This window comes from Anabrus simplex, chromosome 5 (genome assembly GCF_040414725.1).
Source record: "Anabrus simplex isolate iqAnaSimp1 chromosome 5, ASM4041472v1, whole genome shotgun sequence".
NCBI classification, from domain to species: domain Eukaryota; kingdom Metazoa; phylum Arthropoda; class Insecta; order Orthoptera; family Tettigoniidae; genus Anabrus; species Anabrus simplex.
This window is the reverse complement of record NC_090269.1, coordinates 391,243,447-391,387,625: the sequence shown is the minus strand read 5'-3', so window position 1 is coordinate 391,387,625 and position 144,179 is coordinate 391,243,447. Positions and strand designations below refer to the sequence as shown.

Sequence of the window (144,179 nt, the reverse complement as noted above, 5' to 3'; positions counted from 1 at the left end):
TAGGAAAATAGCCCGCAGTAAAACATCTGTTAAATAATTTCGAGAGAGGGACGCAAAGAGTGCTGGCAGTATTTTTTAGGAATAGAGTGTCGGCACCGGTAGCTTTGTTGGTACGAAGAGTTTGAAGAAGGTTATGAATTTCACTTGGTGTGGTAGTTATGCTTGATAGGGTTCTGTCTGAAGCTGTACCAACGGGAGGGAGTGGTTGGTTTTGTAAGGGAGGGGAGAAGTTGGAGAAGAAATACCTGTTGAACAGTTCATTGCGATCGGCGCCATCTGCTGTTGCATCGTTGTGGTTCACGCTGACAGAAATCCGCTCCGTCCTTCTCCTGTGTTGATGAGACTCCAGTAGTGCTTGGGATTGCTGTGGACATTTTCAGTGACAGTGTCTACATGTGTTTTGTAGTCTCTTCTGACCATAAACCTCGCATGGCGGTGGATTTTAACAAAGGTATTGTGAGTGTGTGGGTTAGGGAAGTCTTTCCACAGGCGCCAAGCTCTCTTCTTATTAAATAGTATCAGTCTGGTCTCTTGTGATATCCAGTGTTGATATTTGCTGGTAGTAGCCTGTTGTGCAGGTACGAAGTCTTTAATTGCAGCTTGCAGCCAGTCGTACAGCAGGTCAAGAGCCGATTCGATATCAGCTATTTTGAGCAGACTCCAGGGAAGGTATTCCAGGGCACGACACATTGCAGGCCAGTCGGCACGGCGCCAGATGTAGGTAGGGTGGTAGGATGTCCTGCTGTGAGGCTTTGAGGAGGGGTGGGGAAGGAGGAATGTAGCATCGAGAGACTGGTGGTCGCACAGGAAAAGGTTTCTGCCTGGGGTTATTGTTTTAAGTTCTAATGAGGAGAGTATGAAGTCCAGGGTGTTGGGTCCACGGGTTGGGCACATATTAAACTGTTTCAGTCCAAGGCCATTAATAAACCTGTCTATAAAGTATGTGTCACAGTTGTTAGCTGACTGTCCGGTAGTTGGAGAAGACCACTTTATAGACAAGTTAAAGTCGCCCATTAAAATTATTTCACCATGAGGGAGAGCTGCAATGACTGAGTCCAGGCACTGTTCAAGGTCACTGAATGGGCTGTTTGGTGGTCTGTAGTAACATCCCACAAGTACAGGGCGTTGAGGAAAGAGTAGCTCCACCCACACTAACTCACAGTTCCGTTCGAGATCTGTCCTTCGTTTACATGGTAACGCACTGTTCACTGCTAGCATCACTCCACCGCCTATGCTGTAATTAGCACTGAGTGGTAGTTCACTGTCACTAGCCCACGAGAGCCATGTTTCAGTAAGTCCAATCACGTCAACTTCCCTTAAGTCTGGCAGGGATAGTTCACAATCAGACAACTTATTGTTTAGGCTTTGCACATTCTGACAATAGATGTTTATGTCTGTTTTCATTCCACAAGTGGTGGGACCAGGGTTTAAGTGTCACCAGCCAGTAGTAGGAGGCAAACAAGCCCCTAATCACTGAGCGACCAGGAAAATGGTGCATCCAGTCAGAGAGAACGCCGGAATGTAGTAGTTTCTCTCTGCTAGTAGCCATGCAAAAGGAGAACTCACTTTTTCACTTGCACACACCGATTTCTTAACTCGAATAGACCCGTGCAGAGAACCATAAAGCACAACAACTCTGATTATTACCACACAAACTGCAGCAGCACTAAGCTTGTGCATGTCTCCTCTAGCCGCCATCTTGCCTCATGTTAACATCACATATAAAATACATCTTTTTATATCTATGAAATGACCCAAATATCTAAATAAAAATTGGGATAGGCTCTATAGAGACAAAGCCACAAGTTCTTTTTAATACATGAGAACTGGTGCGGAGTGTTTTTTGACCAATCATGATATTTTATTTAGTTGCAGTTTCCATATTTTATGATATACAGACTGTACTCACCATATGCCTTTCCTCGCATTCTTTCTTCAATCAATCAATCAATCAATCAATCAATCAATACTGATCTGCATTTAGGACAGTCACCCAGGTGGCAGATTCCCTATCTGTTGTTTTCCTAGCCTTTTCTTAAATGATTTCAAAGAAATTGGAAATTTATTGAATATCTCCCTTGGTAACTTATTCCAATCCCTAACTCCCCTTGCTATAAATGAATATTTGCCCCAATTTGTCCTCTTGAATTCCAACTTTATCTTCATATTGTGATCTTTCATACTTTTAAAGCCGCCACTCAAACTTATTTGTCTACCAATGTCATTCCACGCCATCTCTCCGCTGACAGCTCAGAACATACCACTTATGTAGGATGCTAATTAGTTTATTATGCTACCCATTCAATACATTAGAAATTTTAAACATTTAGGAATTTATCATTGTTTCCATATGAGACATGTTTTGCCCTTCTTTGAGGGCATCATCAGTCATAATACTACCTCAAGGCATAAATCAGGTACCTGATTTGTAATTAAATTGTAAACAATATTGACATATTACAGTGGGAAAGTCAAGAGAAAAACAATGTTCAATGATGATATATATAACAATACTAGCAAGATACCCGGGCTTCGCTACGGGATTATACTGAAATTTATAACTGAATGCTTAACATTTTATATATAATCTGCCGAAATTCATGATCTGAATTGGTTTTCTGAGAGAATCCGCCAAAATTCACGATCTGACTCATTCTCTGAGAGATTACGACATTTTTCCATTTTTTTTTCAAGTAATCGATTTCGTACTTCCCGGCCTAGGTCCAAGTATTCCAACCGGTCAGTTGGGTCCCTGAATCTTTGTCATCTTTTCCTATAAGCATTTTTAATATGGATCAAATGCTTGAGGAGATCCGGCGTGGTGTCATCTTGGGTGCCTTGGCAGTACTAAACCCGCGGCCGTACTATATTCGTAGTCATTAACCGGCCAGGACCCGTTTCCAGCATGGTCTGCACATTTTGACGACAGTCCAGAACAATATTATTATTATTATTATTATTATTTGTATCAATTTAGGAAGGCTCGGCTTGTGCCGGTAACATAATGGGCTGACTCGGCCTAAGCAAGGAGTCACCCTCTTGATTATGAAACTACAGGTACATATATGTACAAATATTTACAACAGAAATAATTACAACATATACATTTATACAATAAATACAAACAACTTCAGACTTCTTATGTCCCCGTTTTGGGAATCTGTTCTTCAGTATTACTGGAACTGCGACCTGGAACTTCATGTTGTTTGGCGTGAGTCAGAGGAAAAGTCGTTCCTAGGAACTTTCTCACAATGTGGCAGGTGCTCAGGAGGGTGGCTTTCTGTAGTTCTACGTATGTGTGATGATGCAGGTTTAATGCGGCCAGAGAGCTGTGCAAGCATTTTGGAATAACACCGGTACATGATATTACTATTGGAACTGTGGTGACTGATTCTAGTTTCCACAGGCGTTGTATTTCTATTGCCAGTTCTGTGTATTTTGATATCTTTGTGGCTATTGTTGTTTGCAGATTGGAGGTATTTGGACAAGCAATTTCTATAAGGGATGCGGATCTTTTTGATTTATCGATTAGAATAATATCTGGCCTATTGTTGCTGAGCGTGACATCGGTTATGACTTCTCGGTCCCATAGTAGTTTATATGAAGAGTTTTCGAGAATGGGTGGAGGTGTATATTTCCAATATGCAGTTGGTGACTGAAGAAATCCACATTTTACAGAAAGTTTCAGGTGAATGATTTTTGCTACCTGATCATGTCGGTGCTTATAATCGGTGTTGGCCAAGTGTGGGCAACCAGAGATGACGTGGTGTATGCTCTCTGTAGTTCTGGAACAGCGGCGGCAGTTGTCTGAGACAACTGTTGGATCCTTCATGATAAATCTACGGTAGTTCCGTGTAACAATTACTTGATCTTGGATGGCCAGAACAAATCCTTCTGTTTCTGGGAAAAGACCGGAGTAGGTCAACCAAGCGTGCGATGCAGATTTGTCGATATGAGGTTGATCCAGTTCATGGGGGTATTTCCCGTGAAGAGGTTTTTGCTTCCACATGGCCATATTCATCTCTTTTGTAGGTGGGGTAGAAACAGGCATTTCTGGCGACGACAGATTGAGAGGTGTATAGTTTATATCGGCTCTGCAAACAGCATGATGAAGACACGATGTATCAGATCTCGAGTGGAAATATTCTCTTAGACTTGATATCAGATTGCTATGTAAATTGACAATGGATAAGAAGCCCCTACCACCTTCTGATCTCGGGAGTGTAAGACGTTCGGTTGCAGATTTAGGATGGTGCATATGGTACCGGGTGAGTGAAACTGCTGTTTTCGATTGTAACTGCTGAAGTTCTGTTTGGGTCCATTTTATGATACCAAAGGAGTATGTGAGCAGTGGTACGGCGTACGTATTGACTGCTTTGGTAAGATGTTTAGCTGTCAGTTTTGATGATAGTACCTTGTTGAGACGCGTTATATATTGCTGCGTGACATTTCTCTTGATGTCGGGGTGTTTCATACGAGTGCTCTGATGAAAACCGAGGTATTTGTACATTTCTTCTTCCTCCAGCTGTTGTATGGATTCGTCGCTTAAACTCAAAGGTGCCCCTTGTGCTGAGTAGGATCCTCTGATGACAGTTTGGGTTCTGCATTTGTCCAATCCAAACCGCATGCCTATATCTGAAGAAAATGTCTTGGTAATTGAGAAGAGATGTTGGAGATGGGGTTTGGTAGAGGCATACAGTTTAATGTCATCCATATAGAGTAGGTGGCTGATTTTGAATAGCTCTTCTCGCTTATTCTTAATGCTAAATCCATACCCACTTGTGTTCAGTAGATAGGATAGTGGATTTAATGCCATGCAGAACCATAATGGACTCAGTGAGTCCCCTTGGAAGATCCCTCGTCGTATTGGTATGGGTCTTGTTGCAACACTGTAGTTTCTTAGAGAAACGTGAAGTGAGGTGTTCCAGTCTGCCATTACCGTCTTAAGGAAGTGAATGATTGAGGGGTCAACTTTATATAGTTCCAGAACATGTATGAGCCAAGTGTGTGGTACTGAATCAAAGGCCTTTTGGTAGTCAATGAAGCACGTGTATAGGTTCCTGGATTTATGGTGTGCTTGTTCCAGGACCACAGTGTCGATAATCAGTTGCTCCTTGCACCCCTTGGTATTCTTCTTGCAACCCTTTTGCTCCTCGGCAATGATGTGGTTTTCCTCGCAGTGTTTCAGAATTCTGTTGGCTATTATAGATGTAAATATCTTATATAGAGTAGATAGACATGTTATAGGCCGATACTTCGCTGGATTTTGCAGATTTTCATCCTTTGGTTTCAGATATGTGATGCCAGTGCACAGGAAAGCTGGGAATGTTGCCGGGTTGTCTAAGAATTTCTGGAAATGTTGAGTCAGAAGGAAATGAGTACATGTAAATTTCTTGTAGTAATAATTGTGTATACGATCAATGCCTGGGGCCTTCCAGTTCTGCAGTTTCTTGATGCTCTGTTGTATTTCTCTGATCTCAACAGTCTTGGTTGCCATATGCTTCACTTCATTACTTCTATCTTTCAGTTCACTGATCCAATGGGCTTCCGCATTGTGCTCTATTGGGTTCGACCATACTCCCGACCAGTAGCTGTGAATTTTTTCTTCGCTGGGCGTATTTCCATCTTGTGCTGCATCTTGTGTTCTCTCGTTCAGATTGTTGTAGAACTGTTTCTCATTTCTTTCGAACATTGCGTTCTGTGATTTTCTCTCTGTGGTGTTTTGGTATCTTTTGAGGCGCTTGGATAATGCGGCCAACTTTTGCTTCATGGTTTCGAGGGTTTCTTGTAGTACTGTGCTTCCAGGTTCCTCCAGACTCTGCCTTGAACTGATTTTCAGAATTTGAATAATTTTGTTATTTAGGCGTTTCCCTCTGACTCCATTCTTATATTGCTGCAGGCGATTTACGTCCTGGCGGATTTGGATGATGCGTTCTTTCAGGCGTTTTGCCCAAGGTGGTTCTCTCAATTTTTTCTTGACAGACTTATTGTTAGGCAAAAATGGCTTTCCATTGTTCAGTCGTACTGCGGCAAGTGCTGCACAGTATATTGCAGTATGTACTTCAGGGAACGTCTGATGTTCTTTCAGATATTCTGGCAAGACTTTCGAATTAAGATCTTCAATGATTTTTGCAAACTTTTTGGATGATTGCTGCCTTGGCAGTATGGGTCTTTGTGTGGGATCGGTACCAGAATATTCTAGAAGGGCCTTGTAGAATTCAACATGTGTCTTGTCGTGGAGGTCAGAGTTATCTGAAAGTATCACTTCGGGAGTACTTGTATGTACTGTTATATCAGTATCAGGTGGATTGTTAACCGTTGAGTCAGACTCGGTACTTTCAAGATGTGGAAAGAGTTCTTGTGTTACTTCTTGTCTGATTCTACTAAGAACAGGACCTGGGATCAAATTGTTCTTGATGATTGATCTTCGTTGATCTGCAACGCGCTGTTCAGTAACTTTCATTGTTGGGTACTGATTTGTAAAGGCTGCGTGTAGTTGTTGCCTATATCCTGCAATTTCAGTTTCAAGACGAGTTATTCGAAGATATGCCCGCATGATAGATTCATTCATATCATTGTTCCATTTAATGCGTTTTTTTGGGCTTACTGATACGAGAGGTCGTACTTGGCACAAAAGCACTCGCACCAGGTGCGGTATGATAATCAGGTTCTTGTGTTCCGCCATGATCGTCTTTATTATTATTATTATTGTTATTATTATTATTATTATTATTATTATTATTATTATTATTATTATTATTATTATTCAGGACCCCACAGCAAGATGCAAGACCGCTACTTGGCAGTAAATTACAGTACATCTGCTGCCATTTTCATTGCTGACTATATGACCAGCACCATTGTCGCGCGTATGCAAGTGCGCGGGATTTCTGGCGACACGAATGATACACTTCCGTGCATTATTGACCTTATTATAGAGGTGAACAATTGCACCGTCAAAATCATTCCTATCGTTTATTTCAAATGTGTTTAAATTTTTGTTTATATGCCAGGAGAATCTACTGTAATCTAGGAACGTTCTCCAAAGCAAAAGATGGCTCTTGAAAACAAACCCAGGAAAGATAAAAAATGTTCGGTTTATGATCAGAATAAGTACACTGAAAATCCACAGCCTGTTTCCAATCATTCAACAACGTCAGGAATGGAATGAATGAAGCCCCTATCTAGCGGCGAGGATAGGAATTGTGTCGGCTGCCGAAGCATGTCGCCCTCCACTGGGGCAATGATTAATGAATGACAAATGAAATGAAATGATATTAGAGAGTGTTGCTGGAATGAATGATGACAGGGAAAACCGGAGGACCCAGAGAAAAACCTGTCCCGCCCCCGCTTTGTCCAGCACAAATCTCACATGGAGAGACCGGGATTTGAACCACGGAACCTAGCGGCGAGAGGCCGGTGCGCTGCTGCCTGAGCCACAGAGGCTCCTATTAAGTACATTATGAACAGAAAAATCAATTGGTCTCAACTCCTTTTTCACCCCACCGCCGTTAATTGTATTTACCCCCCCTCCCAAAAAAGTAAGGTGTTTCTTTATGTTTAAAGGAGATTCCAAATATCAATGTTCATGTCTGTTACCTTCAGTTTTGAGATGTAAGTACCCCATAAAAATAATTCACTTTTTTCACTTCTTTTCACAATCCCCCACTCCCAAAGTGAATTTTTTGGCAAAAAAATCTTGATTCTTTAATAGTAAAGGATCTACTAAATACCAATTATCTCGACTCTAGCATCTTCAATTTTTTGAGATATGTGACCTCATAAAAGGAATTCAACTCCTTTTCACTTTGTTTCATCTAATGAATGAGTTAAATAATAATTTTGTGTGGCTATTTCTAGCCGAGTGCAGCCCTTGTAAGGCAGACCCTCCGATGAGGGTGGGCGGCATCTGCCATGTATAGGTAACTGCGTGTTTTTGTGGTGGAGGATAGTGTTATGTGTGGTGTGTGAGTTGCAGGGATGTTGGCGAAAGCACAAACACCCAGCCCCCAGGCAATTGGAATTAACCAATGAAGGTTAAAATCCCCAACCCAGCCAGGAATCGAACCCGGGACCCTCTGAACCAAAGGCCAGCACGCTGGCCATTCAGCTAACAAGTCGGACAACAGATGAGTTGATTTGTATTGATAAGGAGGATTTTATAAATACTTTTATTTGTAAAGTGACCTTGTTGCTTTGCAGATTAATGATGCTCATAGTCCAAAGGAACTGGAGAACAGCTTTTGTGTAACTGTAATAATAATTTCGTATGGCTATATCTAGCTGAGTGCAGCCCTTGTAAGGCAGACCCTCCGATGAGTATGGAAGTAAACTTGTGTCCTCATCCCGAGGTGGTGCAGCTCTTTTCAGGCACACCCCCATTGGAGGTGAGCTGCATGTGCCATTTCAACCACATACCAGCCCTCCTGCCATTCCTAAATTTCCGACAGTACCGGGAATCGAACCCGGGCCCCCGAGGACGGCAGCTAATAACACTAACCGTTATGCTACAGAGGCGGACTGTGTAACTGTAATTAATGATGTTTCACATCATTGTACTTTGTTTCAGTATTTATGAGTCCTAATCCTCCTTGGCCAGTTCTACGATGAAGTTGTATTCGGGCAACAATGTACAGTCTTCCTCTCCACAGATAAAATTCAATAACAATATCCATTATTTCAGAACTACAGTATGTATCATAACACCATAAAAAAAATCAGGGATGCTCTTTGTGTTATACTGAGAACAATGGTGCAATTGGATTGGTGAGGAATTTTCTTTTTTTTTCGAGGAATTGAGGTACTTTGTTACTTCCGGGGGCACAATTCAAATTGACGAACTTGCCGTATTTGTTGTGCCAGAGTACAAGCTGCTGCTGTGTTTAAGGGAAGAAAATGGAAGAGAGGGGAAGTGAGGTGTATGATGGAGACAGAGATAATGCTCTGTGCGTATGCACAAGTTTCCTCGTTCAACTCGCACATGATTGTACTTGTCTCTTACAGGCAATATCCACAGTTCGTTTATTAAACATCCGTAACTGCACACACAGTACCAGAACACACTGTAATTAAGACAAACTTGTCAGTTAAAGAATGCACCAGATCATTTCTCCTCTAATCTGTTTGTCATAATAACAGTCTTTATTATTATTCATGCTCGAAGATGCAACGCTGCCACTCCACGATTGTGTATTCCTTCACTCACAACGTTGTAAATGGAATGAAATACTGAATGAAGGAAACAATGTGCCCAATGATTTGATTACAATAGATGTTTAACAATGTCGTAGTAGTGACCTTTGGACTCTGTTCAGGTGTGTCGTGCATTACCTCTGTCTCCCACTTCCTAATTCCCCTCTCTTCACTTCTCTCTTCTGACACACAGCAACAGGCAGCAGCTGCTCTCTGGTTAGCAAATACGGCAAGTTTGTCAATCTGAATCACTCGCCCAAATGTAACCTCATTTTCTTGAAAAGAAAAATTTTTCCGCCAATCCCATTACACCATCGATTTTAACATAATGCAAAGAACATCCCTGACTTTTTTTTTTTTTCAGTATATTTATGAAACACCCTGGATGTGGAGGGAGCTGTGTAAGATACCATAACTTGCTGAAGATGAATGCGTTGGTCAGAGCAAGGCAAATCCTGGGCGCCAGGTTACAATAGCGCCTAAAATTCTTTCTTTGGTGTCTTGTTTTTTAGCTGAGTATAATCTCCCTCTTTGTATATTTAATTCTCAGTTTTTTGATGCTGAACCATTGCAAAGGACATGTTATAATATACCGCACAACCCCCAGACACTCCATGTGATTTATCAAACTCAGTTGAACAAAAAATGAAGTTGTGTAATGGCAGGTATCTTTGTAAATATGGACAATTTCTTTTTTATTTGAATGGTATTACCATTTTAAATAACTATCAAGGTCACCTTATATAACCAGTAGAAGAAAAAATAATGTAAAATATGAACATTTGGATATCACGAAATCCTCTCTTAAAGAAAGCATTACCGACATACAAACAACTCAAACATATTTCTCATGTAAATGACATGAATACTATCCTGCAATGCTGTTTTGATATCAAAATAGAGTCTCTTCTGCTATTAAACTGATTAATTTAACAGAATAACAGCTGTTATTGTCTACTGAAATAGAACGTACCGGTATTCTGAAGGGACTTATTTCCATATATAGACAGCAAACGAAGAACCTACTACTAAACAAGTTATCATTCCTCCCCTGAAGGGAGGAGGCAGGCCTCCTAGACAGTGACCCTGTCTCTCAGGCCAGGAGATTTGTATCAGAGAAGGTGAGAGGGATGGCGGCCATGGCCTATACTAGGAACTGTTCCGGCATTCACCTTAGTGCAGGAGATTGGAAAACCATTCTTAAAACATCTGACAGTGGAGACCAGCCTCTCTTCATCTTCCAAAACCAGAGGCATGGCCACCCTGCTCTGTTCAGTTGGCCGATCAGTGTGGAGAGCTATCAGACCACGGTCCAGCCATGGCCACTTGTGGGCAAGACCCACCGACAAAAACTTTTTCTTTTCTTTGAGCTGTTTTCTCAGTGATAGACTGTTTTGTATACAGGAGTGATCTCTCTCTCTCTCGCTCTCCCCCCCACTTATATGATCCTCGATAATACAGATTACAGAGCTCTGCTAAATTGGCCAATAAAATGACATGTAACGTTTCTCATTGCACGCATTTTTCACTATTCAATTGTGCCAGCTTCTCTCATTGGTTATTGCTTTCATATTCGTTTTTAATTTTGGCAGGTGGTTGATGTAACATATTCTGCTCAGGGTGGCCAATGCACTGGTTTTATTTTAATTTACATTTCAAACATCTTCAAAGCAACATGACACACGTTGTCATTGTTTGAAAACTTGCAATATTCCAAATGCTTTATAAAGGTGATGCAAGGTTCTGGACTGTTAGTATTTCCCATACAAACCTATTAATTACAAAATCTAGGCTAAAATGTTACCGTTAGAACATTGATCATAATTATCGTACCCACCTTTAATTATGAAGTCCTCAACATAAGATGAGCTAAAACCTGGAGTGTTCTCAGTTTCAAAAGTTGAGAATCATAATGTCCAGTGGAAATGTACAGGATTTCAAATTTGGAGAATTTACTTGGAAAACCAAGAGTTTCTGAAGGACATCTTGTGAGATTCATATGTGTTTGAGTCATCAGTCCATAGACTGGTTTGATGCAGCTCTCCATGCCACTCTATCCTGTGCTAACCTTTTCATTTCTACGTAACTATTGCATCCTACATCTGCTCTAATTTGCTTGTCATATTCATACTTTGGTCTACCCCTACCATTCTTACCACCTACACTTCCTTCAAAAACCAACTGAACAAGTCCTGGGTGTCTTAAGATGTGTCCTATCATTCTATCTCTTCTTTTCGTTAAATTTAGCCAAATCGATCTCCTCTCACCAATTCGATTCAGTATCTCTTCATTCGTGATTCGATCTATCCATCTCACCTTCAGCATTCTTCTGTAACACCACATTTCAAAAGCTTCTATTCTCTTTCTTTCTGAGCCAGTTATCGTCCATGTTTCACTTCCACACAATGCCACGCTCCACACGAAAGTCTTCAAAAACATCTTTCTAATTCCTATATCAATGTTTGAGGTGAGCAAATTTCTTTTCTTAAGAAAGCTCTTCCTTGCTTGTGCTAGTCTGCATTTTATGTCCTCCTTACTTCTGCCATCGTTAGTTATTTTACTACCCAAGTAACAATATTCATCTACTTCCTTTAAAACTTCATTTCCTAATCTAATATTTCCTACATCACCTGCCTTCGTTCGACTGCACTCCATTACTTTTGTTTTGGACTTATTTATTTTCATCTTGTATTCCTTACCCAAGACTTCATCCACACCATTCAGCAACTTCTCGAGATCTTCTGCAGTCTCAGATAAAATAACAATATCATCGGCAAATCTCAAGGTTTTGATTTCCTCTCATTGGACTGTGATTCCATTTCCAACTTTCTCTTTGATTTCCTTTACTGCCTGTTCTATGTAAACATTGAAAAGGAGAGGGGACAAACTGCAGTCTTGCCTCACTCCTTTCTGGATTGCTGCTTCTTTTTCAAAGCCCTCGATTCTTATCACTGCAGACTGATTTTTATACAGATTGTAGATAATTCTTCGTTCTCGGTATCTGATCCCTATCATCTTCAGAATCATAAATAGCTTGGTCCAATCAACATTATCAAATGCCTTTTCTAGATCTACGAATGCCATGTACATGAGCTTGTCCTTCTTAATTCGATCCTCTAAGATCAGACGTAAAGTCAGTATTGCTTCACGTGTGCCTACATTTCTTCTGAAGCCAAATTGATCTTCTCCCAACTCAGCTTCTACTTGTTTTTCCATTCTTCTGTAAATAATACGTGTTAAAATTTTGCAGGCATGAGATACTAAACTAATGGAGTTTTCACACCTGTCAGCACCGGCTTTCTTGGGAATAGGTATAACAACATTCTTCCGAAAATCGGATGGGACTTCTCCTGTCTCATACATCTTGCACACTAAATGAAATAACCTTGCCATGCTGGTTTCTCCTAAGGCAGTCAGTAATTCAGAGGAAATGTCATCAATTCCAGGTGCCTTGTTCCTATTGAGGTCACTCACAGCTCTGTCAAACTCTGACCTCAAAATTGGGTCTCCCATTTCATCAGCATCAACAGCCTCTTCATGTTCCAGAACCAAATTATTTACATCTTTACATTGATACAACTGTTGGATATGCTCCTGCCATCTTTCTGCTTTGTCTTCTTTCCCTAGAAGTGGCTTTCCATCTGAGCTCTTAATATTCATACACCTAGATTTCCTTTCTCCAAGGGTTTCCTTGATTTTCCTCTGTGCAGCAATTACCTTACCCAGGACCATACAGCCTTCGACATCCTTGCACTTCTCCTTCAGCCATTCTTCCTTAGCTACCTTGCACTTTCTATCCACTTGATTCTTTAATCGCCTGTATTCTTTTCTGCCCTCTTCATTTCTAGCATTCTTGTATTTTCGTCATTCATCAATCAAGTCTAGTATCTCCTGAGTTATCCACTGACTCTTAGTTGATCTTTTCTTCCTTCCTAACATTTCTTCAGCAGCCCTACTGACTTCATTCTTCATGACTCTCCACTCTTCCTCTATAGTGTTTCCTTCAGCCTTTTCATTTGGTACTTGTGCAACATGTTCCTTGAAACAATCCCTCACACTCTTTTCTTTCAACTTGTCTAGATCCCATTTTTTTGCATTCTTTCCTTTCTTCAATTTCTTCAACTTCAGATGGCATTTCATGACCAACAAGTTATGGTCAGAGTCCACGTCTGATCCTGGGAAAGTTTTGCAATCCAACACCTGGTTTCTGAATCTCTGCCTAATCATAATGAAGTCTATTTGATACCTTCCGGTGTCTCCAGGTCTCGTCCACGTATATAGCCGTCGTTTGTGGTATTTGGACCAAGTATTGGCAAGGACTAAATTATGATCAGTGCAGAATTCAACCAGCCGACTTCCTCTTTCGTTCCTTTGTCCCAATCCAATTTCTCCTACTGTATTACCTTCTCTTCCTTGGCCTACCACTGCATTCCAGTCTCCCATCACAATTAGATTCTCGTCACCTTTTACATATTGTATTAAATCTTCTATCTCCTCATATATTCTTTCCATTTCTTCATCATCCGCTGAACTAGTAGGCATATAGACCTGCACTATTGTGGTGGGCATTGGTTTGGTGTCTATCTTGACGACAATAATTCTTTCACTATGCTGGTTGTAGTAGCTTACCCGCTGCCCTATTTTCTTATTCATTATTAAACCAACTCCTGCATTTCCCCTGTTTGATTTTGTGTTGATAATTCGGTAGTCGCCTGACCAAAAATCTTGTTCTTCCTGCCAACGTACTTCACTTATACCAACTACATCTAACTTTAGCCTATCCATCTCCCTTTTCAGGTTCTCTAACCTACCACAACGATTCAAACTTCTAACATTCCACGCTCCGACTCGCAGAATGTCAGTATCCATCTTCCTGATGATCGCCCCCTCTTGTGTAGTCCCCACCCGGAGATCAGAATGGGGGACTAGTTTACCTCCGGAATATTTTACCCGGGAGGTAGCCATCATTAGTACATCATTCATACAGAGAGAGATGCATGTCCTAATATCTTGTACTGTCCTCGGGAGTTAGTTACGGCTGTAGTTTCCCGTTGCTTTCAGCCGTGTAGCAGTATCAACACAGCTAAGCCATGTTGAGTATTATTACAAGGCCATATCAGTCAATCATCTAGACTGCCGCCCTTGCAACTACCGAAAGGCTGCTACCCCCCTTTCGATGAACCATTCGTTAGTCTGGTCTCTCAACAGATACCCATCCGATATGGTTGCACCTGCGGCTCGGTTATCTGCATCATTGGGACACGCAAGCCTCCCCACCGCGGCAAGGTCACATGGTTCGGAGAGGAGGGATTCATATAATGTGTGGTAACTCTGATTGCGCTCATGTTCAATGTTGCCGACAAGTTACTTGATGCTTTCTGCAGCATGTTTCTCAGTTCTTCAAACTCTGATTGTTACACTTTTGTAGTACTTATGCCAATATGAAGTGTACTTCAACAACTGAGAGAAAACAGAACAAGCAAAGGCTACTCACAAATTTATTTTCCATCTCATCAACATCAAGTACCAGCACAGTAAATTATAGTGCAGTTTTACCACTAGTGCACAGTGTTGTAAGCCTGAAATCCATAGCAAGATGGTAAAACTTCCTTCGAATTATCTATGTGCTGTGTCAAATTAAGGATCATTAAACAGCAGTTCCTTCCTGGTCTAAATCCAGCCTGCTCTGGGATTAGAAGAGGTTCGACCACTGGTTTTAAATGGTTCAGAAGCATTCTTTCAAAAAATTTATATACATGGCACAGGTGTGATATTGGTCTGAAATTCTTTGGATCCATAAGCTCCTTACCAGGTTTCAGGATTGCAACCTCCTTAGTCTTCCTCCAGATTTTATGGATTTGATTTTGATATCATTCTAGACAATTATTGAAAAGCTGTAGGATCCATTGTTTGGTAGCATTTCCAAAATGTTGAAGCTCCATATGCATGTCATCTAGACCAGCTGCCTTGCCAGCTTTGCTCATTTTTATGGTGTTTTCCAGCGTTTTTTTTTTTTTTTTAAGGAGTTGATGAGCAATCTGGTTAGGAGTAATGTTGCTATGTAGAGGACTTTTCATGGGGTCATTGTTCAGACTTCTAAGTAGCTTCCAAGCTTCTCTGCCAGATTTTTCCATATCTTGTTCTTCCATCATCTTAACCCAATGTTCTCTCTTTATTTCCCCCATGGACTTTTGTTGTTGACCAGCCTGAATAGTGTCCTCACTGAAGGAATTGTCTTCATAGAGCAGTAGTTATTCATTTAATTTATCTGCTGTACAGGTGTCTAGACCTGTATGTACTGAGACCTACAGCCTTTTGGGATTGACTTGTGACAGCACTCTTCCACGGCATCAATGAACACGTCATATACCACTGGAACAGGTTTGATGTCTGCTACCATTTCATCTAAGTGCTTCATGTACTTCAACCAGTCAGCTTTCTTAAAGTTGTACTGCCTTCTGATGGCACAGATTGTGGATGCGATATAGCATCGCTGACAAAAATGAGATCTGGGTTGTATCCATGTCTCCAACGATGACTGTTAAAGAAGTGGTAAGTTTACTGTCATGTATTAAGGACAGTGGACTGGATTCTGATCACATAATCACAGCTTCGCAGTGTTCATTGTCTTCGCTATATCCTATATTCTCTATATCTCTCTATATTCTCTATATCCCAACAGCCATAGCCGGGCTATGGCTGTTGGCTATGGCTGTTGAAATTACCCACGATGATACAAACTCTCTCCTCTTACCCTGCAGCTGAGGGTCATTTTTATGGTGTTTTCCAGCTTGTTCATGGAGAAGGGATATTTGATATTTATGTTTCATTTATAACTACATGTGATTCATTTGTTCATGTATATTTGCATATACATTACATATAATCAGTATCTCTTGTTTGTATATACTGGTGCTTCTAACACAAATAAATAAATAAATAAATAAATAAATAAATAAATAAATAAATAAATAAATAAATAAATAAATAAAATAATACTTAACCTTTGTGCTCCCACTTAATAGTGTGCTTATTTTCCTCATCTTTCTGACAAGAATTTGAAAACTGTGAAAGAATTTGAAGGACTTTTCAAGGCTTAGACTTAAAAATTAACAAGAGTATTTATTTATTTATTTATTTATTTATTTATTTATTTATTTATTTATTTATTTATTTTGAAAGTATACAGGCAGTAAGCCCAATACAGTACCTTCTTTACACAACAGTACTTATAATGCATACATGTAAGTAAAGATAAATACATAATAATAATGCTGAAGATAATAAAGATAAGGAAGAAGAAAGTATGGAAAACATACATACAGAGAAAATGACAATCCAAAGTACATCAATTATTATACCTATACTATGAAAAATACAGAAATTGAAACAAGGATATAACTAGAGTAGTAAGTGACTACAATAATAAATACGTTAAAGAGCACCTATCATATAGAAAAGGAGTCTGAATTTATAAATTAGAAACACAGGCCTTTAAATGTGTATTAATGACAGTGTGTGATTCTGAAAATAAATCTATTCCTACAGCAAATGTGTTATAAAATCGTAGCATTTTAATAAATGGCGAGTTCAAGTGATGAGATGTTCTAGATATTGGAACTTGAAATACTGAGTTCATGCGAGCTCCAGCTCGTGGAACATGAAAGGAAATAAAATTGAGCAGCTCTATGGAATTAAATTTATTTCTTATGATTTTATTTAACGTTTTTAGAGAAATAATTATTCTTCTGTTGCACAATGACGTGAGGTTAAAGTTACTTCTTAAATACCGTGTTGATGTATCAAAAAGGGCAAAATGTCTTATTTGTTTTATAATACAGATACTGCAAAAACTTGTTTTGAACAACTTCAATAGTATGTATTTGTTCTTTAGAACATGGGTCCCAAATTACAGATGCATATTCTACTTTGCTCCTAACAAGGCTAGTAAATAACTGAATAACAATCAATGATTGAGTGAATAATTTAGAACTCCTTATTATAAACCCAAGCAAACGGTTGGCATCGTTCGTTATTTTTGTAATATGGGCGTTGAATGTTAATTTTTCATCAAATATTACTCCTAAGTCTCTTATTGCCGAAACTGTTTCTAGTTTGGTATATTTTATATAGTACGATGCAATTGTACCTTTCCTTTTCCTGGTAAAAGTTACTGATTTACATTTCTTTACATTAAGAGAAATATGATTCATATCGCACCATTGTACAACACGATCAATGTCCTGCTGTAGCTCATCCTCATCTCAGCATTAAAAATATGTAACAGCATACTCTACACAGTTGGCACCAGAAAATACTTCTATGGCAACATGAGCCAAAAAAGTGGATAAAAAAGTATTTGATGATATGAAAATATGGTTTAATGTGGCTTATTACATTACAAATAAGAATAAACCATTTTCAGACCTCAAATGCCCATTGGAGTTAAATGCAAAATTGGGAGTTGAAATATAAGGGGAGTATACCATTGGAAAATGATGCAAAGTCTTTATCTCGTACATATCAAAAGTGTTGTGGGATGAGTTTATTTGTGAAATGAAGGATGTTCAATATATCAGAATAATACTTGACACATCTACAGACAAATGAGGTGATGAAGAAATGATTTTGTATGGAAGATATTTACAGAGTGCTGGAGTGCAAGGAGCATTTCTTTCACTTGCAGGCCTATCACTTGAAAGTGTTACTGAATATGGGTATTTAAATGCCATTAACGAAGAACTATAAATTATGTAGCACATAGGTTAAATTTAAGTGTTCTAGGTTTTCAGAAGAACAGAAAAGTACATCAATGCTCAGTGATTGTATTAATTTTATCACCATTCTCCTAAAAGACTGTGAGAGTTGAAACAAGTAGCAGAGTGTCTTCATTGCAGTGTACAGAAGTTTCAGTACCTGACACCAGGGGCGGTTTCTCCATAAGGTTGCAGGTTTGCGCTACCCCCATGAACTTTTAAACCACCAGCCGCCACTGCCTAACACTGTAAAATGGGTGGCTAGCAAAGTTTGTGCTGCATTAGCTCTAGTGAAAGACTGAAAATGTGCTACAATGGATCTAGAAAGAGACAATGCTTTCATGACAAGGATTTTATTGAAACACATTACCAACTTCAAGTTTGTGCACCATCCATTTTCTGTTGGACTACCTGAGCATTCTTAAAAACTTATGCCTCCTGTTTGACAGGGAGCAACTTTTCCTCACCAAAGTGCAATATCATGTAAAAAGTTCAATAAGATTGATAAAATCATTAAAGAATGTTCCAGGGAGAAAATTAAGCAAGGTTCATTTTAAATACAACTTTAAATAGCATATTCCAGGAAGTTCAGCTGCAACTGAAAGGGACCACATTATCCATCATGTAGTGAAGTATTGAGAAAAGAGGTGGGATTTTTTTAAATCAGGAAGGCATTGAAAGGTTCTCCTCAGTATTTGACACTTTTGCTTGGCCAACTGGAAGTGCTCTAGAAGATTTTGGAGCCAGTGAAGCAGCATCTCCATCTCAACACTTCAAGTAATAAATTTGTCCCTTGAATAACGAATAGACAGAATATTCTAAATGAGTGGTATGAATTTAAAGTATTTGGAAAGGGAAAGAAACTCTGTGAACTTCTTGGCTCAGCACTAGCAAAGGAAGAAAGATTCCCCATATTTGAAAAATTACTGTCCATAATTTCTGTCCTTCCATTGTCAACTGTGTGGAGTAAAAGAGGCTTCAGTTAAATGAACCTAGTAAAAAATAGTTTCAGGTCATCATAGAAAAATGAATATGTAAATAATTTAATGATGATCAAAATGAATGACCAATCACTGAAAGAATTTTACTTTATGAATTCTGCAGACAGATGGTATTTCAGCACAAAAGCTTCTAGGCCTGTGCATGGACATGAAAGGCACAATAAGGATGTCTTGTAAAGTTCTTGTTATTTCTTACATCTTTTTTTTTAGACAGGTAGATAGATAATGTTTAAAATTTAAGTTATTAACCCTTCAATGAGCCAGACTCATATATACAAAGAAACTGTACAATTTGGTGTTGTTGACGACAATATTCACTTCGCTATTTACATTTTACAAGTTTCTTAGAACTGTATCAAAATATAATGATGTAACAATTGGCTAGTTTCATAAACTTTTATACACAATGGCATGTTTTATTTAGTTCATTGTTCTCAGAATATAGTCCTTGGATTCTCCTCTATCATACCTCCTTATAGGCATTCCATAAAAATGGTTTTAATCTCCTTTAAAAGATTGGTAGACTGGGTGCTTTCTTTACATTTTATGGTAATCTGTTGTAGTGTATAAGCTATAAAAATCACAATACTTAATGCTATTACTACAGCTTTTTTAATTTTTTTAATGATCTGCAATTAGGGCAGTCACCCAGGTGGCAGATTCCCCTATCTGTTGTTTTCCTAGTCTTTTCTTAAATGATTGCAAAGAAATTAGAAACTTATTGAACATCTCCCTTGGTAAGTTACTCCAATCCCTACCTCCCTTTCCTATAAATGAGTATTTGCCTCAATTTATCCTTTTGAACTCCAACTTCATCTTCATATTGTGATCTTTCCTCCTTTTAAAGACACCACTCAAACTTGAATATTGAATTTTCACGACCGCATTGTAATCGAAACAGACTTTCAACGTATTAGGTCGTGTTACGTACATGTACCACTCAAACTTATTCGTCTACTAATGTCATTCCACACCATCTCACCACTGACAGCTTGGAACGAGCAGCTCATCCCCTTCCCGCCAAGTCTTCCCAGCCCAAACTTTGCAACAATTTTGTAATGCTTCTCTTTTGCCAGAAATCACCCAGAACAAATTGAGCTGCTTTTCTTTGGATTTTTTCCAGTTCTTGTATCAAGTAAATCTGATGAGGATCCCATACACTGGAACCATACTCGAGTTGGGGTCTGACCAGAGTATTACATGTCATCTCCTTTACATCCTTACTACAACTCCTAAGTACCCTCATAACCATGTGCAGAGATCTGTACACTTTATTTACAATGACCTGTATGTGATTAACCCAACAAAGATCTTTCCTTATATTAAAACCTAGGTATTATAATGGTCCCCATAAGGAACTTTCACCCCATCAACACAGTAATTAAAACTGAGAGAACTTTTCCTACTTATAAAACTCACAACCTAACTTTTAACTCCAAATTAACAACATACCATTGCCTACTATCATTCCACAACATTATCAAGATCATTTTGCAGTTGCTCACAATGTTGTAACTTAGGTATTTATTACTCTATACAGAATGACATCATCAGCAAAAAGCATTATCTCTGATTCCACTTATGTACTCATATCATTTATGTATATAAGAAAACATAAGGGTCCAATAATACTGCCTTGAGGAATTCCCCTCTTAATTATTACAGGGTCAGATAAAGCTGCCCTAAATGCAGATCAGTATTGATTGATTGATTAAGCTTCACCTACTCTCATTCTCTGAGTTCTATTTTCTAGAAATATAGCAACCCATTCAGTCACTCTTTTGTCTAGTCCAATTGCACTCATTTTTACCAGTAGTCTCCATGATCTTCCCTCCTTTTTTTTTTTTTGCTAGTTGCTTTACGTCGCACCGACACAGATAGGTCTTATGGCGACTATAGGACAGGAAAGGCCTGGGAATGGGAAGGAAGTGGCCGTGGCCTTGATTAAGGTACAGCCCCAGCATTTGCCTGGTGTGAAAATGGGAAACCACGGAAAACCATCTTCAGGGCTGCCAACAGTGGGGCTCGAACCCACTAACTCCCAGATGCGAGCTCACAGCTGTGCGCTCCTAACCGCACGAATTATCTTCCCTGAGATAGGTCAATTGCGATACAGTCCATTTGACCTGCTGAATCCAAGATATCTGCTATACCTTGGAATCCTACAAGTTGAACTTCAGTGGAAAAACCTTTCCTAAACCCGAACTGCCTTCTATCGAACCAGTTATTCATTTGCAAACATGTCTAATAAAATCAGAAAGACTGCTTTCCCAAAGCTTACATGCAATGCATGTCAAACTGACTGGCCTGTATTTTGAGCTTTAAGTTTATCACCCTTTCCTTTATACACAGGGGCTACTATAGCAACTCTCCATTCATTTGTATAGCTCCTTCGTGCAAATAATAATCAAATAAGTACTTCAGATACGGTACTATATCCCAACCCATTGTCTTTAGTATATCCCCAGAAATTGATTCCAGCTGCTTTTCTAGTTTTCAACTTTTGTATTCAATTGTAAATGTCATTATTACAGGTAAATGTTAAAACTTCATTAGTATTAGTCACCTCCTCTATCTCGACATTGTCCTTGTAACTATAGTCTTGATTATCCAACCTAAACGGGACCTGGAGTACGTCGGATCACCGAAAATGTCGGATAATGTAGAATAATTTTGAAAATGAACTAAAACAAACAGGAAGGCTATAAGGTACTGTATTACTAAAACAACGACATGTTTTACGGTACTGTATTTATTGAATTATCAACTAAATTGTACAGTATATGCAGTATTTAACGAAAACATACCAAATGTCTTACAAAAAGAAACTTGTCAATAATGTCTGTTTCCCTGCTGATTCACATTTTGTTGCTGCGAGATCCCACCATCGACGAAAAATCAACATAATTTGTAGTAATGGTCCACCTTTCAATACTATAATATGCAATATTCTAAATTACATTAATTAGGGACTAGTTTCGACTGGGGCTGGCCATCTTCAGCCTTAATGTAAAACAACTAATATCTAAACAAATATACATGCACACAATTGACATAAGTAAATGAAACAAATATATACAAATTGGCATTAAAAACTGGGATGAAATTACGATTACCGAGCTCGATAGCTGCAGTCGCTTAAGTGCGGCCAGTATCCAGTAAACGGGAGATAGTGGGTTCAAGCCCCACTGTCGGCAGCCCTGAAGATGGTGTTCCGTGGTTTCCCATTTTCACACCAGGCAAATGCCGGGGCTGTACCTTAATTAAGGCCATGGCCGCTTCCTTTCAATTCCTAGGCCTTTCCTATCCCATCATCACCAAAATACATATCTGTGTCGGTGCGACGTAAAGCAAATAGCAAAAAAAAAAAAAAAAAAGAAATTATGATTAAATTTGAAAATAAACTAGATTCTAACATCTTGAGTATGCTCATCATCGAGACTATTTCAAGTATTAATTTATATACATAGAATTGTTAGTTTTAATACTGCTAATCATTAATAATTCAATAGTAAATGGGAACTGGTAAATTTTGATTCTGTAGTTCATCACCAAATCTATTTGAGTGGTGTTAGCCATATGCAAGTCATTAGACATCGCTGTAAATAACCACTAGTTGACAGAGAACAGTTAGATGTTGTTTCATCATCAATCAAAGTACCATAATAAAATGAGATGCTCTCGTGGTGCTTGTTAAATCATGCTGAAATGCTGTTGGATATTGTCAGGACGGCACATGAAGATGTGGTTAACACAGATACATTGTGTCTGGTATAAAATTTGCAATTCATGCGGTGCCCATGAAGTTAACCTGAATAAATTAGATAAAATTAAATTAATGAATTGAATGAGAGAATGTGGTAGTTAGATGGCATAAGTTATATAAGACTTACCTCTCAATACTGCATGAGGTGTGTGGCCTATTGTTGTGTGAGCTTATCTTGTACAGACCACTTACATCTTGCGTCATAGCATCCTCACAGCCAGGAATGCAATTCAATAAGGGAACAATGTTTTCCATGTCTTCTTGTACCACCCCCTCTCAATGTTCAACCCCACTCGATAATATATTCCAAGACTTTGCAAATCTCATTGTTTCATCTTCTTCCCAAGACTGCGCTATCCAGTATGTCACATCTTTCATGTTGATTCGTTTTAACTTTTCTATCATGTCGTTGCCATTGTCCGTTTTCTCTATCAGGGATGAAAGGAGTTCCCACTGATATTTCATCTTCAATGGTTCCAACATACGTTGGTCAATTGGCTCGTATAATGACATCACGTTGGGAGGGAGGAACATGATTTTGATGTCACCACTTCTAAGTTGCTTTTCATTCGGGTGTGATGGGGCATTTTCTAGTAGAAAGAGCTTTTCTAGAAAGATTGTTTGGAGGATGATATAGATGTTGATTCCCATAGGGAATCTGAAATATTTGTCCTGAATGAGCAAATTTATAATACCAATATAAATGGTCCGTTATTGGACATTATAAATTTTCTACATCTGGAACAAACTGTGTAAAAAAACAGTCTCTAAAGATGTCAGCAGACATCCAGGCAGCGTTCTGATTCGTGCAATGTACTGAAACAGCATTAACAGAATTTTTTTTAAATGCCCTTGGCTTCTTTGCTTTACAGTAACTCTTTCCTTTCTATGCTTGTAACCAGGTGCAGACATCTCGGCTTGGTCTGCGAGAGTTTTTGATGGTAGCATCTTGAAATTTAGCCCAGTCTCATCACAATTAAAAAACTGATCAACTGCTAATACTTCAGCAAGAATTATTTCCTGAAATTCCTTTTAACATTTCACAACCTCATCAGATTTAGCTGACACCATTTTACTCACCGATCAAACCATCCAGCATCTGGCAGTAAAATTAGGGTCCCCTTCATTAAACTCCTTCTGGAAATACAGCACCTTTTCTTGCAGAAAGGGGTCAGATATTGCCAGGCCCTTTTCCCTGTTTTGAGTGAACCAAAAGAATAGTGCTTCACTTACTTTTCCTACTCACAGTTTTATATTGTTTTTCTAATTTTCAGTGTATCACTTGTTGCTCTGGTAGAACACCACTTTTCAATTTCTTCCCTCTTATTTTTTTCCAGTCTCCCACTGTAACACGTCCAACACCATAATCTAAAGCCATTTTTTAAAGAGCTTCCCCTTGGTCCAGTTTCTTTAATGCACTCAACTTGTCTTCCATAGAAACAATCACTTTCTTCCGTTTACTTGCCATGTTCACAGAGGATAAATATGAAAACTATAACATCCACACCCAACCAATCAATCAACACTGAACAATGACTGAAGACTCGTCGCACCTGTCCTTGAGAAAAAATCGGTCCCCACACAGGCTGACCCAGAATTCAGTCTGCACCAAAAGTTCAAGGTGAGTCTCTCTTCTTCTTCTTATTATTATTTCCTTTAATTCCAGGTGGAACATAGGGCCTGGACGAAATTTCTCCAGCTTGTTCTATCTGCCGCCAATGCTTTCACCTCCCTCCACGTCTTGTTAACTCCAGCAATCTCCTTGTCTATGGTTCTCTTCCAGGTAATCCTCGGTCTGCTTTGCCTGTGACTGCCTTGTGGATTCCAACTCAATGCCTGCCTTGTGATACTTTCTTGTGGTCTTCTCAGGGTGTGCCCATCCATCTCCATTTTCTTCTCATTATCTGTTCCTGTATGGGACTTTGACTTGTGGACTCCCAAAGGTCTTTGTCTGTGATGGTTTTTGGCCACCATATTCTCATAATGTACCTCAAACACCGATTCATAAAAGTCTGTAACCTTGTGGTAATATCTTTGGTCACTTTCCAGGTCTCACTTCCATACAGTAACACAGATTTAACATTTGAGTCGAATATCCTTAGCTTCGTTTTTATACGAATGTGAGGAGATCTCCATATTGGTTGTAACTGTGCAAAAGGTCCTTTGGCTTTATTTATACAACTTACCACATCTCTAAAAGCACCTCCATCCTGGCTTACCATGCTTCCTACGTAGCAAAATTCCTCTACCCTTTCTATATCCATTCCATCTAGAGACAAGCTACAATTGTTACGATGGTTTATGTGAATTTCTTTAGTCTTTTTGTTATTATTATTTAAGCCTACTTCTTTAGCTTCTATTTTTAAGTCATTCAGTTTGATTTCCATGTCCCGAAAACATTCTGCAAGAAGACAGAGATCATCTGCATAATCCAGTTCTTCCAATCGATTATTTAATCCCCAATGAATGCCACGCTTTCTATTCATTGCCTCTCTCAGCATACAATCCAGTGTCATGATAAACAAGATTGGCAACAGTAGACATCCTTGTCTTACTCCAGATTTTACAGCAAAAGGTTCAGACAGCTTCTCTTTATGTTCTACTTGACAAGAATATCCATCATACATTGCCTGTGTAAGACGGATTATCTTTTGTGGAATTCTGAACTTTTCCATAGCCTTTTCAAAATCAATTTTTAATTTTGTCTGGCTATTTCTAGCCGGGTGCAGCCCTTGTAAGGCAGACCCTCCGATGAGGGTGGGCAGCATCTGCCATGTGTAGGCAACTGCATGTTATTGTGGTGGAGGATAGTGTTATATGTGGTGTGTGAGTTGCAGGGATGTTGGGGACAGCACCAACACCCAGCCCCCAGGCCATTGGAATTAACCAATGAAGGTTAAAATCCCCGACCGGTCCAGGAATCGAACCCGAGACCCTCTGAACCGAAGGCCAGTACGCTGACCATTCAGCCAAAGAGTTGGACTTCAAAATCAATGAAAAGTATATACAGAGATGTCTGATACTCAGCAAATTGTTTAATGATTAGCCTTAGTGTGTAAACTGATCCACAGTAGACCGACCTTCTCTGAAACCTGCCTGTTCTTGACGTAGTCTCCTGTCAACAGCTTTGCTTATTCTGTTCAGTATGACTCTTGACATCACTTTTAACCCATATGAGAGCAATGTTATTCCCCTCCAGTTATTGCAATCTGAGATGTCACCCTTCTTCGGTATCTTGATGAGGACACCCTTCTTCCACTCCTCAGGAAGGTGTTCTTCGTTCCATATTAGTGTTAGAAGTGGCTCCATGATTTCCACTGTTAAATCTGGATCCACCTTTAGGGCTTCTGGAATAATGTTATTTTCACCTGGTGCTTTGCCACTCTTCATTTGTTTCACTGCTTGTGCAATCTCTTGTCGTGTTGGTGGCTCTACCGAGATGTCTGGATCCTCCAAAAGGGTTTCAAGATTATTGAGTACTTCCATGAAGTGATGTCTCCATCTTTCCAATTGTTGTGTCTTAGATGTCAAGCCTACTGCATTTGCATCTCTGACTGGTTTCTGCCCTGAAAAGTTCCTCCTAGAAAGCTTTCTCGTAATGGCATATACTTCTTTGCTGTTGCCGACCCTTGCTGCTTCTTCTGCTTGTGTTGCCAGTTGGTCTGTAAACACTTGTTTATCTCTCCTCACTTTCTTCTTAACCTCCTTGTTGGCCTCCCTGTATTTTTCCATTGCTGCTGCTTTCTGGTTTCTTGTTCTACTGGAGTTGACAAGTGCCTTACACTCTCTTCGCTTTTGGATTGATTCCCAAGTGTCATCCGATATCTATTCTTTCCTCCCTGGCTCTCTGTAGCCCACTATCTCTTCACATGTGTCATGAAATAGTTTCTTGACTGTGTTCCATTTGGTATTTACATCTTCATCTGGTTGTTCGGCGAGGCTTCAAACCTGTTCTTCAAATGTATCTTAAATTCATTTTGCACTTCAAGTTTCCCACATTTCCCGGAGTTAAAACGTTTCATTCGTTTTACTGGTGCTGCCACCTTCAATCTAATATCAGCAAACATAAGGTGATGGTCACTCCCTACATCTGCTCCACATTTATTCCTCACATCCTCACATCACTTATTGGCAAGTGATCAATTTGGTTTTCTGTCTGGAGATCAGGTGACACCCATGAGATCTTGTGGCAGTTCTTATGCGGAAACAATGATCCTCCTATAACCAATCCAAAATTACTGCATAGGTCTATGAATCTCTGGCCATTATTATTTTCTTCTCCTATTCTGTGTATACCCATGATGATTTCTCTTCCTTCATTTTCATTACAGATTTTTTTATTTAGATCTCCCATCAATACCACAATGTCCTTCTTCTTTATCCCTGCCAGTGTTGATGTCAGCCTATCATAAAACTCCTCCTTCTCATCCTCTTCTGCTACCTCTGTTGGCGCATAACACTGTACTATGGTCACAGGTCTAACTTTCGTTCTTATTCATACAGTAATTATCCTATGTGATACAGGAGTCCATTCCATTATGCTATTTTTTTGCTTTCTTTGTGAGTAAGACACCCACTTCACTTGAATGCTGATCATTTTCTTCTCTTCCAGAGTAAATGAAGACACCACCCTCTTCTGTCCTCACCTGTCCGTAGCCTGTCCATCTTGTTTCACTCAACCCAAGTATCTCCAGTTTATACCTTTTCATTTCTGCCATTACTTCTCTCAGTCTGTCAGTTTCATACATAGTTTTCACATTCCAGAATCCGATTCGTGTCCTGTATTTCTTGCAAAAGTCATCTCCAAAAAATCCGGCCGGTATAAATTTCGTCTGGTTTCTGTAATAAGTTTAATTCAGGTGTGCGAGTTATTAGCCCACAGTACCCTAAGTCCAGTGGAGGGGCTGCCTCCTGTCTGCGTTAGCCTGCAGGATTTTTCTGTAGGGGTTATCTCCCTTAGCCTTTAAAGATCCCCCTTTACCTCAAGGCAGTGGTTTCTTCTTTATTTATCCCCAAGAAGAAGGGTTGCCTCATCCGCCAGCTTCACCGTACCAAAGGACTCCTTCTCCGCCGTTGCTGCCGTTGAGGTCTTCACCAGAGCCCCGTTAGCCATCACTTTTCAGGGTTCCTGTAGGGCCTTCACAGCTACTGTAGCGGTCATGGGGCACACACAGTCCCCACTGTACATCACCCCTACAGGCAATCCCCTACTTCATGCTGTTGCCCACCTTCCACGACGTGGACGAGGGGTTGGCCTTGTGGGAGGCAAGGGGAGTCTATCAGTGTCAGATAACATGGAATGTCGGATAAGCGAATGTCGGTTGAGCAAGACTCTACTGTAACAATCTTTACATTCTGGTGACTGAATACTTCTGCCTTCTGAAGATCCTCGCATACACACTCCCTTTGTTCATTAATGATTCCTGGAATGTCCTTCTTCGAACCTGCTTCTGTCTTTACCATTCCTTACCACCTTTAAAGGTACAAGCCTGTTTTCATATTCCTCAACAGTTGCTTTAAAGCCATCCCACAGTCTGTTTATATTTTTATTTACCATTTTCCACCGATAATAGTTACTTTTTAAAAACTCCCTCATGCCTTTCATCAGCCCTATCATACTCCCTAATAGTCCTACTTTTAAGACCTTCCTTCCTATCACATTTATTTTTCACAACGACTAAAACAGCTTCATGATCACTAATACCATCTATTACTTCGGTTTCTCTATAGAGCTCATCTGGTTATACCAGCACCTCGTCCAGAATATTTTTCCCTCTAGTTGGTTCCATCACTTTCTGAATAAGCTGTCCTTCCCATATTAATTTATTTGCCATTTGTTGGTCATGCTTCCTGCCATTCAGGGGCTGCCTGGCCAAGGCGGTAAAGGCGTGCTTGGTTCGCCTGGAAGGACGTGGGTTTGAATCCCCGTCAGGAAGTCGTAAAATTTAAGAAACGAGATTTCCACATCCGGAGGTGCATATGGCCCTGAGGTTCACTCAGCCTACACCAAAAATGAGTACCAGGTTAATTCCTGGGGGCAAAGGCGGCTGGGCGTAGAGCTAACCACTCTACCCCATCACGTGCCGAGGTTAACAATGGTGGAAGCCTTTACCTTCCACTCCTCCAAGGGCCTTCATGGCGTGTACGGATGTGACTTTGCTTTGCTTTTTGCTTCCTGCCGTTCACACTACCTTCCCAATTGACATTTGGTAAATTGAGATCACCCGCTACAATCACATTCCTTTCCATATTGTTTCCCACATAGCTGATTATCTTAAAAAATAATTCCGAATCAGTGTCAGCGCTTCTCTTTCCCGGCCTGTACAGTCCAAAGACATCAAGTTGCCTATTATCTTTAGAGATGAGCCTTACACCTAGAATTTCATGTTTGTCTTTTTGAATGTTTTCGTAGCTTACAAATATTTCTTTCACTAGAATGAATACATCCTCCCCTAACTTTGCTATCCTATCTCTACCATAAACACTCCAATCTATATATATAAAATACTGTAAGAGTTTTGTCTGTACATTGCTCAGAATTTGAAAAGGGTGCTATTATTCTATATCAATCGTGTCAACAGTAACAAGGAAATACACCTTTTAATTTTCTGTAATGTCTATCTGTCGGTCTATCTGTATGTATGCATGTAAATGCATCACGAGAAAATGGCTGAAGAGAATTTAATGAAAATCAGTATGCAGAGTTGGGGAATAAGTTGCTACAATTCAGGCCATAAATAATTTTATTCACACTGAGTGAAATGGTAGTTTAAGGGAAGGCCTAAAATGTAATTCTCAAATATGTATGTTATTAGTGGTCGTATCTTAATGAAAATCGGTATGCAAAGTCGGGAAATAAGTCGCTATAATTTAGGCCATAAATAATTGTACTCATGCGGAGTGAAATGGTAGCTTAGGGGAAGGCCTAAAATTTAATTCTCAAATATTTATGTTATTAGTGATCGTATCTTAACGAAAATCGGTAGGTGTAGGCAGAAAAAAAGTTGGTACAATCTAGACCATAAATAATTGTATTTGCACTGAGAAAAATGGATGTTTAGGGGAAGGCCTAAAATTTAATTCTCAAATGTTTATGTTATTAGTTGTCCTATCTTAATGAAAATCGGTATGCTAAGTCGGGCAATAAGTCGCTGTAATCTAGCCCATAAATAATTTTACTCACACTGAGTGAAATGGTAGTTATGGGGAAGGCCTAAAATTTAATTCTCAAATATTTATGTTATTAGTGGTCATATCGATAAATACTACAAAACTAAAGTTATACAGTATTAAATTTCCAATCATTTATGTCTTATACATTGCTACCGTACCGGTTATGATCACAGAGATATTCATGAATTTGTGTTTACTAAGTCCATATCAGCACTGAGTCATGAGAAAATGGGTAAATAGAATTTCATGTAAATCGGTATGTAAAGTCGGAGAATAAGGAACTACAGTCTATGCTATATATAATTTTATAAGATGCCCTAATATCACGAGTCGAAAGAAAATTAAATGTTAGGCCTACAATCTAGAAAGCTCATAAAATTGATCAACAATAACATTACATTGACCACTGTCTGCCGTGATGTGCTTTGTGTCTTCTGTTGCCACTCATCTCCGATAGATAGGATTACTGCTGTGTACCGAGTATTTTTTTCAAATTTGCCTTACAGCGCATGGACACAGATAGGTCTTACGGCGATGATGGGATAGGAGTGTGAAGGAAGCAGCCTTGGCCTTAATTAAGGTACAGCCCCAAAATTTGCCTGCTGTGAAAATGGGAAACTACAGAATACCATCTTCAGGGCTGCCAACAGTGGGGTTCAAATCCACTATCTCCTGGATCCAAGCTCACAGCTGCATGCCCCTAACTACACGGCCAACTCGCCCGGTCATACCGAGTGTAACAGCCTGCCTGAATATTGGCGGGAAGTAGCTGGGAGTTAGATAACTTCCTTCTTTAGCATTCCATTCCTCTGGTTCATAAATTTTCTGATACTACTGGTATGTAACACACTGGTTCGTCATAGCATTTGAGCTATTCAATCCCTACTCTGAGGCACTGATTGAAATGAGCAGTGTGAAAGCGAAGCATTGCCTAGTCAGCCAGAGCTGTTCTCGAAAGCAGCCTATCAACTTATTGCTCCACCTCACCCTTCCTTGCCCTTCGATCCACAAATTTCAACTGGCTCAGCTACACTTATGCCTATGAACTGAACCACATGTCAGTTTAATTTTATTGCATAATTGTGTACTAAACCTGCGGCCATTGAATTAGGCAGATGAGGAAAACTGCGCTGTTGTCAGATATGGGAACGGCGAAGTGACAGATGGTTGAGACTCGCTTACCTCTGAGCACGGGTTTACAATGCTGATCATGCAGTGCTGTCTAGTCAAAACCATTCCACACCAAGTCCACATGTTCTTTAAAGTAGTTCTCTTTTCTATATTACTTAATCCAGTATATTGTCCCTTAAGAATTAATACCGCATAACTGACAAAACTCAAAGTTTACAGGAGAGACAAAAAAACATTTATTTTCAAAATAATATGAAATAATTGAGAATTTTTTATATTGTGATGTAAAACTGTCACAGATACTCAGATAGTGCTATTAAATTAATACTTATTTTGTTTAATCCATAGCATCAATTATGTGGTTAAATTTTCAGAAAACAGTTAGTTATGCGGTATTGGATTCCACAGTAAAATTGATAAAACCTAATTGTTTAAATAATGTTTATTCCAATCTTTACCATTAAACTTGAAATATAACCTTAAAGTACAAAAGTCCAACATCCTTGATTTTTGTAATACCCAAATTGTGCCACATCAACTATGATCATGAATCACAATTAATACCTTGTATTCTTTCTTACAGGTGTGGAATGTGGTCGTAATAGGAGTGACTGTCTTTAGGAATTATACTTTTGAGTTGCTGAAGATGATCCCATTTTGTATTCTTGATCTTTAAGCGCTCTTGGTAAAGTTTTGGAAGCTCTTGTTCACTTACTGGTCTAGGTCTCCAAGGTATCTCCACAAATTCAAATTTGTAGAAAATGACTCCTGTCTGATCATATTTAATAACTTTAAGATCTGTAACAGATGGGCTATAAGCTTTTCGTCCAGGATCAATAGAGTCATAAACCCAGCAATCTTTCATGGCATACTTGGTGAAGAATGAGTAGTTGAAATAAACTGCATTGTATTGTTGGGGTTTTCCTCATGCTTCTTTCGACAGTGATGCATATTGGCAGGGAAGTGTGATTTTGTGGTTCTTTAACCTACATTCATTTGCACTATGGACTGACTTGTGAGACACATTCCATTTGGGTGTGACACTTTTCTAGGAATTTCTGGAAAATCACAACCCCAGTTTTCTTGGCTAGTTTTAACAAAGTGTTAGACATCACTACGTTCCAATTTTGGTGGGTCCATCCGTTGGAATACAAGATGATAGGAACTTGTGACTTTTCCAGTGGCGAAGCGTGAACTAAGTAAGGGGGGATACAGAGATTTTTTAAATTTAAACTATTTTAATCATATTACATATGGAATTTTGTTTTTGACACATACAGATCTACATTCAATATTATATTAATGAATGAAACTAAGACAAATCCTATAACAATCTATAATCCTATGTGCACTCATTTTATTTTAAAATATAGACTAAATGGGCAGCGGGAGTTGTCAAATAACAACATACGGTACTTTTAGAATGAAAAATGGCAATATATTTCATTGCTATGTCGATTTAATAAGAGAAATAAGAAATAAATAGATTTTCGTACAAGTCTCCTTAAACAATATTCTTGTAAATGAGTTCAGTCCTCCTTTCCTTCATTTCAGCAAATATATCTATCTTTTACCCACGTCTTCAAGTCAGGTGAATTGCTAAGATGTCACAGCAGTTCCTTCTCTATACATAACTAGAGTTTCCAAGTTAGACAGTCACTGGTTGGTCACTGAATTCGTTAAATAGGTTTTAATTTGTTTCAATGCACTCATAGCGTTTCCATATGCATACTCTGGAGTTCATTATTAAGAATGTAAGTCAATAGTTGTGGGGGTAATAAAACATCATCATGAGGTTGGTTCATTCCCACTCCTCAATAGAGGAGGGGCGGGCCACCAGCTCAACTAAGGAGCTCTTTGGCCGTTAGAAGAGGGAAGAAAATAGAAATGAAGATCATTAAAGAAAGTATGTATAGTACATACCGTAAAGGAGGAAATGCAAGGATGGGTGCAGGGTAACCGGGACGACAAGCCGGGACCCAGGGGAGACCCGCAATGCACCCCGCACAAAGCAAACCCCCGCGAATACCAAGGAAAGCGAGACAAGGAATTAATTCATGGCAATGTATCCCGGGCGCGTATGGTAATAGAAGTTACCTACTGAGTTGTAAGAAGAGGGGGTTGCGGAAGAAAGTTAGAGTATGGAGTAGGATAGCATTGTAATAGGAGGTAGTAGAGGGTAGTGGTCATATTAGTAACGGAAGTGGCATGTAGACGGAGGAAGTCCAAGATCTGGAGAGGGGGTAAGATGAAAGGTGGTTGTGGAACAGGGAGGTTGACTGTGGGTGGCAGTGGGGAGGGTGGCGGGACTGAAGGAGAACGAAGAGGAAAGGTGGAAGTGAACAGGGGGCCGGCGCGTAGTGAGGAGCGGGAAGGCTCCACTCGATACGCTCGCCGATGGAAACGGATGCCAGTAGCAATGAGGTGATCGACGTCGGCATCAGATGAAAGTTGTAGACGCATCATGAAGGTCGGGCCTTCGTCGTTAAAGATCCGAATCGCCCGGCGAGCTGGGACTCCTGTTCGTTGCAGTTCTTGAAGTAGGTCCCATTCGGTGATAGCAGGATCAATCCCACGGATGACACAGCTCGGAGGGTGAGACAGTTGGCGCGCTGGTGTGGAAACATCTGCTGTGCTAGGGAGATCTGCTGGAGCTGTGGTGGTGGTATCCGTAGTACGGCAGAAAGACAAATCCATGGCAGGAAGGACTGAGGCAGTGTCGCAGAGAGTACTAGTCGAAGAAGGGAACTGTTGTGAAGTGGGAGCACCAGCTGTACGGTCAGCGACTGTAACCTCAATGGAGGGATCTGGAGGCAAATTGTGACGGGGGAGGGTGGTGAGCGGGGCAGACATAATAGGAGAATGATGACTTGATGTAGTAAGAACGGTGGAAGGAGAAGCAGTGGTGGTGGACGGGGTAGTAGTAGGAGTAGTAATAGTAGTAGTAGTGGTGGTGGTGGGAGCAGAGGACTTCGCTGGTTTATGCGGGTAACGGGATTGAACAGTGACAGGAGGATCTGGAAGATGATGCAGGTCTCGTAAGAGATGCTCTGGAGCGGGGACCACGTCGTGGTGATGAGTCTTGAGAAAGAGGCAATTGGTTGTCAGGCAGTATCCTTCATACGAGTCTCGGAAGAGAAGCAGAACATCTGGTGAAGTTTGACCCGAAAGGCGGTCTTGAAGCTGGATAACTTCCGCAAGGGACGAGAAAGGACGTTCATTAGGGCCACCAGCAATGCTCTGGTAAATGTAGGAGTCAGGGATGGATGTGTCCACGCCCTTAATAAGATATGCGTACATGGTGAGCGGGGAGGCGACAGCCAACGAGGCGTCTGCCTGATTATTATTGATTGGCCCGGCTGAGGCAACGATGAGGAAAGAGCCACCCAGCCGCAAAAATGATGGGGCGAAACGAAGTGTGTTGAGAGAGATGTTGTGGGGGTGATAATACCTTAACTAATATTGGCGGGCAAGGAAAAGCATGTACCGGTACTTGAAGAGTTTTCATGCTGTCATTAATTTATTAGGTGTAAGTTTGCTATATTTTGTATTTCAATATTATTATTTTATTTTTAGACATGTCCTATAATAAAATAAATTAAAATTAACTACATTAAAAGCATGTCTGGGATGGTAGCCAATAGGATAACCTTTATACCTGAGATCCAAATACTAGCTAATGAGAGTAAGAAGAGACACTGGCAAGTCTGTCTACTGGGCGGAGAAATCTCGCTATAGGAAAGTCATAGTTCCACAGTCAGCACCTACAGATAGCGTTAATGTTGCTCTAATTAACTACATTAAAAGCATGTCTGAGATGGTAGCCAATAAGATAACCTTTATACCTGAGATCCAAATACTAGCTAATGAGAGCAAGAAGAGACACTGGCAAGTCTGTCTACTGGGCGGAGAAATCTCGCCATAGAAAAGTCATAGTTCCACAGTCAGCATTAGTGTTGCTCTATCTGAAAGCTTTGAAAATCAAGGGGATCATACACAGAATGGACAGCATCTACTTTCGCCTACGTGCTTCGTGTAACTGACGCAAGCCCTAACATTGCCGAAGTGAGACAAAAATAAGTAAAGCAGCAAATAAGATAATGTCATGAATGTGGAAATAATTAATGTTCTAAAAATAATTGAATTAACTAGACAGTATTTCGTTCACAAAATGTTAAGGGTTCATGCTGTCTACCCTGTCTCCCCTGACGCTCTGCCCCTGGACTTTTCCAACTGCTTGTTTATTGTATCAATTATGCAAGAGGCAAAGACTGAAGTCACCAGCTCAACTTGATCATTGAACCAATAGCATGTTATATCATGGGTTCCTAAGTTATATACAATAAAGTTATGTACTGCAAGCTTTGTTTTGTAATACAGTATAATGCACTAGCCTTCAGAAATGGAGCTACCTTTACCGCCTGAAGGTCCATGGTGAATACTGCACATGCTCCGGTGTCTGCATCCTTTTTGTCCTTCATTTTCTCATTTCTGGCTTTGTCCTTCATAGTGATATGTTTTAAATAATCATACTCATTTATACCGCCAACACACAGGTCACATTCATCTTTTCTTGGCCTGAACAAACCTATGTGCAAGTCAGAGAGAATGGTATCGAAGATGTACCTACTGACAGACTCATTATTCGTTCCTTTGCAACTCTCTTTGTACAGTCATGCAGATGACTTACTGGTTGAATTACAGGCCCCAGATATACATTTGTTGACTTGCTCCTGCAGTAGTGAGATGGTAATTTCGGCAATTTTTCCAAAAATAACATATACTCCACTCTTCTTGCCATGATCACCTAATGGATGGTTTTTCTCACCACGAGGAATGGTTCCAATCTCTGAAGTTTGAACTTACCAGTACCTTTCCCAAAGAATTCTTCATCTCGATCACAAAATTCTTCTTCTCCTTCTCGTGTACTGAGTAGCTCAGCCAAAGTTTCAGGGGTATATTAGACATGGTTGCAAAATTAATAACTGGTTCGATAGAAGGCAGTTCGAGTTTAGGAAAGGTTATTCCACTGAAGTTCAACTTGTACGATTCCAGCAAGATACAGCAGATATCTTGGATTCAGGAGGTCAAATGGACTGTATCGCGACTGACCTTCTAAAGCATTTGATAGTGTGGATCATGGGAGACTACTGGCAAAAATGAATGCAGTTGGACTAGACAAAAGAGTGTCTGAATGGGTTGCTATATTTCTAGAAGATCTCAGAGAATTAGAGTAGGCAAAGCTTTATCTGACCCTGTAATAATTAAGGGGGGAATTCCTCAAGGCAGTACTATTGGACCGTTAAGATTTTATTTATATATATACTGTGTATATATATATATAAATTATATAAGTAAAGAAGTGGAATCAGCGATAATACTTTTTGCAGATGATGTTATTCTGTACAGAGTAATAAATAAGTTACACGATTGTGAGCAACTGCAAAATGACCTCTATATTGTTGTGAGATGGACAGCAGGCAATGGTACGATGATAAATGGGGTTAAAAGTCAGGCTGTGAGTTTCACAACTAGGAGAAGTCCTCTCGGTTTTAATTACCGCATTGATGGTGTGAAAGTTCCTTGTGGGGATCATTGTAAGTACCTAGGTGATAATAGAAGGAAAGATCTTCATTGGGCTAATCACATAAATGGGATTTTAAATAAAGGGTACAGATGGTTATGAGTGTATTTAGGGGTTGTAGTAAGGATGTAAAGGAGAGGGCATATAAGTCTCTGGTAAGACCCCAACTAGAGTATGGTTCCAGTGTATGGGACCCTCGCCAGGGTAACTTGATTCAAGAACTGGTAAAAATCCGAAGAAAATCAGCTCAATTTGTTCTGGGTGGTTTCCAACAAGAGAGTAGCATTACAGAAATGTTGGAAAGTTTGGGCTGGGAAGACTTGGGAGAAAGAAGACGAGCTGCTTGACTACGTTGTATGTACGTAATAAACTTCATGGTTGGTCCATAATGAAAATTGTATATAAATTAGGAACAATTTAGTTTATTGAAGTGGTCAACCTATTCAATACAGTACATCCTTGAGAATGTTTATAACTGAAGCATGACACTTAAATTGGGACATGTTTTGCCCTTGTTGTGGGCATCATCAGCCTATCTCTCAGCCACAAAATCAATTGTCATCGGGATCCCGATACATTCATATTAAAAGTATTAATGTGCTGTAAATTCCGTTTGCTACTCTACTTGTTAATAATGTTGTATATTTTTATTTTTAGATACTAAGTTCTTTCTAACAATTGTCATTTTTAATAATTAATGCATAATGACTAAGCCAACTGTAATTGGAGAAACATCTCTGTTGGTGGTATGAAATTAATTAATTAATTAAACCATCATATAACTAAAATAGTAGTATGAGTTTAAAATACAATGTGACGGTCCTTTACTGACAGATGATGTAGATGTTGATTCCCATAGGGAATCAGAAATAATTGTTCCGAATGAGTAAATTTATAATACCAATATAAATGGTCCGTTATTGGACATTATAAATTTTCCAGCTAACTCATTCCTGGTTGCCAGCGTTTCGCCCCCGTGTGCTAGGCTGGGCTCATCAGTTGGTACCTAGCACACCTACCAAGACGCTGGATAGTGCATACCGTGGAGGCCACTGTGTAGGCTAACTGTAGCCACCGGCAGTGCCAATGCACTATGAGAGACGACGTCTCATTATCAAAAATTGATGCCTGCTTGGCCATCAGATGATGTAGATGTTGATTCCCATAGGAAATCAGAAATAATTGTTCCGAATGAGTAAATTTATAATACCAATATAAATGGTCCGTTATTGGACATTATAAATTTTCCAGCTAACTCATTCCTGGTTGCCAGCGTTTCGCCCCCGTGTGCTAGGCTGGGCTCATCAGTTGGTACCTAGCACACCTACCAAGACGCCGGATAGTGCATACCGTGGAGGCCACTGCGAAGGCTAATTGTAGCCACCGGCAGTGCCAATGCACTATGAGAGACATTGTCTCATTATCAAAAATTGATGCCTGCTTGGCCATCAGATGATGTAGATGTTGATTCCCATAGGGAATCAGAAATAATTGTTCCGAATGAGTAAATTTATAATACCAATATAAATGGTCCGTTATTGGACATTATAAATTTTCCAGCTAACTCATTCCTGGTTGCCAGCATTTCGCCCCCGTGTGCTAGGCTGGGCTCATCAGTTGGTACCTAGCACACCTACCAAGACGCTGGATAGTGCATACCGTGGAGGCCACTGCGTAGGCTAATTGTAGCCACCGGCAGTGCCAATGCACTATGAGAGACATTGTCTCATTATCAAAAATTGATGCCTGCTTGGCCATCAGATGATGTAGATGTTGATTCCCATAGGGAATCAGAAATAATTGTTCCGAATGAGTAAATTTATAATACCAATATAAATGGTCCGTTATTGGACATTATAAATTTTCCAGCTAACTCATTCCTGGTTGCCAACGTTTTGCCCCCGTGTGCTAGGCTGGGCTCATCAGTTGGTACCTAGCACACCTACCAAGACGCTGGATAGTGCATACCGTGGAGGCCATTGCGTAGGCTAATTGTAGCCACCGGCAGTGCCAATGCACTATGAGAGACATTGTCTCATTATCAAAAATTGATGCCTGCTTGGCCATCAGATGATGTAGATGTTGATTCCCATAGGGAATCAGAAATAATTGTTCCGAATGAGTAAATTTATAATACCAATATAAATGGTCCGTTATTGGACATTATAAATTTTCCAGCTAACTCATTCCTGGTTGCCAGCATTTCGCCCCCGTGTGCTAGGCTGGGCTCCTCAGTTGGTACCTAGCACACCTACCAAGACGCTTGGAATGAGTTGGAAAATTTATAATGTCCAATAACGGACCATTTATATTGGTATTATAAATTTACTCATTCGGAACAATTATTTCTGATTCCCTATGGGAATCAACATCTACATCATCTGATGGCCAAGCAGGCATCAATTTTTGATAATGAGACAACGTCTCTCATAGTGCATTGGCACTGCCGGTGGCTACAATTAGCCTACGCAGTGGCCTCCACGATATGCACTATCCAGCGTCTTGGTAGGTGTGCTAGGTACCAACTGATGAGCCCAGCCTAGCACACGGGGCCGAAACGCTGGCAACCAGGAATGAGTTAGCTGGAAAATGTATGTCCAATAACGGACCATTTATATTGGTATTATAAATTTACTCATTCAGAACAATTATTTCTGATTCCCTATGGGAATCAACATCTACATCATCTGATGGCCAAGCAGGCATCAATTTTTGATAATGAGACAATGTCTCTCATAGTGCATTGGCACTGCCGGTGGCTACAATTAGCCTACGCAGTGGCCTCCACGGTATGCACTATCCGGCGTCTTGGTAGGTGTGCTAGGTACCAACTGATGAGCCCAGCCTAGCACACGGGGGCGAAACGCTGGCAACCAGGAATGAGTTAGCTGGAAAATTTATAATGTCCAATAACGGACCATTTATATTGGTATCATAAATTTACTCATTCGGAACAATTATTTCTGATTCCCTATGGGAATCAACATCTACATCATCTGATGGCCAAGCAGGCATCAATTTTTGATAATGAGACAATGCCTCTCATATTGCATTGGCACTGCCGGTGGCTACAATTAGCCTACGCAGTGGCCTCCACGGTATGCACTATCCGGCGTCTTGGTAGGTGTGCTAGGTACCAACTGATGAGCCCAGCCTAGCACACGGGGGCGAAACGCTGGCAACCAGGAATGAGTTAGCTGGAAAATTTATAATGTCCAATAACGGACCATTTATATTGGTATTATAAATTTACTCATTCGGAACAATTATTTCTGATTCCCTATGCGAATCAACATCTACATCATCTGATGGCCAAGCAGGCATCAATTTTTGATAATGAGACAATGTCTCTCATATTGCATTGGCACTGCCGGTGGCTACAATTAGCCTACGCAGTGGCCTCCACGGTATGCACTATCCGGCGTCTTGGTAGGTGTGCTAGGTACCAACTGATGAGCCCAGCCTAGCACACGGGGGCGAAACGCTGGCAACCAGGAATGAGTTAGCTGGAAAATTTATAATGTCCAATAACGGACCATTTATATTGGTATTATAAATTTACTCATTCGGAACAATTATTTCTGATTCCCTATGCGAATCAACATCTACATCATCTGATGGCCAAGCAGGCATCAATTTTTGATAATGAGACGTGTCTCATAGTGCATTGGCACTGCCGGTGGCTACAATTAGCCTACGCAGTGGCCTCCACGGTATGCACTATCCAGCGTCTTGGTAGGTGTGCTAGGTACCAACTGATGAGCCCAGCCTAGCACACGGGGCCGAAACGCTGGCAACCAGGAATGAGTTAGCTGGAAAATTTATGTCCAATAACGGACCATTTATATTGGTATTATAAATTTACTCATTCAGAACAATTATTTCTGATTCCCTATGGGAATCAACATCTACATCATCTGATGGCCAAGCAGGCATCAATTTTTGATAATGAGACAATGTCTCTCATAGTGCATTGGCACTGCCGGTGGCTACAATTAGCCTACGCAGTGGCCTCCACGGTATGCACTATCCGGCGTCTTGGTAGGTGTGCTAGGTACCAACTGATGAGCCCAGCCTAACACACGGGGGCGAAACGCTGGCAACCAGGAATGAGTTAGCTGGAAAATTTATAATGTCCAATAACGGACCATTTATATTGGTATCATAAATTTACTCATTCGGAACAATTATTTCTGATTCCCTATGGGAATCAACATCTACATCATCTGATGGCCAAGCAGGCATCAATTTTTGATAATGAGACAATGTCTCTCATATTGCATTGGCACTGCCGGTGGCTACAATTAGCCTACGCAGTGGCCTCCACGGTATGCACTATCCGGCGTCTTGGTAGGTGTGCTAGGTACCAACTGATGAGCCCAGCCTAGCACACGGGGCCGAAACGCTGGCAACCAGGAATGAGTTAGCTGGAAAATTTATAATGTCCAATAACGGACCATTTATATTGGTATTATAAATTTACTCATTCGGAACAATTATTTCTGATTCCCTATGCGAATCAACATCTACATCATCTGATGGCCAAGCAGGCATCAATTTTTGATAATGAGACAATGTCTCTCATATTGCATTGGCACTGCCGGTGGCTACAATTAGCCTACGCAGTGGCCTCCACGGTATGCACTATCCGGCGTCTTGGTAGGTGTGCTAGGTACCAACTGATGAGCCCAGCCTAGCACACGGGGGCGAAACGCTGGCAACCAGGAATGAGTTAGCTGGAAAATTTATAATGTCCAATAACGGACCATTTATATTGGTATTATAAATTTACTCATTCGGAACAATTATTTCTGATTCCCTATGCGAATCAACATCTACATCATCTGATGGCCAAGCAGGCATCAATTTTTGATAATGAGACAATGTCTCTCATAGTGCATTGGCACTGCCGGTGGCTACAATTAGCCTACGCAGTGGCCTCCACGGTATGCACTATCCAGCGTCTTGGTAGGTGTGCTAGGTACCAACTGATGAGCCCAGCCTAGCACACGGGGCCGAAACGCTGGCAACCAGGAATGAGTTAGCTGGAAAATTTATGTCCAATAACAGACCATTTATATTGGTATTATAAATTTACTCATTCAGAACAATTATTTCTGATTCCCTATGAGAATCAACATCTACATCATCTGATGGCCAAGCAGGCATCAATTTTTGATAATGAGACAATGTCTCTCATAGTGCATTGGCACTGCCGGTGGCTACAATTAGCCTACGCAGTGGCCTCCACGGTATGCACTATCCGGCGTCTTGGTAGGTGTGCTAGGTACCAACTGATGAGCCCAGCCTAGCACACGGGGGCGAAACGCTGGCAACCAGGAATGAGTTAGCTGGAAAATTTATAATGTCCAATAACGGACCATTTATATTGGTATCATAAATTTACTCATTCGGAACAATTATTTCTGATTCCCTATGGGAATCAACATCTACATCATCTGATGGCCAAGCAGGCATCAATTTTTGATAATGAGACAATGTCTCTCATAGTGCATTGGCACTGCCGGTGGCTACAATTAGCCTACGCAGTGGCCTCCACGGTATGCACTATCCAGCGTCTTGGTAGGTGTGCTAGGTACCAACTGATGAGCCCAGCCTAGCACACGGGGGTGAAGCGCTGGCAACCAGGAATGAGTTAGCTGGAAAATTTGTAATGTCCAATAACGGACCATTTATATTGGTATTACTTTACTGACAGGCCAACAAGATTTAGTGGAGTTCTTGAAAAAGTCTTTGAAATAATTCGTAAGATATCTAGTGTTGGCACCTATTAAAATAAACATGATGTAGTTAAGCACACTCTGTCTTATGAAACAATGTGACACGTGACACTCCACACACCCCTCCTACCCCTATCCTTCCTCCAGCTAAGACATCACACCACTACAACACACAAAGTACGAGAGCTATCTGTCAGTCGAGCTGGTGACAAGAATGACACGATCTTGCCACATACAACACAAGGAGGTTCGCTTTTTAATTACATCTTTCTAAAAAACATCATTTTCAATTTTGTTACAGACATTCTAACAACTTCATTTCCTGAGTGGATATCATTCTTCCATCTAAAAAGTTAGTATTTCGTGAGTCTCCCATTCAACCAACATCAAGACAGTGGCTGACACCACACCTCAAACACTTTGAAACTATCATTGATCCACCTATCCTTATTATTTGCTTATTCTCTAAACCATTAGAGCGTGCAAATTAGGTCTCCAATCAACAATAGACCGGTTTTTAAAATAGCATGAACCAAGAGCTTGGCTACAATATAACTCACAGCTTTTTCAATTCCACAATCTGTTGATGTGCCTTTTGTAAAGAAGACTTCAACTTAGTCGTATTTTTCTAAGATTATAGAAACATTAAGAGGTTTTATAACATCCTTCGAGTATGATTAATAGATGTTATCAGGCATCAAACATTGTAATTAGCATCCAGACAACTTTCACTTAAATCTTTATCATGCGAGTGTACATAGTATTTTAACATGGTGTTTATTTTATATCAAGTGTTAATGTATTGTACATAGTGTCTTAACATGGTGGTTACTTTGTATCAATTGTTAAGGTATTCTTTAAACGTTAAACATTGCTTCATAAGACAGAGTGTGTCTAACCACATGATAATTATGTTAATAGGTGCCAACACCAGATATCTTATGAATTATTTCAAAGACTTTTTCAAGAACTCCACTAAATCTTGTTTGCCTGTCAGTAAAGGACCGTCACATTGTATTTTTAACTCATACTACTATTTTAGTTATATGATGGTTTAATTGGTAAGAGCACCTGATATGAAATCGGACGGTTGTGGGTTCAAATCTCACTGGTGTCTGTTTGGTCATTATTGTTCTCTACAATATCTCTTTGATGATAATATGGTTAAAGTTTGTTTTGTCTTTTGTCTTTGAGCTGAGTTCTACTTGTAGCTGGCCTGTTCATTTGTTTCTTTTGTTAAGAATAATTCAACTTACCAAAAGCAAGAACATGATATTTTATCTCTTCTACAGACTGTGGTTTATTTTTTATGACTCTGTTTTACATCGCTCTGACACAGATAGGTCTTATGGCAACAATGGGGTAGGAAAGGGCTAGGAGTGGGAAGGAAGCGGCCGTGGCCTTAATTAAGGTACAGTCCCATGGCTTTTATTGTGCTGCGGTTGGTAACGCATTATGATTAACTTCCTTCAAGGGAAGATCACATGCCACTTTACATTGGCCAATAGGAATACAAGAAGCTACTTGAGAAATGAATATGGCGTGTAATAATCTTAATTAGGTTATAAAAGTAAATGTACTCCAAGTAAGATTGCATCAATTTCCACTCATAACATTACAAATGTAGTGGCCCCCGGGCTGGATTAATACCTTATAGTTTCCAGCAAAGCTAATGGTAAACTTACCACTGATGAAGTAACAGCATATGACGCAAGTAAATAAATTAAGAATATTGGTTTTCTACACTGGTCTAAGACTGCAGAACTGCAATTATTTTGGTGAGGATGTTGTGTTACCAAACTTAGTCAAAAATTATATTTTAAATCATGGAGGAGAGGCTTCTTTTAACAAGTTGCTCCCACATCCCACCGACAGATAGGTCTTGTGGCGATGATGGTACAGGAAAGGGTTAAGAGTGAGAAGGAAGCAGGCATGGCCTTAATTACAATTACGGTACAGCCCCAGTATTTGCCTGGTGTGAAAATGGAAATAGAAGAGTCTTGGCCATAGAGAAAATGCTTCAAGTGTTTCTGTAGTTGGAGTTATTTCTGAAAAGTGTATTGTGCATGTTTTATTATCTCAACCTGAAATCAGAAGCATCTAAATGCTAAACATTCTGTTAAGAGATGAATTGACAATTTATATTTTTGAACCCTATCCCCTCCAAAAACTGGACATCTTGGAAGAATAATTCTGTATAATTTGTTAATAAAGATACCTTGCAATTCTTGTCAACAGGATAGCTTCTTGTAATGCAGAACGGGCTGGAGGTGTTCTCTGCGACTATCCCCCTTCAGTGATAGTGCGTTTTTTAAGTGTCAATCATCCCAGAAGCATTTCTGCATACATAGCAGGCAGGCATCTCTTCAAAATAATCCCACGTCCACAACTTACACTGCTTTTCAGAAATGGTCTTAAAGTTGTTGAATACAATCAGACAAACTTTCATATTGCACCAAAGTATATAATTATCACGCAAATACTTTATAACATTGTAAGGAATTATTTCCTTCGTCATTACAATGTCAAAGGGATGCTGAATGTGGAGTCTGATAAATTACGAGTGCTGGGTACTAGAGGCATGCATTTTTCAAATTCAAGCCAGGGCAAGATGCAGCTTGCTGCATATGCAACCACCATTATGCACGAGTTGAACGTGTAATCTAAAATGCCCGAGTTTGATCCAATTCCTTTGACAGGTAGTACATCATAATAATAATAATAATCCTTGGTTCAAAAGAAGTAAAATAAGTCGGCAGAAACCCTTCTGGTATGATCCGGCACTCAAAAACACAAAAGTCAACGAAGGGGAATAGTCACAGAACACCTCCGGCCCAGTCTGTATCACAGGAAGCTACCCTGTCGACAACAACTGCGAGGTATCCAGGTAGGCGTACATTCTATCTACACTTTTTAACAAATTATAAGGGTTATTCAGCTAAGATGTCCACCTGCATTTGCTCTTGAACCTTTTAAGATACTGACATTCTGTTTTCACTTTTGTTAATGGTATTAAGGAGCTCATAGGCAATGCTTTTGACAAAATTTATCGGCACAAACATTTCCATACGAGAACTGCTGATGAGATGCTATCAAACTTACTCTCGTAGTTACTGGGAAATTACACAGCTCGCAACACAGGAGAATTGGTTTCGAGAGCATTGCCCATCACCCCTGTCGAAAGATTTGGAGCAAACTCTGGTATTTTAGATTACCCGTTCCACCCATGTGTAATGGTGGTTGCATATGCAGCAAAGCACATCTTTCCCCCATCTCGTGTTCGAAACCTGCACGCCTCTAGTATCCAGGTAAGTATACATCCTATCTACAGTTATTCACAAATTATAAGGGTTATTCAGTTAAGATGTCTACCTCAAATAAATCGCGAAGAGATTAAGATACTAACATTGTTTTCGCATTCGTCAATGGTATTATGGGGTTCATAGTTGAACATGCAGTACTTTTCCACGCTTGACAACATTTATTGGTTTAGACGTTACCATATGACAACTTTTAACACAATAACTGCTTGTGGTATACTATCAAGTTTACACTCATAGTTACTGGAACGTCGCATTGATCGCAGCATAAAATTCTTGCGAGAGCATTGCCCATCACTAGTTGACACGTATTTATGGAATGGAGAAGGCCTGTGGTTGGCTTTTCGCATATATCTGCACAAACAACATTCAGCCCAGACTACATGTAGCCTACAACACACCGCTTACCACACAAGAGGACAACACTTGAGATCTCGCGCGAGAAACAGGGCTTGTGCTAGTCTTGAGAATTCTCGAGACCCTGTCTGACTGGCCATCACTAGTCTTCTGTGTTTGGGCCGATGACCTTAGATGTTAGGCCCCTTTAAACAAGCAAGCAAGCTCCTGTTTTGTTTTTTTGTTTTTCTAATGGCTTAACGTCGCACCGACACAGATTGGTCTTATGGCAACGATGGGATAGGAAAGGCCTAGGAGTTTGAAGCGGCTGTGGTCTAAATTAAGGTACAGCCCAAGCATTTGCCTGGTGTGAAAATGGGAAACCACAGAAGACCCTTCTCAGGGCTGCTGACAGTGTGGTTCGAACCCACTATCTCCCAGATGCAAGCTCACAGCCACGCGCCCCTAACCGCATGGCCAACTCACCCGGTTCTTCTGTGTTTAGAGTATGGTATAAATATGTAAGAAATTACATCCAGAATTCGGATCACATTTCTAGTTGTGTATTACTAAAGGATGTTTCAGCTTAACGGTTAAAGTTACAAGAACAGTGTAATGTTTGTTGGCTAGCCTAAACTTGTAAAAATAGAAAACATTTTCTTAAGGTTCATGGCAAAGAATTTCTACTTGAATCTCATCACTGCGAGGAAGTTGAGTTCGATTTCATCCATTCAACAGGAAAGCAACTGAATCTACTGACATATACAGAGAGAGAGACCAGGTATAAAACACATGAATGTCGGAAATCTTTTATTCAACGATTTACAAAGTGGCAATACATTTAACACCAATCATATTTACATCATTATATGGTTCAAAATATTACAGACTTAACAATAGTGGTAGATTTATTTTTGGGACTTGATCTATGTTCTTTAGCCCAATGATTTAACAATGTCAAGATGTCATGAGTTAGACTGGCATCTGCTATAAGTGAACTACAAAACTTTCCACATATTCTTAAATAAATTTCTTCAGGTACTCATCCACAATGAAATACTGCAGTCCTGGTGAGCCCTTTTGTTTGTCCTCTTGTACAAACTTCCTCAGGTCATTAGAAAGTCCCACCAAAGTACGTACAGTCTTCGCATGTTTATGCATAAACTTATCCTCCACATAAGCGCCCATCTGTAAAGAAATGTCAAAACTTGTTATACATTTTTACAGAATTGTTTGAGAGGGGAATATGTGAAGTACAATCCTGAGGAAATATTCCTATCTTTTGAATCATTAAAATTTTCAAGCTAATTTACGTATGAAGTCCCTATAATGGAGTTTGGTTCCAGCACTTCCTTTTACAACGTATCCTACAAACCCCTAAAAGGGCTGCAGTGTGAAAGTAACAGATATTAATTCTATCACTAGCCTTGAATAATATCAGTGGTTAAGACTTAAAGTCATTCACCGACTACTTGTAAACCCTTCCATTCAGCAAATCATAAACAACCTCTTCTGTAATATTTCACTCAATCCTTTATCCCTTGCTTCTGCCGAGTTATAGCCAAAAAATCTCCTGAGGGAAATACCACAACAAATGGACGATCAGAATTATAATACTCACATTAGATTACAACAGAACAATATTATGACAATCTTGAAAGAGAATTTTACAGTATTACCTTCCTTACGATCGGATGAACTGCACTGTTCAAAGAGGACTACTGATTTCATGATACGAAAGGAAGCAATTTCACGGACTTGAGAAATGTATGCGCGAGATAGTTCTATTAGGTTTTATCAAATATGATACTGTATCATGTTAGTTCCCAGCTTTATAACTTTAAATTTGCTTATTGTACACTTTGTCCTTTGTTGGCAGTCCATACATACAGGAAGCTGATGGTTTTAATAAATCATATTTCTCTCTACCGGCAATTTGGCCCTTAAACTAGCAATAAGGCACACAGGTTCTCCCAGTGACAAGACTGGAGGTTATTTATCAGCTGTTTGACTGGAGAGAGTTTTAGAAGTATACTTTGATATTTCTCTGCTCTTCTGTGAATAATAATAATTGCACCCTAGAAAAGGTCATCACAGAATGGCGATCGAGAATAACTGAGTATGAAACTCAGAACTGGGTAAAGAGAGGATGTGGGAAGAATGCAGTCATGTTCGACTGTCCAGCCTCTGCAAATGTCGTCCTGATAATGGACGACCTCCACAGCCAAGAAGCAAGTGGAAGAACTACTAAATGTTGCAGTCAAATCAGGTTTAAGAATTTCCTTTCAAAAATAAGCATTCATAGACTCAAAGCAGATGACTTGGACAGAATGTCAACTCAATTTGTGAACATCCATCACATTCATAAATTTAAATACCTGGGAGAATTCTTCACTCCCAATGGAAATTAAAAGGAGGTATTAAAAGTCAGGGGGAGTAGGATGGTGATGGCCTTCAGATTATGCCTGCAAGTCCCCTCCATTAAAGCCAAATTAAAACATTACTGCATAGTGGTCAGAACAGAATGCCTTTATGGAATGGAAACACGACAAGGATGGCAGACTCAGACCTTGAAAAAAAAGAGAAAGAAAATTTCATCGAAAAGTCTGATTAGGGGAAAAGATAGAATGATACGACATAAGACACAAAGGACTAGTTACCGTATTTTCTTGAATAATTAATGCACTTGCATAATTTACTCATCCCAATATTTTGGGGTCCAATGTGGGAAAAAAGAAATGTTCCCTTATTTGACGCATCTACTTTTTCGAACATACATCACGCAGCTCTGGATGCGTTTCGAAATAAAGATGTCAACTACTCTAGTAGCAGCCTTCTTATTGCGAAACCGGGCATTCCAAATACTGGGCAACGAGCTGTTAGCAGCCAGTAGGAAACACCACTGCACTAGTTCAGCGAGTGAATCAGCGCAGAAGTGGCTAGTGACACTATTTCAGTCTGGTACAAACACATTTTACAAGTGTTTCGGGTGCAATACACGTGCTTTCTGTGATCTCAAAACTGTTTATTAATCTACAATGAGCAAGTATTCGAGTAACACAGCATCGTATAAACTCAGAGCGGGCTGCAAGTATTCATTCTTCGAATGCAACGTACGCTACTAGCGGAAACAGAAAATTGCACTTCAAGCAACCAACAAGTCTCGCAAAGCATTTCGCGGACCAAAAAGTGGCAAGTTTCCGCAAGTAGAGAAGGATCTACTTAAACATGTGATATCGTTATGCAACGATGGATATGCCGTTTCTCACTAAATGCTGAATTTTAAAGGATGAGAAATAGCTGCTGCACATGGAATCAGTGTCTCGGATTTTAAGGTTAGCCAAGGCTGGATGATTAATTTTATGAAGAGAAATGGGCTCTCTCTTCGATGAAGAACAACATCATGCCAAGGAATGCCGAATGATTTCAACCGAAAAGTAATTGATTTTCACCACTTTGTGATTGAGAAGCGTAAAGTTAAGGAATATTCGCTTTACCAAATAGGAAACGCAGATCAGACGCCAATAAGTTTAGACATGCCAGTCGAACAGCAAAGAATAATGATGTACCGTAATGCTTGCTGTAACAGCTGATGGCAGAGCGCTTGCACCTTACGTTGTTCTAAAGCGAAAAAACAATGGTGAAAGTAGAATTTCTGCGAGGGATCCACGTTCGTACCCAGGAAAAAGGTTTGATGGACACTTCACTTATACAAGATTGGATACGAATGGTTTGGCGAAATCTAGCAGGGTCCCTCCCTCGATGCCCGACCCTTCTCGTAATGGACAGTTTTCGTGGCCACCTGACGGAAGACACTAGGAAGTTATTGGAAACCATGGAAACCGATTTGACAGAGATTCCTGGTGGACAGACGTCTGTACTTCAACCCTTGGAGGTTTCGATAAATATACCATTGAAGGACAATATGAAAAAACTTTTATCAGTGCTGGATGGAAGAAAGTGTGCACAAAATTACCCCAACAGGCAAGATTCAGAAACCACCTAGGGAACTACTTTGCGAGTGGACATTGCGCGGTTCGGACATGAATTCTTCGAAGGCGACAGAAAACAGCTTCAAGAAAACAGGAATCTCACTCAAATTAGTTAGACGGGAGTGAAGATGACTCCTAATGGAGAGATGCGAGCAGTGATAACAGTACCAGCAGTTCTTCCTCCAGTCATGGTAGCGAAGTCTAAGACGGTACCCTATAAAAGGTAATACTTTTCTCTTTTTGCCGGTATGTCATTATTATGTACCTACATTAACTGAACTTTTATTGCTCCAATTTCACGCCAAATGACTATAACTGCAAATGAGTTGAACCAATTGTGTGTATATATTTGATGTATTCTTTTAAATGTAAATAAATTGTAAATCATCATCATCATCATCATCATCAAGTTTCCCCTGGTGTGGTTTACAAATGCTCTCCATTTTAGCCTATTCATGTACCACTGCTCCTTCACGGGACCCTCTTCGAAGGCAGCCCTGCCCAGGGAGTGGCGCCCCTGCCTATGCGAGTCCCAGAGCAGATTGGCCCGTGTGTGTAACATCTTTTAAACATAAGAGTTTCATTTTTGGTCCGTATTGAACTGAGAATGGAAGATAGGAAAAACTCAAACGAGACTTCATTAGTTAGTCAGAACATTGAAAGTATGATGAACTCTTCTCAGAAGAACTCTTAAGGTTTCACCTTACTTTTTCCTACCTGCTGGCTCTTTAGAAGTGTGTGCGCGTGCGTCCTTTATTCAAGAATCTTTCAAATTCAATTATTTTCGCACTGCAAGTTGTGTGGTTAAGCTTATTTTTAATATGTACAACTTTTGCTCTCTCAACGATGCATGTGTTTCTACATTCGTCCCTGTTTTTATCTCCTCGTGAGATATATTATTTAATGTAACACCTTGTGTAAAAAATGGGTTTAATGAAAGGAGTTACATCACGTTCAAGATCATGCTTTCACGTCTTTGAAAAATGAAATTTACCGTTGGTCTTTATAGCTATTGTTGAGAGTGAAGGAGAATTTCCTGTTGTGTATGTTTATCAGGAACTCAAGGGAGACTTCATTATTTAATCGGAACATAGAAAAATGATGAAGTCTTCTCAGAAGAACTCTTAAGGTTTCACTTTACTTTGTCCTGCCTGCTGGCTCTTCAGAAATGTGTGCGCGTGTGTTTTATACTCATGAATCATTCAAGAAGAATATTTTCGCACTGCAAGATGTGTGGTTAAGGTTATTTTTAACATGTATAACTTTTGTTTTCTCAACGATTCATTTGTTTCTATATTCATCCATGTTTTTATCTCCTTGCAAGATTTGTATTGTTTAATGTAACACCTTGTGTAATATGAATGCCTACACACTGGCCTATTTTCCCATTTTTTGGCTGATGATGACGCCAACACAGCGTCGAAACTAGTCCCAAGTGCAAATACATGTTATAAATAAACTATAACATTTTTGTATTGAAAAGGTGGACCCTTTCTAGTTTTTCCTGTGTAACATCTGGTAAAGGTCCCAGCTCAGGGTTACGAGTGAAGTCCATAACGGCACCTTTGGCAGAGAAGGCAACCTTCAGAATGGCAAGATATGGCAACCCATCCTCTCTGGGCTTAATTAGAAGAGGATACCAACGCTGCTGCCTTGTAGAACTCCTCTCCAGTGTTAGGCTCAGCAAGCCAGCTGAAGAGTAACTTGGATTGCTTTCAAAACTAAAACTAGCCTCAGAAAGTAAATAAATTGTAATTAACTTTTTAAATATCTGAATTCCTTCAATAATTTATGCATCCAAAATTTTGCCAGTTTTTATCATTAAAAAAGACTAAGAACGGAAGAGGTAGAGCAAGGCATGATATGACAAATAGATTAGAATAAATGCAAGATACTCCACTGATGAGGTTGACGCCAGGAAGGTCATCCAGTTGTAAAATCTCACCAAGATTCATCTAGCTTCATAACAGACCCCATAGATAAACAAGCTAACTGTTGGTTGGACATGCACACATTAACAGTTATTATGTAGTAGTTATGTAGAAATGGAAAGTTTATCAGAGGATAGGGTGGCATGGACAGCTGCATCAAATATTATATGGACTAATGACCCAAACAACATCATTTATATTGTTTATTTTTAATATACACTGACTGACAGAGCAAATGCAACACCAAGAAGGAGTGGTTCGAAAGGGAGGAAAGTTGGGGAAAAAACAGAGACGGCACGGACGAATAATTGATGTTTATTTCAAACCGTTATGCAGGTTACACAATGTGCACGGCATCGACTCAGTAGGATGTAGGACCACTGCGAGCGGCGATGCACGCAGAAACACGTCGAGGTACAGAGTCAATAAGAGTGCGGATGGTGTCCTGAGGGATGGTTCTCCATTCTCTGTCAACCACTTGCCACAGTTGGTCGTCCGTACGAGGCTGGGGCAGAGTTTGCAAACGGCGTCCAATGAGATCCCACTCGTGTTCGATTGGTGAGAGATCCGGAGAGTACGCTGGCCACGGAAGCATCTGTACACCTCGTACAGCCTGTTGGGAGATGCGAGCAGTGTGTGGGCGGGCATTATCCTGCTGAAACAGAGCATTGGGCAGCCCCTGAAGGTACGAGAATGCCACCGGCCGCAGCACATGCTGCACGTAGCGGTGGGCATTTAACGTGCCTTGAATACGCACTAGAGGTGACGTGGAATCATACGCAATAGCGCCCCAAACCATGATGCCGCGTTGTCTAGCGGTAGGGCGCTCCACAGTTACTGCCGGATTTGACCTTTCTCCACGCCGACGCCACACTCGTCTGCGGTGACTATCACTGACAGAACAGAAGCGTGACTCATCGGAGAACACGACGTTCCGCCATTCCCTCATCCAAGTCGCTCTAGCCCGGCACCATGCCAGGCGTGCACGTCTATGCTGTGGAGTCAATGGTAGTCTTCTGAGCGGACGCCGGGAGTGCAGGCCTCCTTCAACCAATCGACGGGAAATTGTTCTGGTCGATATTGGAACAGCCAGGGTGTCTTGCACATGCTGAAGAATGGCGGTTGACGTGGCGTGCGGGGCTGCCACCGCTTGGCGGCGGATGCGCCGATCCTCGCGTGCTGACGTCACTCGGGCTGCGCCTGGACCCCTCGCACGTGCCACATGTCCCTGCACCAACCATCTTCGCCACAGGCGCTGCACCGTGGACACATCCCTATGGGTATCGGCTGCGATTTGACGAAGCGACCAACCTGCCCTTCTCAGCCCGATCACCATACCCCTCGTAAAGTCGTCTGTCTGCTGGAAATGCCTCCGTTGATGGCGGCCTGGCATTCTTAGCTATACACATGTCCTGTGGCACACGACAACGCGTTCTACAATGACTGTCGGCTGAGAAATCGCGGTACGAAGTGGGCCATTCGCCAACGCCGTGTCCCACTTATCGTTCGCTACGTGCGCAGCACAGCGGCGCATTTCACATCGTGAGCATACCTCAGTGACGTCAGTCTACCCTGCAATTGGCATAAAGTTCTGACCACTCCTTCTTGGTGTTGCATTTGCTCTGTCAGTCAGTCAGTGTATTTAAGCCTAATAAATAAATTAAATCAAATGGCCTGTGAACTTTAATAGCAGTGGCCGTATGTCAAAGGTTGGACGTTCTCGTTTGTGGCCTATATTTTTAGAGCTGTTTTTATTAGGCACATCAGATAAAGCATCAAACTTCAAATATGAATTCATATGATAGTATCTTGGCAATATAGAAACTAAAAGCTTGAAATATGGCACACTCATATCTTCGTGTCATCCTAAAGTTATATGACTTTAATTCTGAGAATGACAGCTATCATAAATCGATGTTGGATCATTTTTATGGATGACTGCTATTCCAGAGCTTCTTAATACAGAATGTTATGATATCCTATCCTGTACATGTGTACGTGAGCTCAACAAGACATATCTGCTGAGCCCCGCTCCTTCATCCCTTACTTAAGTTTTGTCTAGAGATTAGACATGGCATTTAGTTATTTGCCATATGAAAAATGTACAGGAGGTGAAGGATGGGGAATAACATTTATCATATCTAATGGAATGGGATTATGCCCGGGAAACAATGCACTCAAATACTGTATAAAAATTCGAATGGCATTACAGTACATTACTCTCACTTTACCGTTACCGTATGGTACTCCTTGTTCTAGGGCAGCTATCCCTAGTGTATTTTCTCTCTACAAAACCATTATGTTATCACATCCTTTTTTTTAAAAAATAGAGAAATTATTTAAGACATCAGAGCTAGTCTTTATTCCAAGCTTGTTTCTCAGGAGAGAATGAAGATACAGCTGGTTTATTACCTTCACATACCCAGAGGAAAATGTGATAGGAAAGCAATATCAAGAAGCCAATTTAATACCTTGTGACATTTAGAATGTGCACTTATATCTATGAGAGCATGTTGGCCTGGCTTCCAAGCACCAAAATACTTAACACTAATGAAATCAACAGTGACTGCTATTTTAGCAGGACAAGAGAGCCAATAGAAAAAAACCAGAGCACAGATATACCCACATAAACCATAATGATAATGATTAAAATATTAAGCTCAACAATGATTATGTTAATAGGTAACTCACTTCTGGATCATGTAAATTGGTATGGTTGTAAATATAATGAGCCTTCACAGCTAAATCCTTCTGAATGTCCACAGCCTTCGCAAGACTCTCCAGTTCACCTAATTCGGTAGTTTCCTGAAAGCAAAAGAACAATCATACATCACGAACTGTCACATACTGTACTTTGAACCACCTGAGTGATTTAAAAGAGTCCTGGTCTAATAAATAATAATCTAAAAAGGTATTTCTAAATTTCTGGGTTACTCATATCCATTAACACAGTCCATAAATGCTATTCCTGATTCCTTCAAAAATTTGCGTTCATTCACTAACCAAGGGAGCTGAAAGTTTTGATGTCACTGTTGTGAAAAGTAGCTACCTAGTGAACAGGATGGCTGTAAGAACTAGTGATGTAAGTAGCATGTCCATGACCGGAAGTATTATACAGACTTATACCGTATTTCTCCAAATCCAAGACAACCCTGAATGCAAGACTACCCCCACTTTTTCCTTCAAAAAATTTAAATCAGGCTTAAAAAGTGCTTTGTGAAATTATAATTTTATTTATTATAAATTTCAAATTCAATTCGAGAAATAAAATACGCACACAAGTATCATGTAAATCCTACCTACTAACCTGATTATTTTCATTAGAGGTAGCTGATATTGCCTTTGCAAGTTCAGGAAATTCCTATTTGCAAGCCCGCAACTCATGTTATGGCCATTCTGACCTTGCATTTATCGCGCACATAACTCACAATTTCACGTTTCTCCTTGTGGACTACTGGCTGCCTTTCGTGCACGGTACGCATTCTTAGACTACCTCTGTCTTTTCACCAACGCCAAACAATTGCTTAAGTTATGCCGTATTTTCCAGCAGCTTTATTTCTCTTTCTTTAACAACAATTAATTTAAAATTGAAATCACAATATCCAAGAGAACCCGTTTAAAATTTGCTGGCAATACTAGTTCCAAGCGTTTCTATAACACGACAATCCACCACTAAAGTAATCCTGTTGCCTATAAAACTCTAAGCGTCAGGTACAACCAGCTGCCGCTAGATGCAAGTCTCGCTTGCTGGCTAGCAAAGTACAGTATAATAAAAGGCACAGACACTGAAGGTCTAGTTTTGTGCGCCATGATAGGGGCAGTCTACCCTTGCATTTTTCGTGCATATACCTCAAAATTTCATTTCCGACTTCTGTAGTGTCCTTGCTGTGGACCACTGAATGCATTTTTTGTATAGAACACACTTTTTAAGCTGTGTTTAGCTTCATGCTAACGCCGAACATTTGCTTTAGTCATGCCATATTTTCTTGAGGCTGCACAATTATTCTTCATTTCCAAATATTTGATAACCATTAACTTAAATTCGGCATCATAATGCAGATGAGAACCTGTTGAAAATTTGCCGGCAATACCTGTTCCATGTGTCTACAATGTAACAATCCATCACAAAAATATTTCTGCTGTCTATAAAACTTACTTTTGGTAAGCGTCACATACAGTAGACGCGTCTTAACTCTGTCGCTGAGTAACCGTGGCCTTTCTAAGAATTCTAAGAGTCGCATCCTTGCTATTCCAGTTCAAAGGACATTTCCTGCGCAGCTGGGTCTCGGAAGTATAGTACATTATGGTTGACCTTTTAATTAGCTCAAGCGAGTACCATAGGCCTAATATTTTGATGCCATTCTACAGATTTGAGAAACGTTTTTGTCGAGGCTAGTAGAATGTCATTCTCTCTTCACTATTTTCCAAGAACCAGTGACGTTGCAGAGAGGCATTGTAAAATCAACTGCCGTGGCTAGGGAGGGGGGGGGGGGGGGGGGGAGTTGAAAGGAAGCAGCATGGTTACCATGGTAGCTGCAGTGGTATTTATTACAGTTATGTCGCAGATGCAAAAAGACTCATGATTTTTCACATGAAATTCTGAGGAAAAAAGTAGTCTTGGATTCAGAGAAATATGGTACTTATGTTTGTAACTAAACCCAATACAGTACCAACTCAGAAGAGAGATGTACGAAACTGTTACTGGCAAGGGCTGCGATGGGAGATGCTAAGGGAAGCTTGCACTGCCCCAAAATAAACTTACTTCCTCTCCATTCACAGGATTAAAATACCTGTATTTTAAATATAAAAATGTAATTATCTGTCTCTGACATAAGTACAGTGCAGTACAGCATTCATTGCATTACACACCACCAGTAATAGTTGCTAGCTCAGTACTCTGAAGACAGATGGGTTTGAATCACCCGTCGACCATCCTCAAAATGGTTTTCCGTGGTTTTTCCAGTTTTCAACTCCCGACAAACAATGGGATGGTGGTACCTTTCTCAAGGCCTCAGCCACTTCCTTCCTATTCCTAGCCCATACAATTACACCTACACTCACAGACAACACCCTCACGCAGCAGTACATGCATTTCACTCCCACTGGATGCACCAGAAAAAGCAGGTACGTAACTGGCAAGCCGAACGTGTCCTCAGACACTCCTAGCACTAAAAAAGTACAGAATTTAATAGTTTTCCTGACAATATTGCGCTGATGTCACTATTGAACTCAGGCTGTCATTTGCAGTGACCATAACCACTGCAACATTACACCAGTCAGCCAGACAGCTACTAAAAGCTATTATGTACATTACAGACTTAAAATAAATCCAAGAATACCATGAACAAAGTAAGAGTTCAGTTCTCTCACACATTCATAGCGTGTTAGTGAAAATAACATATTTAGGATATTGTATACCAGTCGTTTGAATAATAGTTTGCATTATATAAGGAATCATATCATTTATATAAGGAATAACGTCCACCATGAAGAAACATTTAAGGCTATCTTGATGGAGCAGGCTTCAGTATTGGTACTGGCATTAAAAAAGCAAATGTTGGCAGATGTTCAATGACCTCCATCTTCTGATTCTTAGGTACACTTTTAAATTCCTTAATCCACTGCTGGAAGTTGCCCAAACTTGTCTCCCCCTTGTAAACCTTCAGCCTTCACCTTCATTAAGATCCCTTCGCCACCACTGGTTACTGGTACCTGCCACCACTATTAGAGAGAGATGAAAGATAATCCAAGAGAAACCCACAGGAGCCAGGATGGCTGGAGAGGCCTCTAAGCTTAAGTTTTTACCTTTTTTAGAAATCCAAATTATATGTCTGCCAGCAAGGAAAGAACCGAGATATTTTTGGAGTTGTATGAAACTTTTCTTTCCCCTACCTAAAATACAGTAACAAACGTGCACATAAAAAGTCTGTGCAAAAACAACAGTCTCCTGGCACTTCAGATTCCACAGCCTCCAGGGTCCAGCATTGTGGGCGATATAAGATACCTCTGAAATTGTTATCGGCCACTTTGTAGACTTCTGTTCCTTATAGCTGATCAATGCGATTTTAGAGCACATTACCATAATCTAATTCAAGATGGTAGCGTAGCTTACCTACATACTCAGCCTCGGTACTAAATTTCCATTTCTGGAAGGTGTTATAATTCTGAGTGACCTCAAAATTTTAGGGATATTCGCAGATGTGATGCCTCTTTGTGCAGGCATTTGAGAATATCTAGTAGAGTACAGAATTTCGAACTAGTATGCAACTCTGAAGGTGTTCATTCACTTTCCAGCAGGGTGGTATGATACCCGAGCAGAAAACAGTTTAGTCTTTCAGGTAAGAGTCCAGGTTCTGCAGATACACACTTCAGATTTCATTTCATGTTTTGAATGCTTCACTCAGCTAATCATTAGCATATACGTTCCCTTCAAAGAACTATTAGCAATTTTGAACAGGCTGTAAACGCAGAATAAAAATAGTGTGCTATTATGCTGCTGATAATATATTGAAATAGACAACTTCATGCAAACACAAGCTACAGTAATCCATTAATGTTCAGTATGTGAAATAGAACATCAGGTGCCAAAACCTTCATTCACTGCATATGTAGACTCATCAGCTGTTTCTGTGGCAGTAGCAGGCTGCCTCATCCATAATGTCACTTCACCCATCACTCTGATCACTGCTTTCCTAATCAACATCTATCACAACATTAAGTTCCAGCACCAATAATGCTTCCTTATATTCCAAGAAAGTTAAGAGTAGACCATTTATCAATATAACTTGAGTTCCATCTTTTTCAGTGGTTGATGATTACCAGAAATCTGCTTTTTCACACTGTCTTCTCACCCATGATAATTCATTGCATATGAAGATTATGGCAGCACTTGCTAATTTTATTTTTTATCCATCATATGGCAGAATAAAAGCTAATTATAAAAAGAAACTTTTGGGTCAAGAGTCCACAGACTGGTTTGATACAGCTCTATGTCACCCTACACTGTACTAAACTTTTCATTTCTATGTTACTACATTCACTCTAATCTGTTGTCATATTCATACCTTGGTCTTCTACTACCGTTCATACCACTTACACTTCCCTCTAAAACCAACTGAACAAGTCCTGGGTGTCTTAAGATGTGTCCTGTCATTCTATCCCTTCTGTTCTAATTTTGCCATATCTTTCTCCTCTCTCCAATTTGATTATCTCTTCACTCAGCATCCGATTTTCCCATTTCACCTTTAGCATTCATCTTTAACACCACGTTCCTACAGCTTCTATTCTTTCTTTCCAAGATAGTTATCATCCAAGTTTTACTTCCATACAATGCCAAGCTCCAGATAAATGTCTTCAAAAACATCTAATTGCTAAATCAATGTTTGAAGTGAGCAAATTTATTTTCTTAAGCAAGACCTTCCTTACTTGTGCTAGTCTGCACTTTGTATCCTCCTGACTTCTGCTATCATTAGTTATGCCACTACCTAAGTAATATTATTCATCTACTTCCTTCAAGATTTCATTTTCTAATCTAATATTTCCTGCACCACTTGACTTCATTCAACTGCATTCCATTACTTTTGTTTTGGATTTATTTTAATCCTTGACACCTCCAAGACTGTCCACACCACACGATTTCTCCAAACTTTGATAACAATATCATCTGCAATTCTCAGAGTTTTCATTTCCTCTCACTGGACTGTGATTCCCTTCACCAATTCCTCTCAGATTTTCTTGATACAGAAATATTTTACAAAAAAAAAAGTATGTGTAAGCTTTAGAGGGATATAGATTTTACAGATTATTACACTATTGCTCCTCAAATTTCAATGCCTTAGATGTTAAAATATTTTACAATACAAATGATTAATTATTCTAAAAATGGGTATTTCAGAACTAGTAAACAAAACAAACTGTTGAATATAAATTATATCTAAACATTCCATATAACAAAAATTGCAGAAAATTATTTATCACAAACTGATACCTAGCAATTGCAGCCAGTTTAGAGTTGGGGTGTTACATCGATGAGATCTTTGAACGATCTATGGTACATCTTCAGAGGGCAATCTTTCAAAAAGTATTCCACAATCTGTTCCTGAACTCGACAGTTGCAAGCTGGAGAATTACAGTTCCCATTTATGCATGGAAGAATTGCATCTGGTTGCGCCTGTCCTCAAGTCTGTTCAATCCAGTCCACACATTCCTCTTTACATTGAATACATGCAATTTTCTGGTAGGATCAGCAACACCTTGGTGGTTAATTGGTGCTAAGTTCCAAACTATGTGTCATTCTTCTTTGATGTTTGAAATCATCTCTTACACCTTACTAAGTGGTATGTTCTCAGCTGTCAGCGGAGAGATGGCATGGAATGACATAGTAGACAAATAAGTTTGAGCTGTGTCTTTAAAAGTAGAAGGATCACAATATGAAGATAAAGTTGGAATTCAAGAGGACAAATTGGGGCAAAAATTTGTTTATAGGAATGGGTGTTAAGGATTGGAATAACTTACCAAGGGAGATGTTCAAAAAATTTTCAATTTCTTTAAAATCATAAAGTCTAGGAAAACAACAGATAGGGAATCTGCCACCTGGGCAACTGCCCTAAATGCAGATCAGTATTGACTGACTGCCATATGGGTTTTTTTTTTTTTGCTAGTTGCTTTACGTCGCACCGACACAGATAGGTCTTATGGCGACGATGGGACAGGGAAGGGCTAGGAGTGAGAAGGAAGCGGCCGTGGCCTTAATTAAGGTACAGCCCCAACATTTGCCTGGTGTGAAAATGGGAAACCACGGAAAACCATCTTCAGGGCTGCAGACAGTGGGGTTTGAACCCACTATCTCCCAAATGTAAGCCGACTGCTATGTGACCCAAACCGCACAGCCACTTGATCGGTAAAACAGTATGTACTATCAAAATTTAAAATAAAGACATTTTCAAACATAACGTGTAACTTAATTGCAAACTCTGGCAGAATATTCATGGCATGGCAATTAATTAACGCTAATCTCAATATTGCTTGCACTGACTGAACCCACTTTTTCGGTACCGTATCTTAATTTACATATTTGAGATATACCGTATCTTAATACCATAATCCAATGTTTTGGTATCTTAATACTGTAGTTCAAAAAAAAAATTCAAAGTGCACATGATACAACAAAATATAACATTTTCATACAAAATTATCAACTTCAATCTAATAAATTAGACCATGAATGTGGGCATCATTGACTATATTCAGGGATATTCTAAAAAATCAATTTTTCACTAAACGGTGCCCAAAACAAAACTGGAAAGCTATGCAGTACTTACAAAATCGTCGAGCAAAGTTGCACCGCTTTTAGGCATGAAGTTTTCAAGTTCTAAGTTTCCACCTCGCAGAGTTATGTACTTCAGAAGATCAATGGCATCTTCCCAAGTTTCATCAGATAGTTTACGGAAAAGCTTCTCAAATCCTTCCCTGGACTGCTCGAACGCCCCAAAGTGACTGGACTGCAATATAACAAGATTTAAATGAAAATAAAGTCAACATGAAACTTAGAGATGGATTCTTTCCCTGAAAGGGATTGTCAAAATACTATTGTATTCTGCATTATCAACTACATTACTGAAATTCTGGAGCAGAACTTCAGGAATTAGACAGCGAGATACAAAAATGTATAACACATTACCAAAGAAAGACTAATACAGACATGAGAGCAGTGGACGGGCTATGTCTCTACAACCATTCATTAATGTTAAAACAATAAAAATTCTTTGTTCGTATCAGCCTACTAAGGACCAAGTTATTTCAGCTAACCATTAATTTATGTTAAAATAATAATAATTCTTTGTTCGTATCGGCCTACTAAGGACCACGTTATTTCGGCTCTTCTCTGGGCTTTGATCTTTGCCCAGTGCTCCTTCATTCATTGCCAGTGTTGCTCTTTTCTTTCCTCCGTCCACATCTTTCCCACCCAACTTTGGCCTTATTGAAAACCCTGGCGGTCTTTTAGCTGCCTGCTGAGCGGGTTGCATTCTTGTATATCTTCGTAAGTGATCCCCCATCTCCTGAAGGTCCCTTTCCACCTCCTTGAAATAAGTTGGTTGGGGCTTTTTATCTTTAAAATAGGTAAAGATCTGGTTTGATAATCATGTGGGTTTCATTCTTAGCAACATACATACATACATCCATCCATCCATACATGTGCCTTTCATGTATGCCTTTCAGCGTTCAGTTTACTACACCTTGATTCAATCGCACTATATTACCATCCTGGGAGAACACACAACCTAAATACTTGAAATTATCTACCTGTTCTAGCTTTGTATCACCAATCTGACATTCAATTCTGTTGAATTTTTTACCTACTGAGATCAATTTAGTCTTCGAAAGGCTAATTTTCATACCATACTCACTGCACCTTTTTCAAGTTCAAAGATATTTGATTGCAGGCTTTCGGCACAATCTGCCATTAAGACCAAGTCGTCAGCATAGGCCAGATTGCTTACTAAATTTCCACCTAACTGAATCCCTCCCTGCCATTTTATACCTTTCAGCAGATGATCCATGTAAACTACGAACAGCAAAGGTGAAAGATTACAGCCTTGTCTAACCCCTGTAAGTACCCTGAACCAAGAACTCATTCTACCATCAATTCTCACTGAAGCCCAATTGTCAACATAAATGCCTTTGACTGATTTTAATAATCTACCTTTAATTCCACAGTCCTCCAGTATGGCAAACATTTTTTCCCCTCAGTACCCTGTCATGTTTTCTCTAGATCTACGAAACAAGCAACTGCCTATCCCTCTCATAGATTTTTCAATTACCTGGCGCATTCTGAAAATCTGATCCTGAGCAAGTGGCCATAAAATACATTCTCCTTCTCCACATGACATCAGTGATCTTCTGGACACGAGTATACAGCTCATGGTAATGCCGACATCTATATTCATATTTGTCTTTAACCCTGGACTGGTATGATGTCATTTTTACGAAACGTAACACAAATTTGATTGCATAGAACAGGTTTCTGCGCGGACTGTTCAGGCCCCCCCAATTTCTTCCCCCGCTCAACTCACAAGGTCAGTGCACATGCAACCATCGTGCTGGAAGCCCTTGTTTTAGAGCTCTTGACGCGAGTTCGTGAATGTCACGATATCATACAGATGGTGTAACTATTTTACGTAGGGTTTTGTTTCAATTTAAGTTTAATTGTTAGATCAAATATTCGTCGTTGTTGTTGACTTAGTGTGTTGAAAATTAGTGCCATAGGTTATATTAAGTATATCTTGTTTTGTTTTTGTTGAGTTTTACGCTGTTTTTTAGACTACTAGTTTTTTTTATAAAATGGCTTTGTCACCATCGGAGATTGACAAACTTTTAAATGGTGATAGTTTTGATACCGATGAAGGTGAAGGAGATAGCGGAAGTATGTCAGAAAATAACATTTTAGCATACTCTGGGAATGACGACTATATACCTTCATCCTCGGATGAATTTCGTGAACAATTGAAGAGAAAACGTCAATGTACACATCAGGAGTGGTTGGCCCACACGGCACTACTACACAAGTTCCTGACACCCCTCGTCCCTCTGGTAGTTGTGGGACAAAATCTGTTACAACTCTATCTGATGAATCAAGACCTGATAGTAGTAATACTACTGCTGCTGCTGCTACTACTACTATTACTGGTTCTTCAGGATCTGCAAGCTCGACTCCACAACGAACGACAAAAATAATCAAAGGAAAAAACGGTTATTCCTGGACTGACAATCCTCCAACCGTAAGTACAAGAAATACCCCTAGAAATATTGTGAATATCCGACAATGGCCTAAAGGTAGCGGTAAAGATGTTCTAACCCCTTTAGATGCGTTTCAGTTGTTCTTTACTGATACACTGGTAAACTCAATCGTTAGTCATACAAATGAAGAAATAGTGAGAAAGCAAGACAACTACAAAACAATTCAGTTTTCTAACAGTCAAACCTCTCCCACAGAGATAAAGGCACTTTTGGGAATTCTAATATTCTCTGCTCTCCACAAGGACAATAGCCTAAATACAGCAATAATGTTTGATCCTTCTGTAAGTGGTAATGTTTACAGAGTTTGCTTTAGTGAAAAGCGATTCCAGTTTTTATTAGATTGTCTCAGATTCGATGACAAAACTACCCGAGCTGAGAGTAGCGACGGATTGCTTCGCACCTATAACGGACCTTTGGGAAGCTTTCATGAAATCATGCATAGACAACTACGAGGCTGGCCCTATCTCACCACTGATGAACAGTTGCTTGCATTTAGAGGCAGATGTCCATTCAAAATGTATATGCCTAAAAAGCCAGCTAAATATGGGCTAAAAATTGTCATGGTTTGTGATGCTGGTTCTAAGTATATGTTAGTTGCTGAGCCAAACTTAGGGAAACAAAACAACTGTCGAAGGCCCTCTTTCCCACTACTATGTGAAAAAGTTAACGGCTCCATTTCATGGATCGAACCGCAACATAACAATGGATAACTGGTTCACAACCGTCCATTGGCTGATGAATTGCTCAAGGCTCCTTACAAGCTGACACTTTTAGGTACCAGAGATACCTTTGAGTATGAGATCAACCAAGAACAGGGACATTGCTGATGCAAAATACCTTTTCAGCAACACGACAACACTTCTATCGCACAAGGCTAAGAAGAACAATGTAGTTTGCCTTATTTCCACAATGCACCAAGACAAGGGAGTGAATCAAGATGGCAAAGCAGTTATGATTGACCATTACAACCAGACCAAAGGAGGAGTAGATACTCTTGACCAAATGGTTTCAGTCAGATCTAGTGCAAAAAAGACAAAAAGATGGCCACTCTGCATGTCTAAAGAATCAGATAAATTTTCTAGATCTGCAAAAACTAGGCAATCAACTGAAAGGTTCATGTTCTTGTAACCCAATCTCACACCATTTTAGAACCTGTAACCCAATCTCACACCATTTTAGAACCCATCATTATTATTATTATTTACATTTCTCTACATTATTGTAAGTAGGAAGAAAAAACTAGGCCTATGTACAATCACTTAAAAAAAAAAAAAAAAAAAGATGAGTGCATGGTAGTGTATAAGTTCCTCGAAACAACTGAACCTACAGAAATAAAGTTTGTTGTGTGTATCCACAGACAGGGTTTGTGGCTAAATGGGAAGTGAATTATTATATTTTAATATTAAAATTAAGTCTGATAAAATACTAAATGCAAGAGCATACAGTCCTGGCAAGTGAATAAGTGAATTAAGCACCTCTGTAACTATTCATAATCAGCTCTATGGCATACCTCTAAAAGTGAAATTGATAGAATTGAACAATTATACAGTAGAACCCTGTTTTAACGCATCCGCTTTTAAGGAATTCCTGCTTTTAACAGAGATTTTCATAAGCATTTTCTAAAAGGGATGGCAATTAGTGGCTTTAAGGCAAATGCATCAGGAGAGTTTAGTTAATTTGATTAACAAGGAGTGATAATTGAAATTAATTAATAGGGGTCCTCCTATTCAATACACAGACATTTATTAACGTGAATCAATCACGTCGTTCACGTGAGGTACTAGTTTCGGCACTAAACTTGTGCCATCATCAGCCAACGAGTCAAGTCTAAATATCAAGGAGTGGTAAGTCCTTTTATCTTCTCCAACAAGTCCTCATTCACATTTTAAAAATTTACTGCCACTGTCCAACTCAAGGATATTACTAACATGTTTGAGGGCAGATGTAAATCTGCCAATGAGCTCATCTTTTATCATCTCTGCAACTTCTGGATGAACACAACAGATAGTTTAATTAAACTATTTTTCCATCAAAAGTTGTTCACAGCATTTAGCTTCACATTTAAGCTCTTTGCTAAATTCCATATGTCAAACTTGTGTTCAGTGTTTGGAAAATTTATTGGAAGGAGTTTCCTTACAAAACGATGCAAGACCAACGTGGAGTGCAAGTGTAAACTGTGCAATATCTGGAACATGCCGACAGCCAGAACATCTGAGTAGTTAGTTGAAGATATTGTACCTACAATATAACCCTGATTTTGCGTGACCTTGATTGAACAAACCCACATTTAACGGAAGAAATCTCCAGTCCCGAAAATTATTCCGTAAGAGCAATGCAATTTTATATTTGATTGAACGTAATTCACAATAGGACAAAATCCGCATTTAGCATTAAGGAAATGTTGAAATTCTTAAATATTTATTTAGGACTATATTCATTTTGGTTATGGAAGAACCTGTGATAAAGACTTCATAAGCTTGCTAAGAATGATTCAAGGCAGAAGAGGAATATACAGCGCAGGCACTCAGGGCTAAAGTGAGATGTCTGACTTAGATGCAAATCTGTCCATGGCCGCTGTAGAAGAGAACTCCCATTTTAATAACAAATGTTATAACCTTCGAAAATTCCTATATTAATCTGTGCACTATCCTTCGGTAACAATGAGAACCCTTTTACCGAGTCATCCGTTATTACGGGCAAATTAGAGCGTGTTTTTATCCATTATCAATATTCATACACTACTCCAGCATTTATATCTGATGCGATCGATCTTCTTCCGTATCGATTCCTCGCTACGACAGCGAGTCAACAGTATTGCACAAAAAAGTAACGTACGTTAAGTCTACTGATTAACATTGCTAGTTGGTAAATAACACATCCTACGTCAGCTGAAAGGCATATTTTCTAGTCTGGAATCGCGATATAAAAAGAAGCGCTAATAGAACTAATAAATGTCTTGCAGCTCTCTTATCAATGAAGAAAAACGTATTGACGGTGTTCAGCACACAGCTGACCATTTGAAGCTGTAGTAGGTAAAAATAAACCTACAGAAATGTTCTTCAGAATAGTTCAGTTCAGATCAGTTAGTTCGTCTAAACTACTCTATGCATGAAACCGGAGTTCATCATTCAGAAATCTTCGGCTTGCTCCGTAAGACTTTGACAGTGAAGCCGCAGTATGCCCGGTCAGGGACTAACAACGAGCAAGACCAACTACCATCTCCTCACAACTCCAACTAGTGGAAACAAACATCGGGATAACATGATTTTGTAGCAAGTGCAACGACAGCAGTTGTTAAACTCGTTAGTGATGAAGGCTGAAATAAAAAACTGCTTAATTTTAATACTGAAATGAAAATCCACAGCCTGTTTCCAGTCATTCGACCGGGTCAGGAATGGAATGAAGCCCCCATCTAGCAGCGAGGATAGGAATTGTGCCGGCTCCCGAAGCCTGTCGCACTCCTCTTGGGCAATGATTAATGAAGGACATGCATGTGAAATGAAATGATGCTGGAGAGTGTTGCTGGAATGAAATACGACAGGGAAAACTGGAGTACCCGGAGAAAAAATCTGTCCTGCCTCCACTTTGTCTAGCACGTATCTCACACAAAGTGACCGGGTTTCAAACCACAGAACCCAGCAGTGAAGCCGGCGTGCTGCCGCCTGAGCCACGGAGGCTCTAATTTTAGTACTATGTATTGAAATAAAATAAGAATGTGATACTTCTCCTTCTCAAGGTACAGCGGTGTGTATAACTGATTTCAGATTTAGGTTATGTACTTTCAAGTCTTGTTTAAATTTCAGAAAGGCTGCTTCCATGTAAATTTACAGCAAAAAGGTTATTATTCTACAGGGAGCTTAAAATATGTTTTCATAATATGTGCGCAGTAAACTTGGGTTAGGTGATGCCATTTGAGTAAGAAAATGGAAATGTTTGCCACAAGCCTCTGGAGTGATTCTATTACAATTTTTAAGAATGAAACTGAACATGCATGTTCAGACTATTGGAATTAGGAAGTATGTGCTAAATGAGCAAGCTGCTCCATTAAAAATGTTTAAACAAACCGATTGCTGTTTCATAACGATTTTAATGTGTTTTTTGTGAGAGGTTGGTGTCCTTGCTGACTTATGGAAAATAATGTACGTTTTAAGAACAACCTTAAACTGAAGCGGTTTTGCACTCTATGACAAAAATCTGTCATAATCAAGCACAAACCATAACTACAGTACAGTGTGCAGGGAGGATATCTCCTTGTTTTATTGCTGTCACTGTGTACATAATGTATGGTGGTACAATTTATGTTAATACAGGCAGAGATCTCTGGAAAAAGTGTGCATTCTACTGAAAACTCAATTGAAGGTAAACCCCCATTTAAGGTTTAAGAAATCAGGTCCCTGTAAAAACATTAAACAGGGGTTCTACTGTATATCTATTGCAAGATTTTGGAGAACTGTTATTTGATCAGTGATTGAAATAAATGAGACAAATATGTTATAGTTTCAGAATGATACAATAAAATTAGCTTGGTAATTCGTATACTGAACATACGACTTACTGGAAGATATTCCAAGAAAAAGCACAACATTTTAATATACTAGCACTTACCATAAGGAGGTACTGCATGCTGCGGGTAAGATGCTCATTAACATAGCCCCCAAGGTACTTCATGTACATGTGTGCTTTGCCATACTGAGCACTACACTCTGAAACAAATAAGAAATAACTTCAAAAATTTGTAATCATACCTGTGCAAATATATATCTGTTGAACACTATAATTATAATGTTCAAAGGACCACAGATATAAATTTTACAGCTGCCTATAGATACGCCCAAGTCAATGACGTACACCCTTCATAAATAAAAAGATCTGGGTTTGTTCAGAGCCAAATGGGAAGCTGATTGGACTGAGGACTCTAGAAAAATCTGCAAATCCATTCCTCACTAATTCCCACAATTTGGATGAAGAAAGTGATGTCTGTCTACATCAACTGAAATTAGTAACATATGGAAAAAATTTTAAATAACAGGGACAATTGTATAGATGCTCGTAAAGTTAACACTGACCTCGCGACAGGGAATATGAAGCGTGGTGTAAACAACTTCATAAGGATAAAGGTGTTATTCTTTATAAAGAGATTACACTCCTGCTAATAATTGGATCTGGCAGCACAACGGACTCGTGCTCCGAATGGAAGGATGCCCTCAAAATGACGTAACGTTGCTGCAGTCCAAGTTGCGCCAGGGAGAAGTCTGAACGGTAACCTCTGTCAGCGTTGCCACAGCGAGAACGAAACCCTGCCATATGTAATTGGCTTTTGCCCACACGGTGACACTGTTCGCAATGCCCATCACCACACCATTCGTCACATGCTGGCCGACATTTTACAAAAGAGGGGATATACCACTCGTGAGGAAGTGAAATCCCTATACAAGGAAACGCAAAGCGAATAGACATCATAGACTTTAAAGCTGACTCAAAGTCTGGCTACATATTAGATCCAACGTGAGGTTTGAACTGAGGTTGAGATTTTTTTTTCTATTTGTTTTCGTCACACCGACACAATACGTTTTATGGCGACGACGGGACAGGAAAGGCCTAGGAATAGGAAGGAAGCGGCCATGCCCTTAATTAAGGTACAGCCCCAGCATTTGCCTGGTGTGAAAATGGGGAAACCACGGAAAACCATCTTCAGGGCTGCCGACAGTGAGGCTCGAACCCACTATCTGCCGAATACTGGATACTGGCCGCACTTCAGCGACTCCAGCTATCGAGCTCGGTAAGGTTGAAAATTAGAAGGCTAACTATCAACCTATAGTGCCCTATTATAAAAACAAGTAGGGGCCTACAACCTTGAATGTATTGAGGTGATTGGTCGATGGTGGGTGCTCGAGAAATGATACTGAGCCTTTCTGTTAAGACCTGCAAAATGCTGGGCATCCGTAATAATACAATAAAAGATCTTGCAATCTCAGCAGTTAAGGGATCTGTCACGAAATGGCACATACTAATGTGTTATTTTCCTTACTCTCGACTATTTACCTATCTTATCAGCAATTGTATATCCATATTTTGTGCAATGCAGTAAATTAGAGTACACTTCATAATGGGAAACAGGTGCTTGCACTATTAATACTACATTTACACTCACGGCTCTTGCACATCTAACATCACTGAACCTGAAACAGTGGAACACACATTCCTGGTCTACAAAAACAATAACAAAAACATTTTCAGCTTGGAAGAACAGTCATCCAACTGATCGGTATTTCAAGCCAACTTATGGACTATCAAATCTATTGTAGAGTGGTATGAACACAACAACAAAAGTACTTGGATAATCAATGACTCGCAGGCTGCATTGAATTCAATCAACGGCAAGTACAGTGTCAAACCATTAGCTGTTACTGCAAGATCTACAGTACAGAAGTGCCTCTACGCGTCTTTCCTGGATAAGAGTTGTCCTTGTTGGCTCCCTCCTCATTACATGCTCAAACCACCTCAATCTGAGCATGCTGACCCAATCTAACAGTGATGTCTCAATCCCAGCTTCCTTTCTAACCATGTCATTCCTTAACTTGTCGAGTGATATTGGAAAAATTGTGGACCTCAGGAACTTCTCTCAAATGCCTGTAACCTTGATGAATCCTCCTTAGTGAGGATGCACATTTCAATACCATGGGTTAAGAAAATTGATACGAAGTACTGATTGAACATCACCAGCTTTGATTCTGTTGGTACTTTGGGATCCCAGAGGAGTGTTCATACTTGCTGGTAAGCGAGAGCTCTTCTGCACTCTTATTTGCCACCTTCTTTGTGGCTAGTGTGCCTCGAGAAATTACACTGCCGAGGTACAGTGTGTAAAGTTTTCCACACTTTCCAGTGGATGGTTTCCTAGCATGATGTTCACTGGTTGTCCCTCTCTGTTTATTGCCATCACCAGTGTTTTGGGTTCGCTAATCTTGAGACTGAATTCCTGGAACTTAACCTTCCATTCATCAAGTCTCGGCTGTACTTGTTCCTCAATTTCTTCCCAGATCATAACATCACCAGCAAAGGCCATTACATTTAACTGATCACATGTTTTCTTGATGTTCATTATGTCATCCATGATGGGGAATAATAATAATAATAACAAAGCGAGTCAGAGAGCCGCATGTTAGGTGCGCGGATAAAGGCAATTGGCTGAACTGACAGTATGGCAAGGTGTAGATTCAAATCCTCCTAGCGAGCAGTTTTTAGACTAAACCAATCACTTGTTGCTAGGAGATACATTTTAAGAATCATTCAGCAGAGTTGGTGTATATATGTTGTGTGCCACGTTTAATCAACTGAATTCTGAATTGGCTCGGTCTTTGTATGAAGCAACGACTGCTCATTTGAGGTAAGCAGCATTAATGATTGAACAAAGGAAGTGAATACAAACTTATCAAAGCATGAAATGTGTTTGGAATGTCAGAAATACCAATGAATATAACTTTCCATTAACTTCATCTGGGAAAAGAAATAGGCTGACACCGTAAGATACCACAAGTCCTTTACAGTAGCATTTCTCTATTTTTATATCACCCTGTCCTGCAACTCGCACACCACACAACACGCAGTTACCTACACATGGCAGATGCAGCCCACCCTCATCGGAGGGTCTGCCTTACAAGCGCTGCACTCTGCTAGAAATAGCCACTGAATTTTACACTATTGAAATTCTTCCACCGTTACGATACTTTATTTTGCCTTTTGGCAAATTTTTATTTATATGTTAACAGTACATGTTTCGTTCCTTATTTAGGAACATCCTCAGCTGGTATAGTGGCTTAGGTGAATGGTTAAAATTTTTAAACACATAGATTTACAAATACAGTGATTCACTTAAAAACTAAATACGAATTAAGATAGATGATATTAAAAACAATGTGAGGTTAGTGTGTTACTGGTGTGAGAGCAGATGATTACATGGTTGACTGACTAAACTATGTCTATTTTGATACGGAAAATGAAGCTGATTACTTGCAATAGAAATAGCCACACGAAATTATTATTATTATTATTATTATTATTATTATTATTATTATTATTACCACCATCCCCCTGTAGGTGGGGGCAGTAGAATTACACCCACTGTATCACCTGCCTTTATAAGAGGCAACCAACAGGGGCACCAAACTTGGGAGCGTAGGTTGGTAACCACGAGGCCAAAAGCCACGCCCCGACACTGTTTCTGTTGCCACTTGTGCAGGCTCCTCACTTTCCATGTATCTTATCTGACCTCCCTTGGTCAACTCTGTTTTTTTCTGACCCTGACAGTATTAGAGCATTTGAAGCCTAGGGAGTTTCATTGGAAGTCTCATTTTCACACCCTTCCCAGCCCCTTTCTTTGGCAGATCCCTTCATTTTTCGAAGCTGCGGATCCCTTCCATTTTTTCTCTCTGATTAGTGTTATACAGATGATAGTTGCCTAGTTGTACTTCCCCTTTAAACAATCACCCCAACACCACTTTATTTTAATACTACAGAGTGGATTATTACAAAATTTAGGTTTCATAAAAGTATGAATATGAGCTGAATAGATTTGTATCACGTGCTGTATGGGCTACAGTGTGTTCAGAAATTCAAACATAGTACCAGTAACTTGGTACAGTAGGACCAAGATAATCCAGTACATTCATTTGCATAAGTGCGGCATGGTTTTCTTTTACAGTTATTTAATCAATTCACTGTACTGTATCAAAATTTAGCTCTGTGTACAACTGTGAAATAGCCTACAGCACAGTAACAATGTTGTGCGTAGTGAATATGTTTCCTAAGTGTGCCTACCAGGCGAGTTGGCCATGCTGTTAGGAGCGCACAGCTGAGAGCTCGCACCCAGGAGATAGTGGGTTCGAACCCCACTGTCGGCAGCCCTGAAAATGGTTTTCCGTGGTTTCCCATTTTCACACCAGGCAAATGCTGGGGCTGTACCTTAATTAAGGCCACGGCCGCTTCCTTCCCATTCCTAGGCCTTTCCTGTCCCATCATCGCCATAAGACCTATCTGTGTCTGTGCGACGTAAAACAAATAGCAAAAAAGCGCACCTAAAGCGGCAAAACACAAATAGGCCTATTTGGAGTTTACAAAAGCTGGACAACATAAGAGTGGAAAAAGCAGAACCGAAAGAATATGAGTGAATTTAATACTGCATCTTGAACTATATACAATACTAGCTGATATACCCGTGCTTCGCTGCGGAATTCTACAATGTATACAGAATTCTAGGTTAAGTAGTGTACTTGTGAGCAAGACTGTATTAAATAGCACAGCACTTAAAATTACCCTAGAAACACGACAGGGAAATCGCCAAACGTCTTCTCATATGAAGATTGGATTAGGGAATTTTAATTGTAATGGTAGGCCCACTTGCCTACCATCAGTTACAATCAGGTTTGGGAATTTCATTATAATGACACACACTCACTCTCCACCTGCCTGTTTACATCCTCAGAAAGACTGTCTAGTGGTTTTCCCAACTAAAATGAACATATTATTATTTATAAATTTCATTTTCCGTATTGACAGACTCAAAGTATAGATAAGAAATGTGTATTGAATGGTGGAAAAACACATTTCTTATCTATACTTAAAATGAACATAGTCATTACAATGACGTCAGTAGGAATGGCGCAAGTAAAAGCAATGTATTCATTTGAAATACTCAATCAATGCAAAACCACACATTTTCTCACTTTTAATGAACAGTACTACGCTATAATATGCTTACAATATTGTGTTTTTATTCCACCTTTTCAATATTGTAAGCATATTATACCAAATTTCAATACAGGTCTATACATGAGATTAGTTACATTTAAAATAAATAGTACTACACTGCCGATCTAACAGTCTAAAGTTCCAGAGCTGGAAAGACCAGACCACAGACAGCCGTGAACACTCTTCGTAACATAAGTTACCCTCATTTTACTTCTGATCCAACGCTCAACACATTAGCTACATTCTACTGTCACATTGCCTTTTCGACCAGCTTGTCAACAAACCCATATTCTCAACAACGTTATAACATCATATCAAATGAGATTGTCTATAGAGGTCCAATATAAACATTGCACATCACTGCCTAAAGAGAATCATTTCTGCTGGAAGATTTGAAAACAACCTTTGTGCTCACATCTACCATAGCAGCAGAACAAGAATTACAAAGTTTAAGGGACCGCCACCTGGAAATCTGGCCAGAATTCTACAGCGCGGGTATGATGATCGATAGGACCTGTACTTCAGCAAACTTCGAGATGAGACACGTCCTAACGAGACTGTCTGTGCATGGTTTCCATCATCACCTCTGCAAAAACAAGGTGTACCACAATCCGATGAAGACTTGCATATGCCGAATGTGTGAAAAAACGTGTGATCGTTACCACATCAAACTGTGTACAAAGCGAACAAAAACCATAAGTGAATACGCAAAACTAAGTATTAATAGAAATAATATTTAAATTATTTCTTTTGTTGTACTACGCACATTTGTGCCCACCTCCAATAATAATATCAACCTTCAATGGCAACCTCGTACTTCTTCATCAAAGTGAACCACAACATTATACCATATGCTATTGACTTTTGACCCTTAACTTACGTAAACAAAAATTTTTTTACAGGTCACTTGACCATCCCCCTACTTTATTTTATTCAACATCATGTTTTAAAAATACGATTCCAATCGTCAATCACATTATTATCTAGTTCCAACCGCTAGTCAGTCAACATTATTTTACAGCAATTTTACCACTTGTGTACAACAAACTGTCGCTTTATTCATTTTCTCATTCTAATAGTCTCTCAATGTTACTATTGTAAATACTTTCACCAATTGTCAACTTCTCACCCATAGCATTGTTTTTAAAACCAACATTGTACTAGTCTTTTACCATATGTTAATTTTCTTTCAAGTCTCTTCAAGACTTTTCATAAATTGGTTTTATCTTATTTATATATAAATCAGGTGCCTGATTTTATTTCAAGGTTAAGCCCATGGCTGATAATGGCTATATGTAAGGCGAAACATGTAGGCCTACCATTTTAATTAACATGTCAATGTAATTTAACAAAGACAAGATTTATTGTATTGATTAGGTGGACAAATGAATAAATTATTGTTATTTCAATCAACACAAGAAACCGAGCAAAACTAATAATTGTAATTATACTGTTATTGTTATTAGATCCCACGAAGTACTTTTCTTTTGGAGATGCCAAACAGCTGGCATTTTGTCCTGCCGGGATTCTTTTACATGCCAGTAAATCTAACACGAAACTGGAGTATTTGAGCACTTTCAAATACCACCAGACTGAGCCAGGATCGAACCTGACAGGTTGGAGTTCGAAGGCCAGCGCCTCAACAGTCTGAGCCACTCAGCCAAGCACCAATAATTATTTTACACTGAGAAGATTTTCAAAATATTCCTTCGATCAGCCCAGTGATTCCCTGAGAACTACTGTGACTTCACCTGATTTAACGAAAACACTTATTGCCTTTTGACATAAATATGTTTTATAGCTGGGGGTCATTCAAAAATTTGTGTCATCTTCATTTCCCGTTTCCAGGTTCCTGGGTTGGGTTGTAAATCAAGAACCTCCACTGCTGCCTGTCTCTCCACCACTCTTCTCGTTTTTTAAGTACATCTTCTGGTTTTCCTCCCCTCTTCCCTATGCACTCCCCACTGAATCTGTCCACCTCTTTCGGGGTCTTCCTTGTGGTCTCTTTCCCGTTAACTTTTCTGAAATTTTTATTTTTTTATTTTTGCATTCTCTCTTCTCCCATTCTCATCATACGTCCATACCACTTTAGCTTTGTTGCTTCTATCCTGTCTTGAAATTTCAAGCTTCCTGTCCATTTCCTTATCTCTTCATTTCTAATTCTATCCTTTCTGGCCTTGCCCTTGATACCTCTTAGGAATTTCATCTCTGCTGCCTGTATTCTACTCTCCTCTCATTTTGCTGTAGTCCACGATCAGCTGCACAGGTTAGTACGAGTTCATAATCGGTTGAATATAATACTTTCTTACATTTCTTCGGGGCATCTTGGTTCCACAAAATACCCCTTACACTCTGGTAGAAGCTGTTTGCTTGTTGTATTCTTTTCCCAATTTCCTCAGTTATCTTTCCAACTTCTGTGATCACACTTCCCAAGTACTTGAAACTTTCAACCACTTCCAGAATTTTACCATTCAGTTTTATTTTTATCTCTTCCTTCCTTCTTGTCATCACTATTGTTCTACTCCAAATATTTGTGTAACGTGACAAAATGTGATGGAAGTGTAGGCAACCATTGCAACAGTGCAGGCAGTGATGTAAGGTATGGATGGATGGTCAGACAATGTTATCTAGCAACCGTGTAGACTGTCTTATGGCTGGTTGCCATCTGAAATTAGTAGCCATTTATGGATGGCCATGACCAGGAGACATATTTATGAGCACTTGATTTCTGCAAAAGGAAAAGTGGTTTCCTTTCTTTTCCCTCCCTATCTAAGATTCTTTATTACTGTCCATGAAGGTTTCCCTGCTGCTTGACCTACCTTTTTCTTGTTATTACCAAATTCTTCCCATAACTTCTTCTTGGATTCAACACTATTTATTTCGCTCTGTTTCTTTCTTCTACGCACAATTCCCTGTATGCATTAGCCCTTGTTTGGAGCCATGTCTGACACACCTTTTTACATTTACAAGCTCCTCCAATTCCATCATTCCAACAAGATGTTGGCTTTTTCCCATTTTTATACAGTTGTTCCCAGGCATTCCCTTGCTGTTTCTACTACAGCATCCCTATATGACACCCATCCTCTTTATATATCCTGAACCTGCAAACTTTATTGTTTGGAACTCTTCACTAATCACCTGCACACAGAATTCCCTTTTTCTACCCTACGCCTAGAGATACTTAGTTCACTACAGATCAGATAGTGGTCTGTATCACTGAAAAATCCCCAGAATATGATACAGGCCTAGTCTATCATGGATATGGTACCACTACCCTCCCATGTGTAGCAGTGAATAACCTTATGCTTGAAGAATGCATTTGTAACTGCTAATCCCATACTAGCACAGAAGTCTAATGAACGGCTCCCATTCCTATTAGCTTCCATATCTTCCCCACGTTTCCCATCACTGTCATATCCTTCGGTTCTATTTCCTACTCTTGCATTTAAATCATCCAGAAGCACTATCATATCCTTGCTGTTGAGCCCGACTACGATGTTGCTCAATGCTTCATACAACTTTTCAACTTCATCATCATATGCACCCTCACAAGGTGAATACACCAAGACAATTCTTGGCCTAATTCCTCCAATTGCTGTTTACCCATATTATTCGCACATTTACGTGCAATAGCGTTCGTGATGAACAGACCTATCACACACCCTGCCTTCCCCTTTTCAACACCTGTTAAGAACACTTGTCTCTTATGTATCTTCCTAGTTACCTACACTTACCCGAATATCCATCATTAACTCCTAACACATCCAGAAGCAATCACTTTGCTGACCTCAGCCAGTTCTACTTTCTTTCTACCAAAAGCCCCATTAATACTGATAGTTCCCGATCGAATTACATTTCGTTTGCTAAGTCATTTCCAAAGACTCTCTCGCCTGTCAAATGCAAGTGGGACTCCCTTACTCCCATAGATCCGAGGCTTGCTTAAATCATTCTCAGCGTGTTCGGTAAAAATTTGGTGAAGCAGGATGCTACCCTACTTACACATAGTCCCAGTGAGAATCCATCATCTATAGATACGTAAAATGGATTTGTATTCCACACAAATGGCAGTGCAAATTCGTTAAGAATACTTGGAATGTGTAAACATAACTTACTCATGATTACTAGCAATTTCGGAAATATATTGAAATTCATCAATTACCTTTCTCTGCCGTTTCAGAGTTTGGAGAACAGCTTTTATGAAATTCTGAATAGCATGACTGATGTTTTGAGATGGATGCTGAAACAGCAGCAATACAGCAGGCCAAGACAACTACGACAACCTTCATGATGAACTGCAGGCTGAAATCAGATGAAGAATCACTCAAACCTTTTCTATATTTGCGCTACACTTTCAAACGAACCCACAAAAAAAAAGTATTACTCACTAATAAATAGACCTTCGATCTGATCTATTACCGAGTTCAGTACAATAACTTCTCACCTACACTTTACAATAACGCTCGGCGACACTGAATAAGTACCAGCGATTCACATTATTCTCCTCTCAACTGCTTGCTGCGTCACTTATCTCCTTTCTCCCCTTCCTGCGCAACTGCGACTGAAGTTCGATTTGCGCTTCTGCGCATCCAGTAGGCGCATATACTGTACATGTCGAAATGCCGTGCGCTGTGTGTTCGATAACGATGGGTACTGTGAGTGTGCGATAGGGATTGTATGAGGAGCTAGTAATATATTGTGATAATAGCCTGAGCTTGAATGATTCGCCTTCTGCATCAGTGTGTGTAAAGGTGGATACAAGTTTCAAGCCGTGCTGCAGATAAACGATCTCGGTTTTTTTAATTTCAGTTCGATAGAATTTACATCTGTGCTTCAACTACAATGAAGGTCTCTTCTACAGTTGTTTTCTGTGTGCTTGTGGTGATATCCTCTGCAAGCAGTCAAGCACCAGAGAGCCTTAAGTGTAAGTATTATTCAATATCTCAACTACAACGACCCCTTTCAACTACATTTTTAGTGCCAATTGGTTTAATTTTGCATTTGGGGAAAAAACTGCCAGTGATCAGTCTGTCATCACTGATCTGTGTTTAGGGCTGTTGCCCTGGTGGCCGATGCCTTATAGGTTGCTCACATAACCTTTTTTTTAAGGGGACATTAACGGAAAAAAAAATTCTCCTTTTCGTGTAATTTTCTCTTGGAGGGTCTTATGCTCTGTGAGGAAAGCAATGGCAAACCACCTCGCTGTCATTGTGCCTAGTATGCCTCATTTTGGCTTTTACAATTTCTCTATAACCGGATAACCTTTGGTGGTGTTATTTAAGGATCCTACCAGCATCTGGGCTGATGACTTGACAGACAGACAGGCAGACTGTGCACCTGTATGAAATTTCAGACAATTTTAATTTTTTCATGTTTCAAGCATTTGAATCTGTACATTGATCACCTCAGCATATCAACTTAGTGTATTGATCTTTCACTTTCCTTTCTCACAAGCTAGATTTTTTTCAAATAGGCCTACAATATTCAGTGCTTTTTCTTTGGAACCAATTGCTCTATTAAATTTCTATAAAATAGGTGCAGTAAATAATTACTGGTATGTCAGAATTTAATGACAATTTTAAATCAAAACTTATTAATGGAGATCAAGGCAATCCAAAAATTAATTTATTCTGATTATTAAAGCAAACTATGACTATAAATATAGAGGCCCAGATCACTTTTAGTTGCTTTGAAAAAGTACATTGTTTTTAGTGAAGTGATAAAAATATTTAGCCTACAGAAGATTTTTAACAGTTAACTTAAACTTATTAGCATCATACTTAATATAAAACACACTATTTATATGCAGTATTTTAAAGGCCATGGTTTGCTGAAGCTAGGCCTATGTTACAATAATTGCTTGGATTGAATGGTAACTTAATTTCTTTTGACATTTTTGTAAATATTAAGCATTTCTAATATCTAGTTCATGCCCCCAAATTATTTAAAAGAAGTTGGAAATTTATCAAATATCTCACTTGGTTAGTTAATCCAATAATTCCTTTTCCAGTAAACAAATATTTGCCCCAATATGACATCTTGAATTCCAACTGGATGTTCATACTTTGATCTTTCCTACTTTTGAAGTCTATTGAAGATTATTTGTCTATAAATGTCATTCCACATTCCTTTAAAAGAAAAGTATGGTAACTTGCATAATTAGTCCACCTTAGTCAATATACAAATGTATCTTAAAGGAAACGTAAGAAAACATGGTGTGGGTTACTGAGTCACGTCGTAGTTCGTGAACCACGGGCAACAACTGAGTGGCCTAGTAAGTTGCCCTGAGAGTCGGGATACCAGTTGCTATGGAATGCAGTGGGCATCTCGGACATATTCTGAGTCTTGGCGCTCCTTTTCCTCGGATGGCTAGGACTGTAGAGGAAAGATCCTCACTTGGACTACGTGTAAGGAAGGGTAGCATCCTGCCTCAGAATTTTTATCGAGTATGCTCAGAACGTTTTAAGCAAGCCTCGGACCTATGGGAATAATGGGAGTCCCACTCCCATTTGACAGGCAAGGGATTCCTTGTAAACAACTTGGCGAACTAAATGGAATTCAATGGGGAGCTATAAACATTAATGGGGCTTATGGAAGAAAGAAAGTAGAACTGGCTGAGTCAGCAAAGAGGATGCATCTGAATGTGTTATGAGTTAATTATATTCGGGTAAGGGGTGATAATGAGGAAGAGAGAGATTATAAAGTGAACTTGACAGGTGTTAAAAAGGGAAGGGCAGAGTGGGGTAAGGCTGTTCATCAGGAATACTATTGCATGCAACATACTTTCTGTTAGGCACGTAAATGAGCGAATGTCGGTAGAATTATCTGTACTCACCATGCGAGGGTGCAGATGAGGATAAAGTTGACAAGTTTTATGAAGCATCGGAATAGAGAAGGCATATGACAGCAGTGTTCTCCCTACGACATTTTTAATGGGCGCACCGCCCTGCTGTTTTTACAGACCGCCCGGCTAACATAACCTACAGCTAGTCACACAATATTAATACATATTTCAGTCATTCGGTGTTCCAAATTAAAATGCAAATAGCTTTTTTTTTTTTTTTTTGCTATTTGCTTTACGTCGCACCGACACAGATAGGTCTTATGGCGACGATGGGACAGGAAAGGGATAGCAGTGAGAAAGAAGCGGCCGTGGCCTTAATTAAGGTACAGCCCGGTATTTGCCTGGTGTGAAAATTGGAAACCACGGAAAACCATCTTCAGGGCTGCCGACAGTGGGGTTCGAACCCACTATCTCCCAAATACTGGAAATGCAAATAGTATAAAATTGTTTATTCAAATTATAAACCTACGTTCTTGTCCGCATAATTATATCAGAATTCAAATGTTCATCTTGGATGAATGTTCAGCTTGATTATGACAGAGTGTTGTGTGCGAGCGGGGTCTGTATTAGCATCGAATCGCATGCGGGTACTCGATTCCCGCCGAGAGCACAAACCGAGTAGTAAGCCCCGGTGGTATACGATTGTGAATGAACAGTAGAACACTAGTCGTTCAAAATACTCCGTTATGATTTAATTTGAGATAACATTAAATTGCGTAGTTTAATTTTGGCATTGATATTAATAATTCCTTGAGAGAATTAAATCGAAATGTTATATTCACTTTGTACGCAGTATTCCCCGCCCGGCTACTTATTCCTGCAACCCAGCTGACGAAATTTTCTGGGGAGAACACTGGACAGAGTACCGAGGGAAAAGATGTTTGCCGTACTGGGGGATTGGGATTAAAGGTAGATCATTAAAATCAATCAAAGGCATTTATATCGACAATTGGGCTGCAGTGAGAATTGATGGTAGAATGAGTTCTTGGTTCAAGGTAATTCCAGGGGTTAGGCAAGGCTGTAATCTTTCACCTTTATTGCTCATAGTTTACATGGATCATTTGCTGAAAGGTATTAAGTGGCAGGGAGAGATTCAGTTAGGTGAAAATGGAATAAGCAGTCTGGCCTATGCTGACGGTTTGGCTTAATACTTTCACTGCAGTGTAGCGAGTACGGTGGCGTGACCCTCTGGACGCGAGCAGCAAGTAGCACACAGAGCCCGCTGTACGAGATACTTGTCTCATGCAGCTCGCGGCGTGTAAACAGGAAGAGGTTAAATATATTTTATTTTTAATGCGGAACTCCACCTTCTGAGAAAAGTATCCATTAGTCTCCTCGCACAGAAGAGTTATGATACTCGTGTTAAACAACAGCTGAAAGAAACTAAACTTTTCAGTCCAGAATTAACTGCATCGAAATTGTTTCTTTGGATTTAGGTTCTTCTTTTTCCAATTATGTTTCAGCTGAGTGGTTCAGGTGCCTGGTCTTCACCTTTAGTCTAATCGTTGACATAGGCTGACCTTTTAGACGATGAAGCTGTAATTGAAGTAGAAAATGTGCCTGAAGTAGGTGTGATTGAAGTCGATCTGTCACCAGAATGGGGTGATAAATCACTATCATAGTCATCTTCTTCAAAGTCACTGCCCAATACGAGGGCAAGAGCTTCCTCTGCAGTATATCTTTCCTCTGTCATCAGGCCTTTCACAATTTAAAAGCGATTGAAAGCTAAATTGAGAAGCACAAGCACGTGAACACTGGGGAGCAACTAGATGCGAAGTGAGTAGCGTACCAGACACATTGCTTTAGTCTTCGAACTGGTTACTCCTGTCATCTGGTGATCATAGGCGTAACTATAGACTCCCAAGTCAGCCATAAGAGACCTCCAAGGCCGAACTTCCCCTGCAGTCTATTTTAGTGAAACGGAAAACAGAAAGATGCGTGACTTCTACAGCAGTCGACCAGCTATGAGGCACAGCTCCAGCACGACTGGTAGAGCAGTCCACCGGATGCGCGGCACAGCTCCCTCCTGACTGCTAGAGCAGTCGACCAGGGTGAAAGGGTTAATGGCAGATTGTGCCGAAAGCCTATAGTCTAATATCTTGTAACTTTAAAATAAGTGCAAGGAGTATGGTATGAAAATTAGCCTTTCTAAACTAAATTTGTCAGTAGGTAAGAAATCCAAGAGAATTGAATGTCAAATTGGGTATACAAAGCTGAAACAGATAGATAATTTTGAAGTATTTAGGATTTTTGTTCTCCCAGGATAGTAGTATAGTGAGATTGATTTAAGGTACAGTAAAGCTAATGCAGTGACCTCACAGTTGCAATCAACAGTATTCTGTACGAAGGAAGTCAGCGTCTGGGCGAAATTATCTTTACATCAGTCTGCTGTATGGAAGTGAAAGCTGGGTGGACTCGGGATGTCTTATTCATAAGCTGGAAGTAACAGGCCTGAAAGTAGTGGGAATGCTTGCTGGTACAAACAGGTGGGCCGAACAATATCAGGAGGGTACTCTTAATGAGGAAATAAAGGCGAAGTTGGGAATGAACTCGATGGATGAAGCTGTACGCATATCTATGCCTAAACAGACTTCACTGGTGGAGTCATGTGAGGCAAATGGAAGAGGGTAGGTTATCTAGGAGAATAATGGACTCTTTTATGGAGAGTAAGAGGAGTAGAAGGAGACCAAGATGGTGGTTAGATGGTTTACCTGAACTTCCTACATGGCTGTTCTGTCAAAGGCAGGTACAATAGCTAGTCTACTGCATAAGCAAGTTTGAGGTGGTTGATGGAAACATTGAGGTCTTTACCGTGACGTTGAGTTTAAAATATGTGTTTTGCCTCTTCTCTTACAAATGGTTTGTAATGTGGAGGCTCAAGAGCCTTTTTCGTCCTGTCCTTCCTGAAGGATACACGAGAACTAGGAGAAAGGTATTTGTGATCTAATACTGGTGTTGACGAGTCTGTATTTTAAGAATCTTTAGCTGCTTCATGTCGTTCCCAAGTTATTTCACCTACTGTAGGTGTCCCGTTCCACTTGTGATTCTGTTAGTTGCTCAGAAAATTCTCCAAGGAGTCTTGATGCCATCTTCGCAGTTGGGTATTAAAAATTCTTGCAGGGCTGCTCGTAAACAGAGTAGAATTAATGGCAGCGGCTCTCTGTCTGAAATTATTTGTCTGTGCTTCGAATGAACAATCTGCTATGAAGTAGATGCGTGAATGTGCTTCGGAACTCTGTACACTGAGGTCAACAATATTTAAAAAAGACCTTAAGTTCAGAACTTTTCAACCAGTGTTCATAAACGAGTTATCGGATAGACTGGAATAAGCACGTTTTAGCATGCCGTGTTTTGTTAACTACATTCCCAAATGCAGTGAGCCGTGCCAAGGTTGTTATTTATTGCAGCTCACGTGCTAGAAATGTTGTGTAGGCCAAAGAGAATAGTCATTACAGATTTGAGTTGGGAAGGAACCCACCTCACGTAATGATATGGGCAGCGATGAGATCACATCTACTTGAAGGAACTGTGAATGGCACAAATTATTTACACATGTTACAAACATGGTTAAAACCCCGTATTGAGGAAAGGGGCCTCACAGAACTTATGTTTGCAGCAAGACGAAGCGCCTGCTAAACTACGCTCTTGCAGTGCTCAAATTTTTAAACAAACATTTCCCAGGACGGTGGATAGGTCGTGGCTCACTAGCAACACCAGTTCCCTTGAAATGGCCACCAAAATGTTCTTGACCTCACCACACCTGACAACTCAGTATGGGGAGTCATTAAGGCGCATGTATCTGCATGTCGTTATGCTACAAATAAAGAACTGCGCAATGCTTTTGAAGATGCATTTCGCTCTATAACACCGGACGTACTCAGAAATATGTCAAGTAGAACATGGAGAACTGTTTACAGCACGATGGGGAACATATATATTGGACACTTAATATGTAAGTAACATAACCTAAATAACATTTGATACTAAACAGTTACGGGGGCACGGAGACTTCTCGCCCACCTTATACATGTCCACCAGCACTCTCTACACACATGGGTGGTGAGGTATATAAGGAGAGCTGAAGTGCTGGATATAATAGAAAGTTGTAGAAACACCTAAAATAAGCATTACGAGGCCAGTGAAGAAGAAAAAGGTGACTAGGAGGAAGAGAAGAGGCCAATGAAGAATATCTGCATGATGGGATGATGCAAGATACCACTCACACTATCTTGCTCTTGTGGCTGGATAAGCAGGTTTTAAACAATTTTAAAACTGTTTGTGTGCATGCATGTTTTTTTATTGAGCACTGAGTCAGTGGTATCAAATTTATTTACAGTTAAGTGAATCTGAGCTCATAAAGGAAATTGCTGAACAAATGCATCGCGTACCCGTCAAGCCGATTCATACTTAGAATAACTTTTACATACGAAAATAACTCTCGTCATGGTAACAGCATGGTAACACATGCACGCTCCTTGCAAGGTCAAGAACTATGTGCGTGCCTCCTGTACTGTTCTTTTTTATAAGCTATAGGCATAAATTTCATTTTTGTTCTGTATTGAAGTGAAATTATAAGAAATAAATTGACATAAATATATCAAGTAAATGATATTACATCAGTCTTGGGACTAGTTCCAGCTATTTAGTGGCCATCTTCAACCAAATAAAAATTAAACAGATATTTAAAACATATGTATACCAAACAAAGGCAATGTTGCAGGAATAATTATAACATTAAACTACATATAACAACAAAAATTATGGTTATGATTTCTTTTAAGTTGACCGAGGACCTTGGGCAAAGAAGTTAATCTCTGATGTAGAATGATGTAGAACAAGCACTGACTTGCTGGAGGAAGCAGGCAGGCCATGTAAACAAAGGAGTGGATCCCTAGCAGAGTCCAGCGTTGCGTCCACTTGCTTGAACGAAACTCCTCGCTGTCCTGTTTTACCTTCCTTGATAGACTCTTGTTCTCTTCCGATTCAAACATTATTGAGTTTGCAAAGCCTGGGGAGCTTCTCATTTACATGCTCTTCCTTTTCATTGAGATGTCTAATTACTTCCTTTTTTCCCTTCTCATTTGTGTTAAAAGAGAGGATGACCGGGCGAGTTGGCCGTGCGCGTAGAGGCGCGCGGCTGTGAGCTTGCATCCGGGAGATAGTAGGTTCGAATCCCACTATCGGCAGCACTGAAGATGGTTTTCCGTGGTTTCCCATTTTCACACCAGGCAAATGCTGGGGCTGTACCTTAAGTAAGGCCACGGCCGCTTCCTTCCAACTCCTAGGCCTTTCCTATCCCATCGTCGCCATAAGACCTATCTGAGTCGGTGCGACGTAAAGCTCCTAGCAAAAAAAATAAAAGAGGATGGTTGCCTAGTTGTACTTCCTCTTAAAACCGTAATCCCCACCACAAGTTTATTTCTTCATTTATTGCAGTGACCTTATTTTCCTTCTAAATCATCCATGTATATAAATGGTCTTGTTCATTTCAGAGTTGGCATTGATGTTTAGAAATATTTGCAAAATTTATGCTTGGAGACTAATAGAGAAGTGGAAAGGAAATGAAAAGAGGGTAAGGTTTGGTTTCCAGCGAGCTGATTCTGTTCTTGTTCTTCTGTTGTAGGCTCTTCAGATGCAAGTATATTTTTGTCACATCAGCCAAATTGGATTACATTGCAAAAAACTTGTGAGGATGTGATGCGTCACCAGGTGAAGACTGAAATTGAAGCAGCACTTACCTACATGCGTATGGTGAGTAAGAAATGAGATCTGGGTGTATTTTCAATATGTCAATAAATTTTGTAGTAACATAAATTCAGATTCCATGTCACCCTAGCCTCTGCTGTCTGTAACCTGTAACATAGTTGGAAAGAGAGGCAAATTGGAAAATTGTGGAAGCTCAAGTATTCAAATTACCTCAGATAATGGCCATTCTGAGTACATGTAGCAGCACATTCCTAGAGGGAGATAAGCAAAAACGTCGGCTTGACGTGTTCCTTGTAAGGTCTGGAAAAGTATTCTTTCTAATTATATTGCACATTTGCAAAATTACGAACAGGTTTGATAGAAGGCATTTCAGGTTTAGGAAAGATTATTCCAGTGAGGCTCAGCTTGAAGGATTCCAGCAAGATTATAGCTGATATCTAGATTCAGAGAATCTGGACTGTATCGCTTTGACTTGTCATAGGCTTTTGTAGGGTAGAAATGGGAGACTAGTCATGAAAACAAGGGCTATTGGACAAGACCAAGAATGGTTGAATGGGTGGCTAAATTTCTAGACAACTTGAGAATTAGAGCATGTTAAGCCTTATCTGATCCTCTAAAGATTAATAGAATTCCACAACGCAGTATTGTTGGGCCTAAAAAAAACCCGAACCCCATGGCACTACGGCCCTTGAAGGGTCTTGGCGTACCAAGCGACCGCTGCTCAGCCCGAAGGCCTGCAGATTACGAGGTGTCGTGTGGTGAGCGCGACGAATACTCTCGGCCGTTATTCTTGCCTTTCTACACCGGGGCCGCTATCTCGTCATCAGATAGCTCCTCAATTCTAATCACGTAGGCTGAGTGGACCTCGAACCAGCCCTCAGGTCCAGGTAAAAATCCCTGACCTGGCCAGGAATCGAACACGGCGCCTCCAGATTGTTGGACCTATGTTTTATTATGTAAAACATGTAAGTAAATAACTGGAATCGGGGGTAAGGCCTTTTGCAGATGATGTTATGCTGTATAGAATAGTAAATAAGTACAGGATTGTGAGGGACTACAAAGAGACCTTGACAGTGTCGTGAGATGGACATGGGGCAATGGTATGATGGTTAACGGGATGAAGTGTCCGGTTGAAAGTTTCACCAAGAGAAAGAGTCCACTGTGTTAATTACCAGTTGAATAGGTACCTTGTGGGGATCTCTAAGAACCTGGGTGTTAATATGAGGAAAGATCTTCATTGGGGTTAAGTTAACGAGGTTGTAAATAGAGGTTACAGCTCTTCGTATGGTTGTGAAGGTATTTAGGCATTGTAGGATATGAAGGAGAGGGTGCAGAAGTCCCCAATTAGAGTATGGTTTCAGTGTATGGGATCCAGAAAAAGATTACTTGGTATGAGACCTGGAAAAGTTCCTAAGGAAAGCAGCTCAATTTGCTGTGGGTAATTTCCAACAAAAGAGTAGTGTTACAAAACTGTTGCAGATTTTGGTCTAAGAGGCATTGGGAGTAAGGGGACAATCTGCTTGATTAAGTGGTATGTACTGAACTGTCGGAGATGACTTGGAATTACATTAGTAGATAATTAAGCTGGTAGAACTTTTAAAGGGAGGAGAGATCATAATATGAAGATAAAGTTGAATTTCAGGAGGACAGGAATTAGAGAATGGAATAATTTATCAAGGAAAATATTTGATAAATTTCAAAGTTCTTTGAAATTATTTATGAAAAGACTAAGCAATTTATAGGAAATCTGCCATGTGAGTGACAGCCCTAAATACAGATTGATTGATTGATTGATTGATTAGCTGACGCCATGCTAGTGTGCTGTTCATGATGTAGGTGATTGATTGATGAGTGTCTTCATGACCAGCAATGGCTTCAAGTAATGTAAACAGAATAAAAATCTTGCTTGTCAGCATGTTGAGGAATATTCTGAAAGTACGAGGTGAATCAAATATAAACTGGAATTATTTTTTACAATTTTATTGAATCCACCAATAAATACACAGCAAGCACCTCATTTTTCTACATAGTCTCCCAAATTTGACAAATTTTTGCTGCCGAATTGGCAACTTTTTTATGCTGTCCTCAAAAAAGAGTGTGCAACCAGTTGTGCACGTACTTCTCTACTGCTGCATCATCATGAAATCACTTTCCTCTCAGTTCTTCCAGTGGTCCAAACAAGTGGTAGTCACAAGGTGACAAGTTAGGACTGTAAGGAGGATGTTCCAGAGGTGTCCAAAGCATTTCCTCCAGTTTTTTTATTTTTTGCTAGTTGCTTTACGTCGGACCGACACAGATAGGTCTTATGGCGACGAATTTCTTGTATTACAATGGCAGTAATAGACTGCATTCATTGTCCTTCGTTCGCGCATGAAATCCACAAGCAAAAAAAGTTGCACGCCCCTTTCCAGCAGAAAGGTGCGTTTTGGTCTTGAATAGGCCAGCTGCACCTCGTTCCTGCCATTCCATGCTTGTTTGTTTTGACTCCAGGGTGTAATGATGAACCTAAGTTTCATCAGAAGTCACAATGTGACTCAAAAAAAAAAATCATATCCTTCCTTGTAGCGATTCAGATGCCTCAAACGAACATCCTAGCGGAATTTTTTTTGTTCCTGGGTGAGGAGACGAGGAACTCACAAGCCAAACAATTTCCAAAGGTCGAATTCATCATTGATGTCTTGAATACTTCCAAAGCTTATTCCTACGAGTGAAGCAACGTCAGAAATGTTTATGCACCGATCTTCTTTAATATGGTCACGTACAGCACAAATGTTGTCTGCATTGATGCTTGTCCACGGTCATATTTGGTGGGGCTAGTTTTCCTCTTCTTCCCTACCTGCCAAAAATTGTTTGTGCCATTCATATACGTGGGTCTTTGAAAGATTTGCATCCCCAAACTGTGCACGGACCAAGCTCGATAGCTGCAGTCGCTTAAGTGCGGCCAGTATCCAGTATTCGGGAGATAGTAGGTTCGAACCCCACTGTCGGCAGCCCTGAAAATGGTTTTCCGTGGTTTCCCATTTTCACACCAGGCAAATGCTGGGGCTGTACCTTGATTAAGGCCACGGTCGCTTCCTTCCCACTCCTAGCCCTTCCCTGTCCTATCGTTGCCATAAGACCTATCTGTGTCGGTGCGACGTAAAGCCATTAGCAAAAAAAAAAAAAAACTGCACGGAGCCTTCTCAAAATTTTCAAAGCTTTGGTGCCTTCTTTTGCCAGAAACTTAATGATACGCTGCGCACTGGACGTGTGTACTTCATGCTCACTCATGGTGTACTGAAGCGAGAGGTGGCTCTGTGGTGATGCATCAGGACCCCTACTCCAGGCATCCCCACCAACATCCTCTCAAAGCCCCACCCATTTCCATTCGCTACCAGAGTCTCTAATTTTGAATTCCTGTTTATATTTGATGCACCTAGTATATAAACTGTATTTGTGGAATGGACGCACCCCTTTAAATGTCTGGGGGGACGGTGGGGCGCGACTGAAATCTTAAACTTGGTGGTTTGCTGTATGCCATAAAACTAGTAAATTGAGATTAATGGCTTAAGACCTGGTTGTGGTGACCATACAATACATCTTCTGCGATTAATTCCATAGATCGTATGTAATGAGGATGAGAGTGTACAGTAATTTTAGTGTGTGTAAAATTTATTGGTAGTGCTGAGAAATGGACTGAATAGTCATGTTCAAACTTTTTAGGCGCTGGCCTTCTGACCCCAACTAAGCAAGTTCGGTCCTGGCTCAGTCTGGTGGTATTTGAAGGTGCTCAGATACCTCAATCTCATGTCTGTATATTTACTGGCACGGAAAAGAACTCCTGTGGGACAAAATTTTGGCGCCTCAGTGTCTCCGAAATCCAAGAAAGTAGTTAGTGGGATGTAAAGCCAATAACATTTATTAGTCTTTAAACAACAGTGCTTGAAAATTCTAATCACGATTGGTCCTTTTTAACATGCTCAAAGTACACACGACAGCTTTTTTTCCCCCATTGTTGGAACCCCTGCAGTAATTGGTTGTGTTGGTGAAGTCTTCTTATAAAGGATAGAAGTAAGTTGAAATATTGAAATTACACAGCAGGTTTTGACATAATAGCAATCAAATATTGGTGATATTTTGTTTTACCTATAATTACTGCTGTACTTGGTTTCCATTTTTTAAATTATGGTATGCAATATGCTGTTTCGTTACATAAGTTAACACCTGATGTTAGTTTATCAGTCGATCATAGACTAGTGTGTAGCGAGACCATTTATACATTGTTTGTAGTCTCTACTGGTTTGATATATTGCTAAAGATGCTGTTGATTATTTCACATTGGAAATGACCCTGATTTTTAAAATAGAAATTGGGGAAAATGGTACATCCATAACGTGAATAAATATAGTATGTTGCGAGCAGAGTTGGTAACATTTGTTACATTAATCACACTGAAATTGTTCTGTAGTGTATTGTATTCTGAATCAAATATTGGTGATATGGTGTTAAACTGATAGGCCTACATAAAATCCAATGCAAAACTTAACCAAATTGGAATTAGATTTAATTCCATACGTAGTTAAAGTTGCTGAATGAAATGATGCTAAGTGATATTGGCTCTGATGTGTGGATTTTTTTACTTTGTCCTTCTCATACAATTTAGAGTAGCCTGTAAACCACTCCTCATTATCACAAACAGTGCTGAATTAGCAAAGCCTGAAAAATTAAGGGTTTGAATTTCCAAAGAAATAAATTTTAGATTTGATCATCTAAACCAGATATACCACTTCATGATATAGATGTTGATTCCCATAGGGAATCTGGAAAATGTATACCGGTATTGGTATACCACTTCATGCCGACATATCACTTACTATAAGCCTGAAGCTTGTAAGTTATTTGAAAATGTGTAGTAATCTCTAACTAGGTATGTTTATTAACTTGTTTGTTTGTTTGTTTTGTTTTCCTTGCTTGATTAATTTATTGTCTTTCAGGGTGCCCACTTCTCTAAAGATACCGTAAACAGGCCTGGTTTTGCAAAGATGTTTTTTGAGAGTGCCAATGAAGAGCGTGAGCATGCTTTCAAAATTATCAAATATCTTCTGATGAGAGGAAAAAATGTTGCCGATGTTAGTAACGACCTCAAATCATTGGTATGTATTTTATTTATGCCCACTTCATCCTGTGACTTTTTGTTAATAGGCTGATTCCAGAGAATAGTCCACCCAAGTAGGGAAAAAGTAAAGTTGAAAATAAAACTGAACAACATGTTTTTATGATAGATAAAACATGAAATTTTATTAATTTTATGGTATGTATTCATTTGATGTCTTTCAGTTTTTAATTGTGTGGTTAATTGATCCATCTAAGTGCAGTCTAAATTCATTTGATATTTCTCAATTGTTTTAGGAATTACTGTTTATTATGATGAAAAGGTATCAAAATTATTATGGTAAATGTTAATTCTAATGCTCTTTCTCTTCGTAGTAAAGTACCTATTTGGGTTATTAACAGTTTATATAAGCTGTAATAAGGTGACGAATTTATTGCTGCAGGCCATGTAAACATGCGACGAAAAACGCATAAAAGTTTCTGTGGACAAAAAGTGTATGGCTGAATTTGAATAAAATTTAGTATGCAAAGCCAATACTGCACACCCTTTCAAGCTGCTATATCATTCGTTCAATATTTTGAATGATTTCATACAAAGCTGATGGTAAAATGCGTTGCGTGTTTACGACGTTCTCGCGAGCACGTTCCCTGTTGCATGGAGCCTCGTGTACAGGAATGCATTATGTGACACAACACGCTGCCCACAGGATTCAGTTTTGCATCACACTCACTTGTAAAGGACGTATTTCAACTGAGGTGATTTGTAATAGTGCCGCTTACTCTTAAGCAACGTTGTAAACTGTATCACGAGAAGAAAAATTAGGATTTTAAAAGAAAGGAGAGACAACGGCATTCAAGGAGGAGGAAGATGACAGTTGCCCAGTTACACGTACGCCACCAACAGGTACAAGAATCTGTGAAGAAACTCGGAGCTCACAAGAAACTTCATTGCTTATGAACAGTTACTTCTTGTACTACACGATCAACATAGATTACAGAGCAGAGTACGCCAACGTCTGCTTATAAATGCAAACAAATATTGGGGAAAGCTGTAAAGCGTTTGGAGTAGGCTTTACCAGTAAGTCCGCGGAAGAAACGGGAAGTTGTTTCTGCGCTGAATGTCAATTTTTGTTCAAGTTCATCTACCTCCGGCAAGCACAGGAAGTCTTCACTTCCAAATCAAGAAATTGAATTTCTCAATCGAGATATCAGTTGGCCATCTCCTCGAGCAAAAGATATTATCGCTATAAAGGATAGTTCTGGGGGAAAATTAAACAAGCGATTCATGTGAGTCACTGCATCACAATGCAGGAAACTTTCCAAGTATTATGTTTGTACCATAACTGAAAGTGATGGTGATGTTTATTTTGTAACCAATTTTCACAAGTGCAACGATGGAGCTAAACTGTTTTGTGAACCACTGACGAAAGAAGAGCGCTTAATGAAAGTGAAATCAAAAGAAATTTACCGTTGCCTCATTTTACTCGTGGGAAATGGTATTTTGATGAGTCCATACCAGAAGCATAATGAACAAAGTCATTTTTTATTTTATATTTTTTCTGATCAAGCTTTCATTCAAACTGTAGGCTACTTAAGCGTTGAATGTTCGGTTATTTTTAAATATTTTAGTTCATTTTACATTCACTGTTATTAGTGGTAAATCAACGTGTGACAATTCATAAAAACACTTTATTAAGTAGGCCACATGTCAGTACTAGTAGTATTATGATTGGGAGAGAAGCAGCTTGTAGTTTTACTGATAATCTCACTATCATAAGCACAATGATACATTTCATCGCAGGCAGCAAAATCAACTGGACGTAACTGCTTTATTTTGCCCCAAAGAGTTTAAATCAGAAATAAAACGGTATATTTCCATTCTGAGAGTTTTTCCCTCTGTATAGATTATGAATACCTATGCATTGATTTGTTCTATATTTATTTGTTTCATATTGATGCACTTTTATTATTTAACAGTTTAAATAAATACAGCTTGATCCAGGGGTTCTCTCCAGAATTCTTGACCTCTCGTTGTATTGTATTACTACATAGAATACATTTATATCCATTGGTGACAACTAGTGTCTTCATTTGTCATAAAAATTAAACCTGTGCTTCGTAAACTTGTGAATAACTGTTAAAATGAACGGTCATATTTTCTAAAGATAGGAAGATGGAAGAATTAAGCTAACCAAATACACCTTTCTAGAATAGTATTATCATCGTGAGAAATGCTTATACAGGACAGCTACAGATCCTTAAGTTATAGGCCTGGTTTCCTCAAGGAGAGTCGATTAAATATTGTATACCATAACCCTGGGTTTGTTTCTAACACATTCTTGTTAGTCACACATTTCATCCAGCTATTTTGTCTATGAGGATTAACTAACACCATATTAATCCTCGCTGGAAGCAGCTACCGTACCCATCAAGGAGGCTGTGATTGAACACTAGAGGTTATGAACACACTTCTCTTGCGCTATTCTTTTGCTTTATTTTTGTACGATGTTTTATTTTCTTCTGCAGTTCCGTGGTAGTCTGAATTCACTCTTTCATAATAGACCTGATCAAAAAAAATGGAAGAGATTGTAAAGAGAAACTGGGGCACAAGCTTTTGTGCTTTAGAAAAAGCATTACTTACTGAATATCAAAGCTTATAGAATGCAAGAAGATTGATGTGAGATTAAGAGGAAAAGACACACATGAGGAAATTTCAGGGAAATATAATAACATTGCCCATGTGACGGTGCAAACTAGCAAGCAACTTAAACAGTTCTACAAAAATATTAATGCTATAGCTGCAGACTCTTTCAGAGACGATTTTGCGGACCATAGCTTTTGGATACCCCAGTCGTCTCCAGCAATTATATGAAACTACCCTATAGCTTGAAATCTTAATGAATGCTATCAATGCCTGTAGTATAGAAGAGAGGCTTGTTTCTGTCTGTTGTGTATTCTAACCTCTCGCGAATTTCATCGATGGCATTCCTTAGTTTTACAATAATATAAACATTTATTATTGTAAAGATTAACAGTCAATACAGAATGGCATTCCTGAAGATGTTTCTTTTCCAAAATTTTCCTCAAATAGGTTGTGAAAATAGTTCCTCCTTGTAGGCCTATTACTGTTATGAAATCTAAATAGAGCAACTTTACATCCAGCACGTGATTTACAGTGGCTGTTTTGTTGTTATCCTGAAGTTAATTGTCTAACCCATCTGAAAGCAGGGGTTAACTAAACTCCAACTTAACCTGGAGTGAAAACCAATCCTCTTCGATGAAACAGAATGAACAGTCAAATTCAGAGTTAAAACTGTAACTCGGGGTTAAGGTTTAATCCATGCTGGTGAAACCGGGCTTAACCCTTTGGCACTCAGGCTATATGCAGGTGTTTGCTCGGAGACACTCAGACCAATTTTTGTGATTTTCCAAAGCAAATTACAAAAATTCAACACATAAAGAGTTTAACACACATTAAAATGAAATTAATCACACTAATACAGGAAACTATGAGCATTTCAGAAATGAATATACATTGGACGTATTGTTATTGGTTAAGCCCAAAAATTTTATTAATATCGAAAATAAATTTTTAAAAATAAATTGTTTTCAATGACAGAAAAATTATACATTTTCGCGTCTTCCTTCTTTACTCTTAGACGTGGATGAAAGAACATTTAATTCTGAATAATTTGATATCAATATGATGTGTGTGCTGCAATTCACTCATGAAACATTGCACAAAGTTATTCAGTGTACATGTAACGGTCATCGATGTCAGGGCCTCGCGGTCCGATGCACGGTGAGCAGTTACGACCGTATCACTTCCTACATAACGGGAATCACTTTCGGCAAAAGGAGGTCATTATTACTGTCTAAATAATCTGAAAATTCATGGATATCGGCCTCATTCGGCCTTGAATATGGCCTAGCCATTACTATGAAAAGATGACGCAAGCACGTGCAACAACGGAGTTATGAAAAGGAGTAAAATTGTAGTTTACGAAGTGCATCGAACACAGGATATACCAAAGAAACGAAATAAACTATAAATAAAACTCATAGCAAGATCTTGTTGTATTCATAAGCCAATCAAAACAGATCCACGCAATAACAACTTCAAATAACCACAACATAAACATTCACGGTCAACAGATTTCATTTGTCGAAAATAAAAATATTTTGTAGGGCTGGTGGATATATCTGTTAAGTTAAACGCAAATTCAATGCTTTAATGTACAGTCACGATCAACTGTTACGATTTAACAGCTACGCAAATGACCAAAATCCGTAAATAAGACAGAGCCGATGTATCGGCGCCGTGAGCGTTTTTGCCATAACCTCTCGCGCCGATAGATCGGCGCGCTGAGTGCGAAAGGGTTAAGAGAGAAAAATAGGATTTTGTTATTTTTATGCAGAACAAAAATTGATTTAGTGCCTTTAACAATGACTGATTCACTTTGTATTATTCCTTGTCTATTGTATGCATTTCAAGATTACTTGGTAAGGATTACTTTCTTTATCTTCTAGTTTCCATTAAATAAAAAGACTGTGTGGTTTGATGGATTGGAGGCCCTGAATGAAGCTCTTGTGCTTGAAACAACTGTGACTGAAGCTATTGATAATATTATTCAGTTGTGTGAGAAATCCTGTCCTAAGAAAGCAGGATGTCAAGATCCAAAGAATGATTATCACGTATGTATTAACAATGTATAAATTGTCAAAATACATGAGAATTTAACAGGTTGTGTGAGAAAGTACTGTAATAATTCTATGCAAAATAGTTCATAGCTTTGGATTCTATTACTATGGGTAAATATTGGACTAAGTTTATATGAATTATATTTTGTTGGAAATTTAACTCTTCTGCTGAAATGAACAAGTGATAATAAAGAGGGGGGGGGGGGGAATAAGTACAAAAATAAGTAACTGTAAATTATATTGGTTTTATACCCTAGAAACAATGCAGAAAGGTAGGGTAAAATGTGTCGAGATTAATGGTATTAAACAACTTAGCTTGCTCAAAACAATACTTTGCTATTTTCAGATTTTCCTTTTATTACTTTCAGAAAGGGCATAAATCAGCTTGAAGTTTTTACAACCTTATAATAGGAGATACAAATCTAAAAATATTATACATTGTGTTTTTCAGGCATTGTATTTCTGTAAAATATATTAATTTTAACATACAAAAGAGAAAATTATCTGATCATTTTTCCAAAAGTTGCTTCATTGACTTATATCCTTTCAAAATCATTGATTTGTTTATACAAAAACTTGCTTTAAAGGCTGGATGGCCTCTACATTGTAAAAAATAGAGTATTCCTTAATATTATGATTTTTCTTTTACAGTTGGTGGATTATCTTACTGGAGAGTTCTTAGAGGAGCAATTTAAAGGCCAACGTGATCTTGCTGGTAAAGTGGTTACTTTGGAAAAGATGACTTCTGCCTTTGGAGGCCTGGGAGAGTACCTCTTTGACAAGAAGCTGCTCAATGAGGAAATACCAGTGCTCTCTTAGTGTATTTGCACATGTCGTTGTGCTTCATCCCCGATAGCTTTAGATTCCATAACTACGGACGTTGAGAATAAATATTGGACTATATGAATTATATTTTGTTGAAAATTTAACTCTTCTGCTGAGATGAACAAGGTGATAATAAGAGGGAATAAGTACAAGACTTTTAGTCTAGATGTGTATTTTACAAGTTTAAAAATGTAATAAGTGTATTAAATGTAATAAAGACTAATTTAAGCTTGTCAATGAGACTTTTGCTAATTTTACTGCTTGAATTTTAGTATTCCAGTGATCAGCTGTTATTCATGTGCTGGAGGTTATCCACTATAAATTCAAGCAGTTGTGGTCCTGTTCCTATCCATAGCCCATCTAAAGTGCCATGTGCATAATTTTTGGCTGTAAGCCTATAATTTAAAGTTGAAAACTTCATAATATATCCGTATTGAACTGAGAATCACAATGTTAAAAAGAGAGAGGTTCCACCTGATCATTGTATTGAATATGTGGAACCTCTCTTTTTAACATTGTAGGTCTATAATCCTAAATATTTTAATCTTGGATGCTAATTTCGGATAATAATGCTTGTATCGCCAAGTCAAATATTTGTGTTGAAATTTAATTTTGTATCAATCTTTTGTCTTGTACCTTTTTTTTTTACAAATAAAAGGTATATTTCATTTGTAAAGTAATAACCGTCAATACTGAAAGAGATTCATAACTTGCTTGTTACTTATCATGAACATTCTAGACAAGGTAACAGCATAGCCGAAAATCTACGAAATGCTTGAAATACATTCCTAAGAATAGGAACAAAGTTAATTCATTTGATGATTGTACAAGTTTATAATTTTATTTGGGGGCCACTTCAGTTGCACCGTGACTCACCTGCTCACACTCCAGTCCCATCATCAGGCCGCTTCTCCATATCTTTGTACTCAGCTGACCTTTCATTTTGAGCTTATTGCTATAGTTTTTTGATAACCCACCCGAAAAATTCTAAACACACACACACACCCCTTCCGTCAAGTACCTTGGAGTTAAACTTGCTCGTTCACTCACATTTAAGGACACTGCCATTCTATCGGCATGAAAGTTAGAACAAGAAGCAGCTTACTTACGATGTTAACAAGGTCTACTTGGTGAACACATACAGCTACTGTACGAACAGCAGCTTTGGCACGATCTCTGCAGCTGAGTATACTTGTCCTATATGGCCTATGCTGCTCCTTCCAAGAAAATTGATACTGCCTTGAATGAAACGTGTCATCCTCTGGACACCTCAGATTAACTAATGTCAAAAAAGTAGGCCTACACCATACCTGTGGTATAGTACTACCCCGTGTTTAACGGTAAGTAGCAGCTGAAACTGGAACAAGAGGTAGACTTGTTGAGTTGGTCTTCATCAAAGTCCAATCTTCCTGAACATGGATCGACTTTCAGGTCAAAGCCACCGCGCTTGAAACGATAAACAATTTTTGAGTCTTGCTCTCCCAGATTGCATCGTCCACACACACCGCAAATGGTTCGAACTGCCACAGATAATTTTGCTTCTCTGTTAAAATCTAACAGGATATGTCAAATGTTAGTTTTTCGCCACTTAGCACTCTATCTTTGATCATTCTTTGAAACGCTTCACCTTCGTTAAAAAGAGCATATTTCAAGGAGTATGGTATCCACAACAAAAATGGCTCTACAAATTACAATTAACAAACTATAAACCCACTCAAAGCCATTTCATTGGCACAGACTTTTATCCAAACTCTACAGACTTGCGCATCAGTCTAATACTTCAATGCCTTTGGAGTACCTAAAATTGGGTTTTCTTTGACTTTACATTCATGTACATATAAAAATAACTTTCCTTTGCTGGCAAGTCCTAGTGCTTACAGTGCACTATATCTTATGGTATGGGCTAAAATAAATTTGTTACTTCCATTGAACTGCCTCAGTCTTGGCCTTGGTTTTAACAATGTGCAAGTTACTGAGAGATTGGCAATACTTCTAATGCCATTCCATATGCAGCTAGTCCCTTATATGAATGTTGTGAAAATGCTGCTTACAGGGTCACTAGGTGTGTGCATTTCAGTGGAACTGGCAGACAAACGTGCAATAGCAACAGCTGGCTCGGTGAGGAAAGGAACTGAAAATATACCCCCACCCTCATTTACCTTGTATGCCTCTTTAAGTGCCCTTTAGATCATCTGTGACAGCTGATGGCAGTACTGTTGAGGATCCAACCCGTCTTCGGGCTGAGTACTCGACATACATTAACATAACTGATTATTTGAAACAAGAATTGAAATAGAACTAATCCCAGTCTAGGAACTCTTCCAAAGTAAACCTAATAGTGTTTGCAATTAAATAAGAATTGAGTTGTTATTCTTTTGCGTTAGGTTTCGCCTTGATATAGGCTATTTTTTATTGTAGTGTTTAAGTGTTAATTGCTTCGTTTGGAAGACTGAGGATGGGATGTTTCCTACATTGTAGATGTGAATGATTTCTATGAATTAATACTAGCCTGGGCGACTGCCCTAAATGCACATCGGTATTGATTGATTGATATTGCACTGTGATACAAGAGAGTAACCTCTCAAATAGGGCCTATTTACACTGAGTGTTTGATACTTTTGTTTTGCTAGTGCTAACAATAATTATCTTATAATCACAGCAATAGAACCAGCTTTTGGGTGGTTAGGCCGTGGGGCATAATGCAGAGTTTCGTCCAGACGTGCCATTTGGACTCATCAGCTGGAATGGCACGCCCCTCCAGGACTCTGCATAGCAGTGGCAGACCAAACTGTGTGGCCCCGCCGAGTTAGCAAATCAAGTTTGCTAACCTGCTAAAGGAGAAAAGATTTCTCCGTTATCTTATCGGATAATAATATACTGTGCTTACGGATTGAGTTTCAGAGGTGCAGTGATCTACTGGATAGTGCACTCGTCTATAGACTCAACGGCTCAAACTTTGAATGACAGGGAGTTCAACTTAGGGTCTTTATTAACCAAGTTGTTCCTTATTCACTCAGGTGTCTATTAAAAAAAGATTTTGAACGATTTCCTTTATCCAAAGAATTTCGGAGCGATTGAAAGCTGGAAGAGGCATGGTGTTGCCATTATTTCACATCCTGAGTATTGAAAGAGCAAAGAGCATTAATTTCCACGTTCTCTACTGATCAGTGGACCAGGACGTGTATCTCAGCCTTGCGTACAGTATATAAGACATTGTTTACAGTTCGACATGATAAGCTTTTGACGTTTGGTCGTGTCAAAGAACACGAAGATGAATTATTTGCGTATAGCGGTGAATTTGCTTCTCGTCTTCGGAAGAAAAAGCACGCCCGTCCACGAGAAAGTATTCTCGAACAATAACGGTTTAAAGTTGAAAATACTAGACCGTCGGTCTATTGTAAGTGATACTCTCGTTCGTCATCCACTCACCGTACGTGATTACAATTTGAAAAGCTAACTGACGGCGAGATAGCGACCCCGGTCTAGAAATAAACAATAACGGACGAAAGGATTTGTCGCGTTGACCACGTGCCCCTCATAATATGCAGACCTTCGGGATGAGCAGTGATCTCTTGGTAGGCGTGGGCTCATCTTATTTACTCCACTCAAAGTACACTTTAAGATAATGGTGGTGGTGATTGTTTTAAGAGGAAGTGCCACTAGGCAAACATCCTCTATTAAGAATAATCATAGGAAAAAATGGAAAGGGTCCGACGCTTCGAAAAATGAAGATTATGCCAAAGAAGGGCAAGGACCCTAAAGAGCGTGAAAATGAAAGGCTCCCTTGGATTCGCAAACCTAATACCGTCGAGGTCGGAAGAGAACAAGAGTTGGCCGCGGGAGGTTCGATAGCATAGATGAAAGTGAGGATCCTGGCACAAGTAAATGGAAGCCAGGACTCAGCTAATGGCCCCGTGGTCAAACCACGCTTCCAATCTAGGGGCCCCTTTTAGTCGCCTCTTACGACAGGCAGGGGATACCGTGGGTGTTATCCAATCAATGATCTGCATGTACGGTTGTCGCCCAGTTGGCAGATACCCTATCAATTGTTTATTCGCTTTTTCTTAAACATGTTCAAATAACTTGAAAATGTATCGAACTTTCCTATTGAAAATTTATTCCAATCCTTACTCTTCCTCCTATAAATTAAAATCTTCCCCAATTTGTCCTCTTGAATTCTAACTTTATCTTCATAATTACCTTTCCTACTTTTAAAAGCTCCGCTCAAGCTTATTCGTCTACTTATGTCATTCCACGTCAACTCTCCACCGACAGCCCGAAACATACTAGGCCTACATAGCCGAGCAGCTCGTCTCGGTACTCCAAAGTTCGCAAAATTTTCGTAAGACTACTCCTTTGTTGGCAATCACCCAGAACAAATCGTGTTGCTTTCCTTTGATGTTTTTCCAGTTCTCGTATCAAGTAGTCCTGGCGAGGGCCCCATACTCTAACTGCGATCTTACGAGAGACTCATACGCCCTCTCCTTCACATCCTTACTACAAGCCATAAATACTCTCATAACTATGCATAGACATCTGTAACATTTTTTAACAACCTCTTTAATATGATTAGCCTGCCTCTTACCCGGAAGCCCCGGATTCGATTCCCGGCCAGGTCAGGGATTTTTACCTGGACCTGAGGGCTGGTTCGAGGTCCACTCACCCTACGTAATTAGAATTGAGGAGCTATCTGATGCTCAGATAGCGGCCGCGGTTTAGAAAGCCAAGAATAACGGCCGAGAGGATTCGTCGTGCTGACCACACGACACCTCGTAATCTGCAGGCCTCCGGGCTGAGCAGCGGTCGCTTGGTAGCCCAAGGCCCTTCATGGGCTGTAGTGCCATGGGGGGTTTAATATGATTACCCCAATGAAGATCGTTCCTTGTATTAACACCTCGGTACTTAGAGTGTTCCCCATGAGGTACCATCACCCCATCAACACAATAATTAAAACTGAGAGGACTTTTCCTCTTAGTGAAAGAACTTGACCATCCCATTTACATTCATACCATTTTCTGCTGCCGATCTCACATTGCTTAAGTCCCCCTGCAGTCGTTCACAATCCTTGTAGTTCATTCACTACTCTATACAGTATATCATCCGCAAAAAGCCTCGTCCCTGATTCCAGTTCTTTACTCATGTCATTTATATACAGGGTCTCTCATTAATCCCAGACCGAACGCACGGTGTTTTTACTCTGCGCTAAGGCAGCTGCCTCAGCCGAACTTATGTGGCGCGCGGCCGCCATGCTTCAAGCGTGTATAAAATCATATGAATTCTACCTTATAAAAGGTGCTGGAAATGTCCTTCCTGAGTTATACAGGCATTGTATCTGGTAAACATATTCTGACTGACGCGAGTGAGTTCTGCCACTGTAATGTTTCTGAATCCATTCGCGATGGTTTCTTTCAGTTCCTCTAATGTGTGAAAGAAAGCTTTTACCGGACAAACAACACATGCCAAGCTGACTGGCCTGCAGGGGCGTAGCCAGGGGGGGGGGCCCCCACCCCATGGAACTTTCACAGAAAGAAAATAAATATAAACTGACAGTTAACAATAAACTAAATAAACATTGCTGAAAATAGATAGATAATAGAAAATAGATAATGTCTATTAACTGTTGGAATATGCAAAGTCAGTTTGGAGGTGATTCAGTGTCTGCATGACTGCCGCGCCGGCTCTTTGTTCGTAGTGAGTGTGTGTTTCGAAACACCGCCGGCTCAATCAGCTGTCTCGATGCCTCGACACCACAACGTTTCGTGTACCGTGTGTCGCGTGAATAGAAGCTCAGTCCTTCCGTACATGTCAGCTACATCGATGGTTTGAAACAGAAAAGACTTTTGAAACGGTGACGATGGTTTGTTTATCTTCTCGCCTCAATAGAAACACTCCGATTGACATTGCCCTGAAGTTGAACCGACGCTCGTTAATAGACGCTTCATATTCCGCACCGCAAGTAAAGTTACTAAAAGAACAATGTACTCCGCATTGTAAGGTATTTGTTGTACATAGAAAAAGGACATTATTGTTCTCAAAGCAGGGTCATACTATGGCAGCAAGATGCTCCCATTTGTCAAGTGCAAACGTTTCGAAAATTATGTTTTTAAACTTCAAATTGAACTAGATTTTAAAGCTGGATTAGGCCAAATCTGTTACTGTACGACCAACCAGATGAAGTAGACAGAGAAAAGAAGTACCATATCTACCTACCTACAGAGCCATATAACAACAATAAATACGAGCTTGACGACGTAGAAATGAGGGGTCTCATGATCGGTGCAAGAGGGACAATCCCTAAGAAGACGAGTTTCAACATCAGTACCAAGGAGCTCAAAGCGTTCAGGGGTTCTCTTCTGATACTCATTCAGACACCACTTATATTCGCCAGACAAAGATCATGGATTTATCATTTACAAAAGAAATTCCTTATATTTAACGAAGTTGTTATAGTGTATTCTTTTTCTTTGCGCAGCCACCAAGTGGATTTTGAAAATGAAATAAAAATAATACCGATATTTGACTCTTCTTAGATTAATTACTCATTTTATAATCATTTAAATTAGTTCACTTAGTTGTTAACTATCTTACCATGCTTTCGTAACTACATGGTTACATGTACGTAAAACCTAGCGAGTTGGCCGTGCGGTTAGCTGTGATCTTGCATTCGGGAGATAGTGGGTTTGAACCCCACTGTCGGCAGCTCTGAAAATGGCTTTCCGTGGTTTCCCATTTTCACACCAGGCAAATACTGAGGCTATACCTTAATTAAGGCCATGGTTGCTTCCTTCCCATGCTTCCCTGTCCCATCCACGTATCTACTTATTTACCTATCTACGTCGGTGCGACGAAAAGTAAATTGTAAGAAGAACCCGTAAAATTCGTATTTCGGACTCTTCTTAGATTTGGTTACTCATTTTATAATTCTTAAAGTTAGTTCACTTACTTAGACTACTATGCTTTTGTAACTGGATTATATTAAGTTTGTTATTGTACATAGAATACGGTATTTTGTATTCTTCCGAAATGTAATTAATCATTTCATAATTATTCAAATGAGTTACTGTTATGGTGTGCTTTTTACTGTAAACCGGACCCCATTTATTATCATTGTAAGCGCTTTGTGAAGAATAATGGTTCATATTTCACTACGTCATCGCGAAACACTGCTTTTCTTGCAGTCCGAGACGGAAGAGCGCCGTGTGTCGACATCAGAGCTGAGAAGTGAAATATTCGATACCTCAAGGTTACACTCGTCTCCGTGGCAACGAACAAACCCCTCGCCCATGCTTTGTTTTCACTTATCAGCTCTGGAGTAGAAACGTAACTGGTTACTGGACGACAGTATTAGGTCTTAGCGAGTGACTCAAAGTGCATTTAAAGTAGTAACGTGTTTTGTTTGGTATTAGCTATTGTTTTACCACATCAGATTCACCAAAATATGATTATGGATCCACCGGTACGCGAAAGGCAATCTAGCTTAGTCACGTTTTTCCAAAAGAAATCCAAAACGGAGGAAAGTGAACAGAATATTTCAACGGAATGTATACAACCTGAATCATCTGCTGAAGCTGAAACAGAACCGATTAAAAATCTATGCTCACCAACTAAAGGTCATCAAAGCTTGGACTTACCATCTGCATCCACTTCTAGTGCCAGTGAATTGTATGCAAATGCAAGGGACATAGCAAACTTTGTGGGAAAATCTGCTAAGGTAAGGCATCACACACACAGTATTAGTACTATTATCAAAATAGTGCAGTAGTACTATTATCAAAATAGTGCAGCAGGTCGAACTACAACCCTGAACTGCTGGTGGGTACATTTTTAGACGTACGGAAGTGGTTATTATTATCCGTTGTTACATTTTGATGATTAGTTCCATAATTATAAGTAGGCCCTATTTTATCATTATCGTATAGTTACAAATAAAGTAGAAAAATTCACTTATGTACATTTTTCAGATGGACGTTGAAACTAGGCACAATGTTCTGACTGATGTTTGGGTGCCAGATTACAACTTCAAGTTTCCAGGTAGTGGCAAGAGGAACTTAAAATTTCAACTCCATTGGTTAAATAGATGGAAGTGGATAACATATTCTCAAATCGACGATGGTGCTTATTGTAGATACTGTGTGCTCTTTTCTTCTCATGGAGCCGGAGTAGGACATCAACCCTTGGGAAGACTTGTTAAAGCTAAGTTCAATATGTGGAAAGATGCTGTTGAAAAGTTCAATAGGCATGAAAAAATCGAGTGCCACAAGAATTGTGTATTACGGGCGAGCCAATTCAAACTTGTGGCTGAGAATAAGCAAGACCCAATTGACATACAAATCGACAAGAACGTGAAAAAGGAAATTGAAGACAACAGAAAGAAGATTATTCCTATTATCGAAACTATCATTTTGTGTGGCCGCCAAGGTTTACCCCTTAGAGGACATAGAGGCGATGGACCCATTATATTGAATGATGAAGAGCCTACTGAAAATGATGGAAATTTTAGTACTTTTCTTCATTTTCGTGCAAGAAATGGGGATGAGGATTTAAAAACTCATTTGCTTACAAGCAGCCGCAATGCTATGTACATTAGCCCACAAACTCAAAACGAGATCATTCACGTATGCAATGACTTTATTGTTGAAAACATCGTGCGCAGAGTGAACAGATCACAGTGTTTCACTATAATGGCCGATGAGAAAGTGACATTTCTGGAATGGAACAAATGTCACGTTGTGTTCGGTATGTCAACCCTGACTCTCAGACACTCAGGGAGGACTTCCTCCAGTTTGTACCGATCACTGAAGCCTCTGGAAGAGGTTTGGCTGCCAAAATAATTGATGTGCTTAAGAAGATAGGAGTCAACTTAAATTATTTAAGAGGACAAGGATATGATGGAACTAACGCTATGAGTAGGCAGTTTAATGGCGTCCAAGCGATAATAAGGGAGACCTACCCATTGGCTTTGTACGTGCACTGCAGCTCACATGTTCTCAATCTTGCTATAACCCATGCATGCTCAATCCAAGGAATCAGAAACTGTTTGGGTACTGTGGGGAATATTTGTTCATTTCTTAGGTGTACTAAAAGGTTAAATGCATTTAAAGAAGTGATAGATGCCACTGTTCCTGAAAGTGACAAAACGAGGCTTAAAGCATTGTGTCTAACAAGATGGGTGGAGCGCCATGACTCAATTGCAGTATTTCTAGAACTGTTTGATGCCGTCGTTGCAGTTCTTGAAAATATAGTACAATGGAATAATAAAGAAGCCTGCACTAATGCTCTACATATACTAAATAAAGTATTTAATGTAAGTGCTCTTCTTAGCAGATTTTTTCAAAGTGAAGAGTCGGACATTGCAAAAGCATTTTCATATGCTAATGTTGTGGAGGACAGAATTATCAAGATCAGAGGAAACGCAGAAGAGGAGTTCATAAACATATTTATGCAAGCAAGCAAGAAAGCTTCTCAATTGGACACACAAATTACCATTCCTCGTATAGCAAAGTGCCAAAGGTAATGAAGGTATCGGCCAAAGGAAGACAAGGGCCACGAAGGGCGTGAAAATGAAAGACTCCCTAGCCCTCGCAAACCTAATAGCGTCGGGGTCGGAAAAGAACAAGAGTTGACCAAGAGAGGTCGGATAGGATAGATGAAAGTGAGGAGCCTGGCACAAGTAAGTGGAAGCAATGCCAGGACTCAGCTAAGGGCCCCGTGGTCGCCAACCCACGCTCCAAAGTTCAGAGCCCTTGGGGTGTATCCTTATGACAGTCATACATGCGCGTACCAGACACGCGCAAGCAGTTTCATTATGTTATATCTTAATTTTGTAACTGTAACCCCCCCCCACCCCACCCCATTGGGCGATCCTGGCTACGCTACTGCTGGCCTGTAATATCCGCGTTATGTTTTTCACCGTTTCCCTTGTACACAGGGACTACTATTTGCAACTCTTCACTCATTTGGTATCGCTCCTTCATACAAACAGCAACCAGATAAGTATTTCAGGTATGGCCCTCTAACACAACTCTCATACAACCTCGAGGAGAACGGCGAGGGACACAGCGAAGCACGCATCACAACTCTCGTCGTTGCACTACTTTGCTTCTACGCAACGCCTTCTTTTTTCTTCGGCCGGGTGACTGCTCAACTTTAATTTAGCGCCCCGCCGACATAACAAAGCACATAGGCTGGCACCAAGTTGGAGGTCGGCCTTCCCAAAATGCCGTTCACCTGCAGTGCCCGCAACATTCCTCTTGTATTGTCTGAAGATGACATCCTCACTGCACTTCGTCCGACAGGCGCCCATGATGTCTGCAGGCTCTACGACGGGGCTCAACCATCTACAGATATTCTGTATTTTCACTCTCCAGCAGACCTCTCTACCATCTACAAGACTGGAGCACGCATTCATCACCACCTTTATCAAGTGGAACCTACTCCAGAGCAAATTCTAGCCCAGCTCCTGGACAACGAGCAATCTTCCCCTGTGACCCCCGCACCGCCTCCCTACCCCTCCCCACCGCCACCATCGTTCTTCACTTCCACCACTTCTGTCACCACCATTATCACCTCAGTACACACCTCCTCCTACAAGCCTATTACTACCAGTGTTACGTCTCATCTTTCCCCTCTCATGCCATCTCATCTCCCCTTCCCTCCCTCCTCTGATCTAACATACCCCCAGAGCGCATCGCTTCAGTCGCTTGCCGAGGGAAATACTTCGCCAGATACACCTGGAAACATGGCACATCGACCATTGGTACCACAGCCTTCTGCCAGCACCAACACTTATAGCTGCGTCGTTTGCGGTGTGGAGCCCAGCATTCATCTTTCAGGAACTCCGCCAGGCAGAGATGCCCGTGCGCAGAGTCTTTCGTATTTATAACGCCGATGGTCCCACATATCTTGTCCAACTCCACCGTCCAACTGCTGAAGACGCCGCACGACTCATCGCCACCGGAATACACCTCAACGGCCGCCACCATCGAATCGAGCCATCTCGTTCACCTCCCTAAACTTCACCTCGTTGCAGTCCCCGGCCTGCCCCACCTCCCCAACCATCTAGCCTATCATTTCGACCTTATCCACCACCACCCTCCTTTGACATCCTTCACCTTCTCCTCACTTCCCTTGTTAATTTCTCTTCCTTCTATCATACCCTTGCACTTCAACTATTTCCCTCTCACCTTGTTTACCCCTCCCCTTCTTAGCATCGCTGTCATATCTACTCATGTATTGTGAATCGCCGAAATTTCTTCACTGTATTATTAATAGCTCATAATAAAGCGCATTACAGTCTTCACCACCCTTAGCCAAGAGACTGATTCTTCACATCTCCCATTTTCTTCATCTTCTTTGCCCAACTCCGTCTAACATTTCTCCCCAACCCCGTCACCTCTCCCGGCCAGAGAGAGGGCGTTACCCTCTAGGTGGCCCGCCGAATGAAAACATTAAAAAAACACAACTGATAGCCTTTAATATATCCCCAGACAACTTACCAATTCTACCTCCCCCACCCACAAGGTGCAGTTTCTAAGGGATATAATTGATAATTTAGCTTTTGGTCTTTTGCCGTGTCTTTGAAAACAAGGAGCATTTATTTGTTTCGCAGAGACTTTGCTCCATTTGTTCAGAAGAGAAAAAAAGAGAAGTCTTTCTCGTGGACAGTCATGCATGGAGCAAAGTCTCTGCGAAACGTAAACAAATTCTTGTTTTCAACGACATGACAAAAGCCCATAAGCTACATTATCATGTCTATCAATACGGAACGTGACAGCATCAATCTAAATACAGTAGTATCGCAATAATCCGGCATTCTCGAGGACCTGCCAATGTCAGATTATCAAGATCATATTTAAAACCCACAGTTTTAACATACAAAAACGAATAATTGTTGTTTATGAAACACAACAAAAGATATTACAATATAAAATAATTAACAGTAAGTAGAACTGTCAAAACAAAATTAAATTAAAAATCAAATACTGTACTGCACAGTTAAATCGGTTTATGGCACAAAGTTTTAGCAAAGTTAAATATAAAACCCTTTTTAGGCATATATATATAATGAGAGTTTTGTCTGTACATTGCTCAGAATTGACAGAGAATGGTATTTCTGTATCGGTGACGGCAGCGCGTCGGCCTCTCACCACTGGATTCCATGGTTCAAATCCTGGTCACTCCATGTGAGATTTGTGCTGGACAAAGCGGAGGCGGGACAGGTTTTACTCCGGGTACTCAAATTTTCCCTGTCATCTTTCATTCCAGCAACACTCTCCACTATCATTTCATCTGTCAGTCATTAATCATTGCCCCAGAGGAGTGCGACAGGCTTCAGCAGCCGGCACAATTCCTATCCTCGCCGCAAGAGGGGGGCTTCATTCATTCCATTCCTGACCCGATCATTGACTGGAAAACAGGTTGTAGGTTTTCATTTCTGTACCGGTCGTGTCCACAGTAACAAGGAAATGCACTTTTTACTCTTCCGTAATTTCTGTCTGTATTATGTACGCACATCACGAGAAAACGGCTGAAGAGAATTTAATGAAAATCGGTATGTAAAGTTGGGGAACGAGCTACTACAATCTAGACCATAAATCATTTTATTCACGCTGAAATAAATGGTAGTTTAGGGGAAGGCCAAAATGTAATTCTCAAATATTTGTTATTAGTGGTCCTATAGATAAATACTATATCACTAAAGATATACCGGTACAGTACATAGAATTAAATATCCGATAATTTATGCCTTACACCTTTTTTTTCATCGTACCGGCTATGTTAACAGAGAAATGCATGAATTTGTATTTTTGTTGCTACGTCCATATCAACGCCGACCCACGAAAAATTGGGTAAACAGAATTTAATGAAAATAAAAACTACAGTTTTAACATACAAAAACGAATAATTGTTATTTATTAAACACGGCAGAATATATTACAATATAAAATAATTAACAGTATGTAGTACTGTCAAAACAAAATTAAATTTAAAATAAAATACTTTACTGCACAGTTAAATGTGTTTGAGGCTCAAAGTTTATTTTTTATTTTTTGCTAGTTGCTTTACGTCGCACCGACACAGATAGGTCTTATGGCGACGATGGGATAGGAAAGGCCTAGGAGTTGGAAGGAAGCGGCCGTGGCCTTAATTAAGGTACAGCCCCAGCATTTGCCTGGTGTGAAAATGGGAAACCACGGAAAACCATCTTCAGGGCTGCCGATAGTAGGATTCGAACCTACTAGCTCCCGGATGCAAGCTCACAGCCGCGCGCCTCTACGCGCACGGCCAACTCGCTCGAAGTTTTAACAAAGTTCAATATAAATCTTTTGTTTAGGTCTATTATGAAATAAAATAACATCATCGCTTTGAAAAACCAAGAAAAAGTAAACTTTAATCAAATAAAAGTTGTTAAATACCAAGAATTTGGTACAGTTCAATCTGAATTTCTGTCTATATGCCTAGCATAGGTGTCTAACGATGTCGAGGCCGTGGTTTTGTAACTGAACTTCATCGCGCAATTGTATTAAGTCCTAAAAATAGGGGAAATTGTAAGGTGAAGTTCTATAATATTATGCAATATAATGTATTGCTTCATTTATTTTATCATTTTACTTTGTCGTGTGTTGTTCCACCGCATTAACATAAGGTTCTTTAGTCTTTAGAAAAATACTTTCATATTTTATATCAATACTAGCTGATATACCCGTGCTTCGCTACGGAATTCTACATTGTATACAGAATTCTAGGCTATTGGTAGTGTACACGTTGTGAGCAAGATTGTATTAAATTGCATAGCTCTTAACGTTACCCTAGAAACACGACGGGGAAGTCACCGAACGTCTTTTCTCATATGAAGACTGTGTTGGGGAATTTTCATTGTAATGATAGGCCCGCTTGCCTACCATCAGTCACCACCAGGTTGGGGAGTTTTCATTATAATGGCAGACACTCACTCGCTACCAGTCATTTTACATCCTCAGAAAGACTGTCTTAATGGTTTTCCCAACTGAAATGAACATAGGACATTGCAATGACGTCAGTAGGAATGGCGCGATTAAAAGCAATGCTTTCATATGAAATACTCCATCAAATGAAAGACCACACAGTTTCTTACTTTTAACCAACAGTACTATGCTGGAATTCCAGAGCTGGAATGACCAAGCCGCAGACAGCTCTGATCTGTGAACACTCTTCGTCCATTTCGGCGGTGTGTGTGTGGGGGGGGGGGGAGGTGGAGGCGAATAATGGAGAGTCCCAGGGCAAAAACTATGCCCTTTTACTAATCTGTTTCCTAGGAGTACCCGATGAGTCGGAAAATCTCAATTCACTACTATGGCAACGGAAAAATCTATCTGACTTGGAGGCAATTTTTTCCTCCAAGTCAGAGGAGAAGCCCCCTCTTCACTGCTAATTTGTAATTAATTGAATGTAGAATTTAATAAACGTGAAGAGGAAGAAGCTTTTCTTAAGAAACGGATTTTTTCAGTGTTGACATTTTAGTTATTTAGTGAATTGTGTTGCTATAATTTGAAATAGGCTTAAATTGTAATTCTAGACCAGGTCATACTACTACTACTACTACTACTACTACTAAGTGAGCCTCTGCCGTACGTGTGCATACAGCTCATTCAAAACAGCGCGTCAGAGTAGGGATCGAATAGCTGGAATACTATGTGTGTTACGTACCTGCAGTATCAGAAAATGTGTGAACCAGAGGAATGGCATGCTAAAGAAGAAAGTTTTCAAACTCCCCAGCTATTACCCGCCAATGTTCAGTCGGACTGTTATCCTCGCTACGCAGTAGTAATCCCGTCTATCGGAGTTGAGCGGCACCATAAGAAACGAAGAACATCACAATAAACAATGGTCAATGTAAAGTTATTGTTGATCAGTAACAAACAATGGTCAATTTAAAGTTATTGTTGATCAGTGTTATGCGCTTTCGATATTGTAGGCCTTTTGAAATACCACTCTTATCATAGTCGGTACAGTAAAACTGAATGAAACATAAATGATCGGAAATGGTATTGTCTATAACCTTTGTTATGTAGTACTTTTCGATAGCACCAATAATATAGGTACCGGTATTTTAAAAGTAAATTTTAGGCGCCTTCCCCTAAACTACCATTTTATCTCGGGCGAATAAAATTATTTACAGCCTAGACTGTAGTTTCTTATTCCCCGACTCTATACAGCGGTTTTCATTAAATTCTGTTAACCCACTTTCTCGTGGCTCGGCGCTGATATGGACTTAACAACAAAAATACAAATTCATTAATATCTGTGTTATCAGAGTCGGTATGGTAAAAATGTATAAGACATAATTGATTGGAAATTTAATTCTATATAACTTTAGTTATATAGTATTTATCGACACGACCACTAATAATATAAATATTCGATAATTAAATTTAAGGTCTTCCCCTAAACTACCATTTCAGTCAGCGTGAATAAAATAATTTATGGCCTAGATTGTAGCGGCTCATCCCCTGGCTTCACATACCGATTTTCATTAAATTCTCTTCAGCCGTTTTCTCGTCATGCGTGTACATACATACAGACAGACAGAAATTACCGAAAAGTAAAAAAGTACATTTTCTTGTTACTATGAACATGACCGATACAGAAATACCATTCTTTTCAAATTCTGAGCAATGTACAGACAAAACGCTTATTTTATATATAGAGAGTATGTAATATAATGTATTGCTTCATTTATTTTATCATTTTACTTTGCCGTGTGTTGTTCCACCGCATTAACATAAGGTTCTTTAGTCTTTAGAAAAATACTTTCATATTTTATATCAATATTATAGGAGATTAGATAAAATTGTAGAATATAGTTTAGATATAAGTTTCACCATGTTAATTGTAGCTTATCTGTTGTAGTTGCCACTGTAATTGGGACACTAAGTCCTGTAGTGTGCAATAAATAAATAAATAAATAAACAAACATGTCGAATTGGTATCTACCATAGATGGGATAGCTTGAATTGTCTACTATAGTTCTTATAATAATTATGTCCACACTTGATCTACAGGAGTGGTTATCTTAACAGTGTACGGATGTGTAATTGTTTCTTGGATTAAGCTCTTTTTCGACGAAAATATACTTTGTACTATAATGTAGAGATTCATAACTTCAACAACGTCGTACTGTTGACTCTTCTCTGTAAATTTCACAAAACGTGTTTTAAGACTTTTGAAGCGTCAGGCCATAAGATGTGAGTTGCGCGGGAGAAATACGGGGGAAAATCTATCTCTGATGCGTTCCGGAGAATCGCAGCCCTACTGTATTTGTTAAGAGAGTCTGTCCCACTATTCAGTTTACACCGAATTGGTTCGTGTTTATTTCTCTGGATTTACTTCAAGCCAGTCAGCAGTAAGGGCTGGGTGGAGTCAAATTTAGTTAGGTAAATGTGAAATACGTCCGCTTTTGTGGTGTAGTGGTTAATGTGATTAGCTGCCACTCCCAGAGGGCCGGGTTCCATTCCCGGCTGGAGCGGAGTCCCCCCCAACCTCTGGAGGTCAACTGAGTGTGGGGCGGGCAGGTTCGATTCCCACCTCAGCCATCCTCGAAGTGGTTTTCCACTTCTCCCCCACGTAAATGCCGGCGTGGTAGCTAACTTAAGGCCACAGCTGCTTCCTTCCCTCTTCCTTGTCTATCCCTTCCGATCTTCCCATCCTCCCGCAAGGTCCCTGTTCAGCATAGCAGGTGAGGCCGTCTGCGAGGTACTGATTCTCCTCCCCAGTATCATCCCCCCCACCCAACGTCTCAGGCTCCAGGACATTGCCCTTGAAGTGGTAGAGGTGCGATCCCTCCCAGAGTCCGGGGGGAAAACCAACCCTGGAGGGTAAACGGATTAAGAAAGAAATAAGTGCGAAATCCTTGCGGAAGGAAAAATATTACGATCTACGGTATGGACCAGATTCTCTGCAAGCAAGTGTACATTTGTCATTTTTCGAGGCTTAAATCCACATTTCATTGAATTTCACGTAGTATGTATGTCCAACCATAATTCCGTTTCTCTGCGGGGTCGGGTATGAGTGGTGGTGGTGATTACTGTTTTAGGAGGAAGTACAACTAGGCAACCATCCTCTATTAACACTGATAAGAGGGAAAATATGGAAGGGGTCCGGCATTTCGAGAAATGAAGATATCGGCGGTAAAAAGACAAGGGCCACAAAGGGCGTGAAAAGGAAAGACCCGGGGCCTGGAATGAACAAGAGTTGACCAAGAGAGGTCGGACAGGATAGATAAAAGCGAGGAGCTTGGCACCAAGTCAATGGAAGCAATGTCCGGAGTTATCTAAGTGCCCCGTGGTCGCCCACCCACGCTCCCAAATTAAGAGCCCCTGTTAGTCGCCTGTTACGACAGACAAGGTATACCGTGGATGTTATTCTACCGACCCCCAGTCACTAGAGCGATGATCAGCCGTTGTTTTACGTACGGTACGAACAACTTAAAACTTACTCCGAAATGTTAAATTAATGTAGCGACGAAGAATCTACTAGCAAGGCTCAGTAGGTCTAATCATAATTCTCCATATTTGTACTGCTTGAAGGAAAGGAAAACACTTAGGATTGTGATGCGCGGGGATATTTCCCTGTAGAGGCCTCAGTATTGGGAATGTAACCGTGTGCTGACAAATGTCAAGACATGAGGGGAAAAAAAAAAAAAAAAAAGGAAATGAAATGGCGTATGGCTTTTAGTGCCGGAGGGTCCGAGGGCAAGTTCGGCTCGCCAAATGCAGTTTTGCTTTGACTCCCGTAAGCAACCTGCGCGTCGTAATGAGGATGAAATGATGGTGAAGACGACACATACACCCAGCCCCCGTGCCAGCGAAATTAACCAATTAAGTTTAAAATTCTCGACCCTGCCGGGAATCGAATCCGGGATCCCTGTGGCCAAAGGCAGCATGCTAACCATTTAGCCACGGAGCCGGGCAGGAAAAGGGCAGTTACCAAGGGATTACTCACTTGGGGGCCGGAACGTGATCACCGAGATAAATAGGGCTACGGCCAGAAACAGCTGCAAGCTTACAACATACTGTCAGATTTTCTAGGAAACAACAATGTCCTAGGGATCCTCGGGTTGTACCGTGGTTGGAAGATGTGCTGTGTTTAAGTTGCAGCGTTGGGAAGACTGTGACAGGATTTTGAGCTGCACGTCAGTTCCCCATTTTGTGCCATATAAGTAAATTTTTTTGAACAGGGCCATTTCGTCACTGAGAAGCCAAAACTATGTACATCCTCGGTAGGTTATGAAAAAGGTTTCTTTTAAATTCTAAGAGTAGCAAGACAGTCGCGGATGCGTGCCTAAGTTCGATATGTAGGCCTATATATTTTGTCAATGCCCGGAGATTGATTGGAACCTCAAATTGCACCATCAAAAGTGCGGGTAAATATTTTGTAATTGGCGGGCGTTATAACTCAGTTCCAATGGTTCTATCTTCTCATCAGTACGGCCCAGGCTTCAATCGCAGTCGGTGCATGAAACATTTTTAAAATGGGAAGTCACGTTGTATTGATATGGATTCTATTTAAAACACTAGATCCCGTCCCTTAGCTTTCTTTATACTTTTGAGCCATAACCGCGTCGTTTATGGTGGTGTATTTTGAGTATCCAACCATTCTTCGGGCTTACCTTGTACCTTAAATGGTGAGTGGATGCAGTGGCGCACCCACAAAATAATTTCAGTGGGTGGGGTGTAAGTTGAGGCCAGTAGCGTGGATACAACTTTTGCTTAGAAGGGGTTGTGAAAAGATTTTTTATTTTTTATTTAGAATTTGCTTTACGTCGCACCGTAGGTCTTATGGCGACGATGAGAAAGGAAAGGGCTAAGAGTGGGAAGGAAGAGACCGTGGCCTTAATTAAGGTACAGCCCCAGCATTTGCCTGGTTTGAAAATGGGAAACTACGGAAAACCATCTTTAGGACTGCTGACAGTGGGATTTGAATCCACTATCTCCAGGATGCAAGCACACAGCTGTGCGCCCCTAACAGCACGGCCAACTCGCCCGGTGGATATAAAATAAAGCCGGTCCTACCGAGTGCGGTGACGGATCTTCAGTAGATATCGATGGTTTTGACTGTTACCATGTACAATCATATCTTCTGTACCCTTAACATTGTAAGTTTCCTAACTGTCTGACTTATTTTACAAACATATTAATCTGAATTTATATTGAAAATCTGAATATCTGCATTTAAAATGGAAATTATGAAAATATACATTCATTAAATAAAATACACACTCGTCGGACCTTGTACTCACACTTACTTGTTACCTGCTTACTTACACATACGTTATTTGAAGGGCGCCAGGTGCCACTCAGTGCAGCAATAATAGAATGAGACTCTTGACTATCTCTAGGGTGTGGGGTAATAAGCTTACTTTTGACAACATACCATATAAGTTCTGGGAAAAGGAGATTGGCGTTCGGTTTCCCCATTAATTTTGAGGTTAAGATATTTTACTGTCAATGAAATGAAACTATGAATTCGTTTGATAGAACAATATATATTCTTTAAATAATATATCAAAAAATAGTGAGTCTTATTGCGATAAAACAGATGAGAATATGAAATTATGACATTGCAACTGAAAGAAACTAGGCATGAATTTGAATTCTTCTTGACCGGACATTTAACAATTTATACGAAATATTTCCCTCACTGATTCACTTGACTGAACCTTCAACACTTTGAGTGTAATTACGACGTATTCCTTTAATCTGGTGTTTACTGTAGATGTGTCACGCCTAACTTGGTGATACATCCTTGTGACTGCTTCCTCTCCATATCATCTGACTTCTTTGTAAGTCAATATGGTATGACCTCTTGGCAGGTCCAGGGTTGCCCTCTCTGACTTCATGGTAAGCCTTGCGTCCGTGTCTTCAACTAAGTGACCAACTAACTTTTGGCCTCACTCTCTCAATGACCAATAATTAATGGCTCACTGAGTCTTCTCCATCTCTCGTTCACACTTGTTGACTGACCGACTGAGGCCTCTTGATCTAGTAGACTTCTTCACTGTACTGCTTCCGTTTAAGTAATGACTGACGCTACAATATGCACCCACCTTATATAGACGTTGGTTGACACAGCTACGTAATCTCCAGAAATAACAATGACATACTCCCACAACGCGGCAAATATTACATACAGTTGTGAAATACCCCGGGGCGGTCGACTCTCTGAGCGCATATCTAAATAAATACGATGCCGTAGCCATGGAGTGGCGATGACTTGGCAGAATCGCCAGTGGTATAGCAATATAACAACGTCACTTCCAATCTCTGATATATACAACAATTCTCACTGTACAGGTATTGAGTGTTATTCTACACATACGTATATATGCATACATCTAAGTACAATCTTGCAAGCAACAGGCAATTGCAAAATCGAATTGAATAAAACGGATAATTACAATAATAGTAACAATATCACAGATAACATAATAATACGGACATAATAATAATAATAATAATAATAATAATAATAATAAAATACAGATAAAATCATACAATAATAAAAATACAGATATCATCTTGTAACGAGATTTGAACCGTTACAACATAAACCGGCTACATTATTGAAACTGTTCGTAAAATTGATAATATCGTTCTTCATTTGTGAGGAAGTAGAGTTTTCATTTAATTTGTCTTCTTTAAAAAAAGGAACCACTTTGGTACTACACCCCATGAAGGTGACTACCTTCCAGGTCGCAGATATTTCGATTACGGGAGACTCAAAGCCAACTCTACTGCACCCACAAACAAGGTTGTGTCCTCCTCATCCCATGCCTTTCTTAACTCTGTCAGTGCCGGGAATCGAATGCAGGATGCCTTGAGTCAAATTCTAAAATAAAGAGGCGATGGCCCTTCGAGGCTGTTACGCCATGGAGTTTGGTTTGGAAAAGTGAACAGAGAAGGAAGCGACACCCCTGCAAGGCTCTTTAGCTTCCAGCTAGTTCTTCTGTCCGGCCTCGTGCATTTACGACAGTTGGAAAACGTACGCCGTAATAAATGCTCCTCAAAAACCCTTTGTAAAAATACTAACAGCATCTATTTATAACAATAATCACAAACGTCTCCTTTTCATGTGGCTCATTTGGTTGAGTCGCTGTCCTTCTGAGTCTGAGTTCACAGGTTCAAATCCCGGCTTGGGTCGGTGGCCTGAAAACGGTGTACGGTGTTGAAATGGCAACAGCTCCGTGTCGTTGGTTATGGCGCGTTAATAAAAATTATACATACGAATATTAGCGTCACAAAACTGTAACTTATTACTACTATATTCTGTATCCCAGGCTTGCGAGGGAAACTGATTAACAATTTGCTTTATGTAGCACCGACACAGATAGGTCTTATGGCGACGGTGGGATAGGAAAGGCCTGGGAGTGGGAAGGAAGCGGTCGTGGCCTTAATTAAGGTACAGCCCCAGCATTTGCTTGGTGTGAAAATGGGGAAACCACGGGGAGCCATTTTCAGAGGTGCCGACAGTGGGGTTCGAATCCACTATCTCCCGTATGCAAGCTCACAGCTGCGCGGCCCTAACCGCGAGGGAAACTAATAGGACAAGGTAAACCCTACCTAGCATATGTTGTGACGTGAAATTTTTCTTTACCAACTAACAATATATATATACGGATACGCTTTACATTTCTATATTTATTTATTTATTTATTTATTTATTTATTTATTTATTTATTTATTTATTTATTTATTTATTTATTTATTTATTTATTTATTTATTTATTTGAATAGTTTTTTTGAAACGATACATGTCAAGATTTTGTCACAATTGAGTTAAGGAAAGTAATACAGTCTTTAAGTACAGATCTATCGTTTTCTGCAGAAACTACACACGTCACTGCATTGCTTTATCTGGTAGCTCTGCCCGGTATTAATAGTTTGTTGGAGAAACAGCACTTGTCACTGACACTGTACGTTTTAGGTGGATATCTCCAAACTAAGCTTTATTGACATGTGCTGTTTCAAAAAAAAAGACCGATTCATTTATTTATTAGTATATATATATAATTTCGTGTGGCTATTCCTAGCCGAGTGCAGCCCTTGTAAGGCAGACCCTCCGATGAGGGTGGGCGGCATCTGCCATGTGTAGGTAACTGCGTGTTATTGTGGTGGAGGATAGTGTTATGTGTGGTGTGTGAGTTGCAGGGATGTTGGGGACAGCACAAACACCCAGTCCCCGGGCCATTGGAATTAACCAATTAAGGTTAAAATCCCCGACCCGACCGGGAATCGAACCCTGGACCCTCTGAACCGAAGGCCAGTACGCTGACCATTCAGCCAACGAGTCGGACTATTTATTAGTGCCTTCTGTACAGTGGCGAAGTTAGGGCTCTCGTATACTTAACCACACACTAATCAGAATATTAAATAAAATACTGAGATACTTAAAATAGTTAAAACTACATAAATTAATAGAATTGAAATTAAATAGAATTTTTTTTTTGCTAGGGGCTTTACGTCGCACCGACACAGATAGGTCTTATGGCGACGATGGGATAGGAAAGGCCTAGGAGTTGGAAGGAAGGAATTTAAATATATTACTAACTAAATTAATATTAAAACTAATTAATATTAGAAACTCTTAAAAATTACTAATCCTCAGGCACGCACACATTCATATTCAACCATTAAGTCAGCTGTCCTCAGCAGGTAGTCTCGGCAGGTGACCTTAAATCGTGAATTTTTTTTAAAAAAAAAAGCTATCTGCTCTGACCTGAGCTGGCAGGGAATCCCATAATCTGGTGACAGTCGCCACAAATGATCAATTAACTTTATTTGTGGGGCGCAGTGGAATAGAAGGAATGAATCTAGAACGTGTATTTAAGTTGTGAAATGATGATAAAAAGATGAATTTAGAAGAAATATACAGTGGCTGACTTTCAGTTACCATTCTAAACACCATCGTTAATCAGTTACCATTCTAAACACCATCGTTAAAGTGTGCAGCTGCCGACCTTTATCAGACATCAGCCATGAGACAGCCTGATAGTATGAGGTGATATGAAGATCGTACCCGATATTGTAAATAAATCGCAGGCAGGAATTCAGTGCTCGTAGAAGTTTAAGTGTTTCTTCTCTCGTCATGTCAACTAAAACAACGTCACAATAATCAAGAATAGGGAGAATGAGTGTCTGTATGAGTTTGGCTTTTAGCTCAAATGGAAATACATCTCTCTGCCGTTTAAGAGGGTGAAGCACTCCAAAAATCTTTTTACGTATTTCTTTCGTGTAATCATACCAATCAACTGTTTCATTGATTATTACGCCGAGATTTTTAACCGTTTTACTGTAGGGAATAATGTTACCATTCAGTAGGTTAGGCGGGATTGCGACATTGTTTGAGCAGCTCAGTAATTTACTTGATCCAATTATGTTTGCCTGAGATTTTGTGCAGTGTAGGGTAAGAGAGTTTCGTTGTGCATATATAATAAGTCGTCGGAGGTCATTGTTAATATCTTGTCTTGCAATGTCGATATATTTGAAGATCGTCAGCATAGAGGTGGTGTGTGTTATTTCCGGTCACAGATGGTATGTCATTGATATAAATACAGAAAATTAGAGGCCCTGGAATACTGCCCTGTGGGGCAACACTAAGTTTCATTTTCCATTTAGAGGCTTTGTCGTTTACTGTTACACGCTGTTGAAATTTAGCAGTTTCATTTTCTTTATCATAGTCGGAATTACTATAGTGTCAAAGGCGCTGCTGAAGTCAAGAAAGATAAGTATAGTGAGCAGTCGTTTGTCCCTAGCGTTTCTAACATCTTCAGTAACCTTCAAAAGTGCTGTCGCGGTACTCTGATCCTTCTTAAATCCACATTGCAAAGGGTCCAAAAGAGCATTTTGATTTAGGTATTCCAGAACTTGCTCGTATACTAAACATTCAAAAGGCTTTAGAAAGCGCAGGGAGTATAGACATAGGACGATAGTCAGAGGGTGATTGTGGGTTTAAACTCTTAAGTAACGGTATAATATTGGCTGTTTTCCCGACAGTAGGGAAATTTCAGTTTAGTAAACAGTAGTTCAGTATGTGCGTCAGTAGTATAGGAAGGACAGCACCCATAATGTTATGTATAAAATTAATATGAATATCACCACAAATGTAGCCTTTGATTTAATGGAATGCAAAGCCTTTTCAACCTGATTTTCTGTGACACTGTGAAATGTGAATGGTGGATTGGCTGGAGGGGAGGGCGGTGAGTCGGTGCAGTTAATTGGGGTAGGTTGAATATTAATTCTACTAAAGTAATCGTTCAGTTCGTCAAGTGGAATGTCAGAAGTCGTCAGTCTCTGTTGATGTTTTCCTATTCCCAGAGCTCTAAGTTGGTCCCATGCGCGATTAGAATTTAAGTTGTTAGCTAAAATCTGGAAATATATAGGCCTACATTTCTTATTTCTGATTAACTGCTTCGTGCGATGTTTTAAGATGCGGTAAGATTCGAAGTCTGTGTCATCCAGGGTTTGTTTATTATATCAAAATAACGAGTCACGGTGGACCATCATTCTCTTGGTTTCAACATCTAGCCATGGACAAGAAGGGCGAGAAATCTGTATTCGACGTGTGTGTGTATTTCTTTGCCGCATTATTTGTTAAAAAATGCCACTTCTTTATTGCTTATCATATGACCATTATTATAATAACAATACCGTATTTATTCTAAATCAGAATATTGCATCTTTACTCACACTGTTTATTCTTGCATTCATTTCACTTGTACTCGGAGTATATGAAATGTTGCAGTTATGTTGGGAGGGGAGTAATAGAGGTAGCCGGGGAGGAGGGGGTGGTTGTCGACAAGGAGTCCAGACACCCCAGGAGTTTTAACGAATCTGCTTTTATTAAGCATTTTATATAACTTATATTAATATTAGCTTCCGGAGTCCGACTCATTGGCCCGGGTTCGATTCCCGGCCGGGTCGGGGATTTTAATCGCGTCTGATTAATTCTTCTGGCTCGGGGACTAGGCGTTTGTCCAAACACTTTCCTCTTCATATTCAGACAACATATTACAGTACCAACTACCAAAGAAACACGCAACAGTGATAACATCCCTCCATATAGGGTTGGCGTCGGGAATGACATACGGCCGTAAAACAGGGCCAAATCCACATGTGCGGCACAGTTCACACCCGCGACTCCACAGATGTGGGAAAAGCGGGGGAGGGGGATGGGAGAAGAAGAAGATTACTATTAGCTTCCAGAATTCGCACGAATCCACCACTTTTACTTGGATCCAAGGACACTAATTTCATTTTTAGGTATTCTACACCACCTAAATTCTGGAAGTTTGGACACCTATCAAAATAAAATTCTGGATTAATGCCCCCCCCCCCAAACTGAAATCCTGGCTACGCTACTGCGATCGGATACCCTTCCTTACGTCAGTCTCATCAGAGGAATTAATGAGATGAAGTGAATGACGTGATTATAATACTAGGAAGGGGAAGGGTGAAATCCGGTGCCGGTACATAGCCAGTTCCTGTCGAATAACACCAAGGAGTCTGTTTAAGGCTTAATGTTTCCATGGGACGGACGAGTCACCATCAACAACGTCATATATGCCCTCACTCCATATGAACACTGCAGAGATATTTGGAATGGAATCCAAGCTTTTGGCACGCAATCTAGCGGTTGGAAATTGTATACAACCACGTCTCGTACCCTGACGGCCAGCATTCCGGTGGTGAAATGTTTTACGACCAACGGCACTCGAACCGACTAACCACGGTGTCAGACCATAGACTTGACGCTTTAACGATTATGGCCACACAGCGGGCTTCATCGAATTTTACTAATGAGGGGAACCCGCCAAGTGTAACAACCCGATTTCCCAGAACCTTCGCTCAAAGAAACACATGTTTCGGCTTATTCGTAGAGACTCGACCGTTTCCGAGAAAATGACCGTCGAAGTTTCCGATGTGCTTTACGTACCTTTTACAGCGTTACAAGTTGAACGCGGTGGCGCAGCGACATCATACTTTTGGCAAGGTCTGTCTAGACAGGCCTTGACTTTTGGGACACGTGTTCAAATCCCCGTGACTTTTTAATCTACTTATGTCCATTGACGATTACTACACGTATATTTCTTATGGCGATGGTGGATACAAGGGCGTTTTCTTGATTGTAAAATTACAACTGGGTTTCACAAACTGTGTTATGCATTTATTATGTATATGGCATTTTTCAGAGATTACAATGTTTTGTAATTTCATTCTTATATTTGCGCTTCAGGGAGATACCGTGCATTTTCAGGATGATGCCGATCGTAGAAACATTCCAAACATAAGACATTTCGCACACCACGAGCATCGCGCGAAGGCAGGTTTGTTTCTGGATGGGAATGTCACTCGGGAAAGAAACATCGTTAACATTACTGAAGATTTCACGTGTTGGCAATAAATTCGCGACAAACGCCACACATAACGGACCATTTTTTAAAAAAATTCCGCTTGCAATTGATTACGAATCAATGCGTGGATTTTTATTGCATCGTGTCTAGTGGTGATATCCTTTGCTGTACAATGGGTGTAGAACAATTGATGTTTTAAAATTAATTTACCCGGCAGAAAAGGGACAACGATATTTCAAAATGCTTGAACAAAACCGTTCGTGTAGTGTGTAGGGATTTTGATGATGATGATGATGATGATGATATAGGATTGATCAACACCGTTACTGTACGAGGGAAAGGAAATGTTCGACAGCATGCAAGCCGGGACAATATCAGCCAGTTGGTGACCTTAAATGCATAGCCCACTTCAGTGTTCCTACTTAAACAGGTCTAAATCGAGCTGCTCTACTTCAAACAGCGAGTAAGTAACGTTTACAAAGCTGCAAAGGCCATTGAAGGGCAAACTAAAAATATCCCACTCTTCGGTCCCTTGGTCTTAGGGATTGCGGTCTCTGAACTTAAAGAATGTAGACCTCCAGAGTACAGTTGGCTGACTACCAATTCACACTTTCATGTTTCTGGTTGAATGAGATCAGTGACGAATAGAAATTATACAATACCGGTAACCGTACTTTCTAGCCTACCCTTGGAATGTATGGCGAGGAAACTGATTGTTTTGAAATACACTGACTTCAGGGTGGTTTACCAGTGGCCTCCAGTGGGTAATGGGAATGGGGATGTGTTGGGCAAAACTTGCCCTCTAGGTAACGTGTGTATAATAGCCGGCATGCCCTTCCCGCTTCTCATTTGTGTTACAAATTGTTTTACAAGTTATTTACACAGGGTGGCTCTCCCGCCCCTTATTATTCAGATTTATGGAACTCAACCAACATGAAATTTCTCCTTAAAGTTGATATTGCTCTGTATCCTGCCTGTGTGTCAGCAATGTAAATGAGCCATGGAACTAAGCAAAGGGAAAAACGACTGTGCACTATTTCCCCGCCTAATTCTACGGACCATTGTACAAATATGCAATTTATTATTCCCTGAAATAGCTCATGTACCCAGAACGCGATCGAATTAAAGGATTATGCCGTCCGGCTTCATGACTAAATGGTCAGCGTGCTGGCCTTTGGTCACAGGGGTCCCGGATTCGATTCCCGGCAGGCTCGGGAATTTTAACCATAATTGATTAATTTCGCTGGCGTATGGGTGTATGTGACGTCTTCATCATCGCGACGCGCAGATTGCGTATGGGCGTCAAACCAAAAGACCTTCATTTGGCGAATCGAACTTGTCATCGGACTCTCCCGGCACTAAAAGCCAGACGCCATTTCATTTCAATGGATTATACCAAGTGATCTGTAATGGTAGAAAGTTAAATGAACTCCGGCACGGATATTAACTTTCGAGGTGGAAGGGCCGTAGTTTACTGCAACCCTTCTAGGGTTCTCTTTGTGGCTAAGTCGGTAATGTACCGGTCGTCTGTGGTTTCTGAGTCGGAGTATTTTATGTCTTTTTTGCGTGCCCCATTGCAACGGGGACACGGTGTTTATCGGTAAGATTAGAGTTTTTTAAAAATACAATTTGCTTTATGTTGCACCGACACAAATAGGCCTCATGGCGACGATGGGCTAGGAGACGGAAAGAAGTGACTGTGGCCTTAATTAAGGTACAGCTCCAGCATTTGCCTGGTGTGAGAATATGAAACACCGAGCTCGATATCTGCAGTCGCTTAAGTGCGGCCAGTATCCAATATTCGGGAGATAGTGGGTTCGAACCCCACTGTCGGCAGCCCTGAAGATGGTTTTCCGTGGTTTCCCATTTTCACACCAGGCAAATACTGGGGCTGTACCTTGATTAAGACCACTGACGCTTCATTCCCAATCCTAGCCCTTTCCTGTCCCATCGTCGCTATAAGACCTATCTGTGTCAGTGCGACGTAAAGCAACTTGCAAAAAAAAAAAAAAAAAAAAAAAAAAAGAATAGGAAACCACGGAACACCATCTTCAGGGCTGCCAACAGTGGGGTTCAAACCCACTGTCTACCGAATGCAAGCTCACAGCTGCGCGCCCTTAACCGCTCGGCCATTTGCTAGGCAGTTGTATCTTAAAGTGTTTTGCAAATATAGTCGAGTAGTAGACTAGGTGAACAATTGATAGCGAATCTTCTACTTGGGCGACACACCCAAATGCTGATGATTTGTGGTTCATTGATTGATTGATTGATTGATTGATTGATTGATTGATTGATTGATTGATTGATTGATTGATTGATTTTGATTGTGGACGGGTACAAGCTCTACTTAAAACGCGAAGCAAAAAGAAGACAAGAACATATTGCGATATTAATATCAGAAGTTGTTAAATTTAAATTTCGTAATCCCTCTGTCTGGAATCCGTAATTCGTAATCCGTAAGTGTAGAAAGTAAGAAAGGAAATCATAGTTATTTGTGTGTGGTGGAGCAAAGCACTATCAGAAATGAGATCCCGTGGCGGAGTTAACGCTATCCCCTAGGAGAGATGACGATGTCTCTGATAAGTCATTACGAGAGCTGGGATTGCTATGTAATTACATATTTTGTTCCTTGCTATTTAGGTGCTGGGAAAAGCCATATGTTCACAAAACACTGTTAGGGTTATTATTACTGAATTTCATTTTCTTCTAAATCTGCTTACCCTCCAGGGTTGGCTTTTCCCTCGGACTCAGCGAGGGATCCCACCTCTACCGCCTCAAGGGCAGTGTCCTGGAGCTTCAGACTCTAGTCGGGGTATACAACTGGGGAGGATGACCAGTACCTCGCCCAGGCGGCCGCACCTGCTATGCTGAACAGGGGCCTTGCTGGGGGACGGGATGATTGGAAGGGAGAGACAAGGAAGAGGGAAGGAAGCGGCCGTGGCCTTAAGTTAGGTACCATCCCGGCGTTTGCCTAGAGAAGAAGTGGGAAACCAAGGAAAACCACTTCCAGGATGGCTGAGGTGGGAATCGAACCCGCCTCTACTCAGTTGACCTCCCGAGGCTGAGTGGACCCCGTTCCAACCGTCGTACCACTTTTCAAATTTCGTGGCAGAGCCGAGAATCGAACTCGGGCCTCCGGGGGTGGCAGCTAATCACACTAACCACTACACCACAGAGGCGGACGAATTTCATTTTTTTTTATATTTGTGGGTATTCTACATATTCTTACTGATACGTAGGTGGTTTGAAAAGTTCTCGGAATGTACTAGAATTAAGTATCTTACCTCGGTGGAACTGCTTTTATTTTTCAACATAGTCTCCCTGTAGACTAATGCATTTGGTGCAGCGATGTTCCAATGCCTTGATCCCATCTCGAAAGTGAGATTCCTCCAGGCCTGCAAAATACCTCTCCAATTCGGCTGTCAGTTCTTCCCTTGTAAAAAAATCTCCGTCCACCGAGAAAAATTTTCAGCTTTTCTCCATTCTGGGAAACGAGTATATTCAATTAATGCGTTGATTTTCTTTCACTTTATGCATCTTACTATGCAAGGTAGTTGCCCTGAATAAAAAATACTGAACTAACTGAAAACTCTCTTGGTGATCACCTGTTTCCTAGATATTTGCTGGTGTGTGGAAGAAGGTCAAGCGCGAGCGAGTCCATTATGAAGGAAAAAAACTTGAAAAATGTAGTGTAGAAGCACGTAGAAGCCCTTGATGATCCGCTGTTTCCTGGAAATTTGCTAGTGTAGTTGAGAAGGTCATGCGTGGCTGAGTCCAATATGAAAACCTTGAAAATGTGGTGCAGAAGCAGATAGAGGCCTTTGCTGACCCGCTGTTTCCTGGAAATTTGCTGGTATGTGGAGGAAGGCCATGTGCGGGAGAGTCCATTATAGACAACCTTGAAAAATTAGGGGTAGAAGCTCTTGCTGATCCACTGTTTCCTGAAAATTTGCTGATGTAGGGGGGACGGACATGTGCGAGCAAGTCCATATTGCACAAACTTCGAAAAGTTGGGGGAAGAACTATTGTTATGCTGATTTCCTAGAAGTGTGTTCGCTTGAAAGAGAAGCTTATGTCTTTATGAATTCTAAAACAAACCCTTCAAATTTTATAAAAACAAAAACTCAAAAAATGTCCCTTAAAAAAGCAGAAAATTATCTTTTCCAAAAAAATTGCAAAATAGGTCTAACAAATGCCTTCATTTAACTATTTTTAAAGTGGCAAAAACTTTAATATAAGTGGGCAAAAGCTTTTAAATGAAATCACTCAGAATCATCAAGTGCCTTGCCCTTTTCGTTATTCATTAGGATAACTACGGAGGTGTTGGTATACGTCCGTTCCCCCGTTAAAATATCTTGGTAATTCCAGGATTAATGTATTTCTTGTAACAGTTTCTAACATACCGCGGAGTCAGGCTCCATGGCTAAATGGTTAGCGTGCTGGCCTTTGGTCACAGGGGTCCGGGGTTCGATTCCCGACAGGGTCGGAAGTTTTAACCATTATTAGTTAATTTCGCTGGCACTGGAGCTGGGTCGCCTACGGGTGTTAAATCAAAAGACCTGCACCTGACGAGCCGAACATGTCCTCGGACACTCCCGCCACTAAAAGCCATACGCCATTTCATTTCATACCGCGGAGACACCATGAAGCTGAGAAAAGTAATTTATCTAAAGTTGCTATAAAAAGCCCATTAGGAAAAATTAAGAAGATACGCATATAAATATCCTTAGCGAGTTCTTGTAGGTACTGGACGATGACATGTACAACCGTGTACGAACCATAACTACTGACAGTACTTTCACAGACTGGAGAACAGCCAACATTCTCTCCCTACCTTCACAGCTGGGCTTGAATACCCAGTGCGACATATCTTTGCGAGAATGTGGAATCTCGCATGCCTGGTTTTCACAATGAGAAGATCCTCAGGCTCACATCACAAAGCAAATTTACCTTTACTGATAACTAGGGTTACGATTTTGAAGAAATTGCCCTTTTTTTCTGGTAAAAATCTACATTTGTGTCGTTGTCCCGGGGTGGTGGAGCTCATTTGAGGCACATTCCTAACGGAGGTGAGCTGCATGTACCGTTTTAACCACATACCAGCCCTCCTGTACTAACACATAAACACAGCTGCTGTATCATTAACGTGTTATATAAGGTGACCGTACGTCCCGAAAAGTTCGGGTCAGTCCCGAATTTCAGAGGTCTGTACGGGTGTCTTGGAAAAATCCTGAATTTTATACTGATTAATTTATTCACCTTTTTGATTCATGAAGGAATTATTATTATTATTATTATTATTATTATTATTATTATTATTATTATTATTATTATTATTATTATTATTATTATTATTATTATTATTATTATGTCCGCCTCCGTGGTGTAGTGGTTAGTGTGATAAGCTGCCACCCCCGGTGGCCCGGGTTCGATTCCCGGCTCTGTCATGAAATTTGAAAAGTGGTACGAGGGCTGGAACGGGGTCCACTCAGCCTCGGAAGGTCAACTGAGTAGAGAAGGGTTCGATTCCCACCTCAGCCATCCTCGAAGTGGTTTTCTGTGGTTTCCCACTTCTCCTCCGGGCAAATGCTGGGATGGTACCTAACTTAAGGCAACGGCCCCTTCCTTCCCTCTTTCTTGCCTATCTCTTCCAATCTTCCCATTCCCATACAAGGCCCCTGATCAGCATAGCAGGTGAGGTCGCCTGGGCGAGCGAGGGACTGCTCCTCCTCCCTAGTTGTATCCCCGACTCAAAGTCTCACGCTCCAGGACACTGCCCTTGAGGCAGTAGAAGTGGGATCCCTCGCTGAGTCCGAGGGAAAAACCAACCCTGGAGGGTAAACGGATTAAGAAAGAAAGAAAGAAAGAAAGAAAGAAAGAAAGAAAGAAAGAAAGAAAGAAAGAAAATAACAATGGTTTTGTATGAGTTGCGCCGAGTATAATTTGCGCCGTGGAGATTCCCCGCCGGGAGTAGAAGTGGTTTGACAGCTGTCTTAAGCATCTGCTACCTGTGGTGCACCGCAGGGGGTTATTTCCAAGTTCAAGGAATATCTGTGAATATCTGTAGTACTGAGATTTTGAAATTAATATATAAAAAATATCATTCACTCTATCCTTTTTTTTTTGCTAGTTGTTTTACGTCGCACCAACACAGATAGGTCTTACGGCGACGATGGGACAGGAAAGGGCTAGGAGTGAGAAGGAAGCGGCCGTGGCCTTAATTAAGGTACAGCCCCAGCATTTGCCTGGTGTGAAGATAGGAAACCACGGAAAACCATTTTCAGGGCTGCCGACAGTAGGGTTCGAACCTACTATCTCCCGTATACTGGATACTGGCCGCACTTAAGCGACTGCAGCTATCGAGCTCAGTATTCACTCTATCAATGTTGGTTTCTTGCATATTTAGAAAACCTGCATCGTATTTATATCAGTGGGTGAAATGTGTATAACTACGTAGTTTGACTTAATTTACAAACCAAGTGTGGAAACATGTAATCAGTCTTTCAGTCTTATGAAGAATATCCACAGCCTATTTGTAGCTAACTGATAGGGTCAGGAATAGAATGAATGAAGGATGAAATACTGCTAAAGGAAGTAAATTCTGCCGAATGCGAGAACTGACGTGCTTTTGCGGACAAAGATTAATGGATGGCAAATGGAATGTAGCGAATTTGTTGAATAAAGAATGACCAGTGAAAACAGAAAAAAACTGTCTCACCCTACGTTTCCCCGACATGCACCCCTTATGAAGTGATAGGGCTCAAGAATGAACCATAGCTACTAACAAAGAAAGGAAATTGTGTGCCCTGGCGAGGCCTGTCGCATTCCCCTGGGTATGAAAGATTAATGAATGACAAATGAAATTGTTTCAAACAGTGATGCTGATATAAATATGAAGAAATCAGAAATAATATTTTGAACGCCAGCTTTGTCCAGCATAAACACTATCTAAAGTTATCGTAGATTTAACCCCCGGAGCAGTGATGGGAAGCCTACGTTCCATCAGCGTCATGAAGAAGCTTTTTTAATCTTAACAATAACTGAAATTTACAGTTTTCCGTCGCAAATGTTCATTCTATCAGGGTTGTTTCATTATGTCTTATTGAGACGATCTCCGTTGAACTTAAAACAGCCGCTTAAGTATTACTTGAATGATTCGACATTATTTAACAAACCAAGTCTAGCAATACAGAAAGCGGCCATTCGGCCTTGTCATCCTTATGAAAACTAATGCCTATATACATGATTTGAATTTTCGGTAGGCCTATAACCTTGTCAGTGTCTTAAACCTAATATTTACATTGCATATTTACAAAGTAAGCACCGTTGAATGAACGGTTCAGTACTAAATGTCTAATCCAGTTGGAGGATATAAGACATGTTTCTGATGAATTTCTTTACATTACCGCTTTCCAAATAGACCTCCGTTGCTCTCAAGATCCTTTGGTCTAATTGCACGTAACTTCTTTTTCTTCTTTTGCCCTCAAGATGAAGTTCATTCCTGGCAATCTTAAAATTCGAGCTTTCTGCTTCGGATTTGAGACACAAAATGAGATCTTTAACTCGTGGGTGCGGTCTCCCTAGAATACTGTTAATTTTGTGGTGCCACCCTTCAACAGCATTTGTTGTTCTGTGGCGTCTTCCGTGGCAGTTCCAGATTGCTTGTGGTACATTATGATTTTCAAGCCATTCTTCCACAAAATAGTCCAAAAACTGGACAAGTTTAGGATTCTGTGGCGCTTCTTCGTGGATATAGAGCCAGCCCTCTTCTACATCTTCAGGCTTCAAGAAGGCAAGAGCCCCGCACTTCCGAATTGTCAGCCTCACTTCTTGACATTCTTTGTAGAGTTTTGTCAGTCCGATTTCCTGTACCTTTCTCCAAATACACTGGAGAAAATGAAAGAAACATCCTTGTATTTCAGCTAATGGAAATGACTGTTTCAAAGCACAAATGCTGGCAGACTCAAAATCAATGATCACACTTTCGGGTTTCCAGTCGGGAATTCTCTCCTTCAACATTCCCAACATTTTATTGTATGTTTCTGCCCTTTTGTTAGGTAAAAGTGCGAATATAATTGGAGTGATATTCGTCTCTTCCTGTGTGCTGCCTAAATCCACGTGGATAGTGTATAGCTGCGCAAATTGCCTGCAACAGCTCTTGAAAGTGCCGTCCATGACGAAAGTCTTATTTTCTTTCATAATTTCTTTACCCTTTTCAGTATAAAAAATCATTATCTTCCTCGCCATCCACATAGTTAGCCAAAAGAAAAGAACTTCCATAAGACATTTTAAGAATGTTTTCGTCAAGGCATATATCATCCAAACGTTCTGGTTCCCTGAGAATTCCTTGCTCCTTCCTTCGAAGTGAATACAACGTCGCTTTCATGGTCTTATACTGTGGCATTGCTGTGACCAGCTCGTACCCTCTATTCTGGAGAGGTTCCAATTTTTTCTTTGAATATCTGAAAAGGAGACGTTAATTTTCAAAATTCAACTTTCACTCAACTTTCATTCAAAACATGTTATGTACACAATACATTATAAGTAACTATTGGTTGTTTCGATCTACTATAATCTGATATAATATTAAAGACAGATTACGAAAATAGCATAATGAGAATACGTTAGAAATAATCAACATTTACGTACCTGAGGAATTGAAGTGCTGGCATCTTCTCTGGCTCTTTTCTTGGCTTTTGAGACTGCAACGCGCACATCCACGGCAGCTTCGTTCGGAACACACACATGTTCTTTTACTGTGATTACTTGATCTTTTAGGCTCACTACTGCCCCTTTACAATATTTGGTTTTCTCGTGGATACATTGCCATACAATGGAATTATCTTTATTTGTCCTTCGTTTTCGGTAGCAAAAACCTTCCAGTAAACTTGTTCTTCCCTTTGTGGTCTCGATGAACTCCATCGCTCGCGTTCTTCAAGTAAACGATGCACAACGAGATCCAGGTAAGAAATTACGAATAGTTTTATGCGGGCGTGACGAGGCTGGAAAACCCTGATAAGGGGTAAGTAGGGAGTGGACACTGTCACATTCTGAAACACTAAACTTCCCTGTGGAATTCCCAAACAAGACCTCTAGTTCCTAGAATGATTAATGACCACGGCGCAAGTTATACTGATTTTAACACGGCGCAACTTATACTCGGCGCAACTCATACGACACCATAACAATAGCTCACTGACACCCTCCTAGCGGAGTGGGATGAGCTAACACTGACATCAGAACAGCGACTGCTGTCTGTTATAAAGGAACTGAAACGAGACATGATCGTTCCCAACTTGAAGGAAATCTGTGAATTCGTTTTGTCACTCCCTACAACGAGTAAGTCCTTAGAAGACCATCAGTAAGGTCCTCGGTCCGAGCTTTGTCGCTAGTTTATAATTCCTGGTGATCAGAAAAAGTCTTCAATGACAATTGAATGTATTGAAGGCATGTTAATCATCCAAATGAATCATTTGGATCTTTGCTTAGAAATTTATGAAAAACTGAAAATGACGAAGTGCTCATAAATAAATCGTCGTCGTCAAAGAAGTACGATTGGTAAGAATCGTCAACGTCAGTATTGCAAATATTAAATTAAATCGCATGAATTACAATATGAATGGGTATCTATCCTCAACCAGTGATTAGTACAAGCAAATATCTCGCATAATGGTGGCGTTCCACAATTCAAGTTTTGTGTGAAAGGAAAGGAGATGACGTAGGTTATCCAGAGACATACAAGGGCATTGCCCTAAAATGCTCAAGATTCAAGTTGCTGACAAAACTGCTTACAAAGAGACTGACAGAACTGATAGACCACAAAATTCCCGAGGAACAGTTTGGATTTAGAAAAGGACGTTCGACAATACACGCAATATAATGCCTTCAAGACGCATTACAGAAGCCTTAAGACACAAAAGGGGCAAAGTAAACGCTATTTTCATTGAGAAACAGGATTTATTCTAGACAAGTTAAAAGCCCATACTAGGGCAAGAAAACTGTTTAACAAGAAGGATAATATACTGGCTCAAAAATCTGTACAAAGTGACAACAGAGAAGAATTCAGTTTTACAGGGTGGCCCAACAAGTCACCTCTTATTTAATATAGCAACCGCAGATGTGGCCTTATTCGTGGAAGACAAAGACATCTCTATCTACATGTATACAGACGATATGGTCCTGACATCCACGTCGTTAGAGAAGCTACAGAAAATTTTTAACAATCTGAAAATCTGAACTGATAAGAAAATTATTAGGCTTAACGAGAAGTAAACTGTATAAATGACTTTTGTTTTTCTAATGGCTTTACGTCGCACCGACACAGATAGGTCTTATGGGATTCGAACCCATTATCTCCCGGATGCAAGCTCACAGCCGCGCGCCTCTAATCGCACGGCCAACTCGCCCGGTTGTAATGACGTTTAGAAGAGGAAGTAGACTACCGGTCAAACACTGTATAGAATACAGACACAAAACTGGAAATTGTAAGCAACTTTAAATACCTAGGGGTAGTCTTCCAAACATAAGGAGTTGTACACTATGTATGTATGTCCAGTCCGTCAGCGATTCCGCTGGTGGGATCCTCAACAGCTCTGCCATCAGCTGTCATAGATGGCCTAGGCATCACTGAAGAGGCGTACTAGGGAAATGAGGAATGATGTAGTTTCCCGTTGCTTTCCTCACCGAGCCAGAGTTGCTATTACATATCAGTCTGCCAAGCCCACTGAAATGCATACACCAACCGACCCTATGAGCAACATTTTTACACCATTCATAGGAGGGACTGGCTGCATAAGGATTGGCATTACTAGCATCGTTCATACCTCAGTCACTTTCATATTGTCAAAGCCAAGGATAAGACAGAGATGGATGTATGAAAGTAACGAAATTTCTCTAGCCTATACCAGAAGACATAGTGCACTGTAAACACTAGGTCCTGCCAGCAAAGGCATAGTTGTACACTAATGTTCATAAAAACCAGAACACCTTGAAAACTAGAGATAGGGAGTTCATATTCACATGACATATGCATTAGTACGTTCTAAAGAAATGATTAGCATTTGAACCATGTCGGCCCTCAGGTTCAAGGTCCACATCGATATCTCGGCGCACCACTACCGACTGGTAAAATGTGCCTGCGGCTCTCGTTGTCGCTATAAACCGAAGGTAATGGATCAGTGTGACTTGAGCAGACGTGCAGGATGCCTCGCAGATGTATGAGAATCATACCGTCAAATGAGTGAGTTTGAAAGAGGGCCCATTATTGGCATGAGAGAACGTGATGCCTCCATCCTGGAAATTTCTGCTCGTGTGGGACGAAGTGTGTCGAAAGTGCAACGGGTGTGTACAGAATGGTTCACAGAGGGCCGTAGAAGGACAGAGGGACCCCCGAGAAGATTGGTACCTCATCCGAATAGCACTGCAGGGCAGATCTGTGCCCTCCTCGGCCCTGGCGCTACAGTGAAATAGTATAACATATCGTACACTATCAGGAGTGACAGTCCGTCGCCGTTCATTACGGTCTGGGTTACCGGCGCGTCGTCCACTTCTCCGTCTACCGTTGACTAATGTGCATAAACATGCTAGACTGCAATGGTGTATGGAACGAGATCTCACTGGGAACAGGAATGGCAGCAGATAGTGTTTTCGGACGATTCAAGATTCTGTTTGTTTGAAAATGATGGCAGCATATTGATTCGCCGCAGACAGTGGAGGCGAGGTGCATCACACTGACTGCATTCGCACAAGACATGCGGCGCCAACTCAAGGCCTTATGGTGTGGAGTGCTATTGAGTACAGCGAAAAATCACAGTTGGTGGTGTCCAGGGCACTGTGACCAGTTTGACCTACGTGAATGTCACGATCCATAGCCATACCCTTTCTGCACGAGACCCCAGACGCCAATTTCAGCAGGACAGTGCGCGACCATATGTTGCTGTACGAGCACGTGCCTTCTTGTTGTGACAGGATGTCAGACTGTTGCCCGACCCGTCCGATCACTGGACTTGTCGCCAATCGAAAATGTGTGGGATAGGGTGAAACGACAGGTGTGGCGCTGTGACCCAATGCCAACCACCAAAGATGAACTGTGGAACCAGGTGAATGCAACATGGATGGCTATACCCCAGGACGCCATTCAGCGCTTTACACGCGTCGATGCCATCATGCATTGAACAAGTTATCACTGCCCATGAAGGACCCAGTGCCTACTAGGCAACAGGACACATGCTGAACCTAGTTGGCTGAAATGCTAATCATTTCTGCAGAACATACTAATGGACATGTCCCGTGAATATGAACTTCCTATTCCTAGTCTTGCAAGGTGTTCTGTTTCCTATGAACATTAGTGTATTTACAATGTATGTGCAAACCAAGGTAGCAGCAGTGAATGTAATAAGACAACAGAAGTATTCAGTCAGCAGTATGTAAATATAGTTGCTTACAAGGATAATGTCCAGGTAGAGGAGGTGACTGATACTAATGCAGTATTGACATTTCTCTATTATGACAATGATATGTACAATAAGATACAAAATTGAAAAATAGAAAAGCAGGTGGGAATGATAAAATTCCTGGATAATATACTAACGACAATTGGTTGGGATATAGTACCATATCAGAAGTACTTACCTGATTACTGTTTTTAATGAATGAGATATACCAAATGAATCAAGTGGTGCTATGTACAAAGGAAAGGTAATAAACATTAAAGCAGATAATTACAGGCCAGTCAGCTTGACAAGTGTTGCATGTAAGCTTTGGGAAAGCATTATTTGTGGTTTTATTAGACATGCTCGCGAAAGTCCTAACTGCTTTGATAGATGGACTGTATCACCGTTGACCCGTCCAAGGCTTTTGATAGGATACCTCATGAGAGACTACCGAAGAAAAAGAGGGCTATTAGACCAGAGAAAAGAGTGACTGAATGGGTGGCTACATTTCTAGAAAATAGAACTCAGAGAATTGGAGTTGACGAAGATTTATCTGATCTTGTAATGATTAAGAAGGGAGTTCGGAAAGGCAGTTTTCTCATATATATATATATATATATAAATGATGAGTAGAAACTGGAATGAGACATAAGGCTTTTTTTCTGATGATGTTGTACTGTCTAGAGTAGGGCCTCTCAGGGTACATGCACCTGGTGCATGCACTGTGCACGGTGCAAAAGACTACTTCGCTTGGTTGACCAGAGTGCAGACCCCCACTCCTCGATTTGGAGCAATAGCGCTGTCTCTCTCTTTCCCCACGCCTGTCTCGCTCGCTCCGCCTGTCTCCCTCTTCCTCACTTGCTCCAAAGCGCTCCAAATCCGAGCCGAGCTTAGCCAAGTAGCCCAGAGACGAAGCGTTGGTCCGAGCCGAGCCGAGTGGGACCGATGAACTGTGCACAGGAACTCTGCACCTCAGTTTGCGCGCGTGATATTTTGGGCGTTTGAGAGGCCCTGGTATAGAGTAAGAAATAAGTTACAGAACTGTGAGCAAACGCAGAGGAACTCGATAGTGTAGTGAGATGGACAGCAGAGAAAATGATGTGATGGTAAATGGGGTGAAAAGTTAGGTTGTGAGTTTCACCGTCAGGAAAACCCCTCTCAGTTTTAATTACTTTGTTGACGGGGTGAAAGTACTTCATGGAGATCACTGCAAGTACCTAGGTATTAATATAAGGAAAGATCTTCATCAGAGAAATCACATAAATTTATTATTTCATGCGAAAACTGCAAAAAACCAAACAAAAAAAGCAGCACGATTTGTTCCAGGCTGGGAAGACTTGGTAGTACCTACTCGACTAAGTAGTATGTTCCGAGATGGCGTGGAATGACAGTAAACCAGAGGCGTAGCCAAGGGGAGGTTAATGGGGGTTAGAACCACCCTCTTGGTATTTTACAAACGAAAATAAACAGATACTTACAATTAACAAGTGATACTCGACTCAATGGACTCTTTTGAACATTTACAGATACATAATTGTAAAACCAACAGATCTCTTGAATTTATTTTCTAAGAAGCCCAGAAAGTTGTATTTTAGATTGTAATCCGAATGTACCATTCACTGTAAAAATGCTGGCCTTGATCATATTGTTCTTGTTCTGTATTTTAATATAAGAGTCTGTTGTGTGCCGGTACTAGAACCTCAATATTAAACTATTTCATTTTTATCAAAGTCCTTATAATGACACTCATGCATGCACGTACCACACACACAGTCGCCTGTATTACGTCCTATCAGATCAATTTGTAACTATACTCCCCTCCCCCCAAATCGGTCGATCCTGGCTACGCTAATGCAGTAGACGAATAAGCATGAAGAGATTTAGATGGGAAAATTCATAATATGAAGATAAAGTTGGAATTCAGGAGGATAAATTGGGGCAAATATTTATTTATTTATTTATTTATTTATTTATTTATTTATTTATTTATTTATTTACTTCCCTCAGTTGAACGTTGCCATAATGGGCAAACCATAACGAAAAAAGTCAAATTATAATTTTGATTTACAATAATTTTGTTGACTAGGCCTACATTATTTTCATAATGTATTTAAACTACAAGCAATGATTTCTCAGTAATGAAATTGAACCTTGTAAAGCTAACACCGGGTGAGTTGGCCGTGCGGTTAGGAGCGTGCAGCTGTGAGCTTGCATCCGGGAGATAGCGGGTTCGAATCCCATTGTCGGCAGCCCTGAAGATGGTTTTCCGTGGTTTCCCATTTCCACACCTGGCAAATGCTGGGGCTGTGCCTTAATTAAGGCCACGGTCTCTTCCTTCCCAGTCCTAGCCCTTCCCTATCCCATCGTCGCCATAAGACCTATCTGTGTCGGTGCGACGTAAAGCAAGTAGCAAAAAAAAAAAAAAAAAGCTAACAAAGACATGGCTTTTAGTTCCGGAACCTCTAAATTAAACTGCTTCCAAAAATTCACAATGAATTGAGGAATAGTCCCTCGAGCTTTTGTAATTGATTCTGTCACTTTAATGTCCTTCAATCCAAATTTATTAGGAACTAGGGAACGGATCAGTTTATCAAGGGAAACGTTTGATAAATTTTCAAGTTCGTTGAAGTCGTCCAAGAAAAGACTAGGTGAATAATTGAGAGACAAGCTGCCACCTGGGCCCAGCCCTATATGCATAACAGTGATGATTGATCAGAGGAATTAACCATAGCTTACGTATAGTTACCAGATCGAATGAAGAGTAAGCCTCACTGATCTCTATACATGGATCGCTGATGGCAGGTCTCCGCTGCAGGAGAAAGTACGCCAAGTTGAGCGCGCGGTTCGCCATGTTGGCGTACCCAACCTAGAGCTCTCCTTATGGGAAAGCAATGATAATAGAGTCAATTTTAAGTCGCAATTAATGGCGCATTGGAATAATTAAAAATATAGAGACATGTTCACTCAAAGCATAAGGACATTGGGATCACTGACACGTCATTCCGAGGTCAGTAAATCTCCGGGATAGCAATAAACATGAGTGTATAATAACGGCCGACAAATATTAACTTAGGTGCTGAATACATGCAATTAGCGATCGGTAACACAATACGAGTGAAAACCAGTTTCTGGAAACATTGCTGTAAATTGTATACATGTATGCCACGAAATTATGTATTCTTAAAATGATGTACCTATAAACGTAGCTCAATATACAGGCCTAGATTCGACATATCCTAATCGGTGCTTGATAATGAATTTCTGTTTCCTGTTTCCATGAAATAACGCGCATATGATCAAATTAAAATATCATTGAAGCAAATGTACACATTTATAAAACCAGCAAATATTCAAAACTTGTCAATATATCACATTACCTGCAGCTTAATTTACTATTACAGACCTCTTTAATTAAATTCAGCTAGCGAAGCGATATTGATAGTCATCATCAGAAATATGTAACACCAGTTAAAAGAGTCCCAAATACCACGAATAGTATAATGGGATAGCCCCAAACACCCACCACACTTTCCCTTCTCCCACCACTCCAGTGTCTGAAACCCATAATTATTACTGATGTAAATAAGGTCTAGAATTCCTCCAGACTTCATTTTCTAAGATTGTTATAAGGTCACGTCAATTATTTAATCGAAACCGTCAGTTTAATTATGAAAAAAAATATATAAGTAAATCTTTACTTGCAGTTAATGTTCAGTAAAATTGAAAACAGTTGGCTGTACATCACTTCTAAGGTATACAGTTTGTCCATTTCTATCAAAACAGTCTTCCTCTAAGTGATCCGAGCAGAGAACAGCTGTTTTAGAAGGCTCCCAATTCTCCCGCCTGATACTCCTAATCGATGATCGTAGATGTTCGGGTCTCGAGAAAGGAAACCTACAAAAATTAATTGCCATTTTGCTCCCGGAATATGCGAAACAAGATACAATAAACCTAAAACTAAAAACACTACCCTAGGAAGATTCTTATGTACAGCATAAAACTCCCCGAGCCGAGCTGAGTGGCTCAGATGGTAAAGGCGCTGGCCTTCTAACCCCAACTTGGCAGGTTCGATCCTGGCTCAGTCCGGTGGTATTTGAAGGTGCTCAAATACGACAGCCCCGTGTCGGTAAATTTACTGGCACATAAAAACTCCTGCGGGACTAAATTCCGGCACCTCGGCGTCTCCGAAGACCTTAAAAATAGTTAGTGGGACGTAAAGCAAATAACATTATTATTAAAACTCCCCGATGAAATGATTTCTCCTTCTGCTGATCGGTTCTGTTTGTACATCCATAAGCTGAATACTGCGGTATGTTAATACCCCGTAGAATGTTTCTTCATTCATATTTCAGATAAACACATACATATTTAAATTGAATTTTGTAATCCACAAGTATACTACAAGGCAACGAACCTAAATTCGTAAAATACACTACTATTTACTTTGCAATAACACAGCACAGAACACTCGTGGAACTACAATCAAGAGGCCTGGCGTCACTGAACTAAGCATAAACAAAGCAAGCGCGCTCCTCGTGGTCTACTGCACCGTGCGCTCGCTGCCATCTTACCACGCCAGTCATCTTCTATTCGGCTTACTGCTACCCAAGCTACCAGCCATCCAGGTATAGAGATCAGTGGTAAGCCTACATGTTTCTATGATTCGTGGGAACGTGACCAGATTTCATACCGATGATGGCGGCAGTGTAGGCTTAACTCTTACTGTGTTATCATTACGAACAGAATGAAAAGAAATGCTAATTAAAATGGCCAGGTTTGCCCATAACATATTAAATATAACATTACCTGCAATTGTATTTTGAAGACATTCTAATGTTATGAAATAGCTCTTCGTCCCTCAAACAATGTTCGTAAAACTGGGAACAATTTAGGTCTTTGAAATTGAAATGAGTGAACAATAAGTTCTTCTACTGAATTCACTGATAGCCTACTGATTTGTGACGTCCACTGTGCTTTCATTAAACTACAAATTATTTTTACATTGACATTGTGAGCAAGTAGGCCTATAGCCTAAAAACTCGATTGATTTATATTAGCGTGCCAATGATTCCATTATAAACCACCTCAACACCAGAAACAGATGACCTAGGTATCATCAATATGTAAACAAAGTATTTTACGCCGGGTGAGTTGGCTGTGCGATTAGGGGCGCGCAGTTGTGAGCTTGCATCCGGGAGATAGTGGGTTCGAGCCCCACTGTCGGCAGCCCTGAAGATTGTTTTCCGTGGTTTTCCATTTTCACAGCACGCAAATGTTGGGGCTGCACCTCCATTAAGGCCACGACCACTTCCTTCCCACTCCTAGGCCTTTGCTATCCCATCGTCGCCATAAGACCTATCTGTGTCGGTGCGACGTGAATCAAATCGTAAAACAAAACAAAACAAAACAAAACAAAAGTTTTACAATTCTTTGGACACACACTGTGCGACGTAGGAATGACAGCATAGGAAAACTGATCATTTTTGGAAATGTTCCCAGCAATAGTAACCGAGGACGAGTTGACGACTAGATGTTGAACATTATCAAGAGTATAACTGGGTAGAACCTCTTTGGTGCAGCACGTCTGGCGGAGCACCACAACTGACCAATAGTCTCCTCGGAGATCACGATCCTTAAATTAAGGGAACGAGAAGAGAGATACTACAATGACATTTCAGTAGCACTTAAATAGTTCATCCACCTTTCATTAGAAAATGCTTCGCTAAAACTGTTTAACACGCTCTTTCATCTCAGGAAATTTGTCAATAACTATCTGAAAGCTGATTTTACAGAATGTATTTCTGAGAATCGCGCATTTCTCCCGCATTCATTCTACAGACTTCTCAATAGCAGCCCATTGTGAAGTTTTATTGCGCTCCATCCTTTGGAAAAAGTGAAACTGATCAAAATCATCAGTCCACTTCTTCAGATACTGCAGACAGCAGTTATATACAGTAGACTCTCGGCTATCCGACCTCCGTACTATCCGGCCTGCTCAGTACTGTATGGTCAGTACAATACTTTTCCAAAGCTTGAGCAAGCAGGCTCCTGCTAGAACCCTAAGTGGTTTTTCAAAATGTTTTATGCATATCTTTTGCTTCTGGCACATATGGAGTCACACTTATAAGGTACAGTATTATTAATATGTATGTATTGAATAAATATCGGGGGGAAAAAACTCTTGAACAAACGAGATACAGAAGCCCTCTTTCAGCGCTCACAAACAACAACGAGCACACACAGAGAGCAGCTCTGTTGACAACTCTATGTTCTTTGTTTCGTCAGTTGTTTATCGGATGTCCAAAGTGCGTACGTTGGTAAATTCTTGTTTTGTGCGCTCCGTTGCGTTTTAATTAAAGATTGCGAAATGGGTGACAAACGAAAAAAGTTGTAGTGACTATTGATAAGAAACTACGTGCTATAAGGCGACTAGATTCTGAGGTAACAGCCAAAACAATTGCTTTGGAGTTAGGGGTAGAAAAACTACGGTTGGAGACTGGAAAAAAAAAATCGAGCAGAAAATTGATAAGTGGTGTGCTGCCCAATGTGGTGGAAGTGGAATGAAAGTAAGATAAACGATGTTGAAAGGTAAGCATAAAGAAGCTGAGGAAGTATTAGGCTACTTTTGTGGCATGCTTGCCCGTTACTGTGCCGATATTGCAGGAAAAACCATTGCAATTTCAGTGACAAATAGAACGAGAAGATTCAGAATTTACTGCCAGTGATGGATGGTTGGATTGGTGGAAAAAACTGTTCGGTATTCACCAGATTACCATTAGTGGAGAGGCTTTATCCACTGACAATGAGGCTGTGCCATTGATTAATAATTTCTGAAACGTGCAGTACAGTAACTTACGCGTATACATAACAAACACTTATAACTACCATGCACTACGTCAGAAGTCAGAAAATATTATTAAAAATAGGTTTTGATATAAAAAAAGTGTTTTCAATGATGCGGCTGGGGTAGTAGGAGAGTATTTATAGAACTCCGGCCTATCGGGCTTTTTTTATTATCCGGCTTGACCTTCGGCCACATTAGGCCGGATAGCCGAGAGTCTACTGTACTGAAGAACTTGGCTGTAACGACATCGATAGCTGTTTATCAACCAATCAATCAATCAATAAATCAATCAATCAATCAATCAATCAATCAATCAATCAATCTGCATTCAGTGATGTCACTTGCGTCGTAGATTCCCTATCAGCTGTTTACCTAGTTTTTTCTTAAATTACCAGTATTTTGAAGAACTTAGACATTTATTGAACATTTTTCTTGGTAACTTATTCCAATACCCGATTTTTCTCCCTATGAACGAATTTTCTCCCAATTTGTCCTCTTGAATTTCAACTTTAAGAAACTCATTTCATGCTTATTCGTTTACTAATATCATTCCACACCATCTCTTCGCTGACAGCTCGGAACATACCGCTTAGTGTAGCAGCTCGTCTTCTTACTCCCAAAACTTCCCAGCCCAAATATTGCAACATTTTCGTAACACTACTCCCTTATCGGAAATCACCCAGAATAAACTGTGCTGCTTTCCAGAGGATCTTTTCCAGTTCTGGTGTGGGTCCCATACATTGAAACCATTCTCTAATTGGGTTCTTACCAGAAACTTATACGCTCTCTCCTTTTCATCCTTACTGTTTGTTTGTCCAACCCTTGTCCCGTTTCCCTACGGGGTCGGGTATGAGGTGAGATGAATATGTCGTGGCGGTTTTTTTATGACCGGATGCCCTTCCTGACGTCAACCTCATCAGAGGAGTTAATGAGAGATGAAATGAATGACGTGATATATGATAGTAGGGAGAGGGTGAAACCCGGTGCCGGCACATAGCCTACTCCTGTCGAATAGCACCAAGGGGTCTGCTCAAGGCTCCTTTTCATCCTTACTACAACCCCTAAATACCCTCATCTCATAACCATAAGGCCAACAGCCGTAGCCGCGTTGAAACACCGGATCCCGTGAGATCTCCGAAGTTAAGTATTATTCGGCGTGGTCAAGATTTGGACGGGTTGCCACGCGCTGTTGGTGGGGGGTGGGGTAAGGGAATGGAGGAGCGGAAAGGAACTGGCCACCATATCGCACGTAAACTCCGGCTCAGGCACACCTCTGCGGAGGTTTGGACCTGCCTTCGGGCAGACTACACCCTTAAAAAAAATAACAATAAGAAGAGATCTGTAATCTTTCTTTACAACTTCGCTAATTTGATTACCACAATGAAGGTCCTTCCTTATAAGCCTATTAATACCTAGGTACTGCACCTACAGTGGTTGCCTTGAAGTACTTTCACTCCGTCAACGCAGTAATTAAAACTGAGGAGACTTTTCCTCTTGGTAAAACTTCGGACTCACTTCATTTGACAACATACATGCTTCAAGCTCGTATTTTAACGTCAGTTTAAACCTCAGTCTGAATTCGAATTTTCTAAGAACCAAAGTATTTTTCTAAGATCTCTACCATCACTTGAACATTCTGAAACTGAAGATGATTTCGAAGACAGTGATAATACTTTACTGTTATCTGAATTGCTACGAAATATATGCTGTGAAAACGAGAATCAATATGAAATATGGAAATTACGCAACAGTAGACGATGACATAGTTTCAACAGAGCCACAAACGTCGATGTGTAGCGATCCGGATATTTGATGCTCGATTAATTGGAGTTCTACTGTATTGTACTTCATAGTGGACGTACTGTACCGGTATTTGAAGTTTCCATTTTAA

The 144,179-nt window shown here is 40.2% G+C and overlaps 2 protein-coding genes across 4 annotated transcripts; one reads left to right on the top strand and one right to left on the bottom strand.

The window, feature by feature from the left end:
* Positions 1-46,797: 46,797 nt before the first annotated feature.
* Positions 46,798-78,038, bottom strand: Fer2LCH (Ferritin 2 light chain homologue). Of its 3 annotated transcripts, none has more exons than XM_067147749.2 (6): positions 77,905-78,038; positions 77,623-77,762; positions 68,325-68,422; positions 61,244-61,423; positions 54,615-54,728; positions 46,798-47,188 (listed from the first exon to the last, which is right to left on the bottom strand). In XM_067147749.2, the coding sequence occupies exons 2-6, from the start codon at positions 77,747-77,749 to the stop codon at positions 47,021-47,023; spliced, it is 687 nt and encodes a 228-aa protein (XP_067003850.1). In that variant the 5' UTR covers positions 77,750-77,762; positions 77,905-78,038; the 3' UTR covers positions 46,798-47,020. The 3 variants fall into 3 exon arrangements, with proteins under 3 accessions (XP_067003850.1, XP_067003851.1, XP_067003849.1); XM_067147750.2 differs by having other exon boundaries at positions 77,909-78,027; XM_067147748.2 differs by having other exon boundaries at positions 77,849-78,000.
* Positions 78,039-78,137: 99 nt separating this feature from the next.
* Positions 78,138-96,864, top strand: LOC136874167 (ferritin heavy chain). The gene is made up of 5 exons (XM_067147747.2): positions 78,138-78,384; positions 85,928-86,055; positions 90,984-91,142; positions 95,632-95,796; positions 96,454-96,864. The coding sequence occupies exons 1-5, from the start codon at positions 78,303-78,305 to the stop codon at positions 96,619-96,621; spliced, it is 702 nt and encodes a 233-aa protein (XP_067003848.1). The 5' UTR covers positions 78,138-78,302; the 3' UTR covers positions 96,622-96,864.
* Positions 96,865-144,179: the final 47,315 nt, after the last annotated feature.

Bases quoted from the DNA above. Each gene is read 5' to 3' on its own strand.
- Fer2LCH (XM_067147749.2), bottom strand. From the start codon at position 77,749: ATGAAGGTTGTCGTAGTTGTCTTGGCCTGCTGTATTGCTGCTGTTTCA. The intron at 68,423-77,622 runs GTAATTGATGAA...TATTTGTTTCAG, and splicing joins CTCTGAAACGGCAGAGAAAG to AGTGTAGTGCTCAGTATGGC. The intron at 47,189-54,614 runs GTGAGTTACCTA...ATTTCTTTACAG, and splicing joins CCAATTTACATGATCCAGAA to ATGGGCGCTTATGTGGAGGA.
- LOC136874167 (XM_067147747.2), top strand. From the start codon at position 78,303: ATGAAGGTCTCTTCTACAGTTGTTTTCTGTGTGCTTGTGGTGATATCC. The intron at 78,385-85,927 runs GTAAGTATTATT...CTTCTGTTGTAG, and splicing joins AGCACCAGAGAGCCTTAAGT to GCTCTTCAGATGCAAGTATA. The intron at 86,056-90,983 runs GTGAGTAAGAAA...ATTGTCTTTCAG, and splicing joins CACTTACCTACATGCGTATG to GGTGCCCACTTCTCTAAAGA.